The following is a 144,179-nucleotide window of genomic DNA, read 5'->3' on the forward strand; positions in this document are numbered from 1 at the left end:
GAAGCCTGCTGCACCGCGCATCAATGCGCCTAACCAATGACAAGGTCATGGAGCACCAAGACAGAACCAAGCTCCCCGCAACCAGAAGTACCACAGCAGGGGACGTGTGAATCACATCTTTGCAGAAGAAGCCCAGGAGGACCTGGACTGCATTTTGGGTACGTTCCTCGTCAACTCCACCCCAGCAACAGTATTGTTTTATTGTGGTGCTTCACATTCTTTTGTCACCCAAAAGTTTGCTGCAAAGTGTGGGTTGAAGCCTACCCTCCTTAATGGGAAAATGGCAGTACATACCCCAGGAGCAGTGCTAAGGACCAACCTAGGATGTAGAGGAGTTGGGATCAATATCAATGGGATAAGCTTCATAGCAGATCTCGTCGTCCTTAAGTCTCAAGGCTTGGATGTGATCCTTGGTATGGATTGGTTGGCTAGGCACCAAAGCATATTGGACTGCACCAAGAGGGCTATTACCATGAAAAGTGACCAAGGGGTCAAAGACAAGTATGTCCCTGAACCTACCTCCATTCAAGTCCCTCGGGTTAATTGCCTATCGAAAGAAGCGTTGGACCGAGTACCAGTAGTCTGCAAATACCCGGACAACTTTCGTCATGAGCTGCCTAGGATGCCTCCTGACCGAAACATGGAGTTCATCATTGACCTCATACCCGGATCAAGGCCTATCTATAAGAATCCCTATAGGATGGGATCCTAAGAGCTGGCAGACTTAAAGAAGTAGTTGGATGAGCAACTCAGGAAGGGATTCATCCGTCCGAGTGCATCACCTTGGGGATCACCTTTTCTATTTGTATCCAAGAAGGATGGGAGTATCAGGCTCTGTATCAAGTACCTTCCCTCAATGAAGTCACGATAAAGTGTTGGAAATATGCCCTCACTACTGGAATCTGCTGGTTTGCCGACAGCCAGAGCTGACAGCAAAGGACAGTTTAACTGATGGCAAAGGCTTTGCCCTCAGTGAGCTGTCGACAAAGGTGTCAGCCAAGATTTTATCTGCAATCACCTTCTTTGCCGACAGCCGGAGCTCCACCGACGGTAAAGACTTTGCCATCAGCCTTGTGGCACGGGCTGACGGCAAAGAGCAGTGGCGGCAACGGCGCAGGCCGAGCTCCATTAGAAGGTTAACGGCAGGCTTTGCCCACAGCCGTAGCAAAGCTGACGGCAAAGCCTCCCCTCTTTGCCAACAGCCGTAGCAGAGCTGACGGCAAAGCCCAAACACCTGGGTCCCCTTGGCCGCCTCTTTGCCGACAGCTAGAGCCCAGCTGACGGCAAAGCCTACCCCTAAGTCCCCTTGGCCGCCTCTTTGCCGACAGCTTTGTCCCAACTGATGGCAAAGCCGAAAAATTGTGATGCCGAGAGTTGCCAGAATGCACAGGCTGCCGCCACGTGTCCTCTTTGCCGACAGCCCACCGATGGCAAAGGCTTTGCCGTTAGTGAGCTGTCGGCAAAGACCCTCCTTGCTTTTTTCCATATTTGTTTTCTGTTAATTCCTTGCATTTGCAAAACATAGATACAAACAGCAACATATATGTATTGAATCTGCCCCTAAACAGCACCACAAGTGCATCACAAAGTACGGACAGCACAACACAAGTGCAAACAACACGAATATATGTCATTAAAGTGCAAACAAGATCACAAAGCATTACAAAGCATCACAAGTGCATCCACAAATACAATTGCATTACAAAGTTCATCTAGGACTACACAAGTGCATTAAAAAGTCTCGAGCATCCATCCATATGCCATGCTGCTTTATCAAAATCTGCATAATGAGAAAGAATTTAGAAGAAGAATACAATAAGAAAGAAGTTACCTAAATTAAGCTAAGCAATTAGAAGAAGAAGTGGAAGAAGAAGAACAAGAACAAGAACAAGAAGTGGAAGAAGTGGAAGAAGAAGAAGAAGAAGATAGAGAAAAAGAAAGAAGAGAAGTTATCTTTTTCTCCTCTTACTTCTTCTCTTATTTCTTCATCTCTTGTTTGTTCTTCTCTTCTGGTTTCTTTTAAAACTTTCTAAACTAATTATGTCATTTTTGAGCTCTAATATCAACTAGAATTTACTAAGCTAACTAAACCATGGCTAATATCAACTAGAATTTACTAAGCTAATTAAAGCCTGGCATAATCTAAGTTGATCTAAACAATAAGAAGAATAAGAAGGAGAGGAATAACTTACCAAATGCCAGGAAACGAAGGAGAAGCTGCATCTGCGTTGGTCGCTGGATTGCTAGGGCTCTCACCAGGAGAAGCAAAGGGATCGTGGGATTCAACTCTTGAATGATGCTGCAACAAGGCAAGAGTTAAAATATGTGGTTAGCACGGCAACAGACAATGGTATAAGACCGTGCAAGGTCGGTCATTGAAAGGGAACTCACCGTTCCCACCGGAGAAGGCATCGGCGGAGGGGCGGCAAACCTTGCTTCTCACACATAGCCTGCAAATTAGTTTTCGAGGAGTCAAATAAATAGCCTTGTTGCGTCTCACACATGGCCTTGCTTCTCACACAACTGACTTACCGCAACGAAGTCGTGCATGGCCTTAGCATGGGCATTATTGCTTGCCCTCTCCTCGTCAAGCAACCTCTGCGTATTCCGGTCCCTCTCCTCCAACAAGAGCCTGGTGGCCTCCCTCTCCTTCATAAGTGCGGCCTGCAACCACTCCTCAAAAGGAATTTTCATCATCCATCCAGGGACAAAAGAACGAAAGAACTAATGAAGAAAACTAACCTCGATGGCAAGATCAACTGGCCTCGCGCGTTGCCGTATTGCAGGAGCGGAGCTCGTTTGCCTCGACTTGATCTGAGATAGAGTCTCAGTGATAGGGACGAAGCCATCACACATGGCCAGCGTGCCATGACTCTTACCGCCACCAGAGATCATTAACGCCTCTGGATCGATAGGATTCTGGCTTGGGTCAAAGTCAGGCCCGCGCAGCTGTTTGACCACCTCAGAATAAGACGTCATCTTGCTGTAGGCAGACAGGCTTGTGTACGCCGATGGCCCGTCCCCCTCAGAATATTCCTTCCCGTCTTGTACGAGCCCTTATGGGCCATGCTAAACGCGGCGTATCCCTCAAGCTCGGGCTGGTTATTGTGTTTGGCCTACACGAAAAGACAAAGAATTAGTACAACAAAAATCATGAACGAACGAATTATTGATGAAACAAAACAAGGCACACATACCCATTTTTTGGCGTATTGCTTCATGTTGGCATTGCCTTGGTGGTGTGGCACACCAACCAGTTGGGCACGACGGTCCTTGGCCATAGTGTGGGTGCTCAACCAAGCCTCTGTGCACCACCTGTCCGCTATCATCTCCCAATAATCCATCTTATCGGCCAACCATCTCGGGGGCACCTATGAATGTAAGTTAATGAAGAATGAAACTAAGTATTATAACTAAATAGACCTAACTAGCCCTAAGAATTGATCTTTGGAATGTACATACCTCCATGTACTCGGTCTTATCAAGGAAAATGTTTCGACATCCAGTCTTTGTCTTCGGCTCCCCTTGCTTGGCGTACCAATCTCGAACAGCCTGAACACGCATTTCGTGCCTCGTGTTATTCAATAAACTCTTGCACTCTTTCACGAGGTTCTTCTTGGCCGCCTCCTCTGTCCCCTCCTCGACCCTAAAGTGACTCTGCAATTATGCCAAATAGATGCACAGATGAATAGTGAAATGATTTGGAAGGAAATAACAATATATAACATTGTATACTTACCCAAAAATCAGCCAACACCTTGTCGGCCACGCTCACGCAAACAACACCATTGACATGTGTGTTTTTCGGGAGCAGAGCGGCTTGGTAGTGCTCCCAGTTGAGTCCTGGCTCGGGAACCATACCCTCACCGGGCAACTGCACTATCCCGGGGAAGTGCTCCCTAAGTAAAGCACCAAGGAGGCAGTTTGGATTCCGGGTATTCTGCGGGTAATCCCACCCCCTACATAATGATAAGGCAAATACATTAGCTACTTGGTGAAATATAATGATATAAGGTACACAATATATATCAACTTACTTCTCTCCTTTTGGCTTAATTAATGGCATGTGCTGCAAGTCCAATCGGTCTGGAACTCGTGTCATACCACGTTGGTAGACCGACTTGCTGGCAGCCCCCTCAGCCTCCGCCTCAGCACCCTCCGCCTCAGCCAACGCCTCAGCACCCACCGCCTCAGCACCCTCACCCTCCGCCTCAGCCTCCGCCTCAGCCCCCTGCATCGGTGTCTCCTCCTGGACAGTAGGATCCCGCACCGGCGACACCCTCGTCTGCAAGGATGAAGTGGCCGAGGGTGGTGGCGACTGGCTCCTATCATGCAGCCTCCCTCTCCCACGACCACGTACTCTGCCTCTCTTCTTTCCTATGCCTCTCCCACGGGGCTCCTCGGCAAAGCTCTGCAACAAAGTTCTCCGTAGCTGCCCAGGTGCTATCCTCAACTTATCCCCGCCTGCCATGTCTCACCACCTGTAACGATAAATAGTTAAATAATTAGTACAAATTCAAGGACAATAATTAAGTGAACAATAATAAATACATGAATAATTCAACTAATAATTGAATAATTAAACAACAATGTTTGGATGCATACTAAGTACTAATAGTCTGGATCATCTGTCTCTTCTCCATGGTCAATTGAAGCAAAATCATCATCAGTATCACACGTGTCATCATGACTGATATCGTCATCGGGTTCAAGGACATCATGTGGAAGGCCTTTTTGTAACCGATCAAGCATTGATAGCTCATCGGCATTGGTAACTTCTTCTACTTCCACTTCTTCCTCATCATCACGTGAGTCTTGTTCCTCCGTGTTCAGGGTGGACGTAGAGCAGTTTCGGGTACGACGTCTGACACCACGTGATTCTTGGAAAAATTCTCCATCATATGTTATTGGGTCAATTTGAGGTTCATAATCGTCTTCATTTGGGGGAGGTGGTCTAAGATGTGGCGGCACATCGAACACGACATACCAACCTTCTAGGTTCTTAACACTTTGACAACAGTATGGCAGATAGAAAACTTGGGTGGCCTGTTGAGCCACAATATAGACATCGGCACCGCTTAACTGCCTGTCTTGTCGAATTTCGACAATCCCAAGATGTTCATGAGTCCGTCTTGTCTTAGTAGGATCGAACCAATGACATTTGAACACAACAACGTTCGGAGGATTTTCACCATAATAATGAAGTTCGTAGACTTCTTCAAGTCTTCCATAATACTCGACACCTCCCTCGCCTATAGCAGAGACACTGGAATTGTTTGTTTTTCGACCGGGCATTGAAAGCTCTTTGCTAGCAGTACGAAAGCGATACCCGTTGATGTCATACTTCTGAAATGTACGGACCTTAAAGTCAAAACCATTAGCTATTTGTCTCAATTCATCGTCGACTTGCTCATCTGAATTAGCCTAGAAGTTAAGAAAAGATAGAGTTTGGTGTGTTACTCATGAGTAATAGCAACAAAGGAAATCACTTATTATATATAAGGGAGGTACCGTTTTTTCGAACCAAGAGATGAAACTGGGATAGCCGCCTCCTGTCTTTTCAAGAAGTTCATACTCGAGAATGGATTCTTTCTCGATTGCAACACCATTCGAGAATTGTTCGACGTATCGACTGTATCAATTAATAATAGTTGTTAGACACAAAACTTGTTAAAAGTTGCAAAACAATGTACAGAGCGCTTACTTGATGTATGGCCGAACTTCTGTTAAATTGTTCAATATATACATCGTTAGTGTGCGCCACTCCTCGACGCACAGCAACTTTGGTTTTCCCACACCAGAAGGTGCGAGCTTCCCTTTGAAAAGGCTGAGATTGGATTCACGTCGTTTGGGTCGCCCAGATTGTACCGAGGCTTTGGATTATGCAAGCTGTGCATAGTGGCATCATAGTGTGCTGTTACGAAATTTGCCGCCTCCTCGGTAATGAACGCCTCGGCCATCGATGCTTCAATTCTACGTTTATTTTTACATTTTCCTCGAAGTGTCTTCTGCATTCTTTAAGTTGCGTAGCACCAACGATTTTGCACAGGGCCACCCAATCTTGCCTCGGTTGGGAGATGCAAAATCATGTGTTGCATCGAATTAAAGAAGCCCGGTGGAAAAATCTTCTCTAACTTGCAGAGCAACTCAGGCGCCAACTCTTCCATGTCATCGATCAAGGCACGCGACAACTCTTTAGCACAAAGAACACGGAAGAAATAGCTCAACTCGGCCAATACTAGCCATTCAGCCTCGGGGATATAGCCACGCAACATCACCGGCATTATCCGCTCAAGCCATATGTGCCAATCATGACTCTTGAGCCCAAAAATTTTCATTTTTTCAATGCTCGCTCCCCTCGCTAGATTCGCAGCATACCCATCGGGGAACAACAACTTTTTTTGCACCCACAAGAGGATTTCCCTTATTGCTCCCTTCTCAAGATTGTACCAGGCAGGTGGTTTGGACCAATTTTTTCTTCCTTTCGGTTCTCGCGTGTTTAGTGATGGCCTATCACACAGAGTCTCCTGGTCAACTCTAGCCTTTGTATTATCTTTGCCGTTATCAGTGCCAAAAAATGTGCTAAGAAGGGCCTCGGCGATATTCTTTTCAGTGTGCATCATGTCAATGTTGTGTGGAAGTAAGAGGTCTTCGAAGTAGGGGAGATCCCAGATGCATGGCTTGTGGGTCCAGGCGTGTTCCTCATTATAACCCAAGAAATACCCTAGACGGTTTGGATCAGGCTCCATAGATTTTAACTGTTCATTAATTTGTGCCCCCGTCAACGCAGGTGGTGCAGAGTGTTTGACAACTTTACTTTTCATGAAATTCTTCTTGTCTTTTCTGAATGCATGGTCCATAGGCAAGAACTGTCTATGCAAGTCAAAGCAGGAATACTTCCCACCCGCCGGCAACCAATGAAACTTAAGAGCTGCCTTGCATTGTGGGCATGGGAACCTTCCATGCACACACCAGGCAACGAAAAGCGCAAATGCTGGCAGATCATGCAACGAGTATTGGTACCAAACATACATTTGAAAGTTCTCTTTCTTAGCTGCGTCGTATGTGTTGACCCCATTCACCCAAGCTTCTTTCAAGTCATCCATCAGCGGTTGCATGTACACACTCATATTCTTCCCCAGGTATTTTGGCCCTGGAACTATCAACGTCAGAAATATGTGCTTTCTTTGCATAATGGATGATGGTGGAAGATTGAGGGGAATGACAAATACAGGCCAGCAACTATATTGGGTAGCCGTCATACCAAAAGGATTGAACCCATCGAGGCTGATGGCGATTCGACAATTCCTTGGTTCTTTAGCTTTTTCCTTATGTATACTATCGAATGCCTTCCATGCGTCACCATCTGAAGGGTGTACCAACATCGGAACTCCGTGTTCATCTAATTCTTTCCTAATTCCATGTTTGTGCCATGTCATCTGTTTTTCTGTTTCTTCGAGCATGTAAAGTCGTTGAAGTCTTGGTAGGATCGGCAGATACCGTAGGACACTCACGGGGATTTTGCTCTGCTTCTTCTCACCTTCACCGTTTTCTACCTCAACATATCTGGAGGACTTGCAAAATGGACAATATGTTTCCTCCGCATACTCTTTCCTAAATAAGGCACATCCCTTCTCACAAGCATGTATCTGCTCATACGGCATCTTGAGTGCACTAAGGATTTTGTTTGACTCATATAGGTTTGAAGGCATAATATGACCTTCTGGTAGAAAGCACCCAAATAGGGTCATCACTGAGTCAAACAGATCTCTTCCAATGTTGAACTGGGCTTTCAAAGCCATTACTTGTGCGATGGCATCTAGCTGAGAAATCTTAGTGTGCTCGTGAAGAGGACGTTTTGAAGACTCCAACATGGCATAGAAGGCTTTCGCGGATTCCTCCATCTCTTCGTCCTTGTTCCGAGCATCATCAAAGTCATTCACCATGTCTTCAATCCCTGTACCATCATCATCGGTGCGCCGACGCAACACCTCGTCTCTGTTATGTTGGGCCGACTCACCATGAAATGTCCACAAGGTATAGCCGGGAGTAAAACCACGCATCTGCAGGTGTTTACCAATTACATCCTTTGTCTGTCGCGAATAAAACAATATAAAATATCAATTCATCAAGTATGTTAAATTAATTATGGCCATTTTTTAATCATGATTAATACATTGGGATGCACGGCATGCACACCTACCAGCTACTAGGTAAAGATGGGTCCTAATCCCACCCGAGTATGTGTAGATTGGGTCATTTCCCACTGCTCTGCTCCCGACCCAACGCAAAATTTCGGCAGCACCTCCCCGCTGTTCTCCTGATACACGTCTCGGCAACTAGCCGAGAGGATGTGTACCCGGAGAACAACAAGGAGGAGCTGTCGAAACTATGCATGGGATCCGGAGCAAAGCGTGGGAAACGACCCAATCTACACATACCCGGGCTGTCCATGGATAACGTTGGACAATTCGAAAGAATCACCGTTATAAATATGCAAATGCATGCATATTTATGACAGGAAACCTTTCGAACGGGAGACGCACATTGGTTACGCAACACCTTTGCATTTTAATACTAAAAATACCTAGCTAGATAGTGTCATCAGCACGAAGGCCGGAACAGAGCAAAATAAAGGGGGTGGAGGAGGAGTTAACAAATGTGCTCACTTTCGAATGCAGGGGAGGTCGTCGAAAACCAATCCCTCGCAGAGAAGCTACTGCACATTTAAATGCACTCAATGAACACAAATACGCACTCGCGGTAATTAAGCTAACCAATTCGAAAGAAATTAGGAGCCGTTAATCTGGTGGGACCAAGTTATTACGGTGTAGATTACTCTATATAATATGAAGTTTGCAATATATATTATGTTATTTTTATACTATGGAAATACCAGATATTTCCAATTCAATCTCTCACATGTCCGTTTTTGTCAGTTACGCATCCCTCACGTATCTCTATCTCAAAAAATAATATCTCTAACGTATCTCTCTCTCTTAACATATAGTCCAAGTTTTTTACAACTGCACCACGTTCTACATCAAACATAGTCCAGCCAGTACAATAGCGCCTTCTCTCTCCTGGAAACAAATATAGGCTGCTTTGATCCTCCGCCTCACGCACTCCTCTCCAGCACACATTCTATCCTAGGCCGGTTGTCACCTTGGGATAGGGAAAGATTGATCCAGGTTTGATCTACTTATAATTTTATCCTTGCTTTTATTCCTATTTAGATGATTAGATCACACTTCATAATGCATGGATGCGAATTTCGGCAATTCGATCATTGATGCGTTGTGCTCTACTATGATGCAGATCATATATGCGACATGTGAGCATGTACACTGGATAGGCTCTCAAAGCTAATTATTTCTTCATCTCAGTAGTACCAGGAAACAAAATTAATTACCTTCTGCTCTCTGAATTTGTTCCCCTCTCAGTCAATCTTCTCTGTTTTGCCACGGCCATAGCTTTTACATAATGTATAGTAGTGCAGGCGAGTATAATATGGAACGACCAGCTCATCCTTCATATTAAAAACCTTGATTTTAATTAACTATTATCTCAATCAATCTAAAACTTCCCATATATTAGCTTACAAAAAACTTTTGATTTATTCTCATATATTTTGATTTTAATTAACTATTATCTCAATCAATCTAAACCTACGTTAACTGTCCCGATTTAATATACCGATTTGGTATACTGAACATAGTAAGAACAAACTCTAACCTGAGATTTTATACTCCAAAACAAAATCTAACCTAACTTCATGTATTCTGTTTCCCTGCATATTCACGTACAAGTATTATAGCGAACCTGGCGCGGACGGACCGGCGGGAGGGAGAGGCGGGGGCCGCGGAGGAGGGGAGGAGGAGGGGACTCCGGCGGCGTCGGGCGGGGGAGGCGGCGGGGGCCGGGGCCGGCGGCGCCTCGTCGTCCGGCGGCGGGCGGCGGGCCGGAGGGGGCGGCGCAGGGCCCGAGCCGGAGGGGGCGGCGTCGGGCGGGGGCGGAGGGGACCGGGGCCGGCGGCGCCTCGTCGTCCGGCGGCTGGCGGCGGGCCGGAGGGGGCGGCGCAGGGCCCGAGCCGGAGGGGGCGGCGCAGGGCGGGGCGGCCGCGTGGCGGCGCAGGGCGGGGCGGCGCGGGCGGGCGAGGGGCGGCGCGGGGCGGGCGAGGGGCGGCGCGGGGCGGCGAGGGCCGGGCGAGGGGTGGCGTGGGAGAGCAGGGCGCCCGTGCACGGGACGGTGAGAGAGAGAAGGCGCGGTGAGAGAGAGAAGGCACGGGGGGATAAGGCAGGTGTATGGGGTTAGCCTCTTTGCCCTCAGCCAGCTGTCGGCAAAGACAGCCGTTAGTCTTTGCCCTCAGCTGGCTGTCGGCAAAGAAGGCCCCCGGTTTTTTTTTCCTGGCCGAGGCGGCGACTGGGTTAGCCCCTATGCCGCCAGCCTTCCTATGCCGACCGCTGTTTTGTCCTTTGCCGTCAGCTGGCTACCGGCTTAGATAAAGCGGACAGCATAGATTTTATTTGCCGTCAGCCACTCCTATGCCGTCACCTTGTATTTTGGCTGAGGGCAAAGTCTCTTTGCCGTCAGCCCCGTAAAATTGCTGACGGCAAAGCTTAAACCTGTCGGCAAACTAGCAGATTCCAGTAGTGCCTAGAGGCAATGATAAATAGTTATTATTATATTTCTTGTTTAAAGATAATCATTTATTATCCATGCTATAATTGTATTGAATGAAAACATATATACATGTGTGGATACATAGACAAAACAATGTCTCTAGCAAGCCTCTAGTTGGCTAGCCAGTTGATCAATGATAGTCAAGGTTTTCTGACTATGCGCAAGTGTTGTCACTCGATACCTGGATCACGTCATTAGGAGAATCATGTGATGGACTAGACCCAAACTATGAACGTAGCATATTGATCGTGTCGTTTTATTGCTATTATTTTCTGCGTGTCAAGTATTTATTCCTATGACCATGAGATCATATAAACTCACTGACACCAGAGGAATACCTTGTGTCTATCAAACGTCACAACGTAACTGGGTGACTATAAAGGTGCTCTACAGGTATCTCTGAAGGTGTCCGTTGAGTTAGTACGGATCAAGACTGGGATTTGTCACTCCGTGTGACGGAGAGGTATCTCGGGGCCCACTCGGTAATACGACATCACACACAAGCCTTGCAAGCAATGTGACTAAGTGTAAGTCACGGGATCTTGTATTACAGAACGAGTAAAGAGACTTGCCGGTAACGACATTGAAATAGGTATGCGGATACCGATGATCGAATCTCGGGCAAGTAACATATCGAAGGACAAAGGGAATGACATACGGGATTATATGAATCCTAGACACTGAGGTTCAACCGATAAGATCTTCGGAGAATATGTAGGATCAAATATGGGCATCCAGGTCCCGCTATTGGATATTGACCGAGGATTACCTCGGGGCATGTCTACATAGTTCTCGAACCCGCAGGGTCTGCACATTTAAGGTTCGGTATAGTTCATTTATATGTGTGGTTACCGAATGTTGTTCGGAGTCCCGGATAAGATCACGGACATCACGAGGGTTTCCAGAATAATGGTCTGGAAACGAAGGTTGATATATAGGATGGCTTCATTTGGTTACCGGAAGGTTTTCGGGCATTACCGGGAATATACCGGGAGTGACGAATGGGTTCCGAAAGTTCACCGGGAGGGGGGCAACCCACCCGGGGGGAGCCCAATGGCCCTAGGGCTGGCGCACCAGCCCTTAGTGGGCTGGTGGGACAGCCCAAGAGGGCCTTGGCACCAAGGAAAGAAAACCAAAGAAAAGGAAGAAAAGGTGGGAAGGACGAGAAAGACTCCATTTTCCAATCCTATTTGGAGTAGGATTGGAGTAGGACTCCTCCTCTCCCTTGGCCGGCACACCCTTGAGGGCTTGGCCTTCAAGGCAAGCCTCCTCCTCCTCCCTCCTATATATAGTGGTGATTTAGGGCTGATTTGAGACAACTTTTGACACGTGCAACTTGGATCTAGACACCATAGTTTTACGTCTAGATCGTATTTCTGTGGAGCTCGGGCGGAGCCCTGCAGGAGTAGATCCTCACCACCACCGGAGCGCCATCACGCTGCCGGAGAACACATCTACCTCTTCGTCTTGCTTGCTGGATCAAGAAGGCTGAGATCATTGTCGAGCTGTACGTGTGTTGAACGCGGAGGTGCCGTCCGTTCGGCACTAGATCGGAACGGATCGTGGGACGGATCGCGGGACGGTTCGTGGGGCTGATCGAGGGACGTGAAGACGTTCCACTACATCAACCGCATTTCTTAACGCTTCCTGTTGTGCGATCTACAAGGGTACATAGATCGAAATCTCCTCTCGTAGATGGACATCACCATGATAGGTCTTCGTGTGCGTAGGAAATTTTTTGTTTCCCATGCAACGTTCCCCAAGAGTGGCATCATGAGCTAGGTTCATGCATAGATGTTATCTCGAGTAGAACACAAAGGGTTTTGTGGACGGTGATGTTCAATTTGCTTCCCTCCTTAGTCTTTTATCGATTCTGCGGTATTGTTGGATTGAAGCGGCCCGGACCGACATTATTCGTACGCTTACGAAAGACTGGTTTCATCGATTGACATGCAACCTCGTTGCATAAAGATGACTGGCGGGTGTCGGTTTCTTCAACTTTAGTTGAATTGGTTTTGACAGAGGCGGTCCTTGGAGAGGTTAAATAGCAATTTGCACATCTCCATTGTCTTTCTTGCGTAAGTAAGATGCGATCATACTAGATACCCATAGCAGCCACGTAAAACATGCAACAAAATATTAGAGGACGTCTAACTTGTTATTGCAGGGTATGCTTGTGATATGATATGGCCAATGACGTGATGTGATATATTGGATGTATGAGATGATCATGTTGTAATAGTTAATATCGACTTGCATGTCGATGGTACCGCAACCGGCAGGAGCCATAGGGTTGTCTCTAAACCAACGTTTGTGTTTGCAGATGCGTTTACTATATTGCTAGGACGTAGCTTTGGTAGTAATAGCATAAGTAGCACGACAACCCCGATGGCGACACGTTGATGGAGATCATGATGATGGAGATCATGGTGTGGCACCGGTGACAAGAAGATCGTGTCGTTGCTTTGGTGATGGAGATCAAGAAGCACAAGATGATGGCCATATCATGTCACTTATGAATTGCATGTGATGTTAATCCTTTTATGCACCTTATTTTGCTTAGAACGACGGTAGCATTATAAGGTGATCTCTCACTAAAATTTCAAGACGAAATTGTGTTCTCCCCGACTGTGCACCGTTGCTATAGTTCGTCGTTTCCAGACACCACGTGATGAGGTGTGATAGACTAAATGTTCACATAAAATAGGTTCAAAATAGTTGCACACGCGGAACACTCGGGTTAAGCTTGACGAGCCTAGCATGTGCAGACATAGCCTCGGAACACATGAGACCGAAAGGTCGAGCATGAATCGTATAGTTGATATGATTAGCATAGAGATGCTTACCACTGAAACTATTCTCAACTCACGTGATGATCGGACTTGAGTTAGTGAATTTGGATCATGTACCACTCAAATGACTAGAGAGATGTAATTTTTGAGTGGGATTTTAGCAAGTAATTTGATTAGTTAAACTCTAATTATCTTGAACATAGTCTAAGTCCACTTTGAAAATATTTGTGTTGTAGATCAATGGCTCACGCGACAGTCACCCTGAATTTTAATACGTTCTAGAGAAAGCTAAGTTCAAAGATGACGGAAGCAACTTTGTAGACTGGGCTCGTAATCTTAAGTTGCTCCTCCAAGCTGGGAAGAAGGATTATGTCCTTAATGTTGCGCTAGGAGGTGAATCACCCGCTACGGCTGACCAAGATGTTAAGAACGCTTGACTAACACGTAAGGAGGACTACTCAATAGTTCAATGTGCAGTTGCTGCCTCTTGAGCTTGCGTTGGTTTTTCCCTTGAAGAGGAAAGGGTGATGCAGCACATGAGCATTAAGTATTTCCCTCAGTTTGAGAACCAAGGTATCAATCCAGTAGGAGAATCAACCCAAGTCCAGAGTACCTGCGTAAACACAAACGAGCTTGCACCCAACGCTATAAAGGGGTTGTCAATCCCTTCAAGATTGATTACAAAGTGAGATCTGAAGGCGGAAAGTTCAACGAAGTAAAAGTGTAAGGCTGAAAATATGATGTGAAGTAGACCCAGGGGCCATAGTGTTCACTAGAGGCTTCTCTCAAAATAGAAAATAATACGATGGGTGAGTAAATTACTGTCGAGCAATTTATAGAACCGCGCAAAGTCATGACGAAATCTAAGGCAATGATGATACATATAGACATCACGTCCGAGACAAGTAGATTGATACTTTCTGCATCTACTACTATTACTCCACACATCGACCGCTATCCAGCATGCATCTAGTGTATTGAGTCCATGACGAACAGAGTAACGCCTTAAGAAAGATGACATGATGTAGAGGGATAAACTCAAACCAATGATGTAAACCCCATCTTTTTACCCTTGATGGCAACAACACGATGCGTGCCTCGCTACCCCTTCTGTCACTAGGAGATGTCACTGCACGGTATGAATCCAAAACCAAGCACTTCTCCCATTGCAAGAATCATAGATCAAGTTGTCCAAACAAAACCCACAACTCGAAGAGAATTACAAGGATATGAAATCATACATATAAGAGATCAAAAGAAACTCAAATAAGATTCATAGATAATCTGATCATAAATCCACAATTCATCGGATCTCGACAAACACACCGCAAAAGAAGATTATATCGGATAGATCTCCATGAAGCCTACTAGGCGCGCCTCCCACACCGCGCCTAGGGGGCTTGTGGGTTCCCCTGTTGGCTTCTGCCTTGGTTCTCACGTCCCGTGCGTATCTTCCGTTCCGGAAAAAAATCTCTTCAGAAGTTTTATTCTGTTTGGACACCGTTTAAAATCCTCCTCTGAAAAGGGTCAAAAACACGGAAAAAACAGGAACTCGCACTTGGCACTGAGTTAATAAGTTAGTCCCAAAAAAGATATAAAAGGCATACAAAACATCCAAAGTTTGACAAGATAATAGCATGGAACCATCAAAAATTATAGATACGTTGGAGACATATCAAGCATCCCCAAGCTTAACTCCTGCTCGTCCTCGAGTAGGGAAGTGATAAAGACTGGATTTTTGATGTGGAATGCTACCTAGCATAGTTGTCCTTTGTAACTTCTTTCATGTGCATGAATCTTCAGATCCGTAAGATTCAAAACAATAGTTTGCTATTGATATGAAAACAATAATACTTCAAGTAAACTGGCAAGGTAATCATGAACTTTCGAAATAACAAGGCCGAAGAAAGTTATCCCTACAAAATCATATAGTCTGGATATGCTCCATCATCCCCACACAACTAATTTAAATCATGCACAGCCCCGGTATTGGCCAAGTAATTGTTTTCGCACTCTTACTTTCACAAACCTTTTTCAACTCTCACGCAATACATGAGCGTGAGCCATGGATATAGCACTATGGTGGAATAGAGTGTGGTGGTGGTTGTGAGACAAAAAGGAGGAGATGGTCACATTGACTCGGCGTATTAAAGGGCTATGGAGATGCCCATTAATAGATATTAATGTGAATGAGTAGGGATTTCCATACAAAGGATGCACTAGAGCTATAAGTATGTGAAAGCTCAAAAGGAGAACTAGAGAGTGTGCATCCAACTTGCTTGCTCACGAAGACCTAGAGAAATTTTGAGGAAGCCCATCATTGGAATATACAAGCCAAGTTATATAATAAAGATTCCCAATAGTATATGGTGGTGACAAAACGAGAGGCTCTCAATCATGAAGAACATGGTGCTATTATGAAGCACAAGTGTGGAAAAGATAGTAGCATTGTCCCTTCTCTCTTTTTCTCTCTTTTTTTATTTTTTTGTGTTTGGGCTCTTTGTCCTCTTTCCATATCTCTCTTTTTTTGTGTGGGCAACTTTGGCCTCTTTTTTTATTTCCTCACATGGTACAATGCTCTAATAATGATGATCATCACACTTTTATTTACTCACAGCTCAAAGCTTAGAACGATGATGACTCTATAGGAAATGCCTCCGGCAGTGTACCGGGATGTGCAACGATATAGCTTGGCGTATGACGTTGAAACATCTCACTAGCTATCTTACGATCATGCAATGGCAATATGAGAGTGACGGCACAAGTCATGAGACGGAACGGTGGGAGTTGCATGGCAATATATCTCGGAATGGCTATGAAAATGCCATACTAGGTAGGTATGGTGGCTGTTTTGAGGAAGGCATATGGTGGGTTTGTGCACCGGCGAAAATTGTGCGATACTAGAGAGGCTAGCAATGGTGGAAGGTGAAAGTGCATCTATACCATGGACTCACACTAGTCATGAATAACACACATACTTATTGTGAAAGTTTTTATTAGTAATCGAAACAAAGTGCTAAACGCATACTCCTAGGGGAAGGGTTGGTAGGTGTAAACCATCGCGCGATCCCGACCGCAACACAAAGGATGACAATCAATAGATCAATTATGCTCCGACTTCCTAACATAGTGGTTCACCATACGTGCATGTTACGTGTAAGTGCGTCTAGTGCCCCTTAGTGATTTTGGTGGTTTGAAGACTTATAGGTTAAGTATCTAATGTGCTCATGAGTGTACACAGGATCTATAAGTCACTGAGGAGTTTGAAATATTTGATGAATATCGACCCCTAAAAATGTATATCTTCGGTTGAAGAAATTGGTCTAAAGCTGAAGAATTGAATCGCGAAGAATCTGTGATGAAATTGATATTCCTCATGAAGATATTGAAATTGAGGAATTCGGTGTGTCCTGAAGAAAATCATTCTGAAGACTTTGAAGAATGAAGATTTACTCTTTCTGTTTTGTTTTCTTCACACTTGAGTAATAGGAACACCGTACTGTTAAAGGGGGTCGAAGTAACACTTTGGAATGAATTTCCTCATGATTCTCAACTCAAGCCTAATCCTACCAAAAGCCTCAAGTGAGGAATACGAGTGACATGAGGACCCTCACAGTTGAGGGTTCCGACCGTTTCGATAGCCACGCCACATCATTGGTCTTATCCACACCAACGGTCATATTATTTAAGGTCATTAGTGTCAAATCATGTCGGGATGCTCCCAGGCTATAAATAGCCGCCCCCCACAACCATTAGTTGGTTGGCTGCTCCGTTAGAAACTGACACTTGTCATAAGAGCAACCCAATTCCTCAGAGTCTTCGAGAGTAATTCATCAGTCAGGAAATACCCCAACCACCAAACCACAAACCGAGAACCAAGTGATTGAGCATCACTGAAGAAGTTGTTCCTGTGTGGGACTGAAGCCTTTTTTACCTTTGAGGATTGTGCATCCTCCAGGCGGTTAGGCGTCGTGGTCTAGAGCAATCCAGCAGTCAATTATGGATCGCCGGGTGACCAAGTTTGTGAGGGTTTGGAAGTCTGCCCTGAAGACTTACCACGAGTGTTGGGCGAGGACTGTGTGTTCTTAGCCCAAGGAGAATACGGTAGGGACTGTGTGTCCCGGGACTGTGTGTCTTTTGGTTTCAATACCAAGCCGCTCCAAACCAGATGTACAACTGTCACAGCAGTTGGAACTGGGTCATCAACTACTGTCTTCGCTGTGAAACGGGTTCTAATTCCTCAACTCTTTATATTCCTCGGATTATGTGTTGATGATTTCCACTGTCACTGTTTGAAGAATTTGCTGAAGACTTTCTCTGAAATTCCTCAACCCCAAATTCTTCACGCTAGTTAATCCTCATTTGTTTTCTGCGTGCCTGCTTGCTTTGCAATTTGTTTTCACATTCCTGATACTGAAAAACTGCTGTAGTGAAAACTTTGCACTCCTGATCCTTTATTGTTTCGGTTGTAAGTTAGTCATCAGTGAGGAATTTCCTCAAAAGGAATTTCCTCACTGATGAAATTCTAAAAATCTCCTATTCACCCCCCTCTAGTCGATATAACGCACTTTCAATTGGTATCAGAGCAAGGTACTCCCTTGTTCTGTGTGATTTTGGTTTAACCACCTGGAGTTTTAGTTATGTCGACTGCAGGCATGATTAAGGTTACTGCAGCATGTCCTACTTTCGAAGGAAAGAACTTTCCCTTCTGAAAGACCAAGATGCATATGCATCTACAAGCTATTGACAATGATCTCTGGTATATTGTGGAACATGGCGTCCCCATCATCTCTGCTACTGTCTCTGCTGCTGATGTGAAGAAATTCAAGCAACTTGATTCTCAAGCGAAGAATATCATCTGTGGCCATCTGAGCCCAGGCCAATTTGGAAGAGTGAGTGCTTTGGGCTCAGCAACACTTATCTGGGAGAGACTGTGCAAAGTAAATGAAGGAGTATCAACCCAGCATGATTCTCGAGTTGATGTTCTTCACAATCTCTTCAATCGCTTCAAGAGGCTTGACCATGAAAGCTGCCAAGATACCTTTGATCGCCTCACTGACATATCAAATGAACTGCAAGCACTGGGAGCTCGAGACATTACTGATCACGAAGTTGTGAAGAAACTGCTAAGATCTTTGGACTCCTCGTTTGATACTTTAGTCCTGATGATTCAAGAAAGACCAGACTACAAGATGCTTGATCCAGCTGATATACTCGAAAGACTCAATACTCATGAATTCCAGCAAGAAGAAAAGAAAGATCTATATGGACCAAGCTATTCTAGACCACGTGCACTGAAGGCTAGAGCAATTTCCACATCTGAAGAAGAAGACTCGGATGATAGCATTGGTGACCCTGAAGAATTTGGACAGGAGCTTGCAATGCTCGTGAGGAAATTCCAAAGGTTTACACGATGTGGCCAGTTCGGTAAATCTTCAAGAAGAGATATGAGGAAATCAGAATTTTCATCTGAGGACTACAAGAAAAGAACCTGCCACAAATGCAAGAAATCAGGTCACTACATTGCTGATTGTCCCCGTTGGGGGAAAGGAATCAAAGAAGAAGAAATACAAGGATGACAGTTTTGATGACTCGAAGAAGAGAAGAAATCTTCAAAATCCTCATCTTCAAAGCCCTCATCGCACAAGAAGACTAGTTTCAGAAAGGCTAGGGCACTTATTGGCAAGGAAATGGATCCCGAGGCAGAATCAGAGGAATGTGATGAAGAGGAGGGTTCTGATGAAGACTCTGAATCCAGACAGGCCAGTCTTGCACTTGCAACCACTTTCGTTAGCAAGTCAATCTTCAACCTTGAAGAAGATGATAACATCATCCACACTGATGACTATGCTGATGACTTTGCTCCAACCTGTTGCTTCATGGCAAAAGGTTCAAAGGTACCGAATGATGCTTCCTCCTCTAATTCAAGTGACTATGAACCTGATGATTATAAAAAACCCAGTTACAGTAAACTTGCTATCATTGCCACTAAACAACAAACTGCCCTGGAAAAGCTTCAGAAACTCATAGATAGAAGTGATGATCTGTTGAATGATGAAATGAATCTTACCCAAATCCTCACTGAAGATGTGAAAAGTCTTCAGTCTAGATTTGATAATCTTCAAGAACGTTATGATACACTCCTCGCTGATCATGAGAAACTTTCCTATGAATTTCTTCAAAGGAAGCTTGATCTAGAGAAGCTGAGGATTTCTCATGATGATCTTCGTATGGAAAATGATTCATTACTAGCTCAACAGATCAGCGCTACTCAAGATGAATTCATTCCTCCATGTCTTAAATGCATTGAACGCGATACTGCTAATTCTTCACCAGAATCATCAAATGCTTCAATTGCTACAAATTCTTCAACTGCTCCTGTAGTGTCAAATTCCTCACCTGAGGAAAACACAAATGTCACTGATGAAAATGCAGGGCTGAAGGAATTGTATGTGGCAGGCATATACAAAAGCCTCAAAGGACATCAAACCCTTTGTGATGTGCTCAAAAAGCAGATCTTGAACAGGAACCCGAGGAAAGAAGGAATTGCCTTTGAGAGGAAATTAAATGCTGATGGATCTTATTGGAAACCTGAGTAGTATCCCAAAACCTCATGGGTTGCTGCTACTGGGCCTCCGTTTGATCCATCCAATCTAACTGGCTTTTCATGTGAATTATCCTATTCCTCGGATGAGTCATTTGGCTCCAACTATAAACTGTTCAAAAATCAATCTGGTGAAGTATTTGCTCGATATGTTGGAACTAACTGCAGGAATGGCCCTCCCTTGAGGAAAATCTGGGTTCCCAAAAGTTGTCTTGAAAATCTTCAGGTGAATGTCCTCATGACACCACCGATGAAAAATCTGAACCCCACATCAAATTCCTCAGGAGGACCAAAGTCTTCAAGAGGATCAAAATCCTCAACTAGTCAAAATTATGCTCGTACCCGTGCTAATGCTTCTAACATGCAGGGAAACTACAAGGAATATGAATATGAGCGTTACTCTTCAAATCATTATGTTCATAAATCCTCAAATCAGTTCTCTGCATATTCATATGAGTACTTTAACCCCCCATACTGTTAAGAGAAGTGCATTAGCTTCAATTCCACCTTTCTCATATGGTGCTCGCAGGATGATGAATGCTTTATCACCCCTTCAGATGTGGGTGTGAAGAAATTGAATTAATCACTTCTGCAGGACAGATCTCCAGATGAAAATCATCAACTGAAGAATTTGCTGGAGACCTGAGGAAATGCTTGATAGGACGCAAGCTAATATTGATGAAATAGAAATATTTCACACGTCCTTATAATTTTGTTATGATGAAATTCTTATCTCATGAAATTGATATCATATTCTTCAAGTTTGAAGCATATGAGATGGTAAGTTGTACTAATTCATCTGCAGGATGACAAACCCAAGAGTACTGAGTGGGTTCTAGATAGTGGTTGCACACATCACATGACTGGTGATAAAAGCCTGCTGATGAATATGCCACTAATTCCATCACCTCTGAAGCAAATCACATATGCTGACAAAGGTAAAAGCAAGGTATTGGGACTTGGCAAAGTGGCTATTTCCAAGGATAGGCATATGGACAAAGTGATGCTTGTTGAATACCTTGGATTTAACCTTATGTCAGTCTCAATGCTTTGTGATCTTGATATGATTGTTATCTTTGGTAGATATAGATGTGTTGTGATCATGGAACCTGACAGATCCAAAGTCTTCGAAGGTGTAAGAAGAGGGGATTTGTACATTGTTGATTTCTCTACAGGTCCTCAACCAGCCACTTGCTTACTAGCAAAAACCTCAGAAGGATGGTTGTGGCACCGAAGACTAGGTCATGCAGGCATGAGGAATTTGCACACGCTCGCAAAGAAGAAGCATGTCATCGGCATCGAATCAGTCAAATTCCTCAAGGATCATCTCTGTGGTGCATGTGAATCTGGGAAAATGACCAGATCCAAGCATCCTCGAAGACTATCATGACCACTACTCGTCCCTTCGAATTACTTCATATGGATCTATTTGGACCTACTCACTATGCCACACTAACAAATGCAACATCCTTATATGGCTTCCTCATAGTTTATGATTATTCCAGATATACATGGGTGCATATCATCTTATATAAAACTGAAGTGCAGGAAATCTTCAAACGATTTTCTTCAAGGGCCTCGACGAACTTCGGCATCAAGATCAAACATATCAGGAGTGATAATGGAACAGAGTTCAAAAACACTGGTCTTGATGATTATCTTAATGAACTTTGGTATTACTCACGAATTATTTGCTCCTTATACTCCTCAACAGAACGGTGTCGTCGAAAGGAAGAACAGGACTCTGGTTGAGATGGCAAGAACCATGCTTGAAGAATATCAGACTCCTCGTCGCTTTTGGCCTGAAGCAATCAACACTGCATGCCATATCATCAACAGGGTATATCTTCACAAATTCCTCAAGAAAACCTCATATGAACTCCTCACTGATAAGAAACCCAATGTAAGTTATTTCAAAGTCTTCGGTGCAAAATGTTGGATTCGAGATCCTCACCATAGCTCAAAGTTTGCACCTAAGGCACATGAGGGTTTTATGCTCGGTTATGGAAAGGACTCGCACACCTATAGAGTCTTCAACAACTATCACAACAAAGTTGTTGAGACTGTACATGTGCGGTTCGATGAAACTAATGGCTCGCAAAGAGAGCAATTGCCTTCTGATCCAGATAAGTTGTCTCCTGAGGAAGCAATAAAGCTCAAACCTACTGAAGACATTATTCCCACTGAGGAAATTGATGAAGAAAACATCCCCATCACTGATGAAAATCAAGAAGGTGCTCCTGAGGAAATTGCTCCAGAACCACTTCCTCAGCCTAGACGAAATCCTCAACCAGCTCATCCGAGGATTGCAAATGAAGTAGAACTTGACAAAATCCTCAACGACATCAACGCGCCAGGTCCTCTCACTCGCTCAAAAGCTTCACACTTAGTTAACTTTTGTGGGCATTTCTCCTTTGTATCTATCACAGAACCCTCAAAAGTTGCTGAGGCTTTCCTGGAAACGGAGTGGATCCAAGCTGTGCAAGACGAACTTCTTCAATTCAAGCTGAATGACGTATGGGAGCTCGTCAAACGACCAGATCCTCGCAAGCACAACATCATCGGAACCAAGTGGATTTTCCGAAACAAGCAAGATGAGGATGGTCAAGTGGTGAGGAATAAGGTACGACTTGTAGCCCAAGGCTACACCCAGGTTGAAGGAATAGATTTCGATGAAACTTTTGCACCTGTTGCTAGACTTAAAGCTATTCGAATACTACTTGCTTATGCTAATCATCATAACATCATATTATATCAAATGGATGTGAAATGTGCATTCCTCAATGGTAAGCTTGAGGAAGAAGTATATGTTGCTCAGCCCCCAGGTTTTGAGGATCCAAAGAATCCAGACAAAGTCTTCAGACTCAAAAAGGCGCTCTATGGTCTCAACCAAGCACCTCGGGCATGGTATGGTACATTGAAGGAATTCCTCATGAAGAAAGGCTTCAAACCTGGTTCACTCGATCCAACTCTTTTCACTAAATCCTATGATAATGAGCTATTTGTGTGCCAGATATATGTCGATGATATTATATTTGGTTGTACTGACAAACGATACAGTGATGAATTTGCTTACATGATGAGTGAAGAATATCAGATGTCTATGATGGGGGAGCTGAAATTCTTCTTAGGTCTTCAAATTCGTCAACAACGCAATGGAATCTTCATATCACAGGAGAAATACCTCAAGGATGTTCTGAGGAAATTCGACATGCATGAGTGCAAAGGTGCCAAGACTCCAATGCCTACCAACGGCCACCTCGGCACTGACGAAAATGGTAAAGAATTCGATCAGCGGGTATATCGCTCTATGATTGGTTCTTTATTGTATCTATGTGCATCTAGGCCAGATATAATGCTTAGTGTTTGCATGTGTGCACGTTTTCAAGAAAAACCGAAGGAATCACACCATAAGGCTGTGAAGCATATTCTTCGATACTTAGCTCACACACCAACACTAGGATAATGGTATCCCAAGGGCTCAAATCTTCATCTGGTAGGGTATTCTGACTCTGACTATGTTGGTGACCGTGTGGATCACAAGTCAACATCTGGCACATGCCATTTCCTCGGAAGATCACTAGTTTGCTGGTCCTCAAAGAAACAGAACTGTGTATGACTCTCCACTGCTGAAGCTGAGTACATTGCTGCGGGTTCATGTTGTGCTCAATTGTTGTGGATGAAGAAAACCCTCAAGGACTACGGCATCAACATGAAGAATGTGCCTCTCTACTGCGACAATGAGAGTGCAATCAAGATTGCATACAACCCAGTACAGCACTCGAAGACCAAGCACATCCAGATTCGTCATCATTTTCTTCGGGACCATGTCCTCAAGGGCAATATCCTCATCGACCATGTGAAGACTGATGATCAACTGGCAAATATCTTCACTAAGCCCTTGGATGAGAAAAGGTTTTGCAAGTTGCGGTGTGAGCTAAATATCTTAGAATCTTCAAATGTTTTGTAAAAACATGCACACATCCTAACACTTATGCAAAATTGATGACTTAGATGTGCAACACATGATCAATCGATTTTCTTCAACTGATGAAGAATATCACTCTGAATGTGAAGAAATCAACGAAGAAATTGGTTCTCAGGGCCCTACGACAATTGTACACGGCGTTTGTAATCAACATTCTTATATGGTGGGTCACGCCACCGCCCAACATGAAATTCCTCAAGTTGATTTTCTTCAAAATTCCATTTCCTCAAAATTTGATTTTCTTCAAAACAGTTGTTCTTCATTGTGACGATTTATCACAAATCCTCAAGTTAGTCAAATCTTCAAAAACATTTGATGACTTTCATTTACCTAGATAGACTGTGATTTCAAGTCCTCAATAGCATTCACTTATAGCTATTTCTTCAAGTTGATATTTCATCTAAGTGAATGTGATCGGACCCTACTTTCCCTCTATGCTATTCTCATCCAGTCTCTTCAATTCTTCATATGCGTTCTACTTGAAACTTTGTTCAAAATCCTCACTGCGTCCTTGTTAGCTGATGATTTTGTAACAAAATCATCAAATCTTCAAAAATACTTTTTAAATGAAAAGTAACTGAACCCCACTTTCCTCGTTCGGATAACCACGATCTCCACCGCTTTGCTCGGGAGCTACACGTCTCCTGCGGAGACGTAGAGGCAGGGGCTATTTGGTCCGATTTCTTCCCGCCATCCCCCTTGGTAAAACACTTCTTCACTCCATCGCACTCCTGCTACAGCAAAAGCACCGAACCCTAGAGCCACCGCTGGAAGTCTCGTCGCTGGCGAAGAAGAACTTCACTACCTCGACTTTTCCATCGCCGAAACCACACCGGAGTCGGACCATCCTCGTCCGCCGCCGCCGTAGACGTCCTCTGCTGCCGGGTTAGGGCGCATTGGACACGCACCGAAAGAGCTTCTCCCTACAACTCTTCTCTGTTTTTCGTGCGCGCCATCTAGGGTAAATAAAAACCCTATTTTTACAGCAAGTTTGATCTACTATTTTACCTCTGAGATGTGAAATCTGTTTTTCCTCAAGAATCCATATGCATCTGATTCCTCAAACACTGCCTATCCCCACACTATTGATGAACTTCACTAAGCATCTAAGATTTTCATGAGATTCCTCAATTGTGCGAATTTTCGGATCTGTACAACTCTAGAACCCAAGAACAGTATGCTTAGGCAAATTCCTCAACCACTGGTCAAATTCCTCAACTGTCAATTTTTTCATTTTCTTCAAATCTGAGAACGCATATGACCTCTCCAAATTCCTCGCAACTATACTCTGTTCACAGGTACACACATGTCAGCTGATGAATCTCTCGGTTCTCATCAAATTAACTCATTTGCAGCATTTCTTGAAGAAAATCTTCAAGTCTCATTAGAGTCCTCAAGAGTTCAATCTCATCAACAAAATCCTCAGCTGAAGAAAATGGAGGATGACAGGAAGCAAAAGGGAGGCAAGAAACTTGAGCAGAATACAGCCTTAGACATCCCTGAGGATATATACCTGGATTACTGCACCCCTGATGAACATGAAACTATGGCCAAGAGAAAAAATTGGCTTCAGAAGATAGAACGCCGATGGGCTAAGAAGTGGAAGGAGTACAGATTCGTCACTCCCAAATATGCGAAGAAATTCGCTCTGAAGCCTCCTGGCAAACGGGCTCCACTTGAGGATTATCAAGAAGCACATCCCTCAAGCCTCAAGACGCTTGATGATTATCCTGATGAAAAGGAAAAGCACTTGGCAAAGCTCAAGAAGCAGGCAGAGGCTGCTGTGAGGAAATTCAACGAATCATCTGCTGCTGCTTCAACTGCCGCTACTTCCTCTGCTGCTGAGACTTCTGGCTCGGCAATTCCTCAACAAAAGTTTATGCCATCAAAAGCAAAGGCTTCAAAGCCTCAAGAGAAACCAGCTCCAGCATCAGCTCCAAAACCATCAGCGCCAAAACCCTCAGCTCCAAAATCCTCAGCACCACCACAGGCTTCAAAAACAGAAAAGAAGCCCATAACGAAGCCACTGCCAGCTACCTCAAGCTCCACACTCCCAGTTGCAACCAGCTCAGAGACAAAGTCTTCACCAACTCCTCTGAAGACTAAGGTGACTGCTGGGAGAGGAACAAGACCCAGCCCAAGCAAAATCATCACGGTCCCTTCTGCATGAGAGGGTAGTGATGAATATGATGATGAAACTTTGCAAGCTATGATCAGAAACAAGCAGGAGAGGGTAGCTCAAGCTTCTGGCAGCTCCATTCCTCTGGCCATGGACCCAAAAGTCCTCCTAGACTACATCAACATCTGGTATGAGGACCCCCAACACTCCGCTTGACGATTTGAAACTTCCCTCTGGCATCAGCCACATGGTGGCCACATTCATCAACGAGGCCAAGTGGAAGGAGCAGCAAGCTAAACAGGCCAAAGTGGCTAAGCTCAAGAAGGAGAAACTCCTCAAGCAGAATCTCCTCAATCTGACGCTTGATGATCTTGAATTAACACACGCAGAGTTGAAGACTTTGACAGATAAGTACTGCAAGCTTTCTGACCGTCAAAGTCTCAAAAGCAATTTCATCAAACTTGCTACTGAAGCTGTTAATAACTACAACAAGAAAGTTGCCCCTCCAATACCAACTCCTCAGCCTCTGATTGAAGAACCAGCTGATGAAACTCCTCAAGCTGAGGAAATCCCTCAAGAAAGCTGTGTGGATGAACCGGCAATTGAGGAAATCACCACAGAAAATCCAGCTGATGAATCTGCTATAGCTGGTGAGACTCACCCTGCTCCAGTTGCTGCTTCAAAGCCAGCTGATGACTCTACTCCAGCTGTTGCTTCAAAGCCAGCTGATCACTCTGCTCCAGCTGCTGCTTCAAAGCCAGCTGATGACTCTGTTCCAGCTGGTTCCTCAAGGCCAGTGATGAATCTGCTGAGAAAACACCTTCACCAAAAGCTTCAAAGGTGAAGAAGATGACTCCGTCTGCATCAGACATGAAGAAGACAAGGGCTGCTGAAAAGGAAGCCAAGAAGAGAAAGGCTTCTTCAGCAGAAGAACACACTGAGGCCAAGCGCCTCAAGGCACTTGAAGAAAATGCTCCACTGGACCCTGTGCCTCTTAACATCGCTCCCTCTTATGAAATGGTCACCTTTGAAGACCAGGAGAAAGGGCCAGATGAGGAAATGAAGGATGTCGCATCTGAGGAACATACTGACGAAGAAATTCGCATTGACGACAGTCCTCAGCCCTCCATTCCTCAGGTAGAAACTGCACAAGGATCAGCTGCACCAGCTGATGATTCTGGCTCTGTCACCAAGCAAGCTGAGGAAGAACAAAGCAAAAATCCTCAAGCTGATGAAATTCAGAGCCCTGAGCAAAATCCTCAACCTGAGGATCAGGCTGACCCAACTCCTCCTGAGCAAGATCCTCAAACTGAGGCTCAGGGTGAACCCATTCCTCCTCCAGAGCAAAACCCTTAACAGGATGCTCCAGTTGACGACATTCCTCAGCCTGAGGCTCAGCCAGATCACAATCCTCAGCCTGATGCATAACAAGAGCATGCTCCTCAGCGTGAAGCTCACGCTGATGAAATTCCTCACCCTGAGGACCATGCTGGGGAAAATGCACCAGATCAAGACAATGCTTTCATTGTGCTCAACCCAGAGTCTGCAATTGTTGTATCCCCTCAAATCCAACAGCAAAATCTTCAGCCAATGCAACGTCAGCCGTTCTCCAAGCGGCCAAAGTTTCAAAAGGAGAACTTCTTTGAAGAACGCATGTACTTCATTGGAGAAAATCCCTATGACAAACCTCAAATCAGGCATCTGAAGTTTTGGACGAGGACACAGCTCAATTATTATGCCTCTATGCTGTGTGGACGAAACAAGATTTTCCAGCACAGGCATATTCCTCATGTTGAACTTGAAGCAATACCTTGCCTAGCTCCAGTCCTCAACGTCCTTCATGAAGCTGGACTTCTCCCCATGTGCTCTGATATCTGTGACTGGAATAGTGAGCTTATTCTTCAATTTTATGCCACTCTTCACATATCTAGGGATCCAGCAGATATCAACACTTGGGTGTTTGACTGGATGACGTAAACAACACACCACAAGGCTCCTGCCATTGAGCTTCTGCGTGAACTGCCAGTATCAATTCCTTCAGAACAAGTCGTGAAGCTTTATGATGAACGTGAGCTGCCCAACGGGATGATGGAAGTCCTCATGAAGCCTTTGGCTAAGGGGCAACCACCGAGAAAAACCTTCCTCGTCCATGAGCTCAAATATGAACCAAGATCTGTTTACAGAATCCTCTGCAGCATCCTTGCGCCAATCAAGGGACACGATGATGAAGAAGATGTTGTAGGCCTCATGAAGAATATCCTCTTCAACATCATTCATGGTATTCCTATCAACATCCATGATTTCTTTGAGGACTTTGGCCGACAATGCAATGTGTCCTTTTGGCCACAAGATCTATGCTCCATGGATCATGAGATTCATCAGGAAAAGGACAGGCATCAACTTTCACGCTGACTGCAACAACCATGTTGGTAACATGCCTCCTATCAGGGTCAACAAGAAGACTTTCGAGCCTGTTGAAGGAAAAGGCAAGCCTGTTATTGATGAAGGCAGTAGGCCCCTTGATGGCCAGTTCAGAGAGCCTGAGCCATATTCTTCATGGGATGATACTGAAACTCATCCTCCAAGCCCTGTTGCTCCTCGCGTGCTGAATACCAGAGAGCTTCTCCTCACTCTTCACCAGAAGGTGGATCGGAATCACAAGTGGGTCAAACGCCAGTTCGGCGCCATTGTGAAAACCATCACTGAAACACAGAATTCTCTGAAGCTTAACCATCACTACCTTCATGAGGTTTTTGATCGCACCTGGGCTACACTTGCTCATCTGAAGACTCCGGCAGAACTTGAAGAATTGGAGTTTGAGCGAGACTTTGACTGGTCGTGGCCACCTAAGAAGAAGTTCAGGCCAATTCCAGTTCCAGACCTTGAAGACAGTTCTTTTTCTTCATTCTGCACTGCTGAATCTGATGAAGAACAACAAGAGACTGCCACCGGTCCGAGGACGAAGACTACTCCCAAGAATCCTCGCGCGTCTTCATCAACTGCCAAGGAGTGAAGTCTTCACGGGCCTTAGTCCTTAGTTTGTCCCTTTTTGTCACTTGATGACAAAGGGGGAGAAATTTGAGATTTAGTCTTCAAGCGGGATATTTTGGGGCTTATGAACTATATTTAAGTTACAAACTCTTGGCTCTTCTGAAGTGTTTATGTAATGAATTGTAACTTAAGACCGATGGTACTCTGACGCTTTTGAACGTTTTTCTTCGCATGCTTATTCCTCAAATTTTTAATGCACGCATGCTGAAATTCGTCACATACCATATGTCATCATGCATCCTCAATTTCTTCATACTATATGTCATATGTATGCATGATTTACAAGACTCAGGGGGAGATCTCCATGATATAAATCATCAATGTGCATTTGCTGTGAAAAGCAAAATCCTCAAGATATGCACATCTTCAGGGGGAGTCTCTCTGAATCTCGATTTCAAATTCCTCAAATGAGTATTTACACTTCATGTTTTTATACCTCTTGAAGACTTAACCTAATTGTCATCAACCACCAAAAAGGGGGAGATTGTAAGTGCCTCTAGTGCCCCTTAGTGATTTTGGTGGTTTGGAGACTTATAGGTTAAGTATCTAATGTGCTCATGAGTGTACACAGGATCTATAAGTCACTGAGGAGTTTGAAATATTTGATGAATATCGACCCCTAAAAATGTATATCTTCGGTTGAAGAAATTGGTCTGAAGCTGAAGAATTGAATCGTGAAGAATCTGTGATGAAATTGATATTCCTCATGAAGATATTGAAATTGAGGAATTTGGTGTGTCCTCAAGAAAATCATTCTGAAGACTTTGAAGCATGAAGATTTACTCTTTCTGTTTTGTTTTCTTCACACTTGAGTAATAGGAACACCGTACTGTTAAAGAGGGTTGAAGTAACACTTTGGAATGAATTTCCTCATGATGCTCAACTCAAGCCTAATCCTACCAAAAGCCTCAAGTAAGGAATACGAGTGACATGAGGACTCTCACAGTTGAGGGTTCCGACCGTTTCGATAGCCACGCCACATCATTGGTCTTATCCACACCAACGGTCATATTATTTAAGGTCATTAGTGTCAAATCATGTCGGGATGCTCCCAGGCTCTAAATAGCCACCCCCCACAACCATTAGTTGGTTGGCTGCTCCGTTAGAAACTGACACTTGTCATAAGAGCAACCCAATTCCTCAGAGTCTTCAAGAGTAATTCATCAGTGAGGAAATACCCCAAACACCAAACCACAAACCGAGAACCAAGTGATTGAGCATCACTGAAGAAGTTGTTCCTGTGTGAGACTGAAGCATTTTACCTTTGAGGACTGTGCATCCTCCAGACGGTTAGGCATCATGGTCTAGAGCAATCCAGTAGTCAATTGTGGCTCGTCGGGTGACCAAGTTTGTGAGGGTTTGGAAGTTTGCCCTGAAGACTTACCACGAGTGTTGGGCGAGGACTGTGTGTTCTTAGCCCAAGGAGAATACGGTAGGGACAGTGTGTCCCAGGACTGTGTGTCTTTTGGTTTCAATACCAAGCCGCTCCAAACCAAATGTACAACTGTCACAGCAGTTGAAACTGGGTCATCAACTACTGTCTTCGCTGTGAAACGGGTTCTAAATCCTCAACTCTTTATATTCCTCAGATTATGTGTTGATGATTTCCACTGTCACTGTTTGAAGAATTTGCTGAAAAATTTCTCTGAAATTCCTCAACCCCAAATTCTTCACGCTAATTAATCCTGATCTGTTTTCTATGTGCCTGCTTACTGTGCAATCTATTTTCACATTCCTCATACTGAAAAACTGATGGAGTGAAAACTTTGCACTCCTGATCTTTTACTGTTTCCGCTGTAAGTTAGTCATCAGTGAGGAATTTCCTCAAAAGGAATTTCCTCAGTGATGAAATTCTAAAAATCTCCTATTCACCCCCCCTCTAGTCGATATAACGCACTTTCATTATGGGAATCACTAACTTCAACACAAGTATTTCTAGATTCACAACACCCTACTAACATAACTCTTAATATTACCAAATCCACGTCTCAAAACTAATTGAGAGGAAGCAAAACTTCTCTTTCTACTCAATGCACATGAAGATGGAGGTTTTATTGTATCCTCTTTGGGTACCTATCACCTTTGGGACTACTTTCATAGCACAAGCCAACTACCAAGTTACGCACCGCCGTGCTCTAACAGATCTAAGTGAAGCACATAGAGCAAAATGGTCTAGCTCAAAAGATATAAGCGAAGCACAATGAGCATTCTAGCAAATTAATGATGAGTTCATGTCTCTATCAAAAGGTGTGCAACAAGGATGATTGTGACACAACAAAAATAAAAGACTCCTACGATACAAGACGCTCCAAGCAAGACACATATCATGTGGTGAATAAAAATATAGCTCCAGGTAATGTTACCGATGGATTGAAGACGAAAGAGGGGATGCCTTCCCGGGGCATCCCCAAGCTTAGGATTTTTGGTGTCCTTGAATTTGGCTTGGGATGCCTTGGGCATCCCCAAGCTTGATCTCTTTCCAGTCTTTATCCATTTGTCCATGAGAACATCACCCAAAACTTGAAAACTTCACAACACAAAACTTAAACAGAAACTCGTGATACCATTAGCACAAGAAAACAAACTACCACATCTTTAGGTACTGTAGCAATCTTGATTTCTATTTATATTGGTGTTAGAATACTATATTCTCACTTTTTCATGGCTAGTACCCCCCGATACTATCCATAGTTTCATCAAAACAAGCAACCAACTCAACAAAAATAGAATCTGTCAAAAACAGACTAGTCTGTAGCAATCTGTATACTTCATATACTTCTGGTACCTCAAAAATTCTGCAAACTACAAAAGCTTGGGCAAAAGGCATATCAACCAGCAGCAAAAAGAATCAACTCAAAAGCTCTTTCTGGATAAAAATGAAAAATAATTTCGTGAGCGAAAAGTTTCTGTCTTTTTCCAGCAAGATCAAACAACCATCACCAAAACTAGTCATAAAGGTTTTGCTTGGCTCAAACACAAAAATAAACACAAAAAACACAATCATAAAAGAATTATGATGGTGTGGACGCAACAAAATAGAAACAAAACGATAAATTCATTGGGTTGCCTCCCAACAAGCGCTATTGTTTAACGCCCTTAGCTAGGCATAAGGTGATGGAATCACGTATCATCGTCTTTGGTGCTCATCCCATAAGTAGAGTGATCACTCATCATCTTAAGGTCTTCATCTCTCTTACTAGATGGTTCACCACTACTTTTAGGAACAAAAACAGACTTGGTGGCCTTATTGTGGGCAAAATTTGGAGTATTCTGCACAGCGGCAAAAGCGGAACCCAAGTTGGTTATAACATCCTCTAGTTTGCCAATCCTAGCGGAGTCATGACCTAGTTTTTCTTTAAATGTGGGTTCCTTCTCCTATAAATTTTTCAACACCATTCCCACCTTGGATCCGTACTGAGTGATTTGATTGTGGATCTTTTTATCCAAATTCTCAATGAGTTCGATCGTAGCAACTTTATTTTCAATGATATCCAGCCTACGCATCACATGTTCCAGAGTTAAGGTAGTTCCATTAACCATGAGTGGGGGTGAGCCTACCAAATTTATTAAAGCTCCATAAGAATCAACGGTATGGCTACCCAAGAAATTTCCGCCTACGATGGTGTCAAGAACATGCCTATTCCAAGGGGAAATACCCACATAAAAGCTGCGAAGCAGGACGGTAGTAGATTGCTTATGAGTAGATCTACTCTCAGCATTGCAAATCCTATACCAAGCATCCTTTAAGTTTTCTTCCTCATTTTGTTTGAAATTGAGAACTTTGTTCTTGGGAGTATCATTCGAAGCGGTGGGTCTAGCCATGAGGACAGGTAGACTATCCCACACAAGCGAACAGAAAGCAAGCGAGAGAAAAGAGCGAACAAAAAAGGCAAGCGAAAAAGGCAAATATTTTTGTAAATTTTTGTTTTTCAGAAGTAGGGGAGAGGAAAATGAGAGGCAAAAAAGTAAATGCAAGAGATGAGTTTGCAACACTTACTTGGATGAGTTCTTAACTTGATCCTCCCTGGCAACGGCGCCAGAAATCCTTCTGCTGCATCTTGAGCTTGCGTTGGTTTTTCCCTTGAAGAGGAAAGGGTGATGCAGCACAGGAGCAATAAGTATTTCCCTCAGTTTGAGAACCAAGGTATCAATCCAGTACGAGAATCGAGCCAAGTCCAGAGTACCTGCGCAAACACAAATGAGCTTGCACCCAACGCTATAAAGGGGTTGTCAATCCCTTCAAGATTGATTGCAAAGTGAGATCTGAAGGCGGAAAGTGCAACGAAGTAAAAGTGTAAGGCTGAAAATATGATGTGAAGTAGACCCGGGGGCCATAGTGTTCACTAGAGGCTTCTCTCAAAATAGCAAATAATACGGTGGGTGAACAAATTACTGTCGAGCAATTGATAGATCCGCACAAAGTCATGACGAAATCTAAGGCAATGATCATACATATAGGCATCACGTCCGAGACAAGTAGACCGATAGTTTCTGCATCTACTACTATTACTCCACACATCGACCACTATCCAGCATGCATCTAGTCTATTGAGTTCATGACGAACAGAGTAACGCCTTAAGCAAGATGACATGATGTAGAGGGATAAACTCAAACAATGATGTAGACCCCATCTTTTTACCCTTGATGGCAACAACAAGATGTGTGCCTCGCTGCCCCTTCTGTCACTGGGAGAGGTCATCGCATGGTATGAACCCAAAACCAAGCACTTCTCCCATTGCAAGAATCATAGATCAAGTTGGCCAAACAAAACCCACAACTCGAAGAGAATTACAAGGATATGAAAGCATGCATATAAGAGATCAGAAGAAAATCAAATAAGATTCATAGATAATCTGATCATAAATCCACAATTCATCGGATCTCGACAAACACACCGCAAAAGAAGATTACATCGGCTTGTGGGTTCCCCTGGTGGCTTCTGCCTTGGTTCTCACGTCCCGTGCGTATCTTCCGTTCCGGAAAAAAATCTTTTCAGAAGTTTTATTCTGTTTGGACACCGTTTAAAATCCTCCTCTGAAAAGGGTCAAAACACGGAAAAAACAGGAATTGGCACTTGGCACTGAGTTAATAAGTTAGTCCCAAAAAAGATATAAAAGGCATACAAAACATCCAAAGTTTGACAAGATAATAGCATGGCACCATCAAAAATTATAGATACGTTGGATACGTATCAGCAGTCTTGTATGGCTTAGAGCTAGGACTTCCACGTCGCTTTGAGCGTCATGGAGCATTTGAGATGTTCCAGGAGTTGAAAGTTTATCTGTCAAAAGAAAGCCCGGATCGAGAGGTATGAGACCTTCGATAAATTCTATGCTTGCAAGATGGAGGAGAATTCGTCTGTCAGTGAACATGTGCTCAAAATGTCTGGGTACTCCAACCTTATAGCTGAGCTCAGGATTGAACTCCCGCAAGAGGCTATCACTGGCATAATTCTTCAATCACTGCCACCAAGCTACAAGAGCTTCGTGTTGAACTATAACATTCAAGGGATGAACAAGTCACCCAGCGAGTTATTCGCGATGCTGAAAGTCACAGAGTCACAACTCCGTAAAGAGCATCAACTGTTGATGGTGAATAAGACCACTAGTTTCAAGAGAAACGGCAAAGGAAAGAAGGGTAATTCAAAGAAGAGCGGCAAGCCTATTGCCAATCCGACAAAGAAACCCAAAGCTGGTAAGCCTGAAACGGAGTGTTATTATTGCAAGGGTCTGGGTCACTGGAAGCGCAATTGCCCCAAGTTCTGGCTGATAAGAAGGCGGCCAAGGAAAAATCAGGTATATTCGATATGCATGTTATTGATGTGTACTTAACCAGCTCTCGTAGTAGTTCCTCGGTATTCGATACCGGTTATATTGCTCATATTTGCAACTCGAAATAGGAACTACGGAATAAGCGAAGGCTCGCGAAGGATGAAGTGACGATGCGCGTGGGAAATGGTTCCAAGGTTGATGCAATTGTCGTCGGCAGAGTTTCACTTCAGTTACCATCAAGATTAGTTATGAACTTAAATAATTGTTATTTAGTGCATGTGTTAAGCATGAATATTATATGTGGATCTTGTTTATTGCGAGACGGTTACTCGTTTAAGTCAGAGAATAATGGTTGTTCTATTTCTATGAGTAATATCTTTTATGGTCATGCACCCAAGGATTGTTCATATTGAATCTTGATAGTGATGATACACATATACATAACATTGAGACCAAAAGAGTTAGAGTTAACAATGATAGCGCCATGTTTTTATGGCACTGCCGCTTAGGTCATATTTGTGTAAAGCGCATGAAGAATCTCCATTCCGATGGACTTTTGGAGTCACTTGACTTTGATTCACTTGACACGTGTGAACCATGCCTCATGGGCAAGATGACTAAGACTCCGTTCTCTGGAACAATGGAGCATGCAAGTGACTTGTTGAAATCATACATACCGATGTATGCGGTCCGATGAGTGTGGAGGCGCGCGGCGGATATCATTATTTTCTCACCTTCACTTACGATTTGACTAGATATGGTTATGTCTACTTGATGAAGCACAAGTCTGAAACGTTTGAGAAGTTCAAGCAATTTCAGAGTGAAGTTGAAAATCATTGTAACAAGAAGATCAAGTTCCTACGGTCTGATCGTGGGGGTGAATATCTGAGTTTCGAGTTTGGTGCTCACCTAAGACAATGTGGAATTGTTTCACAGTAGACACCGCCTGGAACACCACAACGTAATGGTGTGTCCGAACGTCGTAATCGTACTTTATTAGAGACGGTGCGATCTATGATGTCTCTTACAAATTTGTCGTTATCGTTTTGGGATTATGCATCAGAGACAGCTCCATTCACTTTAAATAGGGCACCATCAAAATCCGTTGAGACGACGCCATACGAACTGTGGTATGGCAAAAGACCAAAGTTGTCGTTTCTTAAAGTTTGGGGATGTGATGCTTATGTCAAAAAGCTTCAGCCTGAAAATCTGGAACCCAAAGCGGAAAAGTGCGTCTTCATAGGTTACCCAAAAGAGACAGTTTGGTATACCTTATATCTCAAATCCGAGGGCAAAGTGTTTGTTGCTAAAAACGGAGCTTTTCTTGAGAAGGAGTTTCTCTCGAAATAATTGAGTGGGAGGAAGATAGAACTTGATGAGGTTGTCGAACCTCTAATCCCTCTAGATGGTGGTGCAGGGCAAGGAGAAACCCTTGTTGATGTGGCGCCGGTTGAGGAGCAAGTTGATGATGATGATCATGAAACTTCGGATCAAGTTTCTATCGGACCTCGCAGGTCGACAAGATCACGTACTGCTCCTGAGTGGTACGGTAATCCTGTCTTATCAATAATGTTGTTGGACAACAATGAACCTGCAAATTATGAAGAAGCAATGGTGGGCCCGGATTCCAACAAATGGCTGGAGGCCATGAAGTCCGAGATAGGATCCATGTACAAGAACAAAGTGTAGACTTTGGAAGTACTACCTGAAGGCCGCAAGGCTATTCAGAACAAATGGATCTTTAAGAGGAAGACGGATGCAGACGGTAATGTGACCGTTTATAAAGCTCGACTTGTGGCAAAGGGTTTTTCACAAGTTCAAGGAGTTGACTATGATGAAACTTTCTCACCGGTACCGATGCTTAAGTCCGTCTGAATCATGTTAGCAATAGCTTCCTTTTACAATTATGAAATCTGGCAGATGGATGTCAAAACGGCGTTCCTTAACGGTTTTCTTAAGGAAGAGTGGTATCTGATGCAACCCGAAGGTTTTGTCGATCCGAAGAATGCTAACAAAGTGTGCAAGCTCCAGCGATCCATTTATGGACTAGTGCAAGCATCTCGGAGTTGAAATAAGCGCTTTGATGAGGTGATCAAAGCATTTGGGTTTATACAAGTGGTTGGAGAATCTTGTATTTACAAGAAAGTGAGTGGGAGCTCTGTGGCGTTTCTAATATTATATGTGGATGACATATTGCAGCTTGGAAACAACGTGGAGCTTTTGGAGAGCATAAAGGATTACTTGAATAAAAGTTTCTCTATGAAGGACCTAGGACAAGCTGCTTACATTCTAAGCATTAAGATCTATAGGGATAGATCGAAACGCGTGATAGGACTTTCACAAAGTACATACCTTGATAAAGTTTTGAAGAAGTTCAAAATGGATCAGTCCAAGAAAGGGTTCTTGCCAGTATTACAAGGTATTAAATTGAGTAAGACTCAGTGCCCAGCAACTGCGAAAGATAGAGAACAAATGAGTTCCGTCCCCTACGCTTCAGCCGTAGGTTCTATCATGTATGCTATGATGTGCACTAGACTAGCCATCAGCTTGGCCATAAGTATGGCAGGCAGGTTTCACAGTAATCCAGGAGTGGATCACTGGACGGCGGTCAAGAATATTCTGAAGTACCTGAAAAGGACTAAGGAAATGTTTCTTGTTTATGGAGGTGACAAAGAGCTCGTCGTAAATGGTTACATCGACGCAAGTTTTGACACCGATCCAGATGACTCTAAGTCGCAAACCGGATACGTATTTATTCTTAATGGGGGTGCAATAAGCTGGTGGAGTTCCAAGCAGAGCGTCGTAGCAAATTCTACATATGAAGCGGAGTACATGGCTGCCTCAGAGGCAACAAAGGAGGGTGTCTGGATGAAGCAGTTCATGATAGATCTTGGAGTTGTGCCGAGCGCACTAGATCCATTAACTTTGTTATGTGACAACACTGGTGCCATTGCCTTAGCAAAGGAACCAAGGTTTCACAAGAAGACCAAACACATCAAATGACGCTTCAACCTCATCCGCGACTACATCGAAGTAGAGGACGTGAATATTTGCAAAGTGCACACGGATCTGAATGTAGCACACCCGCTGACTAAACCTCTTCCATGGGCAAAACATGATCAACACCAGAACTGTATGGGTGTTCGATTTATTACAATGTAAATCACGTGGCGATGTGAGGATTAGGTTATTGACTCTAGTGCAACTGGGAGACGGTTGGAAATATGCCCTAGAGGCAATGATAATTAGTTATTATTATATTTCATGTTTAAAGATAATCATTTATTATCCATGCTATAATTGTATTTAATGAAAGCATAGGTACATGTGTGGATACATAGACAAAACAATGTCTCTAGCAAGACTTTAGTTGGCTAGCCAGTTGATCAATGATAGTCAAGGTTTGCTGACTATGTGCAAGTGTTGTCACTTGATAACTGAATTACATCATTAGGATTATCATTTGATGGACTAGACCCAAACTATGAACGTAGCATATTGATCGTGTCGTTTTATTGCTATTGTTTTCTGCGTGTCAAGTATTTGTTCCTATGACCATGAGATCATATAAACTCACTAGCACCGGAGAAATACCTCGTGTGTATCAAAAGTCACAATGTAACTGTGTGACTATAAAGGTGCTCTACAGGTATCTCCGAAGGTGTCCATTGAGTTAGTACGGATCAAGACTGGGATTTGTCACTCCGGTGGAGTAGGATTGGAGTAGGACTCCTCCTCTCCCTTGGCCGGTGCACCCTTGAGGGCTTGTCCCTCAAGGCAAGCCTCCTCCCCCTCCCTCCTATATATAGTGGTGATTTAGGGCTGATTTAAGACAACTTTTGCCACGTGCAACTCAGATCTAGACACCATAGTTTTACCTCTAGATCGTATTTCTGTGGAGCTCGGGCGGAGCCCTGCAGGAGTAGATCCTCACCACCACCGGAGCACCGTCACGCTGCCAGAGAACTCATCTACTTCTCTGTCTTGCTAGCTGGATCAAGAAGGCCAAGATCATCGTCGAGTTGTACGTGTGCTGAACGCGGAGGTGCCGTCCGTTCGGCACTAGATCGGAACAAATCGTGGGACGGATCACGGGACGGTTCGTGGGACGGTTCGTGGGGCTGATCGAGGGACGTGAAGATGTTCCACTACATCAACCGCGTTTCTTTACGCTTCCTGCTATGCGATGTACAAGGGTACATAGATCACCATGATAGGTCTTCGTGCGCGTAGGAAATTTTTTGTTTCACATGCAACGTTCCCCAACATAAAGAACAAGTACCCACTCCCCAAGATTGAAGACCTGTTTGACCAGTTAAATGGTGCTAAGGTATTTTCCAAGATCGACCTCAGATCTGGATATTACCAACTGAAGATTCGACCAGAGGACATACCTAAGACAACATTCGTGACCCGGTACGGTGCGTACGAATGCACAGTCGTGTCATTTGGGTTGACCAATGCCCCAGCATACTTGATGTACCTCATGAACAAAGTCTTCATGGAATGCATGGATAAGTTCGTTGTCGTCTTCATCGATGAAATACTAATCTTCTCCAAGTCCGAAGAGGAACATGAGCAACACTTGAGGCTAGTGTTGGAGAAGCTTCAAGAGCACCAACTTTATGCCAAGTTTAGCAAATGCAAATTCTGGCTCCACAAAGTTGGATTCTTGGGTCATACCATGACGGCAAACGGATTGGCAGTCGATCCCTCCAAGATTATCACGGGTAACCAACAAGGAATCGCATATTGATACGTCTCAAACGTATCTATAATTTTTTATGGTTTCATGCTGTTATCTTGTCTTCTTTGGATGTTTTATGTACCTTTTATATCATTTTTGGGACTAACTTATTAATTCAGTGCCAAGTGTTAGTTCATGTTTTTCTGCTTCTTTGACTCTTTTCAGACCTGATTTTGGAACGGAGTCCAAATGGAATAAAAACCCCGAAATGATTTTTTTCCCGAATGGAAGAAGATCAGGGGGCCTCTGGTCCAAGCCAGGTGGGCTCCACGTAGCCCACAAGCTCCCACTCTGCCACCAGGGGGGAGGCGGCGGGGTCAGGGCTTGTGGCCTCCCTGGCCGCCCCTGACCTAGATCCTTGGCCTAAATATTCCCAAAAATTCAGCAAAAAATCAGGGGATCCTCAAAATACTTTTCCGCCGCCGCAAGCTTTCGTTTCCGCGAGATCTCATCTGGAGACCCTTCCCGGTGCCCTGCCGGAGGGGACTTTGGAGTTGGAGGGCTTCTTCATCATCATCATCGCCCCTCCAATGACTCGTGACTAGTTCACTTCAGACCTACGGGTCCGTAGTTAGTAGCTAGATGGCTTCTTCTCTCTCTTGGATCTTCAATACAAAGTTCTCCATGATCTTCATGGAGATATATCCAATGTAATCTTCTTTGGCGGTGTGTTTGTCGAGATCCGATGAATTGTGGATTTGTGATCAGATTATCTATGATATATATTTGAGTCTTTGCTGATTTCTTATATGCATGATTTGATATCCTTGTAAGTCTCTCCGAGTCTTGGGTTTTGTTTGGCCAACTAGATCTATGATTCTTGCAATGGGAGAAGTGCTTGGTTTTGGGTTCTACCATGTGGCGACCTTTCCCAGTGATAGTAGGGGCAGCAAGGCACACATCAAGTAGTTGCCATCAAGGGTAAAAAGATGGGTGTTTTATCATTGGTTTGAGATTATCCCTCTACATCATGTCATCTTGCTTCAGGCGTTACTCTGTTCTTATGGACTTAATACACTAGATGCATGCTGGATAGCGGTCGACGTGTGGAGTAATAGTAGTAGATGCAGAAAGTATCGGTCTACTTGTTTTGGACGTGATGCCTATAGATATAATCATTGCATAGATATCGTCACGACTTTGCGCGGTTCTATCAATTGCTCGACAGTAATTTGTTCACCCACCGTCTACTTGCTTTCATGAGAGAAACCACTAGTAAACACTACGGCCCCCGGGTCTATTCACATCCATCGTTTACACCTCCGCTTTTACTTTGCTTTGTTACTTTGTTGCTTTCAGTTCTCACTTGGCAAACAATCTATAAGGGATTGACAACCCCTTCATAGCGTTGGGATAAAGCTTTTGTGTTTGTGCAGGATCTTGAGATACTCCTCCACTGGATTGATACCTTTGTTCTCAAACTGAGGGAAATACTTACCACCGCTACATCACCCTTTCTGCTTCGAGGGAACACCAATGCAAGGCTCCAAGGCCACGGGGGAAATCCTTTGCATACTTGCCCAGGAAGTCCCTTAAGGCGTAGCCGCAGCAGAAGGATCAAGCCAAGTATTCTCCCGTCGACGTGCCTATTTCTGGCGCCATTGGAAGGTCTTTTGTTGCAGTAGCAGAATTATTTATGGCGCCGTTGTCGGGGAGGAGAAATCAAGATCTATCCAAGTAGGTCTCACAAACTCATCTCTTGCATTTACTTTTGTTGCCAGTTGCCTCTCGCTTTCCTCTCCCCCACTTCACATTTGTCGTTTCCATTTGCCTTTCTCCTTCGCCGTTTTCTTTTGCCTTTTTTTCGTTCGCCCTTTTCTCTCGCTTGCTTTCTGTTCGCTTGTGTGCCATGTGCCTTCAATATGCTTGCATCTTCGTTTGTTAATCTCTTTAAGAGACCCACTCTTGTGGAACGAATTGCTAGTGAGTTGAGGGCACTTGACTATTTCTATGGAGTTTTGCTTGAGATGCGTGAATCTGAAAATCGTGATGAAGAAACTTATGAAGTGATTCACGATAACTCCTTGGATGAAAAGCATGATTGCAATGGTTTCACTATAAATTCTATTAGTGACAATCATGCTAAAAATATGCAAAACCCTAAGGTTGGGGATGCTAGATTTGCTTTGTCCACTACTTGTTGCAATAATCATGATTGGGGTGATGATCTTTCTATGATCTTGAAAATTTGTTCAAACCTCATGATGAATATGATATTTGCAACAATACTGAAAGTGGGATTGGAGAATTCATGACTTTATTTGATGATAATCCCACTATTTTTGAAGAGCGTCAACTTTGCATGCATGTGGATCATGAAAAGAATATCCTGTGGGATAGCTATATTGTTGAATTTGAATATGATCCCACATGTAATTGCTATGAGAGAGGAAATATTTTGGTAGAAACTTTCATGTTACCAAATCACCTCTCGTGATGTTGAGATTGCTCTTGTCTCTTTCTTCTTCCTTGCATATGGCAGCTATTGGTTGTCACAATTTGTTTTCCTATAAAATGTCTATGCATAGGAAGTATGTTAGACTTAGATGTGATTTTCACATGCTTTAGGATGCTCTCGTTGTGCTTCAATTCTTGTCTTTTGTGAGAGCATCATTGAATGCCTAGCTAAGGGTGTTCAACAAAAGCGCTTGTTGGGAGGCAACCCAACGAATCTATCCTTTTTCTTTCTGTTTTGCGTTTTCCACACTTTCATAATTCTGTTATGATTGTGCTTTTTGTGTTTCTTTTTGCGTTTGTGCCAAGCAAAACCGTTATGATTAGTCTTGGGGATGATCGTTTGGTCATGCTGGAAAAGACAGAAACTTTCTGCTCACGAAAAGAATTGTCATTTTTTATGTAAGAGCTTTTGAGTTGATTCTTTTTGCTGCTGATTGCTACGCAAATGCTTCAGACTATCCTAATTTTCTGGATTTTTGGAGTACCAGAGGTATACGAAATATACTGATTGCTACAGACTGGTCTGCTGTTAACAGATTCTGTTTTTGTTGTGTTGGTTGCTTATTTTGATGAAACTATGGATAGTATCGGGGGGTATTAGCCATGGAAGATTGAAAGTACAGTAACCCAACATCAGCACAAGTAAAATTTAAGTTTGCTACAGTACCTAAGGAAGTGGTGGTTTGCTTTGTTGTACTAATATTATCACGAGTTTCTGTTTAAGTTTCGTGTTGTGAAGTTTTCAAGTTTTGGGTGAAGTTCTTATGGACAAAGAGATAAAGAGTGGCAAGAGCTCAAGCTTGGAGATGCCCAAGGCACCCCAAGGGATTCAAGGATGCCGTAAAAGCCTAAGCTTGGGAATGCCCCGGGAAGGCATCCCCTCTCTCGTCTTCAATCCATCGGTAACATTACTTGGGGCTATATTTTTATTCACCACATGGTATGTGTTTTTGCTTGGAGCGTCTTGTATCGTAGGAGTCTTTTATTTTTTTTGTGTCACAATCATCCTTGCTGCACACCTAGAGAGAGAGACATGCACACACCGTGATTTTGTTGAGCTTCACTTATATCTTTTGGTAGACAATTCAGCTCACATGTGCTTCACTTATATCTTTTGAGCTAGATACTTTTGCTATATGTGCTTCACTTATATCTTTTAGAGCACAGTGGTGCGTGGCTTGGTAGTTGATCTATGCTTTGAAAGAAGTCTCAAAGGGGGTAGTTATCCAAAGGGATACGAAAACTTCCACCTTCATGTGCATTGAATAGTTAGAGATGTTTGATTCATCTCAATTAGTTTTGAGTTGTGGTTATGGTAATATTGAAGTCATGCTACTAAGGTGTTGTGGATCTAGAAATACTTGTGTTGAAGTTAGTGATTCCCGTAGCATGCATGTATGGTGAACCGCTATGTGATGAAATCTGAGCATGAATAGTATATTGATTGTCATCCTTTGTGTGGCGGTCGGGGTCGCGCGATGGTTTATACCTACCAACCCTTCCCCTAGGAGTATGCCTTGAATGCTTTGTTTCGATTACTAATAAAACTTTTGCAACAGGTATATGAGTTCTTCATGACTAATGTTGAGTCCATGGTTTAGATGCACTTTCACCTTCCACCATCACTATCTTCTTAGTGTCGTGCAACTTTCGCCGGTGCACAAAACCCACCATTAGCCTCCCTCAAAACAGCCACCATACCTACCTACTATGGCTTTTTCAAAGTCATTCCGAGATATATTGCCATTGCATGATCGTAATATAGCTAGCATGATGTTTCCCTTGATATCTATGCCATGCTAGATCATTGCCACGGTACACTACCGAAGGCATTCCACATAGAGTCATAGTTGGTCTAAGTTTTGAGTTGAAAGTGTGATGATCATCATTAATGGATCGTTGTCCCATGTGAGGAAATAAAAGAGGCCAAAGAAGACCACCAAAAAAAAGAGGCCAAAGAGCCCACCAAAAAATATATAATAAAAAAAATGAGAGAAAAAGAGAGAAGGGACAATGCTACCACTTTTTCCACACTTTTGCATATTAAGCACCATGATCTTCATGATTGAGAGTTTCTTGTTTTGTCACCACCATATAGCTAGTGGGAAATTTTCATTATATAACTTGGCTTGTATATTCCAATGATAGGCTTCCTCAAAATTGCCTTAGGTCTTCGTGAGCAACCAAGTTGGATGCACACCCACTAGTTTTCTTTAAGAGCTTTCACATACTCGTAGCTCCAGTGCCTCATTTGTATGGCAATCCCTACTCATTCACATTGATATCTATTGATGAGCATCACCACAGCTCATTGATATGCCTAGTTAATGTGACTATCTTCTCCTTTTTTGTCTTGCAACCTCCACCACATTCCACACCATCTATAGTGCTATAACCATGGCTCACGCTCATGTATTGCGTGAGAGTTGAAAAGGTTTGAGAAAGTAAAGGTGTGAAACAATTACTTGGCCAATACCAGGGTTGTGCATGATTTAAATTCGTTGTGCAATGATGATAGAGCATAGCCAGACTATATGATTTTGTAGGGATAACTTTCTTTTGGCCTTGTTATTTTGAAAGTTCATGATTACCTTGCTAGTTTGCTTGAATTATTATTGTTTCCACGTCAATAGCAAACTATTGTTTTGAATCTAATGGATCTGAACATTCACATCACATAAGAGGAATTACAAAGGGCATCTACGCTAGGTAGCATGAAAGCATCAAAAATCCATTCTTTATCACTTCCCTACTCGAGGACGAGCAGGAGTTAAGCTTGGGGATGCTTGATACGTCTCAAACGTATCTATAATTTTTTATGGTTTCATGTTGTTATCTTGTCTTCTTTGGATGTTTTATGTACCTTTTATATCTTTTTTGGGACTAACTTATTAATTCAGTGCCAAGTGCCATTTCATGTTTTTCTATGTTTTTGACCCTTTTCAGATTTGATTTTTGGAACGGAGTCCAAACGGAATAAAAACCCCAAAATGATTTTTTCCCGAACGGAAGAAGATCAGGGGGCCTCTGGGCCAAGCCAGGTGGGATCCAAGGAACCCACAAGCTCCCACTCCGCCACCAGGGGAGGCGGCAGGGTCAGGGCTTGTGGCCTCCCTGGCCGCCCCCTGACCTAGATCCTTGGCCTATATATTCGCAAAAATTCAGCAAAAAATCAGGGGAGCCTCGAAAATACTTTTCCGCCGCCGCAAGCTTCCGTTTCCGCGAGATCTCATCTGGAGACCCTTCCCGACGCCCTGCCAGAGGGGACTTTGGAGTTGGAGGGCTTCTTCATCATCATCAACGCCCCTCCAATGACTCGTCGGTAGTTCACTTCAGACCTACGGGTCCGTAGTTAGTAGCTAGATGGATTCTTCTCTCTCTTGGATCTTCAATACAAAGTTCTCCATGATCTTCATGGAGATCAATCCGATGTAATCTTCTTTGGCGGTGTGTTTGTCGAGATCCGATGAATTGTGGATTTGTGATCAGATTATCCATGATATATATTTGAGTCTTTGCTGATTTCTTATATGCATGACATGATATCCTTGTAAGTCTCTCCGAGTCTTCGGTTTTGTTTGGCCAACTAGATCTATGATTCTTGCAATGGGAGAAGTGCTTGGTTTTGGGTTCTACCATGTGGTGACCTTTCCCAGTGACAGTAGGGGCAGCAAGGCACACATCAAGTAGTTGCCATCAAGGGTAAAAAGATGGGGTTTTTATCATTGGTTTGAGATTATCCCTCTACATCATGTCATCTTGCTTAAGGCATTACTCTGTTCTTATGGACTTAATACACTAGATGCATGCTGGATAGCGGTCGACGTGTGGAGTAATAGTAGTAGATGCAGAAAGTATTGGTCTACTTGTTTTGGACGTGATGCCTATAGATATAATCATTGCATAGATATCGTCACGACTTTGCGTGGTTCTATCAATTGCTCGACAGTAATTTGTTCACCCACCGTCTACTTGCTTTCATGAGAGAAGCCACTAGTAAACACTACGGCCCCCGGGTCTATTCACATCCATCGTTTACACCTCCGCTTTTACTTTGCTTTGTTACTTTGTTGCTTTCAGTTCTCACTTGGCAAACAATCTATAAGGGATTGACAACCCCTTCATAGCGTTGGGAGCATGCTTTTGTGTTTGTTCATGATCTTGAGATACTCCTCCACTGGATTGATACCTTGGTTCTCAAACTGAGGGAAATACTTACCACCGCTACGCTACATCACCATTTCCGCTTCGAGGGAACACCAACGAAAGGCTCCAAGGCCACGGGGGAAATCATTTGCATACTTGCCCAGGAAGTCCCTTAAGGCGTAGCCGCAGCAGAAGGATCAAGCCAAGTATTCTCCCGTCGACGTGCCAATTTCTGGCGCCATTGGAAGGTCTTTTGTTGCAGTAGCACATATCGATGTGAAGGAAGTCAGAAGCTTCCTCGGACTCGCGGGATACTACGGCAAGTTCGTGGAAGGGTTCTCCCGCATCGCCCGACCAATGACTCGGCTCTTGAAGAAGGGCAAAAAGTTTGAATGGACGCCGGAATGCAAAGAAAGCTTCCAGGAACTGTAGAAGAGATTGACCACCGCCCTGGTACTAGCTACTCTAGATATCAACAAGGAGTTTCTGATATATTGTGATGCCTCAAGAATCGGGCTCGATGGCGTCCTAATGCAAGACGGCAGGGTCGTGCCTTATCTGTCATGGCAACTGCGCCCGCATGAGGAAAACTGCGCCACTCATGACCTCGAGTTGGCAGCTGAAGTGCATGCCTTGAAGACATAGCGACATTACCTTCTGGGGAAGCGATGTGAAATATACACCGACCACAAGAGTCTGAAGTATATTTTTACCCAAAGGGAGTTGAATATGAGGCAGCGAAGATGGTTTGAGCTGATCAAGGACTACGACCTCAACATTCAATACCACCCTGGTAAGGCCAACGTGGTGGCCAATGCCTTAAGCCGGAAGGCTTGCACCTGGAATGCTATGATCAAGGAAAGGCTACTGCCATATATGACGAGCTGGAGAGCTGAGGGTTAGAGTCGGTTGAACCTGGATTCCTCGCTAACCTCGAAGTCAAACCCACTTTGACACAAAATATCAAAGAGGACCAGAAGGGACACGAGAGCATCGAAGGCATCAAGAAGAAGATCAAGGAAGGCAAGGCCACAGAATTCTTAGTGGATGAACAAGGAGTTTTGTGGTTCAGGAAATGTTTATGCGTACCCAATAATGCTGAACTCAAGAATTTAATCTTGCAAGAAACCCACGACACACCTTACTCAATCCACCTCGGTGGGACCAAGATGTACCAAGACCTCAAGGAAAGATTTTGGTTGCATGGCATGAATAGGGAAATGGCTTCCTATATCGCCAAGTGTGACGTATGCCAGTGAGTCAAGGCTGAGCACGAGCGACCTTCTGGGCTGTTGCAACCACTCCAAGTGCCCGAATGGAAGTGGGATAGAGTCGACATGGACTTTGTCACCGGCCTACCTAGGTTCAGCAGGGGCCATGACTCCATATGGGTCATTGTCAACCACTTGACCAAGGTCTCTCACTTCATTCCAGTGAGCACCACTTATGGTGGTGACAAGCTGGCTAGTCTCTACATTGAGCGTATTGTGAGCCTCCATGGGGTTCCCATGGAAATTGTGTCCAACCGAGGCCCACAGTTCACCTCAAAATTCTGTAAGAAGTTCTAAGAAGCTCTGGGAACCAAGCTCTGTTTCAGCACCGCCTTCCACCCACAAATGGGCGGACAAACGGAGCGCGTAAATCAGATACTTGAGGATATTCTCAGTGCATGTGTATTAGCACATGGGACCAAATGGGAAGACTATCTGCCATTCGTTGAGTTCTCATACGACAACACCTATCAGTCCAGTCTCCAAATGGCCCCATTTGAAGTGTTATATGGGCGGAAGTGCCGCGCCTTACTCAACTGGTCCGAAACCGGTGAAGGGTTGAGTTTCGGGCTAGACGTGCTTCGTGAAGCTGAAGACAAGGTGTGACTTGTCAGGGAAGACCTGAAAGCAGCCAAGTTGTGACAGAAGAGCTATGCGGATTCTCACCGCAGAGAAGTGGAGTTTAACCACGGAAACCAGGTGTACCTCCGCGTCACACCTCTCAAGGGAACTAAGCATTTCCACGTCAAGGGGAAACTTGCTCCAAGGTTCATTGGACCTTTTAAGATCACGACAAGGCGTGGAGAAGTTGCTTACCAGTTGGAGCTACCTACTGAACTTTCGGGTGTGCACATTGTTGGGAATTTGCCCTACGGGCAAAGATAAATAGTTATTATTATATTTCGTGTTCAAAGATAATCGTTTATTATCCATGATGTAATTGTATTGAATGGAAACATAGATACATGTGTGGATACATAGACAAAACAATGTCCCTAGCAAGCCTCTAGTTGGCTAGCAAGTTGATCAAGGATAGTCAAGGTTTTCTGACTATGTGCAAAGTGTTGTTTCTTGATAACTGGATCACATCATTAGGAGAATCATGTGATGGACTAGACCCAAACTATGAACGTAGCATATTGATCGTGTTGTTTTATTGCTATTGTTTTCTGCGTGTCAAGTATTTGTTCCTATGACCATGAGATCATATAACTCACAACCACCGGAGGAATACCTTGTGTGCATCAAACGTCACAATGTAACTGGGCGACTATAAAGGTGCTCTACAGGTATCTCCGAAGGTGTCCGTTGAGTTAGTATGGATCAAGACTGGGATTTGTCACTCTGTGTGACGGAGAGGTATCTCGGGGCCCACTCGGTAATGCAACACCACACACAAGCCTTGCAAGCAATGTGACTAAGTGTAAGTCACGGGATCTTGTATTACGGAACGAGTAAAGAGACTTTCCGGTAACGGGATTGAAATAGGTATGCGGATACCGACGTTCGAATCTCGGGCAAGTAACAAAGCGAAGGACAAAGGGAATGTCATACGGGCTTATATGAATCCTTGACACTGAGGTTCAACTGATAAGATCTTCGGAGAATATGTAGGATCCAATATGGGCATCCAGGTCCCGCTATTGGATATTGACCGAGGAGTGCCTCGGGGCATGTCTACATAGTTCTCGAACCCGCAGGGTCTGCACACTTCAGGTTCTATGATGTTTTAGTATAGTTGAGTTATATGTGTGGTTACCGAATGTTGTTCGGAGTCCTGGATGAGATCACGGACCTCACGAGGGTTTCCGGAATGGTCCGGAAACAAAGATTGATATGTAGGATGGCTTCATTTGGTTACCGGAAGGTTTTCGGGCATTACCGAGAATGTACCGGAAATGACGAATGGGTTCTGGAAGTTCACTAGGAGGGGGGCAACCCACCCGGGGGGAAGCCCAATGTCCCTAGGGGTGGCGCACCAGCCCTTAACGGTCTGGTGGGACAGCCCAAGAGGGCCATGCCTCCAAGAAAGAAAAAGCAAATAAAAATAAAAAAAGGAGGTGGGAAGGAAGAGAAGGACTCCACTTTCCAATCCTAGTTGGAATAGGATTGGAGTAGGACTCCTCCTCTCCCTTGGCCGGCGCACCCTTGAGGGCTTGGCCCTCAAGCCAAGCCTCCTCCTCCTCCCTCCTATATATAGTGGTGATTTAGGGCTTATTTGAGACAACTTTTGCCACGTGCAACTCAGATCTAGACACCATAGTTGTACCTCTAGATCGTATTTCTGCGGAGCTCGGGCGGAGCCCTGCAGGAGTAGATCCTCACCACCACCGGAGCGCCGTCACGCTGCCTGAGAACTCATCTACTTCTCCGTCTTCCTTGCTAGATCAAGAAGGCCGAGATCATCGTCGAGCTGTTCGTGTGCTGAACGCAGAGGTGTCGTCCGTTCGGCACTAAATCAGAACGGATCGTCGGACGGTTTGTGGGGATGATCGAGGGACGTGAAGACGTTCCACTACATCAACCGCGTTTCTGAATGCTTCCTGTTGTGCGATCTACAAGGGTACGTAGATCCAAATCTCCTCTCGTAGATGGACATCACCATGATAGGTCTTCGTGTGCATAGGAAATTTTTTGTTTCCCATGCAACGTTCCCCAACAGTGGCATCATGAGCTAGGTTCATGCGTAGATGTTATCTCGAGTAGAACACAAAAGGTTTTGTGGACGGTGATGTTCAATTTTCTTCCCTCCTTAGTCTTTTTTCGATTCAGCGGTATTGTTGGATTGAAGCGGCACGGACCGACATAACTCGTACGCTTACGAGAGACTAGTTTCATTGATTGATATGCAACCTCGTTGCATAAAGATGACTGGCGGGTGCCTGTTTCTTCAACTTTAGTTAAATTGGTTTTGACCGAGGCGGTCCTTGGAGAGGTTAAATAGCAATTTGCACATCTCCGTTGTGGTTTTTGCGTAAGTAAGATGATATCATACTAGATACCCATAGCAGCCATGTAAAACATGCAACAACAAATTAGAGGACGTCTAAGTTGTTTTTGCAGGGTACTGTTGTGATATGATATGGCCAATGACGTGATGTGATATATTGGATGTATGAGATGATCATGTTGTAATAGTTAATATCGACTTGCACGTCGATGGTACGGCAACCGGCAGGAGCCATAGGGTTGTCTTTAAACTAATGTTTGTGCTTGCAGATGTGTTTACTATATTGCTAGGACATGGTGTCACATCCCTGATCCCTATTAGAGTTTAGCAAGTTGTGCTCATGTTTTCTTTCTTTGCATTCAGGAAATGGAAATGAACTCAAAGGAAGTGGTGAAATTAAAGCAAACCCTAGCCACTCCTTATTCAAAAAAACAATTCAACTAGTGCTAAATCAATGAACCCGAAATGGCCATGAGAAAAGTTCATCTTTTTCTGATAAATGTTGAAAACAAGATATCAGGGGTGAAACATACTTTTATATATGTTTGGAAATATTCCAAATAACATTTCAGCATGTTTCAAACTATTATAGAATTGGTTTGGAGCCAAAAATAAAATGAAACAAATGTCAGAAAGAATAAAACAGAAACAGAAAAGAAAAGAGATAAGAAAAATCCTATCTAACGCTCAGGCCCAGCCCAGCTCCCCCTTCTGTCGTCTTCCTCCTCCGCCAGTCGGAGCAGCAGGTGGCCACCGCGTTCCCCGGCGCGCCCACGCACCTGTGTGCGTGCCTGGCTCGCCCCGATGAGCTGGAGGGGGAGGATAAGCCTCCCTGGATCCGTTCCCATCCTCTCCCCCTCGCCATTCGCCCTCTGCGACTCTTCCCCTCGGCCGCCATTAAAGTCGAGCTCAAGCTCGAGCTCACCGTCACTCAAGCTCCTCTCCCTCTTGTCTGAGCCGCGCACAAGGTCCGCCTCGACCCCCTAAAGCTTCCCATCGAGCCACGCAAGCCCCCGAGCCCTACATCGCCGAATCCCCGTCGTCTTCTACCTCGGATCACCGACACTCATCGCCGCCGTTCTCCCTCCTCAGGCCATCCCCGAGCCCGCTTTCGACACATCTGCACTCCCAGTGAACCTAGGGTCCTTTCCCCCTCGTTTTCTCCTTCGATTGCTTCCTCTAGCGCCTGATTTCGCCGGAGCCCGATGAGGACCGCCGCGGTAGCTCGTCGTCGGTGACCCTCCGGTGATCGGCCGGTCGATCTGAAGCTACCATTAGCTTCAGCTCAACGAGTAGATGTTATAGGAGCTAAGCCCCGTGCGTTTTGGCCTCTGTTTCGATGACCCCCACCTAGCCCGAGTTCCGGCAGCCGCCGAGCTCAACGCCGGCGTCAACTCCGGCCATTTCAGCCCCTGTAACCTGCAAAAATGGAACCGCGATAGAGTGGCCGATCGTATGGTGCCTTCCGCCGCTCGTTTGGTCGCCGGAGTAGGAAACCCGAAGCCCTCCGCCGTCTCTGTGGTCGCCGGAGGCTCATCGCCAGTGAGATCCACCTCACCGCCGGTGGATCTGACTCCCCTGAGTCACTGGCAAGTGGGGCCAGCCCCCAGGCTAATTAGGATTAGTCAAATAAAATAAATAATTTATTAAATCATAAACATTCACTGACATGTGGGTCCAGTCCTGTTAATTATCGAATTAGATTAAAACTTAACTAAAATCTGGCCAGAGTCACTGACCAGTGGGTCCCACTGGTCAGGTTTGACTTTCAACGGCCAGCTGACCTGTTGATGTCATGATGATGCAATAAAACCTTTTTCTGTTTAAAATAATTCAGAATAGGTTCAAAACTTTGGAAATTCATATAAAATTGAATATAACTCCAAATTGGAAAAATAATATATGAAAAATTATCAGAAAAATTCAATGAACACAATGGTGCTATTTTCATGCTTGACAACCAAAGTTATAAAATAGCATCAGGTCAAATCAATTAAAGGAAGTTAATAAATAAATCATTTCAATTGGAATTTGAATTTGAGTTCAAACCAACATCAAACCAAAGATTTGACAACCACGTTAGCTCATGCTACATTACTTTTCATGCCATGTTCATGCATCATGACTGTTGCATATGATTGTTATTGATTGTATGTTGTTATTCGATAGGCCCCGCCCCTTCGGATACGACTTATTATCCGATTGACGGATATCACCCCTCTGTTGAGCAACAAGGCAAGCAACCATTTTGATCATCCCGATAAATCCCATGTTCTCACTCCTGCTCTTACTTATTGCATTAGGTCAAAATTCTTGCAATGCTTTTACCACGTTAGTTGAACCCATTCCTTTGCATGACATGTCTTTGTCACAATAAATAGCTAAACCTTGCAACCTAGCATACCTGGTAGATGCTTGAGCCATGATGTGTCTTATCCTGCTATGCATGCCATGCTTAGAGTTGTGTATGGTCTGTCATCTGGATGATGAACAGGTTCGTGAGAATGTGTTCAGTTAATAAAGGTTGTGTGTTGAACCTGATTTGGTAAAGGTACCGGTGAAAGGCTATGTAGGAGTACATGGCGGGTTGTTTCATTGGAACCGTCCTTAGGAACCGAGTTCCGTGTATGTAATCCAAGACAAGATACTACCACATGCTGGGCCGTGAAATATGACCCCGCTCGACTTATTAATCGCTTTGTACTCGGTCCAGGAGTTGCAAGTAGTTTCTGGTGTTTATAGTCTTGCTGGAGGCCGTGCATAGTGCTGACCTTAGAGCTGGACTATGATGTGGTAGGCAGTGGCACGGTGTACCAAGTGGCACCCGAATGGTGGGCTTGGAAACCCTGCGCACATCGTTTGGGGCCATGGCGGAAACCTCGGCTGGACTTCCGTGCGGGTTACCCTCAGATAGGCGATAAACCTGGACTAGGTATTAGAGTGGTCAACGGACGTGGCCGACTCCCTCGCTGGGCTTCCGCTTGAAGGTTGCCGAGGTGCATGACGTGCACATGGCGATAAGTGGTGAGAGCGTGTGTGAAGAAGAACACCCCTCCAGGGTTATAATCTATTCGAATAGCCGCGTCCGCGGATATGGACTACTTGGGAACATATGTTGTTCATAGACAACTATAATGGCTACACATAAAAATGTCAAGATAAGTGTGAGTGTCGTGGATGGCATTTCCGTAGGGAGATGGAATGATTCCACGATGGAGTATTGTTGTGGTGTTAGTGGACTCGTGTGCGAGAAAGCAAAGTTGTCAAAGCTATTTGAAAATGTAAGTTTGTCTAGCCAAGAGTCAAATGCTGGTTTTCTGCATGAAACCCTACAACTCCTTGTTGATACATTGCATGAGTAGATAGATTATCCTAAAGTCTTGTTGAGTACTTTTGTACTCACATTTCCTTAATAAATTGTTGCAGAGTTTGTTAATGACCCTAATGGTGGGTTCTATCTAGACGTTGACGACGACGAGTAGCTGGTGTCCCAGCTAGGATCTGGCCCTAGGTTGGGTCTGTAGATAGTCAGGCCATGTGCCTTTACCTTTCCATCTGTTTGTACCCAGACAGTTTTAATCTTCCGCTGGCTTGTAAGACTTGTTTGAATGACTTGTGATGATGGGTCGTGAGACCCCTATCTGTGTAATATTATGTGTGAGGCTCTTCCGAGCCTTCTAAATAAAGTTTGTATGTTTATGGTTATGTTGTGATGTCATCGATATATCTGTGCATATCGGTATGCCATGCGTGCGTGTGTTGTACTTGATATGTATGGGGTTCGAATACCTAGTCGTATGCCTTAGTAGCACTCCTTATGGGGAAATGCCCCTTTGTGATTCCATCAAGCCATGGTAGTTCGCTACTGCTCCGGACACATTGGTTGACCGGCATGCGTCCTTCTTAACTGTTGTGTCTGTCCCTTTGGGAAATGTCATGCGTTGTAATGGAGTCCTTGTAGCTTGCTACGACTCGTCTACATTCGCTGATGACCGACACCTGCTTTGTTGGGTCATGTATGCTTGTCCCTGTACGGAACTGCTGCTTGAGTTTATGACTAGACATGTCGATCCGGGTTCTTTGACATTGGAATGCTAGAGACACAATTGCATACGCGAGTCAAAAGGCGCAAACGGTCCCGGCTAAGGTAAGGCTGCAGCCGTGGGGATAACCGTGCGTGAGACCGCAAAGAGATGTGATGTGTTAGAGGCTGGATTCCTATGGCTTAGGATCGGGGTCCCGACACATAGCTTTAGTAGTAATAGCATAAGTAGCACGACAACCCCGATGGCGACACGTTGATGAAGATCATGATGATGGAGATCATGGTGTGGCGCCGGTGACAAGAAGATCGTGCCGGTGCTTTGGTGATGGAGATCAAGAAGCACAAGACGATGGCCATATCATGTCACTTATGAATTGCATGTGATGTTAATCCTTTTATTCACCTTATTTTGCTTAGAACGACGGTAGCATTATAAGGTGATCTCTCACTAAAATTCCAAGACGAAATTGTGTTCTCCCCGACTGTGCATCGTTGCTACAGTTCGTCGTTTCGAGACACCACGTAATAATCGGGTGTGATAGACTCAACGTTCACATACAATGGGTGCAAAACAGTTGCACATGCGGAACACTCGGGTTAAGCTTGACGAGCCTAGCATGTGCGGACATGGCCTCGAAACACATGAGACCGAATGGTCGAGCATGAATCGCATAGTTGATATGATTAGTATAGAGATGCTTACCACTGAAACTATTCTCAACTGACGCGATGATCGGACTTGAGTTAGTGAATTTGGATCATGTACCACTCAAATGACTAGAGAGATGTACTTTTTGAGTGGGAGTTTAGCAAGTAATTTGATGAGTTAAACTCTAATTATCTTGAACATAGTCTAAGTCCACTTTGAAAATATTTGTGTTGTAGATTAATGGCTCACGCGACAGTCACCCTGAATTTTAATACGTTCCTAGAGAAAGCTAAGTTGAAAGATGATGGAAGCAACTTTGTAGACTGGGCTCGTAATCTTAAGTTGCTCCTGCAAGCTGGGAAGAAGGATTATGTCCTTAATGTTGCGCTAGGAGATGAACCACCCGCTACGGCTGACCAAGATGTTAAGAACTCTTGGTTAACACGTAAGGAGGACTACTCAGTAGTTCAATGTGCAGTCTTGTATGGCTTAGAGCCGGGACTTCAACGTTGCTTTGAGCGTCATGGAGCATTTGGGATGTTCCAGGAGTTCAAGTTTATCTTTCGGAAGAACGCCCGGATCGAGAGGTATGAGACCTTCGACAAACTCTATGCTTGCAAGATGGAGGATAATTCATCTGTCAGTGAACATGTGCTCAAAATGTGTGGGTACTCAAACCGTCTAGCTGAGCTGGGGATTGAACTCCCGCAAGAGGCTACCACTGGCAGAATTCTTGAATCACTGCCACCAAGCTACAAGAGCTTTGTGTTGAACTATAACATGCAAGGGATGAACAAGTCGCCCCGCGAGTTATTCGCGATGCTAAAAGTCACAGAGTCAGAACTCCGTAAAGAGCATCAAGTTTTGCTGGTGAATAAGACCACTAGTTTCAAGAGAAACGACAAAGGAAAGAAGGGTAATTCCAAGAAGAGCAGCAAACCTGTTGCCAATCTAACGAAGAAACCCAAAGCTGGACCTAAGCCTGAATCGGAGTGTTATTATTGCAAGGGTATGGGTCACTCGAAGCGCAGCTGCCCCAAGTATCTGGCTGATAAGAAGGCGGCCAAAGAAAAATCAGGTATGTTCGATATCCATGTTATTGGTGTGTACTTAACCAGCTCTCGTGGTAGTGCCTGGGTATTCGCTACCGGTTCTCTTGCTCATATCTGATGAGTGTGGAGGCGCGTGGCGGATAAAGTTATTTTCTCACCTTCAGTGACGATTTGAGTAGATACGGTTATGTCTACTTGATGAAGCACAAGTCTAAAATGTTTGAGAAGTTCAAGAAATTTCAGAGTGAAGTTCAAAATCATCATAACAAGAAGATCAAGTTCCTATGATCTGATCGTGGGGGTGAATATCTGAGTTTCGAGTTGGGTGCTCACTTAAGACAATGTGGAATTGTTTCACAATTGACACCGCGTGGAACACCACAGCGTAATGGTGTGTCCGAACGTCGTAATCGTACTTTATTGGAGATGGTGCGATCTATGATGTCTCTTACTGATTTGTCGTTATCGTTTTGGGGTTATGCATTAGAGACAGCTGCATTCACTTTAAATAGGGCACCATCAAAATCCGTGGAGAAGACACCATACGAACTGTGGTATGGCAAAACACCAAAATTGTCGTTTCTTAAAGTTTGGGGATGTGATGCTTATGTCAAAAAGCTTCAGTCTGAAAATCTGGAACCCAAAGCGGAAAAGTGCGTCTTCTTAGGTTACCCAAAAGAGACAGTTGGGTATACCTTCTATCTCAAATCCGAGGGCAAAGTGTTTGTAGCTAAAAACGGAGCTTTTCTTGAGAAGGAGTTTCTCTCGAAAGAATTGAGTGGGAGGAAGATAGAACTTGATGAGGCTGTCGAACCTCTAATCCCTCTAGATGGTGGCGCAGGGCAAGGGGAAACCCTTGTTGCTGCGGCGCCAGTTGAGGAGCAAGTTGATGATGATGATCATGAAACTTCAGATCAAGTTTCTATCGGACCTCGCAGGTCGACAAGATCATGTACTGCTCCTGAGTGGTACAGTAATCTTGTCTTATCAAGTATGTTGTTGGACAACAATGAACCTGCGAATTATGAAGAAGCAATGGTGGGCCCGGATTCCAACAGATGGCTAGAGGCCAAGATAGGATCCATGTACGAGAACAAAGTGTGGACTTTGGAAGTACTACCTGAACGCCGCAAGGCTATTCAGAACAAATGGATCTTTAAGAACAAGACGGACACAGACGGTAATGTGACCGTTTATAAAGCTCGACTTGTGGCAAAGGGTTTTTCACAAGTTCAAGGAGTTGACTATGATGAGACTTTCTCACCGGTAGCGATGCTTAAGTCCGTCCAAATCATGTTAGCAATAACTGCCTTTTACGATTATGAAATCTGGCAGATGGATGTCAAAACGGCGTTCCTTAACGGTTTTCTTAAGGAAGAGTTGTATATGATGCAGCCTGAAGGTTTTGTCGATCCAAAGAATGCTAACAAAGTATGCAAGCTCCAGTGATCCATTTATGGACTGGTGCAAGCATCTCGGAGTTGGAATAAGCGCTTTGATGAAGTGATCAAAGCATTTGGGTTTATACAAGTGGTTGGAGAATCTTGTATTTACAAGAAAGTGAGTTGGAGCTCTGTGTCGTTTCTAATATTATATGTGGATGACATATTGCTGATTGGAAACAACGTGGAGCTTTTGGGGAGCATAAAGGGTTACTTGAATAAAAGTTTCTCTATGAAGGACCTAGGAGAAGTTGCTTACATTCTAGGCATTAAGATATATAGGGATAGATCGAAACGCCTGATAGGACTTTCACAAAGCACATACCTTGATAAAGTTTTGAAGAAGTTCAAAATGGATCAGTCCAAGAAAGGGTTCTTGCCAGTATTGCAAGTTATAAAATTGAGTAAGACTCAGTGCCCAACAACTGCGGAAGATAGAGAACAAATGAGTTCCATCCCCTACGCTTCAGCCGTAGGTTCTATCATGTATGCAATGTTGTGCACTAGACCAGACGTCAGCTTGGCCATAAGTATGGCAGGCAGGTTTCAAAGTAATCCAGGAGTGGATCACTGCACGGCGGTCAAGAATATTCTGAAGTGCCTGAAAAGGACTAAGGAAATGTTTCTTGTTTATGGAGGTGACAAAGAGCTCGTCGTAAAGGGTTACGTCGATGCAAGTTTTGACACTGATTCGGAACACTCTAAGTCGCAAACCTGATACGTATTTATTCTTAATGGGGGTGCAGTAAGTTGGTGCAGTTCCAAGCAGAGCGTCGTAGTAGATTCTACATGTGAAGCGGAGTACATGGCTGCCTCAGAGGCAGCAAAGGAAGGTGTCTGGATGAAGCAGTTCATGACAGATCTTGGAGTTGTGCCGAGCGCACTAGATCCATTAACTCTTTTATGTGACAACACTGGTGCCATCGCCTTAGCAAAGCAACCAAGGTTTCACAAGAAGACCAGACACATCAAACGACGCTTCAACCTCATCCGCGACTACGTTGAAGGAGAGGACGTGAATATTTGCAAAGTGCACATGGATTTGAATGTAGCAGACCCGCTGACTAAACCTCTTCCACGAGAAAAACATGATCAACACCATAACTGTATGGGTGTTCGATTTATTACAGTGTAAATCGCATGGCGATGTGAGGACTAGATTATTGACTCTAGTGCAAGTAGGAGACTGTTGGAATACGCCCTAGAGGCAATGATAAATAGTTATTATTATATTTCCTATTTAAAGATAATCGTTCATTATCCATGTTTTAATTGTATTGAATGAAATCATAGATACATGTGTGGATACATAGACAAAACAATGTCCCTAGCAAGCCTCTAGTTGGCTAGCCAGTTGATCAAGGATAGTCAAGGTTTTCTGACTATGTGCAAAGTGTTGTTGCTTGATAACTGGATCACATCATTAGGAGAATCATGTGATGGACTAGACCCAATCTATGAACGTAGCATATTGATCGTGTTGTTTTATTGCTATTGTTTTCTACGTGTCAAGTATTTGTTCCTATGACCATGAGATCATATAACTCACTAGCACCGGAGGAATAGCTTGTGTGCATCAAATGTCACAACGTAATTGGGTGACTATAAATGTGCTCTACAGGTATCTCCGAAGGTGTCCTTTGAGTTAGTATGGATCAAGACTGGGATTTGTCACTCCGTGTGATGGAGAGGTATCTCGGGGCCCACTTGGTAATGCAACATCACACACAAGCCTTGCAAGCAATGTGACTAAGTGTAAGTCACGGGATCTTGTATTACAGAACGAGTAAAGAGACTTGCCGGTAACGAGATTGAAATAGGTATGCGGATACCGACGATCGAATCTCGGGCAAGTAACATACCGAAGGACAAAGGGAATGACATACGTGATTATATGAATCCTTGACACAGAGGTTCAACCGATAAGATCTTCGGAGGATATGTAGGATCCAATATGGGCATCCAGGTCCCGCTATTGGATATTGACCAAGGAGTGCCTCGGGGCATGTCTACATAGTTCGCGAACCCGCAGGGTCTGCACACTTAAGGTTCGATGATGTTTTAGTATAGCTGAGTTATATGTGTGGTTACCGAATGTTGTTTGGAGTCCTGGATGAGATCACGGACATCACGAGAGTTTCTGGAATGGTCCGGAAACGAAGATTGATATATAGGTTGGCTTCATTTGGTTATCGGAAGGTTTTCGGGCATTACGGGAAAAGTACCGGGAATGACAAATGGGTTCCGAAAGTTCACCGGGAGGGGGGCAACCCACCCGGGGGAAGCCCAATGTCCCTAGGGTGGCACACCAGCCCTTAGTGGGCTGGTGGGACAGTCCAAGAGGGCCTTGGCGCCAAGAAATAAAAACCAAAGAAAAATAAAAAAAAGGAGGTGGGAAGGAAGAGAAGGACTCTACTTTTCAATCCTATTTGGAATAGGATTGGAGTAGGACTCCTCCTCTCCCTTGGTCGGCGCACCCTTGAGGGCTTGGCCCTCAAGGCAAGCCTCCTCCCCCTCCCTCCTATATATGGTGGTGATTTAGAGCTGATTTGAGACAACTTTTGCCACATGCAACTCAGATCTAGACACCATAGTTTTACCTCTAGATCGTATTTCTGCGAAGCTCGGGCAGAGCCCTGCAGGAGTAGATACTCACCACCACGGGAGCACCGTCACGCTGCCGGAGAACTCATCTACTTCTTTGTCTTTCTTGCTGGATCAAGAAGGCCAAGATCATCGTCGAGTTGTACGTGTGCTGAACGCGGAGGTGACGTCCGTTCGGCACTAGATCAGAACGGATCGTGGGATGGATCGCGGGAAGGTTCGTGGGACGGTTCGTGGGGCTGATCGAGGTACGTGAAGACGTTCCACTACATCAACCGCGTTTCTTAACGCTTCCTGCTGTGCGATCCACAAGGGTACGTAGATCCAAATCTCCTCCCATAGATGGACATCCCCATGATAGGTCTTTGTGTGCGTAGGAAATTTTTTGTTTCTCACGCAACGTTCCCCGACACACAACGTCTTCCACGTGTCAGAACTTCGGAAGTGCCTTCAAGCGCCGAACCGTCCAGATCTTTATAAGGACATCCACCATCAAGCGATTGATCTTTAGCCACACCTCACTTATCGCGAGAAACCAATCCGCATCCTGGACGAAGCCGAGCGTTGTACCAGAAGCCGCACCATCAAGTACTTCAAGGTTCAGTGGAGCAACCACACCGAAGCAGAAGCGACATGGGAGCGTGAAGACTATCTCTGATCCAAATTTTCGTACCTTTTTAGCACCTAGCTTAGGAATCTCGGGGAAGAGATTCTTGTAAGGGGGATAGGTCTGTCACACCCTGTTTTCACTTATTTCAACTGTAGTCTTTTCAAAATCTGAGTTTATTAAAACTTTTTAAGGAAGTGCTATGAGTGCCATGATTGCCATTGTTTGAATGTGTGCTTGAGTGAGTGGATTCAAAAACAATATTTTTATAACATGTTATTTCCAAAAAGATCTTTTTCTCATTATTATCATTTCAAAAACCTTGCTTTGGGGTTTGCACTACAAGTCCCTGATTCCAAGGGAATGACTTCACCTAAAGATTATATTATGGTTTTAGCACTATCATGACTATTCAAAATCATAAAATAATTATTTTATAGAATATTTTCCTATTTAATTTGCATGTCCTTTTTTGAGGCCAGAAATGATGTTTCTGAATGGAATATTAGTTTCCTGCCTTAGAAAAATCTCAGAAAATTTGTAGACACTCAGAGGACATATATTTTCCATACATAGGATTTTCGACCCCTATTTATGTTCAATATAATTGAGCTAATCCTTGAAACCCATTCTGTGTGTTTTGACCTTTTGGAATATTTCCAAAGGAAATATTCTCAATAAATTCTCACGCAATTGTAGCGTGCTTCCCAAGCTATATTTGGTGATCATGCCAAGTTTCACCTCACTCCAAGGTGGTTTGGTTCACCAAATATTCCCAAAATCTTCCGTGTCCAAAATCAAGTTGTAGCAACTCTACATAGCAAAGTTTGTCCAAATGTCCTAAAACTTTGCAGGAGTGCTCAATCCCCCAAATGAGGAGACCCTTCCAAGAATTGGATTCGTGGTGATTAATTTACCCACATTATCTTTGAAAAAGGCAGAACTGCCCATTTGGGGGTGTTTTTACACTGTCAAACTTCTTCAATGGAGCTCAAATTTGGTAGAGCATCCTACTTTTGCCTAAAACCCAAACATGTTAACTTTCACCATCATTGGTGGATGTTAGCTACCCCAAACCCATATCAAACACCTTCAGCGAGAATGGTCAAACAACACATAGCACCCTCTACACCCACTCTCTTCCCATTTAACTCTTAGTGCAAGCTGCCAGCACCACTCTTCAACTGCAGACGAGTGGCCCCTCTCTGGTTCCAAGCACGTAAGCCAAAATCTCCAATTTAGTCTGTGAATCAAGGCTGACAGCTTCTCTTTAATCACCTCCTCTGACTAGCAATGAGACCCTCGGCTCTCAAACGGCTAAGGAGCATCTAACCCAACCCCCGAACACGCCATACACACCCAAAGCACCCCAGAGTGCGCTAGCATGCCGTGGCATGCTAAAACTGCGCTCTAGGCGCACTACAGTGCGCACCCGAGGCAAGGGAGGCCAGCCCCAGCCAGTTCTCGCCTCCCCTCGATGTCTCTCCGCATCTCCGACAACCCTCCTGACTCGGGGAAGCCCCAGGGCCCTTGTCCCCCCCTCTATTGACTCGGGCGACGCGTGCCCGCGCGCATCAGATTCGGTCAGTCGTGCGCGATCCCGCATCACGCGCGCACTGAGCCTCCTCTCTCTCTCTCATTGAGTTTTTGGGGTCCCAAACCACGTCCGCAAAACTGTGGTATCGACCCCGAGCCCTCCCTTCCTCTCATGCAGTCACGGTGAAACCACCGGCACTTCCCCACTCGATGCACCATTGATGGCCTATAAATAGGCCCTCCCCTTCGCTCCAGCGCCTCACACCACTCCTCCAGATCCTCAATCGATCCCCTAGCCACCCCATTCGAGAACAAAGAGCTCCGGTGCTCAAGATCGACCGAGGCCCCGCCGCTTCGGAGCTCCGTCGATCTCGGGCTACAGGCCAGCTCTCGAGCTCCTCTCACCTCCTCCGTGACCGTAGTGAGCTCGGGAAGCTTCTCCACCTCTTCCCTAAGCATTTCCCTACCCGTAGAACCCTTCTCCTCCACCACCCGAATCGGCTCTACCGCGGCCACGTTGTCGCTGGTGACCCAGGGCCTCCCCGTCATTCATTCGACCGCCAGCAGGTAGGCGACGATGCCACGGTTCCATTCCTGTCATCGCTTGCCCACGAGGGCGTCGGAACCGTCGTGCCTCCCCTCCCCTCTGTCCAGAGGAGGAAGACGACCCCTATAGGTGTGCCCCACCTGTCGGTGGCCAGTCTCTCCCCCCTCTCTCATCTCACTGTCGCGGACCATAGGGGCCCACGCGTCAGGTTTAAACCTGACGGCGCGCGTGCACCTCGGCTCCTCGCTGGCGAACTGGCCGGTTGGCCAGTTGGGCCGGCCCACCCACTGGCCGAGCAAGGCCAGGGCTGAGCCCCCCTTTTTTCCTTTTTCTTTTATTATGTTTCTAAAATATTTTTGCAGAGTTTAATATGTAATAAAATTTAAACATTTTTTCACCACAATTCTTCTAAAAATGTGTAAAATTTATTATTACTGTTGTACTAATTTTTATAAAAACTTTTCTGCATAGCTATAATTAAAATGCTTATTTTTAATACACTATTGTACAATTTTTTATAAAAAAATTCTGCATAGCTATAATTAAAATGATTATTTTTAATACTTTAGCTCCTGTTAATTGGATTTTAAAAATACCCTCTTTCATAAAAACGAGAGACAAATATTTTTAGAACTATAAACGAGATTTATCAGAGTAGGTTAAAAAAAATTAAGTGAGATTGTGCTCTGTTTTTGAATGTGCTTCTTATTATTATTACTATTATTACGATGATAGATTCCGCGTTCGACGAAGGAATTGGACCCGAAGACCCTGGATACCTAGCTGATCAAGTCAAGCAGCCCTTTGACCATGTTTGAGAAAAATGTTTATTGCATGCCATGTAGAGTAATTATTCCCGTTGCATATGATCATGAGTATTCGGTAAAGCATCGATATGGTGTTATCGATGGCTCCTCTGGAGCACTTCAATTTGAGAATGATCCTACCACCTATGGGGGTCACGCTGATAATATGTTGACAAGTAGACAGTAGTGCAACGCATATAAGGAGCATATGCATGATGATGGTAATACAAAGTTGATATCAAAGGTTTTACGAAAACCCCGTTGGGTGCCACTAATGCCCGAGGGTGATGATGTTGAGTTAGGTGACCACTTATGAAGAACTAGTGCACCGGGTATATTTTGTGTGAGTGGTTTCAGAAACAGGATTAGATTTATAATGTGTCGACCGCCCCAACCTTACATGTGCGACCACGATACCCCTTTATGGGACGTGGCTTTGTTGATTACTTTGGTCGGTGCTAGCAAAGAGCCACATTACTAGTGGCGGGAGTGATATGTGGTCACTCTCGTGACGGGGTCGTACCAGGAAGGTCGACTATGTCGTTTTTACGTGTTTCGGGCACATCGTTGGTCCCCGCATGGATGAGACGGTCTAGAGTCGGTGCTCATAAGACGTACATCATGTGGGTTGGGTATCAATCGAGTGAACTCTTTGTCTAGTATCATTAGGGGAAAGGCAATGATCGGGTACTTACCTCAGGTATGATATATACCGCGAGTCGTGGATGCCACATAAGTTTCCCCAAATCTTGTGGGTACAACGTACAACCTCTATAGAGTGTCAAACTATTCGAATAGTTGAGTCCACGGTTAAAGACAGTTGGGTAATCCTGCTTAAACTACGTCCAGTTGTTTCCGCATAAACCAAGAGTGTGTGTGTGTTCATAATGTGATACGAAAGAGTTGATATGGTCAAGTTTGGTGACTTGACATATCGGGTGAACCCAAAGAGTTCAGCCCTCAGCAGATATGTTGATATCTGTAACATGTTCTTAAGATTATCATCTAGTTCGTAATGCATATCCATACAAGTATTTGACCATGCATATTCTTAAGTAAGACTTGCTTTTCGCAAAGGTTGCATATCACTTGTATCATACCAACGGCATATCCAAATCATGGTTTGTTTGCGAGTACATTCAAAGTACTCACTGGCTTGCCACTGGTTATGTTATTGATGAGACATGGAGGAACCGGAGTTTGGAGAAGAATTCATCATCGAAGACGGACACACGATCTAGGACGCTTCCCAATGAGAATGCCTGTTGGTGAAGGCTGATGGCATGGGTTCCCATTTATTACTAAGACTTGCGCTAGTAGATGTAATGGTGGGTTTGGCCTTATAGGCCCTACCTATGTGAGACTAGACCATGATGGTCATTTGTTGTATCCAACGGTATGTAAGGATGTAAGACTCTTAATATTCAGTATGTGTGTGTTCGGTGAGCATTGATCTCTGGGATCACTAAGCATGATCATTCCGCGATCTCGACTCGTAAGTCGGGGTCCCCACAGTCTCTTTTCCCCGACTCGGTGATTACATACGGGGCGTACAAGTACAGGAAAACGGAACAAGGATACACCGGTACATAGCTAGGTTATGCCATTATGCTCCTTTTCACGGGGCTCCCATCCGTAACATTATGGGTCGAACAAGAACTTTTTTTGTCATGAATGTGACACTTCCATGATGATAATTTTGAAAAAAAAACATAACATCATATATGTGGTGCGCTCCCACTTATATGACAAAACATTATGATAGAAAATGGGCTTTTATTCCTGTGCAGGTCGGAGATGCACCTGCTTGACATTCTTTGGGCTGTCCAGGACATAAAAAATCATTGTATAAGTGAGGACGAGGAAATTTTTGGGGATTTCCCGGTTACGGTGGACAATTATGGGTGGTCGGGGTCGAGTTCGGTTTGCACATTACTCTCATACGCATGTTTTATGCGAGCCATTCACTAGCTGTTAACTGAACCCGAGCAAAGAGTTCGCTATCTTACTGAACCGGACAAAGTCTAAGGGGGTGATGAATCAAAATTTCATTTATGAACTTGGTAAATGATTCTGCCAGTGGTACACTCTCACTAATAGTGGTTCCATAGTTAAGTCTAAGGAATCAATGGTTTTGCGAGTGAATCAATATATACAAGACCAGTTTCACAAAATTATGAAATCTTGTGAAAGCATGGAATATGCATTGAAATGAAAATGATACACAAGGATCTGATGTTGTGAGATTCAATAGGACATGGTCTATACCACACGCAAATCATGAACTCACACCGGAATGCCATTGGTGAAAAAGTAAAATGTGCTAAGTAGATTGTTGACTCTAGTGCAAGTGGGAGACTGTTGCAAATATTCCCTAAAGTCAATATTATTTAATTATTATATTTCCATATTTAGAATTAAGAGTTTATATTCTATGTTATGACTGCTATGACCCTCGAATATGCAATTCAGTGGAAGACTCATATGCACGTGTGGAATGATAAACAGTTCAATAGAGATTCATAGTCTTGCCTCTAAGACTTTCTCAAGTGTTGTTGGTGATCATTTTTGGCTGGATCTTATGATATCATTAAGTGTAACGACAGTCCTAAAACAACATTGAGAGTATGTAGTTAGAAGAACAATCGTACTGAATCGACCCAAATACTTGTTTGTTATACTTTGAGTTAATATCATAGGAAATCAATTGTTATAACACAGAGTGTTAACATGTGTTTTATATTCCTTAGACTATGAGAGTATGGTAGTCACTTCATACCGTACAATGAGCTTTGGGGTTGCTTAAATGCCATCTATAATTAGGTGATCATAATGACAACTTAGAGGTTCATCGGAAAGTTTGACAAGGGACTAGATAACTCGAGAGTGGGATTTGCTCCTCCGACAATGGGTAGATATTCTTAGGGACCTCTCGGTATGACAGCAACAATCATCGTCTGGCCAGACATAGGTGACTTAATCACGGGGATTTCGGAACACAAAAACGAGAAAGAAGAACAAAACCGGTAACGAGGATAACGGTATAGTGAGCATGTGATGACTCGGGAGGATACCGATACATCCCAGGTTTTGTAAACTATCGCGAAGCAAAGGGAATGTCACATGGTTACTGAAGATTCACTCGAATGTCATTTGTGTGATCATAGGGATTGATATGGACGTCCATGATTTTGCTATCGGTCATTGAACGAAGGGGTTTCGTTCATGTCTATGAGTTACCAAACCTACATGGTCACAAGCTTAAGGTAATCAAAATATTCTAAGTGTTAGTAGGACGGGAGTGATAAGAACATATTTGTGAACTTTTTTCACTAATATACAAAATAGTTTCGAGAGGATCCGGAAGTGTTTCGGGGTCACCGAAAGGGTTCTCAAGAGTATCGGGTAATCCCGTGTATTACTGATAAATAATATATAGGTGAAAAATGTTTTCGTGGATTTGAAATTATACATAAAATGGTCTGAAAGTATTTTGAACTATTTTATATTTAATTAAATATCAACGCGCCTTAAAAGGTCATCAGGTGGAAGGCAACTTGGACCATAAGGGCCCAAGTGGGAGGTGCCCCCATTTCCTAAGGAAGGATGCCAGATTAGGAAGGGGGGCCCAACTCGGCCTCCCTTGGCTGGCCAAGGAGGGAGCACTTTTCCTCCTTGAGTGGCGCCCTTCCTCTCCCCTCCAACGTATATATACTTGAGGTAATGTCACCAATTGAACACACAAGTTTTGGAGCCTCCTTTAGTTCTTCTAGTTCTAGTTCTAGTTGGTCCTAGTTGACTAATAAGAGCTAAGTCTAGTTCCTCTAATACTCATAATTAGAAGCCCTGTGTGGCTCTAATCTCATCCCTCTAATTCTCCGGCGATGATTAGCTCTCAATAGTGAAACGCTATCGGATCATAAAGACTACACGCTTGCAACCAAGTAGAGAGGTCGTGCTTTCGGTCTTCATTTCGTGGGCGATTCGCGGGATCGTTCATCTATGGTTCGACAGACTCAAAGTACGATCGACATCGTCACGTTCTTTTTCTGGCGCAACTCGGTGGCAGTGACGATGGTGATCACAACTCATATCGTATCTTCATAGTGTTCCTTGTTAATCGTAGGACAATTTTTTACTTTGTACTACGTTTACCAACATCATCAATGTCACACACGAGGCCAATATCAGCAATTGTGACCACGAGAACCGATGTGTTTTCTTTCCATTTTATGAGGGCGAGTTGGAAGATGGAAGAGTGATGGCACCCCATTGGAGCAGATTGTGTAGACTAAGAAGTCCGCAAGGGGTCCATCGGAACCGTCATCTTGGGTGAATTGGAGGAGAATAGAGTTACTGCGAGCACACACAACCCTGAGTTATGTCTTGTAGCACGCACCCAAAGGTCGTCTTTTCCCCTTCCCCACGAACCGCTAGTGTCGCGCCCGCGGTGTGCCCATGAGACATTGAGGCGGGAGAACCCTCAAGGTGGTACGGTGCGGAACCACATGTCGACGTACTCTGCGGTGGAGGTCTTCTCTTCCAAAAAGGTGTCCTCACGGTCCTCAAGGTGATACATATGGGGTGTAACATCATATTGAGGCAAATGTAGGAATCAAGCATCACCCACCTTGGGCTGCGGGAGGAGAGACCCGAGTAGACTAGTCAAAGATGCCCATGAAAATGCAACGGCTGGGGACTCCACCCCGAATAGGCGGATCTATGTGAGATTCGAGGGTTCGAGGGAAGGGGAATGTTAAAATGGTTGAACTGTTTTTTTAATGGTATTAGGGCCTTGGAAACTGAATCATGCGCCTCCGAACATGCCCCACGCACACGAGGCCACAACATATTTTTTTATTCTTTTTTTTCATTTTGTTTATACACACAAAGATTCTAAATAAATTAATTACAAAAAATGTAATACATAATTTTTTGCGAAAATGTTAAGCAAATATTTAAAAATCGTTAAATGTGTATACACAAATGTTTCTCAAACGTATAGAAAAAATATGAAATATTTGTGAAAAAGTGGATAATATATTTTAGAAAATAATCAACCATTTTCAAAAAATAATAAGTATTTGAAAAATGTTAGTCAAGCATTTCTAATTTTTAAATTTGCATATAAAATATTAACGACGTATTATAATATGTCAAACTTGTATACGAAAGTGTTAAAAAATTGCATAAAAAATATTGACCATTTAATGAAAATGGATGTTTTTATTTTAAATTTTCTGAGACATGTATTAGAAAACATTTATTGACATATATGGAAAATGTGGACGGAAAAACAAATGGGAAAATAAAAAGGAAAAGACAATGAAAACCGAAAAGTAATAGTAAAAACCGAAGAACAAAGAAATAAAAATAAAATTGGTAAAGAAATACAGAAAATAAAAGTTCATTGAAAACTACAAAAGGAACAAAAACCCAACGAGAAAAAAAAGGACAATGAGAAATAATTGAAAACCAATTAAAACCATGAAAGGAACAAAAGAGGGACCCAAGAAATGAAAGAAAAAAATGATGTATAGCAACAGAAGAAAAAACCTGGAGATAATCAAAAGAGAAACAGAAAATAGAAGTATAACAAAGAAAACCCAAAATAACAAAAATAAAAGAAAATAACACCAAAGATATCATAGAAAAAATAGAAGAAATAACGAAACCCGGTGAATACCGAGAATGAAACTCTCATAAACCGTTAACAAGTCAAGTAAAACAGGAAAAGGAATAAAGGCGAAGAATGAAAATAAGAGGAAAACCGATCAAACCATCAGCACCGAGCGAGTAGAGCGAGCAATGGCGCACGAGCGGGACAGGCAGGATAAGAATTGGGCTAGCCCATTTAAAACACAAAGGGGAAAAACTTCAACCGAGGATATAATAGGTCTCGCTTTAAGCGAGATATAGCATTCGGGGGCCTTCTATTGGACGCACAGGCAAGCGACTGAGTCACTGTCGCTAACAGAGCATATGGGTTGGTCGAGTTAACCAGCTCGTCTCGTTTTTGCTTTATACTCTCTCCGTCCCAAAATAACTGTCTCAGCTTTATACTAGCTCTAGTATAAAGTTGTACTAAACTTAAGACAGTTATTTTGGAACGGATGGAGTATTTACTTATTTTCCGTTTTCTTTTTTTGTCTTATTCTTTATTTTATTTTGTGTTTCTATTTCTCATTTTTATAAAAGGATTTCTGTTTTGAATTTTTTTGAATTTCTGTAATTAATCAGATTTCGTATTTACAAACAAAAATTATGAATAGATTTTTTTCAAATCTGAAGAATTTTTCAAAATACAAAAATACGAAAACATGAGCATTTTAAAACCATCGAATATTTTTCAAGTATATTTTTTGAAAAATGTAAACAATTTTTTAAGCGGGAACATTTTTTCAACTTATGTACATTTTTTGAAACATGAACATTTTTGAACTTACGTACATTTTATGAAAAGGTAAACATATTTTAGAAAATGAAGAACCTTTTTAGAATTTCCAGAACATTTTCAAATCATCAACGTTTTAAGATTCGGTGAACCAAATTTGAGCAAATTTTCAATTTGTGAGCATATTTTAAAAAAAGAGAGTCATTTTACGTGAAACAGGAACATTTTTTTACAAAAGTGTGAAAACAAGAACAATTTATGAAAAAAGGAATATTTTTTTAAAAAATCCTGCAGTTTTTGAATACGAGAACAATTTTGAAACACGAAAAGTTTAGAAAAAATAAACACATTTCGAAAGCACGAACATTTTTTGTAATTCCTGATTATTTTTTGTAATTCTTGATTATTTTTTGTAATTCCTGAACATTTTTTGTAATTCCTGATTATTTTTTGAAGCACGAACATTTAAATATAAATCGTGAAAAATATTTGAACACGAGAACAATTTTGAAAATTTAAAATAAAAATTAGAAGATGATCATGCTTCTCATTTATACTTCAAAAATGTTTTGTATTTGTATAGTTTTATTTAAGAATTGTTGTCGTGTTCAAAAACATGAAACAAGAATTTTTACTTTTTTTATTGTTTTATTAAATTTTTTACTTTTCTTAATACTTCCAACATGTTTTTGATTTCTATTAAATTTTTTTATAAAAATAGAAAATATGTATAAAAAAAGATGATCATATATTTAGAATTTTGTAACCAAACATTTGAAAAATATTGATATAATGTTCTAAAATTATTAATCAAGCATTTGAAAAATGTTAAATGTCTATATAAAAGATGTTTATATATAGAAAAAATACAATTGGTATGAAAAATTATCAATCATGTTTAAACAGTTACATTTAAATAAAAAATATCCCGGGTATATTCCAAAAAATATACAATGTGTAGACCAGAAAGAGAAATTAAAAATACATATATGAAAAATGTCAATCATGTATATGAAAATTGTTAAACTTGTATATAAAAAATGTTATTGTTGTATGTAAATTGTAAAATTATATGACAAAAATTATACGTCAAATAAATTTCCAAAAAGGCTAACTATGAAGTTGGGAAGTGTTAAATGTCTATATGACAAAGTTTCAGATGTCTACAAAAAAGTACAATGTTTATAAAAATATAGATATAAAGAAATGAGTTTTAAGTTTTTTGTCCTGTATTTCTAAAATATTAAAAATGTAAAACGCATTTTCCTAATGTATACAAAAGATGTACAAATACGTATATTTTTTAATAATTTATTTAAAAAATGTTTGTGCAGTTCTATAGAAGTTGATATTACCATAGCAAAAATGGTCAGCCCTTATTCAGTATTTCAAAGAATGATGACCATGTATTCGAGTAAGTAATCATAACATCTTTTCTTTTCTTTTTAAATATGTGCATTGTATATTAATGAAATATGTGCATTATTTTTAAAATGTTGATACCGTTAGAAAAATATTGTGAATTTTATTTTGAAAAGAGAAAGGCTTTTTTAAAATGTTTCAGATACATAATAAAAATGTATGATGTGTACAAAAAAGTAGACATCAAGACATATATATTGAAAAAATGTACGATGTATATGAAAACTATAGACTTCAAAAATATATTTGAAACTTAAATTTAATTTTATTTGAAATCGTGCATTTCAAAAAATGTTGATCATGTATTTTAAATTTGCTAAACATGTATAAGAAAATAGATGTCTAACAAAAATGTACAATGCATATGAAAAGAAACAACGGATATGAAGACCAATATTTCAAAAAGATGTTAATCCTATATACGAAAATGTTATAAGTGTAAAAAAATCTTTCAGATGCGTAAAAAAAAATGTGCAATGTGTATGAAAACAATAGACATCAAAACATATATTTAAAAACAAATGTTAATCTTGTATTTTGAAGAATATCAAACATTCATTGAAAAACTGAGATGAATACTAAAAAAGTATACAATGTATGTGGAAAAAACTAATCATAAAATTATATATTTTTTCTAAAAAGTCATTAATATATTTTTAAGTGTTAAACATGTATATACAAATGTCCTTGGTGTATATGATAAATATGTAATGGGTACTTAAAAAGTTGACCTGTGTTGAACACAAAACAACCCGATGAAAATTAACAAAGAAATAAATAAAAACAAAGAAGACCAATGAAAATAAGAAACGGAAATCCCAAAATTGGAAATGAAGACGAAAGTATAACTAATACAAAAGAATGAAAACAATGAAAGTAGAGAAGGAAACAATGAAGAATGAAGAAAACCGAGAAAAGAACGAAGAAAAACGAAGAATGAAACAAAGTAAAGCAAACAAAAAGTGAAATAGAGAAGAATCAAACCCATAAAGGGATGAAGAAAACTGATGAAAGCAAATAAAAATAAAAACCAAAGAAAAGAGATGAAGAAACAAAAAAAAACCTAACAAATATGTTAACACCGTGATGGCTAATGGGTTCGCCCTATATGAGGGCATCTCAAGTTTTGCGAGCCAACCAAGCTACAATGATGTTTTTAGTGGAGATTTTCTTGTTTTAAGTAATATAACCACATAAATTTCATTAGACAAATTGATTACAAAGAGTACACATGCGGCTGCAACATATATTTTTTACTAACTTTCTCACGAGTTGTGTCTAGTTTTGTTTGGATAAACTTTCTAAGACCTAGAGAAGAGTGTGATATAAGAGGAATTAAGAACACACAAGAGCTCAAGTTTGAAGATTCCCTAGGCACCCTAACATAATATTCCATGGAGTCTCAAGCATCTAAGCATGGAGATGTCCCTCTAGGCATCTCATCTTTCTTCGTCAACAAATATTGGTTATTCTCGGTTAGGCCTAAATTTTTATTTGATCGCATGATATGTGCTATTGTTGGAGCGTCCTTTTCCTTCATTTCTATTTTATTTGTTGTTTGATACATCCCTTAGACCTTAACCTTATAATTTGGAGATAGTTATTCATGGCTATTTATTTATATAACTGTTCTTTGTTTTTCACTTATATCTTTTGAGTAGTTAATTATTTATTCTTGTGCTTCATTTATATCTTTAGAGTAAACTTACGAATAAAATGAGTATCATGCACTTCAAATTATTTTTATGTTTAGAAGTAAATATGCATCGTTCGTTTAATCTGTTAAAATATAAGTGAAACTATTATAAGTCATATCTTTGATCAAAAAGGAAAGTTATAGTATGCGATATGAGTATTTTGTTTGCTTTTTGCTATCATGTATCCTAGCCATACAATTCAATCTCATATGGTGATCTTGTCGGAAGTAGTGGCTTTACATTGGGTTTAGGAGATAAAAATTTATTGATGTTTAGCAAACACAACATTGGTCATTTGAACAATTCATTAAGGCTTAACAAAAATAAGAGAAATTTCAGATGCAAACATACTATCTTGGACATCATTTCTAATTGTGAACCCTTGATGTCTACAACACGACTTTATTCTTATAGATTTTATTGGACCTCCAAACGCAGAATTTTGTATGATAGTTGCAAATTTCACTCAAGTCGATGACCTTAGATTTATCAATACCTGGGAGGTGTAGGATGAAAGTGGTTCTCTCTCAAACAGACCTACAATCAAATATAAGTAATAACTTGTATCCCCAACACACCCAATAAAGTTGTCAATTGTATAGGTGCACCAATTTGATGAAGAGATGGAGATATATGTGTAATATGGATGATAGAAATTGATGCAGTCACCCGAGGTACTCTTGTTGTTCGACCATTATCGTCAAGTAAAGTATTTTCCAAACGACTGGCTATGACAAGAAGATGCAAAAGTATGTGGTTCCCGCTCGGCGTCATAGGAAGATAATGTGTGCTACAAAACAAAGAGGAATCTTAGATGTGATGCCTGTTCCATATGCTAGTGAAGTTGCTCCTGGGATTGTGCCTCGGGAGGAAGTGAAGCCTACGTTCAGAACACCTTGCCAATACTTATACACAGGCCAGGTAAGAATGAAGTTTGAATTGCTAACATATGACACCATCAACTTAATTTTGGCTTTGGCCTAGCAACCATACATGCAACCATACGTACATGAGTCTTCGGATGAATGAAGCCTACAAGATGCCATGGCGGAGAAGGAGACGTTTCCTTTTTACTCCATCCGTTCCTAAATATAATTCTTCCTAGAGATTCTACTAAAAGACTACATACAGATGTATATAGACATTCTTTACAGTATAGATTCACTCCTTTTGCTTCGTATGTAGTCCCCTAATGAAATCTCTTAAAAGACTTATATTAAGGAACGAAGGGAGTATTTATTTTCTAGTTTAATCATTTTTTAATTTCTCTTTAGTTTCTACGTACAACTTGTAACGTGAGGAGTCATCATCGTTTTCCTAATCCAGGTCAGGTATGGCACAAGTATTAGTTAGACACCACCTATTTCATCGCAAGAAAAAAAAAGTTAGACACCACCTATATAAGCAAGGGGTGGAACGTTTTGTAAGGGGGAGGTTTTAGTTCGTGAAGAAAATACTCAGAAAAGCATGTGATGGAAGCGCCACATCTCTGCTCTTGCGTTCCTTATTATAATTTGACTAGTACAAATGCCGGTGCGTTGCAACGGGATATATAATTGATGTGTATTTATATTTAGATAGAATTATATGGTCAAAACAAAATGATAATTCATGTAAAAACTTAATGCTCACCAAAATCTATAGACCCAAACAATAACAAGTTATATATTGATTTCGAATGGACTTCAAATTTGTTGGAGCTATAATTCAACATCACATTCTAAGTTAAAATAGAAGTGATTATCTTCAATCCTGGCTTGACATATATTCCATGACGCTTTGAGAGGTGGTATTGGCGTGTGTTGGGTTGCTAATGAGCACGAGTTGTCATCGATCCCTGACGTTGACACACAATATTAAGCAATTCCACAAAACAAAAATCGTAGGTAGCAAACTCTAGAGGCCCTAAAAACATGTGTTTCAATTGAGAAAGGATGATACATTTGTCATCGACTTTTAAGGATAAGACATAGAGACTTTAGTTCACTTAGTAGTATGAGATTAATATTATTCAGAACCATAAATAATGAGATCATAAGGCTAATTGACATATTATTATTACTTATCGTTTTGGAAGAAGAGAGCGGATTTACCTGGGGCTCATTGACTTTAGTTGACTAAGTAACATGAGATTTGCTTTTATTATTGGGCTTGTTAAGAATGACATGACAATTTTTTGTTAGCGCCGTTCCAGAAGAACATTTTTATAATGTTGTGTGCATCCTCAACCGTCTAAACATTAAAACGACAATCAAATCCAACCTCACACAATACTTCCTTATTAAGGGAATCACACAATTCTCCTCGGCCGTCTTCAAATATTGATCCCACAATAAAATCCTTACTTTCCTTTGAATTATTTACCTTCATATAGTTTTTTTAACATAGTACGGACGCAAGCGCTCATATACACGTGCATACACTCATCCCTGTGAACGCACACACCACATAATCCTTCCTTACCCTATTAAGAATCCCATCCATTTAAATATTTCACCTAGCCCACCACAATCTTTCCATACTTTATTAAATCCATTCAAATATTTTGCCGATCCCACACAACCTTTCATTTGAATTAGCCACAGTCCTATTTTTAATTAGCTCATCCGCCTAATTAGCTCTCATGTTTGTTAAGTATTACGACGGCCGCTATATTAATCGGTGAGAGTGTGTTTAAAATTGCGAGGTGGGACTATTAATCACATAACATGTTTAACTTAGTTGGTTGTCTTTTTTTTAGGGAACTCAGTTGGTTTTCGTTGCTGAAATAATTTGAGGTGATCCCAAGTTTGATTCTCCACTATAACATATTTTGTTTTCTTGCTCAAAGATCTAAAATAAGAGAGCCCACTCACATGCACGCAGCCCGCAAGGGAAGGTCCATTTTTTTTGCGTCCAGTAATAGTTTTTATGAGAGGTTCACACTATCCAAAGTAAATTTAAATGGATAGGAACCCTATACAATCGGTATTTTCTAAATACCCATAAAAAGTATAAATTAAGGATTCCTCCTAAACATAATTGTAGAAATGATTAACATGCAAAAGAATAACATATTTAAAATCTACATATTTTTCTGAGCGATTTTCATATGTAACATGTTACATGTAGTGTCAGAAACTGAAAATGTTAAACAGAGAGTAGCTGGGCCGAAGTTACAGGCTAAGCCACGCTTGGGCGAGACAGCTCTATCCTACGCCACCAAAAAATCAGAGAGAAAAAAAATGCAAAAAGGATGGAGAAGCGGGGATCGAACCCGGGTATTCACAATGAAAAATTTGTTGTCTAAACAGTAGTACAACAGGGAAGTTGTGAATGATTAGGGGATTTTCTGTCCATCTACTATTTTGTTGGATCTCACGGGACGTGTGAAAAAAGTGACCCAACTATTTTGCTTTTCACACATATTGAACTGCGGGTTTATACTCAAAAATAGCAAGGGCTTCTTTATAAAATTTACACGACAGACTAAGAATATCTATTTCTTTTATAATCTCCAATGATGCTGATCATATTATGTCTTTAAAATTTTAGGACGTTTCTTGAAATGCATGAACATTTTTAAATTAGCAAACATTTTTTTTCAGTTGCACTCACAAAATAACACACAAACTGTTTTTCAAAATTACGGATTTTTATTGTTTTCACCAACATTGTTCTCAAAATTATGAACATTGTTTTGAATATGGGAATATTTTTACAAAAATCCTGAGAATTTTTTGACTTCACAAACATTTTATATTTTCTTCAAACTTTTATTTTAAAATTCTCAGTTTTATAAATTGCAAAAGTTTTTAAAAGTTCTAAATTATTTAAACAAAAAATGGAACAGAAAAATGAAAATGAAAAATGAGACTAAAAACAAAGGCACGAACTGTTTTTAAGATTTTTACACGGACTTTTGTTTAAAATCGTTGACTTTTTTATTTTATGGACATTTTCTTAAAGTTTTAAAAAAATTATATGCAAACATTTTTCAAAACTCCTGAGTAGTTTTTGGATTCTTTAAAAATATATTTTTTTGAATATTTTATTTTGAAAATCTCAGTTTCTTAAAATTGAGAAAAGTTGTTTGAAGTTTTAAATTATTTGAAGTAGAAAAACAAAATGAAATTAAAAATAAAAATAAAAAAGCTAAACTAAAAAACAGGCGCCCATGCATGGGCCGGCCTAAACAGGTGTGCTGCATCTTTTTCCAACGCTCAAAGCGTAATATAGGAGGTGCCTACATGGGCCGGCCCAGTCTGAAGATTTTCCTGTTTGAAACGTTTTTTATGACTTATAGGTGGTATTGGTGTGTAATTTTAGTCAACTTTAAGAGCAATTTGAATGATGTACAGAAGAAGCTGCTTTATTAATACGTAAGATAAGATAAGATATTTGCATCGTATTTCGGCGGCGGCGTTCGTCAGGACACAACTTCATTTTGGTTCTACCAATTCTGCAAGGTTTAATCCAATCTGTATTCTTTCTTCCTTTAGTTCTACTAGCTCACGGTCTCCATGTGTCTAATTACTCCGTCGCCGCCGCTAATCATAGTAGTAGTAGTACTACACCACGTCTGCTTTGGATCCATCCACTATCGTTCATCTAGCTACTGCACACCTACCAGCATAGCATATCATCTGCTATTATAACAGCATCTTCAACACGCGTGCAACCGCGCGGGCGTGTTAAAATAAATTTATAGCATGGGAATGTCTTTTTTACGTGTCACATAGCGCTAGATTCAACGACCGTTAAAAAAATGCGCATGCACATCGCTCCAGCAGAAGCGCTAAAACTTAGAACGCGTGATGCACATTCTACGTAAAAACAAAATGATGGGCATATATAATATAGATAGTTTATAGATAGAAACTACTACTCATCGATAGTTCATCATAGATCAAAACATACATAATAAAAAACTATAAAAACTACTCATTGTCGTCTTCCTCCGACGCGCTGGTGTCCGACTCCTTCATCGTGATGAAGTCGTCAGCCCATAGTTCATCGTCGGAGTTCCAAGTCGACGCTTCCTTGAGCTCCATATTGAAGAGTGTTGCTTGTTCCGCATACGCATGTCCTCATGATAGGCAGCTCGCTTCGTCCTCCTGTCCGCTCTCCTTTGCGCGAAAAATGCGCGTTCGTCGAGGACGTCCTGCGGGAACTGTTGGCCCCACGCCGCCATGGCATGTTCGTCTATCTCAGTGATGCCGAGGCAGCGCTACCGCCTACGATTCTGGCGACGGCCCTCTTCGGTGACAACCCGCAGGGGAGGCGCGAGCCACTGTGCCCACTCCTGCACCATCACCCCCGGGTAATTCATGTCCCTACGAGGTCGGTTGAGGTGCCACTGTTGGAAGTATGCCCTAGAGGCAATAATAAATTAGTTATTATTATATTTCTTTGTTCGTGATAATCGTTTATTATCCATGCTATAATTGTATTGAATGAAAACATAGATACATGTGTGGATACATAGACAAAACAATGTCCCTAGCAAGCCTCTAGTTGGCTAGCCAGTTGATCAAGGATAGTCAAGGTTTTCTGACTATGTGCAAGTGTTGTTGCTCGATAACTGGATCACATCATTAGGAGAATCATGTGATGAACTAGATCCAAACTATGAACGTAGCATATTGATCGTGTCATTTTATTGCTATTGTTTTCAGCGTGTCAAGTATTTATCCTATGACCATGAGATCATATAACTCACTTGCACCAGAGGAATACCTTGTGTGTATCAAAGTCGCAACGTAACTGGGTGACTATAAAGGTGCTCTACAGGTATCTCCGAAAGTGTCCGTTGCGTTAGTATGGATCAAGACTGGGATTTGTCACTCCGTGTGACGGAGAGGTATCTCGGGGCCCACTCGGTACTACAACATCACACACAAGCCTTGCAAGCAATGTGACTAAGTGTAAGTCATGAGATCTTGTATTACAGAACGAGTAAAGAGACTTGCCGGTAACGGGATTGAAATAGGTATGCAGATACCGAAGATATATGAATCCTTGACACTGAGTTTCAACCGATAAAATCTTCGGAGAATATGTAGGATCCAATACGGGCATCCAGGTCCCGCTATTGGATATTGACCGAGGAGTGCCTCGGGGCATGTCTACATGGTTCTCGAACATGCAGGGTCTGCACACTTAAGGTTCGGCGATGTTTTAGTATAGTTGAGTTATATGTGTGGTTACCGAATGTTGTTCGGAGTCCCGGATGAGATCACGGACGTCACGAGGGTTTCTGGAATGGTCCGAAAACGAAGTTTGATATATAGGATGGTTTCATTTGGTTACCGAAAAGTTTTGGGCAATTCCGGCAGTGTACCGGGAGTGACGAATGGGTTCCGGGAGTTCACCGGGAGGGGCCCACCCACCCAGGAATGAGCCCAAGGCCATAGGGTGGTGCCACAAGTCCCTAGTGGTCTGGTGGAGTCAGCCCAAGGGGCCCATGGCGCCACATAAAGAAATACCAAAAGAAAAGAAAAGGAAAAAGGAAAAAGGGGAGGTGGGAAGGAAGGAGTGGACTCCTTTCCTCAAACCGAATTGGGGTGGGAGTCCACCTCCTCCCTGGCCGGCGCACCCCTTGAGGGCTTGGCCCTCAAGGAAAGCCTCCTCCCCCTCCATCCTATATATAGTGGTCTTTTAGGGCTGATTTGAGACAACTTTTACCACGTGCAACTCAAGCCTAAACCACATAGTTCCACCTCTAGATCGGATTTCTGCGGAGCTCGGGCGGAGCCCTGCAGAAGTAGATCATCACCACCACCAGAGTGCCGTCACGCTGCTGGAGAACTCATCTACTTCTCCGTCTTGCTTCCTGGATCAAGAAGGCAGAGATCATCGTCGAGCTGTACATGTGCTGAACGCGGAGGTGCCGTCAGTTCGGCACTAGATTGGAACGGATCGTGGGACGAATCGTGAGAAGGTTCGTGGGGCGGTTCGAGGGACGTGAAGATGTTCCACTATATCAACCGCGTTTCTTAATGCTTCCTGCTGTGTGATCTAAAAGGGTACGTAGATCCAAATCTCCTCTCCTAGATGGACATCACCATGATAGGTCTTCGTGTGCGTAGGAAATTTTTGTTTCCCATGCAACGTTCCCCAACAGTGGCATCATGAGCTAGGTTCATGCGTAGATGTTATCTCGAGTAGAAACAAAAGGTTTTGTGGACGGTGATGTTCGATTTGCTGCCCTCCTTAGTCTATTCTCGATTCAGTGGTATTGTTGGATTGAAGCGGCCCGGACTGACATAATTCGTACGCTTACGAGAGACTGGTTTCAGCGATTGACATGCAACCTCGTTGCAGAAAGATGACTGGTGGGTGCATGTTTCTTCAACTTTAGTTGCATTGGTTTTGATCGAGGCGGTCCTTGGAGAGGTTAAATAGCAATTTGCACATCTCCGTTGTGCTTTTTTGCATAAGTAAGATGCGATCATACTAGATACCCATAGCAGCCACGTAAAACATGCAACAACAAATTAGAGGACGTCTAACTTGTTTTTGCAGGGTATGCTTGTGATATGATATGGCCAATGACGTGATGTGATATATTGGATGTATGAGATGATCATGTTGTAATAGTTAATATCGATTTGCACGTCGGTGCTACGGCAACCGGGAGGAGCCATAGGGTTGTCTTTAAACTAATGTTTGTGTTTGCAGATGCGTTTACTATATTGCTAGGTCGTAGCTTTAGTAGTACTAGCATAGATAGCACGACAACCTCGATGGCGACACGTTGATGGAGATCATGATGATGGAGATCATGGTGTGGCGCCGGTGACAAGAAGATCATGCCGGTGCTTTGGTGATGGAGATCAAGAAGCACTTGATGATGGCCGTATCATGTCACTTATGAATTGCATGTGATGTTAATCCTTTTATGCACCTTATTTTGCTTAGAACGACGGTAGCATTATGAGGTGATCTCTCACTAAAATTTCAAGATGAAATTGTGTTCTCCCCGACTGTGCACTGTTGCGACAGTTCGTCGTTTCGAGACACCACATGATGATCGGGTGTGATAGACTCAACGTTCACATACAATGGGTGCAAAACAGTTGCACACGCGGAACACTCGGGTTAAGCTTGAGGAGCCTAGCATGTACAGACATGGCCTCAGAACACATGAGACCGAAAGGTCGAGCATGAATCGTATAGTTGATATGATTAGCATAGAGATGCTTACCACTGAAACTATTCTCAACTCACGTGATGATCGGACTTGAGTTAGTGAATTTGGATCATGTACCACTCAAATGACTAGAGATATGTACTCTTTGAGTGGGAGTTTATCAGTAATTTGATTAGTTAAACTCTAATTATCATGAACATAGTCAAAAGGACTTTGAGAATTATGATGTAGCTTGCGCTATAGCTCTACTGTTTTTATATGTTCCTAGAGAAAATTTTGTTGAAAGATGATAGTAGCAACTTTGCGGACTGAGTCCGTAAAACTGAGGATTGTCCTCATTGCTGCGTAGAAGGCTTATGTCCTTAATGCACCACACGGTGTGCTGCACCTCGAGCGTCGTCTGTGGATGTTGCGAACATGTGACATACACGTTTTTGATGACTACATGATAGTTCAGTGCGTAATACTTAATGGCTTAGAATCAAGGCGCCGAAGACGTTTTGAAACGTCATGGAACATAAGAGATGTTCTAAGAGATGAAATTGAGATTTCATGCTCGTGCTCTTGTTGAGAGGCTTGATACCTCCTACAAGATTCTTTGTCTACAAAGTAAGGGAGAAAAGCTCAATCGTTGAGCATGTTCTCAGATTGTCTGAGTACAACAAATCGCTTGAATCAAGTGGGAGTTAATCTTCCAGATGAGATAGTGATGGTTCTCCAAAGTCACTGCCACTAAGCTGCTAGAGCTTCGTGATGAACTATATCATATCAAGGATAGATATGATGATCCTTGAGCAATTCACTATGTTTGACACTACGAAGGTAGAAATCAAGAAGGAGCATCAATTGTTGATGGTTAGTAAAACCACTAGTTTCAAGAAGGGCAAGGGCTAGAAGGGATACTTCATGAAACGGCAAACCAGTTGCTGCTCTAATGAAGAAACCCAAGATTGAAGCCAAACCCAAGACTAAGTGCTTCTGTTATGAGGGGAACGGTCACTGAGGCGGAGCTACCCTAGATACTTGGTAGATGAGAAGGCTGACGAAAATCAATAGAAGTATATTTGATATACATGATATTGATGTGTACTTTACTAGTACTCCTAGTAGCACGAGAGTATTAGATACCGGTTCGATTGCTAAGTGATTAGTAACTCGAAAAAAAAGCTATAGAATAAACGGAGACTAGCTAAAGGCGAGGTGACGATAAGTGTTGGAAGTGTTTCCAAGGTTGATGTGATCAAACATCGCATGCTCCCTCTACCATCGGGATTGGTGTTAAACCTAAATAATTGTTATTTGGTGTTTGCGTTGAGCATGAACATGATTCGATCATGTTTATTGCAAAATGATTATTCATTTAAAGAGAATAATGGTTATTTTATTTTCTTGAATAATTACCTTCAATGGTATATTGAATCTCGATCGTAGTGTTACACATGTTCATAATATTGGTGCCAAAAGATATAAAGTAATAATGATAGTACCACTTACTTGTGGCACCGCCGCTTGAGTCATGTTGGTGTAAAATGCATGAAGAAGCTCCATGCAGATGGATCTTTGTACTCACTCATTTTTGAAACGTTTGAGACATGCATACCATACCTGTTGGTATAAACGCATGAAGAAACTCCATACAGATGGATCTTTTGGACTCACTTGATTTTAAATCACTTGAGACATGCAAAATCATACCACATGGAACAAGAAAATAACTTGTTGGATGCAATACATTTTTGATGTGTGCAGTCCAATGAGTGCTGAGGCACGCAGTGAATATCGTTATGTTCTTACTTCGCTGATGATTTGAGTAGATACAGGAGTATTTACTTGATGAATCACAAGTCTGAAATATTGAAAAGTTCAAAGCTATTTCAGAGTGTAGATCGTCGTGACAAGAGGATAAACTGTTTATGATACGATCATAGAGATGAATAGCTGAATTGCGAATTTTGGTACACAGTTGAGACAATGTGGAAATTGTTTTCACAATTCATGCCACGTGGAACACCATAGTGTGATGGTGTGCCCTAACGTCATAGCCGCGCCCTATTTGATATAGTACATACTATGATGTCTCTTATCGAATTACCACTATTGTTTATGGGTTATGCATTAGAGACAACCACATTCACTTTAAATAGGGCACCGCGTATTTCCGTTGATATGACACAATATAGACTATGGTTTGGAGAAACCTAAGCTGTCGTTTCTTAAAAGTTTGGGGCTGCGATGCTTATGTGAAAAAGTTTCAGTCTGATAAGCTCGAACCTAAACCAGATAAATGCATCTGCATAGGACATCCAAAACAGTTGGGTACATCTCCTATCTCAGTTCCGGACGCAAAGTGTTTGTTTCTAGAAACGGGTCCTTTCTCGAGGAAAAGTTTCTCTCGAAAGAATTGAGTGGGAGAGTGATGGAACTTGATGAGGTTATTGAACCGTCACTTCAACCAGTGTGTAGCAGGGCGCAGGAAATTGTTCCTGTGGCACCTCCACCAATTGAACTGGAAGCTGATGATGGTGATCATTAAAGCTTCGGATCAAGTTACTAAAAATCTCGTAGGTCGACAAGGTTGCGTACTACTACAGAGTGGTACGGTAACCCTTTCGTGGAGGTCATGTTGTTGAAACAACAATGAACCTATGAGCTATGGAGAAGCGATGGTGGGCCCAGTTTCCGACAAATGGCTGGAGGCCATGAAATCCGAGAGAGGATCGATGTATGGAAAACAAAGTGTAGACTTTGGAAGAACTACTTGTTGGTCGTAGGACTATTAAGTAAAGATGGATCTTTAAAATAAAGACAGACGATGATGGTGAAAAGTCACCATTAAGAAAAGCTTGACTTGTCGCAAAGATGTTTTCCGACAAGTTCAAAGAGTTGACTATGATGAGACTTTCTCACTCGTAGCGATGCTAAAAGTCTATTGGAATTATGTTACCGTTGCTGCATTATTTATGAAATATTGCTCATAGGATGTCAAAACATTGTTTCCTCGATGGTTTCCTTGAGGAAAGGTTGTATGTGATACAACCAGAAGGTTTTTTCGATCCTAAGGATGCTAACAAGTATGCAAGCTCCAACGAACCTTCTATGGACTGGTGCAAGCATCTCGGAGTTGGAATATACTCTTTGATGATCAAAGCTTTTGGGTTTGTACAATGTTTATGAGAAACTTGTATTTCCAAAGAAGTGAGTGGGAGCACTATAGAATTTCTGATAAGTATATGTGGTTTACATATTGTTGATCGGAAGTAATGTAGAATTTCTGTGAAGCATAAAGGTTGTTTGAAAGGGGTTTTCAAAGGAAGACCTGGATAGTGCTACTTGAACATTGAGCATCAAGATCTATGGAGATAGATAAACATGCTAAACAGAACTTTCAAATGAAATGCATGCCTTGACAAGTTTTTGAAGGAGTTCAAAATAGATCAGCAAAGAAGGAGTTCTTGGCTGTGTTGTAAGGTGTGAATTTGAGTAAGACTCAAAGCCCGACCACGGCAGAAGAAAGAGAAATGACGAAGGTCGTCTCCTATGCCTTAGCCGAAGGCTCTAAAGTATGCCAAGTTGTGTACCGCACCTGATGTGTGCCTTGCCATGAGTCTGTCAAGGGGTACAAAAGGTGATCGAGGATTGAATCACTAAAACAGCGGTCAAAGTTATCCTTAGTAACTAGTGGACTGAGGAATTTTTCTCGATTATGGAGGTGATTAAAGAGTTCGTCGTAAAGGGTTACGTCGATGCAAGCTTTTACACTAATCCGAATAACTCTGAATAGTAAAACGGATTCGTATAGTAGAGTAGATATTTGGAGTATTTCCGAATAGCACGTAGCAGCAACATCTATAAAATGACATAAAGATTTGTAAAGCACACACGGATTTGAAAGATTCAGAACCGTTGACTAAAACCTCTCTCACGAGCAAGACGTGATCAAACCCCAAAATTATATGGGTGTTGGATTCGTTAAAATCACATGGTGATGTGAACTAGATTATTGACTCTAGTGCAAGTGGGACACTGTTGGAAATATGCCCTAGAGGCAATAATAAATTAGTTATTATTGTATTTCTTTGTTTGTGATAATCGTTTATTATCCATGCTATAATTGTATTGAATAAAAACATAGATACATGTGTGGATACATAGACAAAACAATGTCCCTAGCAAGCCTCTAGTTGGCTAGCCAGTTGATCAAGGATAGTCAAGGTTTTCTGACTATGTGCAAGTGTTGTTGCTCGATAACTGGATCACATCATTAGGAGAATCATGTGATGGACTAGACCCAAACTATGAACGTAGCATACTGATCCTATCATTTTATTGCTATTGTTTTCTGCGTGTCAAGTATTTATTCCTATGACCATGAAATCATATAACTCACTGGCACCGGAGGAATACCTTGTGTGTATCAAACGTCGCAACGTAACTGGGTGACTATAAAGGTGCTCTACAGGTATCTCCGAAGGTGTCCGTTCAGTTAGTATGGATCAAGACTGGGATTTGTCACTTTGTGTGATGGAGAGGTATCTCGGGGGCCACTCGGTAATAAAACATCACACACAAGCCTTGCAAGCAATGTGACTAAGTGTAAGTCACAGGATCTTGTATTATAGAACGAGTAAAGAGACTTGCCTGTAATGGGATTGAAATAGGTATGCGGATACCGACGATCGAATCTCGGGCAAGTAACATACCGAAGGACAAAAGGAATGACATACGAGATTATATGAATCCTTGACACTGAGGTTCAACCGATAAAATCTTCGAAGAATATGTTGAATCCAATATGGGCATCTAGGTCCCTCTATTGGATATTGACTGAGGAGTGCCTCGGGGCATGTCTACATGGTTCTCGAACCCGCAGGGTCTGCACACGTAAGGTTCGGTGATGTTTTAGTATAGTTGAGTTATATGTGTGGTTACCGAATGTTGTTCGGAGTCCCGGATGAGATCACAGACATCACGAGGGTTTGCGGAATGGTCCGGAAATGAAGATTCATATATAGGATGGTTTCATTTGGTTACCGGAAAGTTTCGGGTAATTCCGGCAGTGTACCGGGAGTGACGAATGGGTTCCGGGAGTTCACCAGGAGGGGCCCACCCACCCAGGAGTGAGCCCTAGGCCATAGGATGGCGCCACAAGTCCCTAGTGGGATGGTGGAGTCAGACCAAGGGGCCCATGGTGCCACATAAAGAAATACCAAAAGAAAAGAAAAGGAAAAAGGAAAAAGGGGAGGTGGGAAGGAAGGAGTGGACTCCTTTCCCCAAACCGAATTGGGGTGGGAGTCCACCTCCTCCCTGGCCGGCGCACCCCTTGAGGGCTTGTCCCTCAAGGCAAGCCTCCCCCCTCCCTCCTATATATAGTGGTCTTTTAGGTCTGATTTGAGACAACTTTTGCCACGTGCAACTCAACCCGAAACCACATAGTTCCACCTCTAGATCGGATTTCTACGGAGCTCGGGCGGAGCCTTGCAGGAGTAGATCATCACCATCACCGGAGCGCCGTCACGCTGCCGGAGAAATCATCTACTTCTCCGTCTTGCTTGCTGTATCAAGAAGGCCGAGATCATCGTCGAGATGTACGTGTGTTGAAAGCGCAGGTGCCGTCCGTTCCACACTATATCGGAACAGATCGTGGGACGGATCGCGGGATGGTTCGTGGGGCGGTTCTAGGGACGTGAAGACGTTCCACTACATCAACCGCATTTCTTAACGCTTCCTGCTGTGCGATCTACAAAGGTACGTAGATCCAAATCTCCTCTCGTAGATGGACATCACCATGATAGGTCTTCGTGTGCGTAGGAAATTTTTTGTTTCCCATGCAACGTTCCCCAACAGCCACGCTGCCACGTCGTACGCGCGGGCGGACTCGTCGGCGGTGTCGAACGTGCCAAGGCCAAGGCGCATGTCGCCGGAGCGGATCTTGATGTAGAAGGTGACGGAGGGGCGCTCGCGGACACCTTGGCAGCCCGAACTTCCCCGGCGGCGCGGCAACAGCGAGGCGAGCAGGGAAGACAAAAGAGCGGCGGAGAGCGTGGTGGGAGGGCTCGTGGCGAGGAACAAAGCGGTGGGTGGGTGCATGGATGCGTGGAGGGGCGCCAAAGCAAGCGTGTCGAGCCGCTTTTCACGTGCGCGCGATCTTTTTCCACGCGCTGGAATTTCCCGCGTCCGCTCGAGTGCGCGAAACTGCTTCTCACGCGCTAAAACCAACGTTTCTCCGCGCGCGCGTTTTTTACCGCCGCTGTTAGAGATGTTCTTATACGTTCTTTGCTGCCGAAATACTTTCTACCTTCCAGTACGTGCGGTGAAAGATCAAGGAAACTCACAAAATGACTCAAAAGCTATTTGAGCCGTATCCATTTCTTATCTAAATAATTAAAAGTAGTAACCCAACAAGTAACAAAAGTGAGTAAAAATGACGTCCCAATGCTTGAAAACAAGGTCGAGAGTTCATAGTTTTGCTAGTGTGAACTCTCAACATCATTAAAATAGTTAAACATCATGATAAGCCCCCAAAAATTGCAGCAAAGAATCACTCCCACAACAGATATAATAGAACATAATTTTTTCACACTATATTGTAAAGTGATGGGTATTGAATCGAAAGTAGAATATTACCCCATCCAGGTATCCTCTACTAACTCATGGAGTAGCTACCACCAAACTCGAACGAACCTCCCATGTAGAAAGAATACTTTAACTTCATCAGGACCCTTGAAAATGGAGAATCAGTTGGTTTCTCTTTCGCTTCAGATGAAGTCTTGAAATATAAATATTTATATTATTACGAATGAGCCCTTTCCAGAAACCTTCCTCATTTTGTAACTTGAACAAACATTTACCAAGCAAGCACTTATTTTCTTATTTCCAATTTTTTTATACCCAACCTGCCTTGGTCCATTTAGCTAGTTGATACTTCCGATTATACTCATCACATTGTGAGAAGAACCTAGACCGATAAAAAGTAATCTTTTCAATACGCCTTTTGGTATTTCAATAAACCCAACATAAACATGGGAGAACTTGTGAGAACTGGGTTCATAAGAGTTAATAATGCAAATATGACATGAGTTTACCCTTTGAACAACTATTTTTCTTATGAAAATGTCCACCCTATTAACAAGAGTTTATCGTGCTTCATATGACATGAGTTTAACATTCAAACAACTTGTATTTTAAAATGTTCTACATGCCATATGAAACACTTTTTAGAATTAAATTTTAATTAGCTAGCCATGTGTATCCTTGGACAAAACGGATCCTACCAGCCCATGACTAATCGGATTGCCCATGGGCGAAATATCATAACCATACCCTACATGTGTGGGTAGGGTGTCCATGGATACGTAACCCATGAGTAAAATTGCTATATTTTTTTGAGAAATCCAATGCAAACACACATGTTCACATACACGGATGCACACTCACCCCTACGATTGCACACACGCAGTCCGTGCTTCCATGGCCACTTTTGAGATACCAAGCAAGTATCTCACATCGTAGTGGTGAAAGAATAGCGTCGAAGAACCTGAAATAAATTCATAAAAAGTGCAAGAACCCGTTCCAAGTCTAGGACTTGAAACCAGGTGTGCATGTTTCACCAAAAAGTACTAACCATCTAACTTATGCTCAATTTGTTGAAATTTCTATCTTTACTTCAGCTTTCAACCGTGTTCCAAATTTGAGCCGTCTTTTGTACATATATATGTTAGAATTTTCCTGGCTACATTTTTACTCGCCATTGGGAGATGTAGACCCCCCTCCTATATATTCCCACCAGTGTCACCCTCCCCTGGTGACACATGGGAACCCTAGATGCCGCCGCAAGAAAGGCCTCCTTCGCTCTCCACCGTTGTGCTGCCACCGGAGGGCTGATGCCCCACAAGCGTATGGGATCGCATCAGTTTTTGAGGGTAGAGTATTCAACCCAAATTTATTGATTCGACTCAAGGGGAAGCGAAAGAATATTCTCAAGTATTAGCAGTTGAGTTGTCAATTCAACCACACCTGAAAGATTAGTGTCTGCAAGCAAAGTATCAGTAGCAAGGTAGTATGATAGCAACGGTGCCAGGAAAAAGACTCGTAGGCAGTGGATCGGTGATGGTTGAGTGTGAGGGATGTGATTCATCATGTAACAACTATAACACGGAGATATATGTGGCTAGCTCCCGTTCATCAATCTAATGTAGGCATGTATTCCGTATGTAGTCATACGTGCTTAGGGAAAAGAACTTGCATGACATCTATTGTCCATCCCTCCCGTGGCAGCGGGGTCCTAATGGAAACTACGGGATATTAAGGTTCTCCTTTTAATAAAGAACCATACCAACGCATTAACACACGGCGAATACATGAACTCCTCATACTATGGTCATCTCCGGGAGTGGTTCCGGCTATTGTCACTCCGGGGTTGCCGGGTCATAACACATAGTAGGTGACTACAACTTGCAAGATAGGATCTAAAACACACATATATTGCCGACAACATAATAGGTTCAGATCTGAAATCATGGCACTCGGGCCCTAGTGACAAGCATTAAGCATAGCCAAGTAGTAGCAACATCAATCTAGAACATAGTGGATACTAGGGATCAATCCCCGTCAAGAACTAACTCGATTACATGATAGATCTCATCCAACTCATCACCGTCCAACAAGCCTACAATGAGATTACTCACGAAGGATGAAGATCATCATGGAATTGTCGATGGAGAAAGGTTGACGATGACGATGGCGACGATTTCCCCTCTCCGGATCCCGAAACGGACTCCAGATCTGCCCTCCAGATGAAGAACAGGATGTGGCGGCGCCTCCGTATCGCAAAACGCGATGAAACCTTCTCCCTGATTTTTTCCAAGCAAAACGGAAGATATAGAGCTGAGATTGGTGGCGGTGGTGCCACGTGGGCCCCACAAGCCTGCATGGCGCGACCATAGGGGGTGGCCGCGGCCTGTGGGATTGTGGCCCACTCACACGCCCCCTCCGGTGGATCTTTGCGCAGGTATTTTTCTTTTATTCCAGAGAAAATCTCTGTAAATTTTCAGGACGTTCCGAGAACTTTTATTTCTGCACAAAAACAACACCATGGCAATTCTGCTAAAAACAGCGTTAGTCCGGGTTAGTTCCATTCAAATCATGCAAATTAGAGTCCAAACCAAGGGCAAAAGAGTTCGGAAAAGTAGATACGACGGAGACGTATCAACTCCCCCAAGCTTAAAGCCTTGCTTTTCCTCAAGCAACTCAGTTGACAAACTGAGAGAGACAAAAGAAAAACTTTGACGAACTCTATTTAATCTTGTTGTTGCAACTATGTCTAACTCACAACCAGAATTTCAACAACATCACAAGCAAACCACATAAGCAAATGACATCTAGGTCTCACGGTAAACTCATATCAATGGCATAATCAACTAGCGAGCAAGTAATAATAAGTCTCAAATGTCAACACTTCAATCAAAACAACATGAAGCAGTACGAATAGATGGTATCTCGCTAGCTCTTTCTGAGACCGCAAAACATAAATGCAGAGCACCTTCAAAGACCAAGGGCTGACTAAACATTGTAATTCAAGGCAATGAAGATCTAGTCACAGTCACATTCAACAAAGTTAAAAGCAAAGCATAAAAATGACAGAGGTGCTCTCTAATTGGTGCTTTTGTAAGAGGAGGATGACTCAACAGGAACATAAATAGACAGGCCCTTCGCAGAGGGAAGCATTGATTTGTAGAGGTGCCAGAGCTCAAGCTTTTAAAATAGAGATAATAATTTTGGGTGGCATGCTTTCATTGTCAAAGCAATGACTAAGAGTTCTCAACACCTTCCACGCTACACATGCTATAGGCGGTTCCCAAATAGAAAAGTAAAGTTTTGACTCCCCCACCACCAATCAATCACACTCCACGGCTAGCCGAATCCTCGGGTACCGTCCATACCAACATCAATCCTGGGGGAGTTTTGTTTGCAATTATCTTTTCGTTTTGAGCATGGAACTGGGAATTCCAATTACCGGCCCCTTTCTCGTGAATGATAGTGAATAAACACATATCAAGGATAACACGCCTAGCATGGAAGATACCAATAGCCCCCTGTCACCACATGAGCGGTTCGGGCATGCAAAACAGATTATTTCTTGAAGGTTTAGAGATTAGCACATGCAAATTTACTTGGAATGGCAGGTAGATACCGCACATAGGTAGGTATGGTGGACTCATATGGCACAACTTTGGGTTTATGGAGGTGGATGAACAAGCAGTATTCCCGCTTAGTACAAGTGAATGCTAGAAAAAGACTGGGAAGCGACCAACTAGAGAGCGACAACAATCATCAAGATGCATTGAGATTAACTAACATTGAGTGCAAGCATGAGTAGGACATAAATCACCATGAACATCAATATCATAGAGGCTATGTTGATTTTTTTTCAACTACATGTGTGAACATGCGCTAAGTCAAGCCACTTGAAACATTCAAAGGAGGATACCATCCTATCATACTACATCACAGTCATCTCAACATTCATGTTGGCAACCAAGGCAAACCATTATAAGCTCCTAGCTAAGTAAGCATGGCATAAGCAACTATGATCTCTAAGTTGTCATTGCAAACATGTTTCTCTCAAAACAAAGTTGAATCATGCATGATGAGATATTTATATTTACAAAAACAAAATAGATCGAGTTCATACCAACTTTTCCAGGCTCAGTCACTTCATCATATATCGTCATTATTGCCTTTCACTTGCACGACCGAACGATGTGAATAATAATAAGTGTGCTCGTGCATTGGACTATGCTGGAATCTGCAAGCAAACACAAAGGAGAAGACAAAGTAATATGGCTCTTTGAAAGCTAAACATGTATGCATGCAAGAGCCACTAAACATTGTAACCAATATCTTCTACCTTGACACAAAGAAAAAGAAAAGTATTTACACGGGAAAGCTCCCAACAAGCAAAAGAAGAAAAAGAAAATCTTTTTGGGTTTTCTCAAACTAGACAGACACACGAAAAGAAAACGAGAAAAAGAAAATAAACTAGCATGGATGATACATTGGCAAAGTGTGAACACCGGCTAACAAAGTGAAATCATAAGCAAGAATGTAAAGTCGGTGATAACACGTACTCCCCCAAGCTTAGGCTTTTGGCCTAACTTGGTCTACTCCCAAGGATGGTCCTGGCGAAACCCAAAACATAATCGGGGTTATACGGGAGCGCTGCACCCACTGCCTGAATAGCTGCCTCACGGAGACGAGAAGCCGTCGCCTCCCTCTCATACTCCTTTGCCTCTCCTCTGGTTATGTAATATCTTTGTTTTACCTGAAAGTCAAAGAAAGCAGGAGCAGGAAGGGTAATATGGAATACACGCTGCCGGTTAAATATCAATCGGTATAGGAGGGATTCATCATCCCTCTCAAGGAATTGGTAGCGTGTCATAGCGACGCGGTCAAGGAAAGCTGTATGGAGCGGGGATCTCCTGCGCGGATGGGTACTCCAAGAAAATTTGCTATGCGGGTGGCATAGATCCCACCAAAGAAATCCCCATCAATAGCATTCTTATTAGCCTCCTTGCTATAATAGCTCCCATGTTGAAGCTTTTTTCACCTGTCACTGCGCTCTTAAGGATACTAAGGTCGGGTGCGCAGAGGTGACAATGCTCAATCTTGCCATTAATGCATCTGCCTATGAAGAGGGCAAAATAATGCAAGGCAGGAAAATGAATACTCCCCATGGTAGCTTGCGTAATGTCTCTAGTTTCTCCAACCGTAATACCAACGCAAAAATCTCTAACCGAAGATTTAGGAGGATCATTGAGGTTACCCCAAATAGGTATTTTGCAAATTCTACTGAAATCCTCTAAATCCATGGTATACGATTTATCATAGAGATCAAACAGTACCGATGTTTCACGGCCAGCTAAAAATTTGAATCTACGAACAAAAGAGGCAGTGAGAGCAACATACTATTCACATTTATCGGAGATGAATTCTTCGAGTCCGACGTTGTGAACAAGTGCATCAAACTCATCTTCGAAACCTGCCTCAATCATAAATTCATCAGAAGGCCATTCACATGGTTGTACCTGCGCTTCCCTAGGTTGGTAAGGATCAGGCTCCCGAATCGCAAGACGGGGACCTCTCTTGCTTAAGGAACCACCATGAAAGTTTCTCCTGAACATCTTCCTTTTCTGAAATTTCCAGTGACCCAAAGGAAAGGTGAACAAGGTTCAACTAAACTTGTAGCAACTACTCCCGCTAGTGCCTAGAGACCATATTACACATCAAAACTACTTGGGACCAGCTAGAATCAGCATGCAAAGCTCAAGAACATGGTCACCAAGGCAGCAAAAATATGCGGAGTATAAGGCACTAGAGCAAAAACTAATTGGACCAATGGAGGAGTCACTTACCAAGGAGTAATTTCCCCAAAATAGTTCGGAGAACGGTGATTTGAGCAAAGAGATCGAAAATCCCAGCAAGAGGAGCAAGAACACGGGTTTGAGCTGTGAAACGATTTTTTCTGGAGGTAGGAGAAGCAGATGAGAGAAAGAATGAGTGGAGGGGGTGTCTGTGGGCCCCACAAGCCTGGGTGGCGCAGCAAGGGGGGTGCCCGCGCCCCTAGGGCTTGTGGCCCACTGGTGTGGCCCCCAGACAGACTCTTTGTCCAAGTATTTTTCAAATATTCCAGAAAAAATCATACTAGATTTTCACAGCGTTCGGAGAACTTTGATTTTCGGGGTACTTTTCCACTGGAAGCTAAAACAGAAAACAGGGTAAACTAAACTAAATCTATCATTTTTCGTCTAAGCAACCAAAAGTGAAGGCTTGGAACAGAGGTGTGTGACTCCTTGATTCATCCATCTCATGGTCATCGAAAGAAATCCGTCAATGGGGTTGATCAAATCCCCTCGACAAAACTTTCTCGAATCGCAAAAGAAGACGGAGAATTTTTGAATCGTCACTAGGTCACCTCAATGGGGATGTGTATCTCCCCAACAAGCAAATCATACTTCATCTTGACACGAGGAATAGGGCATTGAAAGCTCCCAATAAGAATCGATGAAGTTTTTTCGATAGCATTGATGCAATGTACTCGATATTGTATCTTCGGAAAGTGCACCGTATGCTCATTACCGTTGACATGGAAAGTAACATTGCCTTTCTTGCAATCTATAACAGCCCCTGCAGTGTTTAAAAAGGGTCTTCCGAGGATGACAACCATGGCATCGTCCTCGGGAATATCCAAGATAACAAAGTCTGTTAAAATAGTGGTGTTAGCAACCACAACAGGCACGTCCTCACAAATGCCGATAGGGAAACAGTTGATTTGTCGGCCATTTGCAGAGAGATTTCAGTGGGTGTCAACTTATCCATTTCAAATCTACGATAAAGAGAGAGAGGCATAACACTAACACCGGCTCCAAGGTCGCATAACGCAGTTCTAACGTAGTTGCCTTTAATGGAGCAAGGTATAGTGGGCACACCGGGATCACCTAGTTTCTTCGGAGTTCCACCCTTGAAGGTATAATTAGCAAGCATGGCGGAGATCTCAAGATCAGGTATCCTCCTCTTATTAGTCACAATATCTTTCATGTACTTAGCATACAGAGACATTTTGAGCATATCTGTCAAACGCATTTGCAGAAAGACATGTCTGATCATTTCAACGAATCGCTCAAAATCCTCATCATCCTTTTTCTTGGATGGTTTGGGAGGAAATGGCATGGGTTTCTGAACCCATGGTTCCCTTTCTTTGCCATGCTTCCTAGCAGCGAAGTCATTCTTATCGTCTCTCTGATTCTTAGGCTGTGGGTTATCAAGATCAACACTAGGTTCAATCGCCACGTCCTTTTCATTGCTAGGTTGAGCATCATCATGAACAACACTATTGATATTATCATTAGGCTCATGTTCATCACCAGATTGTGTTTCAACATCAGAGACAGAGGCATCGTTTGGAATCTCAGGTGTAGCAGCAACAGAGTTGGTAGCGTGCAGGTTCCTATCATCTTTCTTCTTCTTTCTAGGATGACTAGGTGCACCAGTGCTAACTCCTTGAGAATCTTGTTCAATTCTCTTCGGATGACCATCAGGATACAAAGGTTCCTGGGTCATTCTACCGCCTCTAGTAACGACTCTGACAGAATTGTCATTCAACTCATTGAGCAGGTCATTCTGAGCTTTAAGTACTTGTTCTACCTGAGTAGTAACCATAGAGGCATGTTTACTCACAAGCTTAAGATCATTGACATTTCTGTCCACACAAGCACTTAAATGACTAAGCATACGAGCATTCTTTTCCAATTGTCTACTAACATAATCATTGAAGCTCTGTTGTCTGGCAAGGAAGTTATCAAATTCATCCATGCATAAGCTAGCAGGTTTATCAAAAGGAATATCACTCTCATCAAACCTACGCAGAGAATTTACTTCTACTACCTGTATCGGGTTATCGAGACCATGGATCTCTTCGATAGGTGGTAGATTTTTGACATCTTCAGATTTAATGCCTTTCTCTCACATAGATTTCTTGGCTTCTTGCATATCTTCAGGACCGAGGAATAGAATACCTATTTTCTTCGGAGTTGGCTTAGGAGGTGGTTCGGGAATAGTCCAAGCATTCTCATTGGACAAGATGTTGTTCAATAGAATCTCAGCTTGTTCTACGGTTCGTTCCCTAGAAACACTACCGGCACAACTATCTAGGTGGTCTTTGGAAGCATCGGCAAGTCCATTATAGAAGATATCAAGTATTTCATTCTTCTCAAGAGGGTGATCAGGCAAAGCATTCAGTAGCTGGATGAGCCTCCCCCAAGCTTGTGGAAGACTCTCTTCCTCAGCTTGAGCAAAGTTGTATATTTCCTGCAAGGCAGCTTGCTTCTTATGGGTAGGGAAATACTTTTCAGAGAAGTAGTAGACCATATCCTGGGGGCTACGCACACATCCAGGAGCAAGGGAAGTGAACCAGGTCTTAGCATCATCCTTTAGCGAGAAAGGAAACAACTTGAGCATATAGTAGTGGCGGATCTTTTCCTCACTAGTGAATAGGGTGGCTATATCGTGTAGTTTGGTAAGATGGGCTACAACCGTTTCAGACTCATAACCGTGAAAGGGATCAGATTCGACCAGAGTGATTAACTCAGGGTCGACAGAGAATTCATAATCCTTATCGGTCACAAAGATAGGCGAAGTGGAAAACTTCGGGTCGTATTTCATCCTAGTGTTCAGAGATTTTTCTTTCCACTTGAGCAGAAGTTTCTCAACATCATAACTATCCTTACACGCAAGAAAATCCTCAGCTATCTCTCCCTCCATAAAATAGCGCGTATCAGGCATAACAGGCATAGTAGCAGGTTCTACTTCAATAGTATCAGCAGTTTCAGAAATATCATCACGTCTAGCAGCAACTCTAGCAATATGTGCATCAAGGGCACCAAGTGGCAAAGCAGTATCAGGCATAGCAGGCGTAGTATCAAGCATAGCATCATCAGGAATAGTATCTAGCATAGCATCATCAGGCATAGTATCAAGCATAGCATCATGGACAACAGAAGTAGCATCATCAAGCACATGCGACATATCAAGATTTCTAGCAGGAGGCGAAGTCGCAAACTTACTCAAAACTGAAGGTGAATCAAGTGCAGAGCTAGATGGTAGTTCCTTACCTCTCCTCATAGTGGAAGGTAGGATTTTAGTTCTTGGATCTTTCATATTCCTCATAGTGATCAGCAGACGTCAATCCCAAGTGACTCAGAGAATATAGTCGTGCTTCCCCGGCAACGGCGCCAGAAAAAGCCTTGATGTCCCACAAGCGTATGGGATCGCAGCAGTTTTCGAGGGTAGAGTATTCAACCCAAATTTATTGATTCGACTCAAGGGGAGCGAAAGAATAATCTCAAGTATTAGGAGTTGAGTTGTCAATTCAACCACACCTCAAAGATTAGTGTCTGCAAGCAAAGTATCAGTAGCAAGGTAGTATGATAGCAACGGTGCGAGGAAAAGACTCGTAGGCAGTGGATCGGTGATGGATGAGTGTGACGGATGTGATTCATCATGTAACAGCTATAACATGGAGAGATATGTGGCTAGCTCCCTTTCATCAATCTAATGTAGGCATGTATTCCGTATGTAATCATACGTGCTTAGGGAATAGAATTTGCATGACATCTATTGTCCATCCCTCCCGTGGCAGCGGGGTCCTAATGGAAACTACGGGATATTAAGGTTCTCCTTTTAATAAAGAACCGGACCAACGCATTAACACGCGGCAAATACATGAACTCCTCATACTATGGTCATCTCCGGGAGTGGTTCTGGCTATTGCCACTCCGGGGTTGCCGGGTCATAACACATAGTAGGTGACTACAACTTGCAAGATAGGATCTAAAACACACATATATTGCCGACAACATAATAGGTTCAGATCTGAAATCATGGCACTCGGGCCCTAGTGACAAGCATTAAGCATAGCCAAGTAGTAGCAACATCAATCTAGAACATAGTGGATACTAGGGATCAATCCCCGTCAAGAACTAACTCGATTACATGATAGATCTCATCCAACTCATCACCGTCCAACAAGCCTACGATGAGATTACTCATGAATGATGAAGAGCATCATGGAATTGTCGATGGAGAAAGGTTGACAATGATGATGGCGACGATTTCCCCTCTCCGGAGCCCGAAACGGACTCCAGATCTGCCCTTCAGCTGAAGAACAGGATGTGGCGGCGCCTTCGTATCGCAAAACGCGATGAAACCTTCTCCCTGATTTTTTCCCAGGGGAAACGGAAGATATAGAGTTGAGATTGGGGGCGGTGGTGCCACGTGGGCCCCACAAGATTGCATGGCGCGGCCATAGGGGGTGGCCGCGGCCTGTGGGCTTGTGGCCCACTGGCACGCCCACTCCGGTGGATCTTTGCGCAGGTATTTTTCTTTTATTCTAGAAAAATTCTCCGTAAATTTTCAGGACGTTCCGAGAACTTTTATTTCTGCACAAAAACAACACCATGGCAATTCTGCTGAAAACAACATTAGTCCGGGTTAGTTCCATTCAAATCATGCAAATTAGTGTCCAAAACAAGGGCAAAAGAGTTCGGAAAAGTAGAAACGACGGAGACGTATCAAGGGCCAACTTGCGAAGTGATACGTCTCAAACGTATCTATAATTTTTTATGGTTTCATGCTGTTATCTTATCATCTTTGGATGTTTTATGTACCTTTTATATCTTTTTTGGGACTAACTTATTAATTCAGTGGCAAGTGCCAGTTCCTGTTTTTTCTGTGTTTTTGGTTCTTTTCAGATCTGATTTTGGAACAGAGTCTAAACGGAATAAAATCCCCGAAATGATTTTTCCCGAACGGAAGAAGATCAGGGGGCTTGTCGGCCAAGCCAGGAGGGCTACATGGAGCCCACAAGCCCCCACTCCGCCACCAGGGGGCAGAGGTGGGCAGGCTCGTGGCCTCCCTGGCGCCCCCCTGACCTAGATCTTGCGCCTATATATTCCCTAAAAATCAGAAAAAAAATCAAGGGATCCACAAAAATAGTTTTCCACCGCCGCAAGCTTCCGTTTCCACGAGATCTCATCTGGAGACCCTTCCCGGTGCCCCGCTGGAGGGGACTTTGGAGTTGGAGGGCTTCTTCATCATCATCATCGCCCCTCCAATGACTCGTGAGTAGTTCACTTCAGACCTACGGGGCTGTAGTTAGTAGCTAGATGGCTTCTTCTCTCTCTTGGATCTTCAATACAAAGTTCTCCATGATCTTCATGGAGATCTATCCGATGTAATCTTCTTTGGCGGTGTGTTTGTCGAGATCCGATGAATTGTGGATTTGTGATCAGATTATCTATGATATATATTTGAGTCTTTTCTGATTTTTTATATGCATGATTTGATATCCTTGTAAGTCTCTCCGAGTCTTGGGTTTTGTTTGGCCAACTAGATCTATGATTCTTGCAATGGGAGAAGTGCTTGGTTTTGGGTTCTTACCGTGTGGTGACCTTTCCCAGTGACAGTAGGGGCAACAAGGCACACATTGTGTAGTTGCCATCAAGGGTAACAAGGTGGGCTCTGTAGTAGATATGAGATTGTCCATCTACATCATGTTATCTTGCTTAAGGCGTTACTCTGTTCTTTTGGACATAATACACTAGATGCATGCTGGATAGCGGTCGACGTGTGGAGTAATAGTAGTAGATGCAGAAAGTATCGATCTACTTGATTTGGACGTGATGCCTATAGAGATAATCATTGCCATAGATGACGTCACGACTTTGCGAGGTTCTATCAATTGCTCGACAGTAATTTGTTCACCCACCGTCTACTTGCTTTCATGAGAGAAGCCACTAGTAAACACTACGGCCCCCGGGTCTATTCACACCTATCGTTTCCACTCTCGCTTTTACTTTGCTTTGTTACTTTGTTCTTTCAGTTCTTACTTGGCAAACAATCTATAAGGGATTGACAAACCCTTCATAGCGTTGGGAGCAAGCTTTTTGTGTTTGTGCAGGCTCTTGTGATACTCCTTCACTGGATCGATACCTTGGTTCTCAAACTGAGGGAAATACTTACCACCGCTACGCTACATTACCCTTTCCGCTTCGAGGGAACACCAACGCAAGGCTCCAAGGCCACGGGGGAAATGCTTTGCATATTTGCCTAGGAAGTCCCTTAAGGCGTAGCCATAGCATAAGGATTCCTGGTGCCGTCGACACACCTATTTCTGGCGCCATTGGAAGGTCTTTTGTTGTAGTAGTAGAAGTATTTCTGGGGCCGTTGCCGGGGAGGAGAGATCTATCCAAGTAGGTCTCACAAACTCATCTCCTGCATTTACTTTTTTTTCTGCTAGTTGCCTCTCGTTTTCCTCTCCCCCACTTCACATTTGCCGTTTTCATTTGCCTTTCTCCTTTGCCGTCTTCTTTTGCCTTTGCCGTTTTTCTTTGCCGGTTTTCTTGCTTGCTTGTGTGCTTGTTTGTTTGTTGAAGTCATCATGGCTGAAAACACCAAACTTTGCGACTTCTCGAGCACTAATAATAATGATTTTATTAGTACTCCGATTGCTCCTGCCACTAGTGCGGAATCGTATGAAATCAACGCAGCTTTGCTGAATCTTGTTATGAAAGAGCAATTCTCTGGCCTTCCTAGTGAAGATGCCGCTTCCCATCTCAATACCTTCATTGAGCTTTCTGATATGCAAAAGAAAAGAGATGTGGATAATGACGTGATTAAGTTGAAACTTTTTCCTTTCTCGTTGCGAGATCGCGCAAAAACTTGGTTTTCTTCTTTGCCTAAAAATATTATCGATTCTTGGGATAAGTGCAAAGATGCTTACATATCCAAGTATTTTCCGTCGGCTAAGATCATCTCCTTACGTAACGATATCATGAATTTCAAGCAACTTGATCATGAACACGTTGCACAATCTTGGGAGAGGATGAAGCTTATGATTAGAAATTGTCCCGGTCATGGCTTGAGTTTGTGGATGATTATACAAATCTTTTACGCTGGCTTGAATTTCGGTTCTCGCAATATCTTGGACTCCGCCTCAGGTGGAACGTTCATGGAAATCACGTTAGGAGACGCTACAAAACTCCTAGACAATATCATGACCAACTACTCTCTGGCACACTGAAAGGTCACCTGCTAGCAAAAAGGTACACGTTATAGAAGAGATTAACTTGCTTAGTGCTAAGATGGACGAGTTGATGTATTTGGTTGCTAGTAGAAACACTACTGTAGATCCTAATGACATGCCACTATATTCCTTGATTGAGAGTAGCAACGCTAGTTTGGACGTGAATTTTGTTGGTAGGAACAATTTTGGCAACAACAATGCTTTTAGAGGAAACTATGTTCCTAGGCCTTTTCCTAGTAACTCCTCTAACAACTATGGCAATTCCTACAACAACACTTATGGAAATCACAATAAATTACCCTATGATTTAGAGAGTAATATCAAAGAGTTCATCAACTCTCAAAAGATTTTCAATGCGTCCATAGAGGAAAAATTACTCAAAATTGATGATTTGGCTAAGAGCATTGATAGGATGTCTTGTGATATTGATGTTTTGAAAGTTAGATGCGCTCCTCCCAAGGTCAACTTGGATGAAACTTTGAAAGCTATGCGTGTCTCCATGAATGAGAGCAAAGAAAGAACCGCCCAAATTCGCGCTAGGCATGAATGGTTTAAAAGGGTGCGTTCTAGTGATGCAAATCACGAAGATCTTAAAGTGCTTGGTGTGTCTCCTCTTGAATCTTTGTTTTTGCGTGTCAAACCTATTTATGGAGGGGCTGTATATGAATCCACTTTGGTTGAAAAACGCCCCAATGATTCGGAGTCCACCCATCTTGATGATAAAGGTGTGGAGAGTGGAGTAGAAGAAATCAAAATTATGGGTAGTAATGAAACTCCCACTTTGGATTTCAAGGAATTCAATTATGATAATTGCTCTTTGTTTGAATGCATTTCTTTGATGCAATCCATTGCAAACTATCCACACGCTTATAGACAAAGCAAAGCCTTTACCGCGCATATCGTAGATGCTATGATGAAATGTCTTGAAGAGAAGCTCGAACTAGAAGTCTCTATACCTAGAAAACTTCATGATGAGTGGGAACCTACTATCAAAATCAAGATCAAAAACTATGAGTCAATGCTTTGTGTAATTTGGGTGCTAGTGTTTCCGCGATTCCGAAGTCTTTATGTGATATTCTTGGTTTTCATGAGATTGAAGAGTGTTCTCTTAATTTGCATCTTGCGGATTCTACTGTCAAGAAACCCATGGGTAGGATCGATGATGTTCTTATTGTTGCAAATAAGAACTATGTACCCGTGGATTTCATTGTATTTGACATAGATTGCAATCCTTCATGTCCCATTATTCTTGGTAGACCTTTCCTAAGGACTATTGGTGCTATCATCGATATGAAGGAAGGGAATATTAGATTTCAGTTTCCTTTAAAGAAGGGCATGGAGCACTTTCCTAGAAAGAAAATAAGATTGCCTTATGAATCTATGATGAGGGCTACTTATGGTTTGAGCATCAAAGATGACTATACGTGATTCCATCACCTTTTGCCTAGCTAAGGGCGTTAAACAAAAGCGCTTGTTGGGAGGAAACCCAACAAATATATCCTTTTTATTTTTGTTTTGTGTTTTCCACACTTTCATAATTATGTTATGATTGTGTTTTTGTGTTTCTTTTTGCGTTTGTGCCAAGCAAAACCGTTATGATTAGTCTTGGGGATGATCGTTTGGTCATGCTGGAAAAGACAGAAACTTTCTTCTCACGAAAAGAATTTGCATTTTTTTTCTGTAAGATCTTTGGAGTTGATTCTTTTTGCTGCTGATTGCTACGCAAATTCTTCACACTGTAGTAATTTTTTAGAATTTTTGGAGTACCAGAAGTATACGAAATATACAGATTGCTACAGACTGGTCTGCTGTTAACAGATTCTGTTTTTGTTGTGTTGGTTGCTTATTTTGATGAAACTATGGATAGTATCGGGGGGTATTAGCCATGGAAGATTGAAAATACAGTAACCCAACATCAGCATAAGAATAATTTAGGTTTTCTACAGTACCTAAGGAAGTGGTGGTTAGCTTTCTCATACTAATGTTATCACGAGTTTCTGTTTAAGTTTCGTGTTGTGAAGTTTTCAAGTTTTGGGTGAAGTTCTTATGGACAAAGAGATAAAGAGTGGAAAGAGCTCGAGCTTGGGTATGTCCAAGGCACCCCAAGAGATTCAAGGATGCCGTAAAATCCTAAGCTTGGGGATGCCCCGGGAAGGCATCCCCTCTCTCGTCTTCAATCCATCGGTAACATTACTTGGGGCTATATTTTTATTCACCGCATGTTATGTGTTTTTGCTTGGAGCGTCTTGTATTGTAGGAGTCTTTATTTTTGTTGTGTAAAAATCATCCTTGCTGCACACCTAGAGTGAGAGAGACATGCACTCACCGTGATTTTGTCGAGCTTCATTTATATCTTCTGGTAGACAATTCAGCTCACATGTGCTTCACTTATATCTTTTGAGCTAGATACTTTTGTTCTATGTGCTTCACTTATATCTTTTAGAGCACAGTGGTGCGTGGCTTGGTAGTTGATCTAAGCTTTGAAAGTAGTCTCAAAAGGGGTAGTTATCCAAAGGGATACGAAAACTTCCACCTTCATGTGCATTGAATAGTTAGAGAAGTTTGATTCATCTCAATTAGTTTTGAGTTGTGGTTTTGGTACTATTGAAGTTATGCTAGTAAGGTGTTGTGGATCTAGAAATACTTGTGTTGAAATTAGTGATTCCCGTAGCATGCACGTATGGTGAACCGCTATGTGATGAAATCTGAGCATGATTAGTCTATTGATTGTCATCCTTTGCGTGGCGGTCGGGATCGCGCGATGGTTTATACCTACCAACCCTTCCCCTAGGAGTATGTGTTGAATGCTTTGTTTCGATTACTAATAAATTTTTTAAAACAAGTATATGAGTTATTCATGACTAATGTTGAGTCCATGGTTTAGATGCACTTTCACCTTCCACCATCACTATCTTCTTCGTGCCGTGCAACTTTCGCCGGTGCACAAAACCCACCTTTAGCCTCCCTCAAAACAGCAACCATACCTACCTACTATGGCTTTTTCAAAGTCATTCCAAGATATCTTGCCATGCAACTACCACCATGACATGTGCCGTCACGTCTACATTGCCATTGCATGATCATAAGATAGCTAGCATGATGTTTCCATTAATGTCTATGCCATGCTAGATCATTGCCACGGTACACTACCGAATGCATTACATATAGAGTCATAGTTTCTCTAAGTTTTGAGTTGAAAGTGTGATGATCATCATTGATGGAGCATTGTCCCATGTGAGGAAATAAAATAGGCCAAAGAAGCCCAACAAAATAATTAAAAAAAGTCCAAAGAGCCCACCAAAAAAAATGATGAGAGAAAAAGAGAGAAGGGACGATGCTACCACTTTTTCCACACTTGTGCATATTAAGCACCATGATCTTCATGATTGAGAGTCTCTCGTCTTGTCACCACCATATAGCTAGTGGGAAATTTTCATTATATAACTTGGCTTGTATATTCCAATGATAGGCTTCCTTAAAATTGCCTTAGGTCTTCGTGAGCAAGCAAGTTGGATGCACACCCACTAGTTTTCTTTAAGAGCTTTCACATACTCTTAGCTCTAGTGCATCATTTGTATGGCAATCCCTACTCATTTACTTTGATATCTATTAATGAGCATCTCCACAGCTCATTTTTATGCCTAGTTAATGTGACCATCTTCTCCTTTTTTGTCTTGCAACCTCCACCACACTCCACACCATCTATAGTGCTATAACCATGGCTCACGCTCATGTATTGCGTGAGAGTTGAAAAGGTTTGAGAAAGTAAAGGTGTGAAACAATTACTTGGCCAATACCGGGGTTGTGCATGCTTTAAATTCGTTGTGCAATGATGATAGAGCATAGCCATACTATATGCTTTTGTAGGGATAACTTTCTTTTGGCCTTGTTATTTTGAAAGTTCATGATTACCTTGCTAGTTTGCTTGAATTATTATTGTTTCCACGTCAATAGCAAACTATTATTTTGAATCTAATGGATATGAACATTCACATCACATAAGAGGAGTTACAAAGGACATCTATGCTAGGTAGCATGAAAGCATAAAAAATTCATTCTTTATCACTTCTCCACTCGAGGACGAGCAGGAGTTAAGCTTGGGGATGCTTGATACGTCTCAAACGTATCTATAATTTTTGATGGTTTCATGCTGTTATCTTGTCATCTTTGGATGTTTTATGTACCTTTTATATCTTTTTGGGACTAACTTATTAATCAAGTGCCAAGTGCTAGTTCCTGTTTTTTGTGTTTTTGGCTCTTTTCAGATCTGATTTTGGAACGGAGTCCAAACAGAATAAAATCCCGAAATGATTTTTTCCCGAACGGAAGAAGATCAGGGGACTTGTGGGCCAAGCCAGGAGGGCTACAGGGAGCCCACAAGCCCCCACTCCGCCACCAGGGAGCGGCGGTGGGTAGGCTTGTGGCCTCCCTGGTGCCCCCTGACCTAGATCTTGCGCCTATATATTCCCTAAAAATCAGATAAAAAATCAAGGGATCCACGAAAATACTTTTCCACCGCCGCAAGCTTCCGTTTCCACGAGATCTCATCTGGAGACCCTTCCCGATGCCCTGTCGGAGGGGACTTTGGAGTTGGAGGGCTTCTTCATCATCATCATCGCCCCTCCAATGACTTGTGAGTAGTTCACTTCAGACCTACGGGTCCGTAGTTAGTAGCTAGATGGCTTATTCTCTCTCTTGGATCTTCAATACAAAGTTCTCCATGATCTTCATGGAGATCTATCCGATGTAATCTTCTTTGGCGGTGTGTTTGTCGAGATCCGACGAATTGTGGATTTGTGATCAGATTATCTATGATATATATTTGAGTCTTTGCTGATTTCTTATATGCATGATTTGATATCCTTGTAAGTCTCTCCGAGTCTTGGGTTTTGTTTGGCCAACTAGATCTATGATTCTTGCAATGGGAGAAGTGCTTGGTTTTGGGTTCTTACCATGTGGTGACCTTTCTCAGTGACAGTAGGGGCAGCAAGGCACACATTGTGTAGTTGACATCTAGGGTAACAAGGTGGGCTCTGTCGTAGATATGAGATTGTCCATCTACATCATGTCATCTTGCTTAAGGCATTACTCTGTTCTTTTGGACTTAATACACTAGATGCATGCTGGATAGCGGTCGACGTGTGGAGTAATAGTAGTAGATGCAGAAAGTATCGGTCTACTTGATTTGGACGTGATGCGTATAGATATAATCATTGCCATAGATGACGTCACTACTTTGTGCGGTCCTATCAATTGCTCGACAGTAATTTGTTCACCCACCGTCTACTTGCTTTCATGAGAGAAGCCACTAGTAAACACTACAGCCCCCGGGTCTATTCACACCTATAGTTTCCACTCTCGCTTTTACTTTGCTTTGTTACTTTGTTGCTTTTAGTTCTCACTTGGCAAACAATCTATAAGGGATTGACAACCCCTTCATAGCGTTGGGAACAAGCTTTTTGTGTTTGTGCAGGCTCTTGTGATACTCCTTCACTAGATCGATACCTTGGTTCTCAAACTGAGGGAAATACTTACCACCGCTACGCTACATCACCCTTTCCGCTTCGAGGGAACACCAACGCAAGGCTCCAAGGCTACGGGGGAATTCCTTTGCATATTTGCCTAGGAAGTCCCTTAAGGTGTAGCCATAGCAGAAGGATTCCTGATGTCGTCGACACACTTATTTCTGGCGCGATTGGAAGGTCTTTTGTTGCAATAGCACGAAGCCGCATCACGCTCCTCTTGCGCCCGTCCTCCTCTTGTCCCCACGGCCCTGATCCATCCATGTCACACCACGGGCGCCACCCCCTCACAATTGCTTCCCAACTCCTGCCGGTCCGGTGATCGATCTGGCGTGTCTTGGTTGTGACCATGGTCACCGTTCCACTGCATGCAGCACAACCCAGCGTGCTACTAGTGCTGTTGTTTGCCGTTGTCGGACACAGATGTTGCGGCGGGTTGCAGGGCGCATGCGGCCTGCCTCGTACAGGCCCCTCCAAAGGCCCTTCCTCCGCCTTGAGTTGTGGTGACGGTTCTTGCCCAACGATGGCGAGGAAACAATGATAGTGGTCGGCGTGGGGCACCTCACATCGAGGGATCCTTGTTGGCTCTGCTCCGGCCCCGATGGCCTCGGACCCGCGTTCTCCGGTGTCCCTGGGCTGCCGATGTGCTCTCCCGGGCGGCTTAGACCTTGGCAACTAGAAACTGCGTTCTTTTCCAGCTAGTCCCGTTAGCTGATGTCCGGACTACTATGGTTGCTTGGATCTGGGTCCCTCCTGTAACAACTTTTTTGGGGTGTCCGTAGCCGTCGCTTCCCCCTCACGGTGCTCTTTGCTTACTCATAGGCCCTACCATGTCTACCTCAAAGCCTCAGTCTTTTGCCTGATTGGATGCTTGTGTGTCCGAAGGCGGTGCCACCCTCCAGTGGTAGGTCCTAGAACACCAACCCCCTTTCGGAATTGTAGTTCCGACCAACTTTGGCTTCCTCATCATCTATTCCCCATTAGGAGGTTATAGGATTGCTCAGCTTGAGGCCCGGGAAAAATCCCTTCTCTGCTTGCGAGTGTTGTTTTCCTGGTTACAATTTCACTCGTCGTTGAGAGAGGTAGACCCCTCCTCCCGATATATTCCCAACGGTGTTGTCCTCCCCTAGTGACATATGGGAAGCCTAGCCGCCATCATTGAAATGGCCTCCTTCGCCCTTCACCGCTATGCCGCCACCGGAGGGCCGATGGGCAAAGCCACGCCACGTCCCTCTCTCGCCCGTCCTCCCTTCGTCCCCGCAGCCCCAATTGAGCCATGTTGCACCACGGGCGCCACCCCTCCGATCTGTTGCCCAACTCCTGCTGGTTTGATGGCGGATCTAGCGTGTCTTGGCCATGACCATGGACACCTGAAAGCACATATGCTCCCTTGGTGGTTTTGATAATTCATGACAACATACATTGTCTCTTGGACTAACACTTTTACCTAGTGTATTTTACGTAAAGTCCACAGAGAGCTTTGGCCATAGGATTGTGAGGAGAAGCCCCTTGATGAAGGAAGGAATAGGATTGGCTCAAGCTTCAAGAAAGAAGACTATTCATTTTATATTTGTGAGAAATCACTTTGAGTCCATAGGAAATCCAATACTATTAAAAGGGGATGAGGTACTATGATGAATTGGTTGCTCAAGTGCTTAGAGATAGCCACCAAAAAAACTCAGCCACTTTCCCACAAAATATATATGTCCCTAGCCAAATATGCAAAATCGGTGCCACCAACATTTCCCACCCGACTATACCGAGTTTACACTTGGACAAATACTATGCCGTTCCCACCATCTCAATACAACCAACATTTCCATCGATGCCACCGAGATTGGGTGACCAACATTCTGTTGAGATAACTTCAAGTTTCGGAATTTCTGAGTTTGAAGTCGGTCTCACCAAGTTTGGAAACCAGTCAAGGTCATCGTATCGGTACCACCGAGATTCCCATATCGGTCTCACTGAGAATTCAAAAGTTGTCAGATTTAGTGCAACTCGATACCACCGAGATTCATTTCGGTGTCACCGAGTTGGGCAATAATGTTGTAATGGTTGGATTTTGGGGTATGCCTATCTATACCCCTCCACCTACCTCTCGTTCGTAGAGGAAGCACTCAGAACACACTTACACTTGACAGATCCTCTTTTTTGAGAGAGAGCCACCTACTCATATGTTGAGATCAAGAGATTCCATTCCTACCATTTGAACCTTGATTTCTAGCCTCCCCAAGTTGCTTTCCACAAGATCAATCTCTCCTACCCTTGCAAATCTGTGAGAGAATGATTGAGTGTTGAGGAGACTATCTTTTGAAGCACAAGAGCAAGGAGTTCATCGTTCTACCACATCTATTACCTTTTGGAGGGAGGTGCCTCCTAGATTGGTTAGGTGTCGCTTGGGAGCCTCCTACTTCGTGTTGTGGAGTTGAACCAAGAAGTTTGATGGGCAAGGAGATCGCCTACTTTGTGAAGATATACCGTGACTAAGGCTAGTCCTGTGTGGACAGAAGTCGTGGTGGAATAGACAAGGCCTCTTCTTTAGGGAGCCCTTGCGGGTGGAGCCCTTCGTGGACTCTCGCGACCGTTACCCTCTGTGGGTTGAAGTCTCCACTAACATGGACGTACAATAGCGCCACCTATCGGAACCATGCCGAAAATATTCGTGTCAACTTCTTCGCGTTTGATCTTCCTAAACTCTACTCCTTACTACATGTGCAAAGTCTTTACTTTCCTCTGCCATACTTGTTGACTAGCATGTGTAGGGTGGACTAGACTTGTTAGAATCGCTAAAATCTGCCAACCATTAAATTGGGAAAAGGTTAGGGTTTTAATTTATGCAAGTAGTCTATTCACCCCCCACAAGACATCTCTTCTATTGATCTCTCAATTGGTATCAGAGCAAGGTCTCTAAAACCTTGGTTTAAACAACATTGGAGGAATATCGATGTGTCTAGTTTGGGGAATACTATTTGTAGAGTTCCTATTTTTTATGGGCAATATTATAGACAATGTGAAAGTGCGCTATATTGACTAGAGGGGGGGGGGTGAATAGATGATTTTTAGAATTTCAGCCCTGAGGAAATTCCTTGTGAGGAAATTCTTCAAAGATGAATTAAGTGCAGCGGAAATAGCGTAGGATCAGAAGTGCACAAACTACTACAGAAGATTACTTGGTGAAGATTATGAGAATCGGTTTGCACATTACACAGGTACAGAGTACGCACGTGAAGATTAACTCGAGTGAAGAATTTGAGGTTGAGGAAATTCAGAGAAAGTCTTCAGACAAATTCTTCAAACTGCACACATGAAATTCTTCAACATACAGTTATGAGGAAATGAAAGAGTTGAAGAAATAGAACCCATAGCTCGATGAAGACAGTTGTTGATGACCCAGTTCCAACTGTTGTGATAGTTGTACGTCTGGTTTGGAGCGGCTTGGTATTGAAACCAAAGGACACACAGTCCCGGGACACACAGTCCCTACCGTATTCTCCTTGAGATAAGGACACACATTCCTCGCCCAACACTCGTGGTAAGTATTCAGGGCAGACTTCCAAACCCTCACAAACTCGGTCACCCGGCGATCCACAATTGACTGCTGGATGCTCTAGACCATGACGCCTAACCGTCTGGAAGATGCACAGTCCTCAAAGGTAAAAGGCTTCAGTTCCACACAGGAACAAATTCTTTAGTGATGCTCAATCACTTGGTTTTTGGTTTGGGGTTCGGTGTTTGGGGTACTTCCTCACTTGATGATTTTGTCTCGAAGACTTTGAGGAATTTGGGTTGCTCTAAATGACAAGTGTCAGTTTCTCTCGGAGCAGCCAACCAACTAGTGGTTGTGGGGGGCGGCTATTTATAGCCTGGGAGCATCCCGACATGATTTGACATAAATGCCCTTAAATATTGTGATCGTTGGGTGGATAAGATTAGTGAGGTGGCGCGTGGTGTGGCAACGGTTGGAACTTTCAACTGTGAAAGTCCTCATGTCTCTCATATTCCTCACTTTAAGGCTTTGGTAGGTTTAGGCTTGGGTTGAGCATCATGAAGAAATTCATTCTGTAGTATTACTTTGACCCCCTTTAATAGTACGGTGATCCTATGACTCAAGAGTAAAGAAAATGAAACAAAAAGAGTAAATCTTCACGCTTCAAAGTCTTCAGACTATTTTTCTTCAAGACACACCGAATTCCTCATCTTCAATATCTTCATGAGGAATATCAATTTCATAGCAATTTCTTTGCGATCAAATTCTTCAAGGTAAGACCAAAGTTTTCAGCCGAAGACATACATTTTTAGGGGTCGCTATTCATCGTATAACTCAAACTGCTCAGCGACTTATAGAGCATGTGTACACTTACAAACACATTAGTCTCTTAACCTATAAGTCTTTAGACCACCAAAAGCACTAAGCGCACTAGATGCACTTACAATCTCCCCCTTTTTGGTGGTTGATGACAATTAGGTTAAGTTTTCAACGGGGATAATAATATGATATGTAAGTAGTGAGTTTGAGGAATTTGAAATCAAGATACCGAGAGACTCCCCCTGAGGATGTGCATATTTGGAGGAATTTTCTTTGCACAACAGATGCACATTGATGATTTATATCATGGAGATGTCCCCCTGTATCTTGAAATCATGCATACATTTGACATATAATATGAGGAATTGAAAATGCATGATGAAAAATGGTGTCTGACGAATTTCAGCATGTCTGCATTAATAGACTTTGAGGAATAAGCAGGCGAAGAAAAACGTTCAAAAGAGTCAGAGCACCATCGGGCTTAAGTTACAACTCATTACATCAAACACCTCAGAAGAGCCAAGAGTTTGTAACTTAATAAATTTTATAAGCCCCAAAATAGATCCCGCTTGAAGACTAACTCTCATATTTCTCCCCCTTTGTCCTCAAGTGACAAAAAGGGACAAAATTGAGGACTAATGCCCTTGAAGAAATTCACTTCTTGGTTGATGTAGAGGCGTGATGATTCTTGGAGATAGCCTTCTTCCTTGGACTAGTTGCAGTGTCTTCTAGTTCTTCACCTGATTCAGCAGTGCAAAATGAAAAAAATGAACTGTCCTCCAAGTCAGGAACTGGAATGGGCTTGAATTTCTTATTTGGAGGCCATGACCAGTCAATGTCTTGAGTAAATTCCAATTCCTCAAGTTCCTCTGAAGTCTTCAGATGAGCCAAGGTGGCCCATGTGTGATCAAACACCTCATGAAGATAATAGTGATTTTTCTTCACTGCATTCTGAGTCTCGTTGAGTGTTTTCACAATGGCACCAAATTGGCGTTTTACCCACATGTGATTGCGATCAACTTTTTGATGAAGACTTGGGAGAGCTCTCTATTAGTCATCACTCTGGGTGCGGTTGGGCTTGGAGCCTCTTGAGTAGCAGTGTCATCATATGAGGAGTATGAATCAGCCTTGCGAAATTGGCCATCAAGGGGCCGATTTCCTTCATCTATCACAGACTTGCCTTTTCCTTCAACAGGGTCAAACGATTTCTTGATGACTTTTATTGGCGGCAGATATGCAAGGTGATTCTGAAAATCAGCTTGATAGTTGATACTGACCTGTTTCTGATGAAACTCATGATCCAAGGCGCATAAATCTTCAACTCATATGGTGACAAAGCATTGTCACCCGAAGTACTCAAGAAGAATTCATGAAGATTCATAGGTATGCCATGGATGACATTGAACAGGATATTCTTCATGATTCCTATGACATCCTCTTCATCATCATGCCCTTTGATACGCACAATGGCATAAGATAGGATTCTGTAAACTATTCTGGGTTCATACTTCAAGTCTTGTACCAGAAATCGAGTCCTCGGGGGTTGGCCCTTGGCCAAAGGCTTCATGAGGACTTCCATGAGCTTGTTGGGAAGTTCTTGTTCATCATACATCAGAACTGCATCCTCTGAGGGAATTGAAATTGGGATAGCTCGAAGAAATTCAGTGGCAGGAGCTTTGTAGTGCGTGTGCTGAGTCATCCAATCCAATAGACAGGTGTTGACTTCCTTTGAGTCACCGGAGATGTGCAGTGTGGCGTAAAATTGAAGAATGATGTTTGTGTTCCAATCACCGATATCAGTATAGAAAGGTAGTAGCCCAGCTTCGTGAAGAACATGGAGGACTGGAGCAAAGCAAGGTATTTCCTCCATATCACGGTGAGGAATATGGGTATGTTGGAATATCTTGTTTCTTCCATAGAGCATAGAAGCATAGTAGTCGAGCTGATTTCTTGTCGAGAACATCTTGTGTCTGATACGAAGTTTGTCATATGGATTCTCTCTAGTGAAGTACATGCGTTCTTCATAGAATGCCTCTTTCTGAAACTTTGGCCTTTTGGAGAAAGGCTGATTTTGCTTCGGTTGAAGATTGTGCTGTTGTTCTTGAGGAGTAGCCACCACCATTGTAGTTTCAGTGTTCACCACGACAATAGCAGTTTCAGTGTTAGGTGTAGGAGCATTTTCTTCAGTTTGAAGATTTTCTTCAGTTTGAGGAATTTGCTTGTTGGAGGAGGCACTTGCAGTATTTGATGCTGCATTTTCTTCAGCTGATGCATCTGATACTTGAGGAGATTCCGCACGAATGCTCTTTCCATCAAAACCGGTGAGAATCTCAGTTGCAGCAGGACTTGGAGGGATTTTAGTTGGCCTTGGTGAGTGTGGATGAGTTTCTTCCCAGAAATCATCATGGATTACAGGTATGATGCATCCATTTTCATCATCACCCTCCTGTTCTTCAGTGGTTTTCGGAGGTGTCGTGGACGGAGGAATATCACCTATTTGTATTTCCTCATCCATTTCTTCATCCTCTACAGCGTCATTCAATTCTTCATCTTCTTATGGAATGACATAGTCCACTCCGAAGGGAACGATCATGTATGATGGTGCTACATTGAGAGGTGTAGCATCCACTGGGGCTGATGAAGATTCTGACTGTGTAATCTTCATACGTTTCGCCTCTGATGATACTGAGGCCATTGAAGCTTTTCTCTTTTTGGCTTCTTTCTCAGCCGCTTTGGTTTTCTTCACGTCTCATGCAGACGGAGTTACTTTCTTCACCTTTGAGGGTTGTGGTGAAGGAGCAATTTCATCAGGCACTAGTTCAGTGTCAGGCCTGGAAGTTTCTTCAGCTGGAATATTTTGAGGAATTTACTCAGCAGCTAGTTCATCAGTTTCATCTTCCTCAGGCAGCTGAACAGTATAGCTTGGCTGAGGTGGTGTTTGCTGCTTTGGAGGGCCAGTTCTCTTGTTGTATTCATCAACAGCAGCTGTTGCAGCCTTGATGAATTTCACTTTGACGCCTTGACGATCAGAGTGAAGACTTGTATACTTGTTTGTGAGGGTTTTGAGTTCAGCCTGAGTTGATACAAGTGCTTCGAGCGTCAGGTTGAGGAGATTTTGCTTCAGGAATTTCTCCTTTTTGATTTTGGCAGCCCTTGCTTGCTTGGCTTGCTGCTCTTTGCATTTTGCTTCATTTATGAAAGTAGCCACCATATGGCTCACACCAGGGGGAAGCTTCAAATCATCAACAGGTGTGTTTGGATCTTCATACCAGAGGTCGATGAAATCCAGCAATACCTTCGGATCCATAGAAAGAAGAATGGAACTACCAGAAGCTTGTGCAACATGCTCCTATTTGTTTCTGATGATGGCTTGGAGTGTTTCATCATCAATTTCTTCACTTCCTTCTGATGCAGAAGGAACGTTGATGACTTTGTTCGGGCTTGGCTTGGTACATCTACCAGTAGTCATCTTAATCTTCATCAGAAGGAGTGAAGACTTTGAGGCAGAGCTAGTAGCAGAAGGCATTGAGGGACTTGATTGTTCAGGTTGAAACTTACCGAGTTGCTTCTCTTGTGGGGTTGAAGACTGTGGTGGGGTTGAGGATATTGCAGCCATTGTAACTTTCTGAGGCAATTGCTCTTTTGGCGCTGTATTTGAAGCTTTGGGTTTCTTCAGCGAAGTCTTCTTCTAAGGAATTGCTGTAGCAGAGGCCTCAGCAGCTGAAGAAGTGGCAGCAGTGGCTGCAGCAGCAGAATCCTCATTGAATTTCTTCACAGCTGCTTCTGCCTTCTTCTGCCACTTAGACAAGTATTTGTCTTTCTCATTAGGATAATCCTCAATAGTTGCTACACTTGAGGGATGAATTTCTTGTTGGTCGCCATGTGGCGGTCTTTTGCAAGGTGGCTTGAGGGCGAATTTCTTAGCATATTTCGGAGTCACATATCTGCACTCATTCCACTCTTTAGCCCACCCGCGCTCAATCTTTTGAAGCCTTATTTTGCACTTCGCCATGGTCTCTTTACCATGTATTTCCTCACCAGGAGTACAATAATCAGCATATATATCTTCAGGTATTTCAAATGTTGTGTTCTATTCTAGCTTCTTTCCTCCTTTCTGCTTCTGATCATCCTCCATTTTCTTCAACTGAGACTTTTGTTGAGGAATCTGAACTCTTGATGATTCTGAAGACACAGGCAAAGTTTCTTTGAGGAATGCTGCAAATGAGTTAAGTTGATGAGAACCTAGAGATTCATCAGCTGCCATTTTTGTACCTGTGAATAGAGTATATGTGCGAAGAATTTAGAGAGGTCCTATGAGTTCTCAGATTTGAAGAAATTGAAAAAATTTAGAAGTTGAGGAATTTGACCAGTAAGTTGAGAAATTTGACTAAGCATTCTAATCTTGGGTTCCAGAGTTGTGCAGATTCGAGAATTTACACAATTGAGGAATCTCATGAAGAATTTTAGTGGCTTAGTGAAATTCATCAAGTGTTTGAGGCATGAGTGTTCATGGCTGACATACTTTGTGAGGAAAAACAGATTTCGCGAGTCTAAAGTGAATTGAAAGATCAATCGAGGCAGTAAAACAATATTTTATTTACCCTGTGCGAAGAACACGAAGAACTGGAGCAGTAAAAGGGAGAAGTTCCTCTGTTCAGATCTTCGGCACCCTAACTTGGCAACTTAAGTCAGCTACGACGGCGGCGGAAGACGATTTTCCGCGGTCGGCATGAGTCCAATGACGGCGAGGGCGAGGCAGCGAAGCTTTTTCTCACCGGCGACGAGGATGCTAGCGGTGGCGCTAGGGTTGAGCTCGAGTGGAGGAGACGAGAGGACGAAGAGTTTTGACTGGGGGGGGGGTAAGGGCCTATTTATTGCTCAGGTGAAAAACTGCTCGGGCCAAAACTTTTGGATTGAACTGCCCTTGCCCCTTCATCTCTGCATGACAGGTGGTGCCCATGACTGAAGCGGTGGAGTTCGTGGTTATCCGATCATGAGAAGTGGGTCTGGTAACTGTGTAACTTTATAAAAACAAATTTTGAATTTTTGAGGATTTTGTTGCAAAGTCCTCAGCTGACAAGGACTGAGTGAGGATTTTGAACAAGTGTCAAATAGAACGCATATGAAGAATTGAGAATAGAGTGGGTTGAGCTTAGCATAGAGGGGAGTCGGGTCCGATCACATTCACTTAGATGAAATATCAAATTGAAGACGGAGCTATAAGTGAATATTGTTGAGGACTTTGAAAGCTCATTCTATATATATACACTCAAATGAAAATCATCAAGCGTTTTGAAGAATTTGAAAATTTGAGAATTTTGTGACGAAGTGTCAAATTGATGAATTTCAACTTTGAAGAAAAACAACTTGAAGAATTTCAGAGTTGGGTGGTGGCATGACCCACCGTATAAGAAAGATGATTTCAGGCGCCGCGTACAATTGTCGTAGGGTCATGAGAACCAAATTCTTCATTAATTTCTTCACACTAAGAGTGATGTTCTTCATTGATTGAAGAAAATCTATTGTTCGTGTGTTGCACATCTAAGTCATAAATTTTGCATAAGTGTTAGGATGTGTGCATGTTTTCACAAAACATTTAAAGACTCTAGGATATTTAGATCACACCGCAACTTGCAAAACCTTCTCCCATCCAAGGACTTTGTGAAGATATCAGCTAGTTGATCATCAGTCTTCACATGGTCGATGATGATATTGCCCTTGAGGACATGGTCACGCAGAAAATGATGACGAATCTAGATGTGCTTAGTCTTCGAGTGTTGTACTGGGTTGTAGGCGATCTTGATTGCACTCTCATTGTCGAAGTAGAGGGGCACATTCTTCATGTTGATGCCGTAGTCTCTGAGGGTTTGCTTCATACATAACAGTTGAGCACAGTAGGATCCAGCAGCAATGTACTCAACTTCGGCAGTGGAGAGAGAAACATAGTTCTGCTTCTTTGAGGACCAGCACACTAATGATCTTCCGAGGAAATGGCATGTACCTGATGTTGACTTGCGATCCACACGGTCACCAGCATAATCAGAATCAGAATATCCAATGAGGTGAAGATTTGAGCCCTTGGGGTACCACAATCCTAGTGTTGGTGTGTGAGTTAAGTATCGAAGAATATGTTTCACAGCCTTATGGTGGGATTCCTTCGGTTTTTCTTGAAAACGAGCAGACATGCAAACACTAAGCATTATATATGGACTAGATGCACATAGATACAATAAAAAGCCAATCATCGAGCGATATACCTGCTGATCGAAATCTTTACCATTTTTGTCAGTGCAGAGGTGGTCGTTGGTAGGCATAGGAATCTTGACGCCTTTGCATTCATGCATGTTGAATTTCCTCAGAACATCCTTGAGGTATTTCTCCTCAGATATGAAGATGCCATTGCGTTGTTAACGAATTTGAAGACCTAAGAAGAATTTCAGCTCCCCCATCATAGACATGAGATATTCTTCACTCATCATGTATGCAAATTCATCACTGTATCGTTTGTCAGTACAACCAAAGATAATGTCGTTGACATATATTTGGCACACAAATAGTTCAATGTCATAAGATTTTTGAAAAGAGTTGGATCAAGTGAACCGGGTTTGAAGCCTTTCTTCATGAGGAATTCCTTCAATGTGTCATACCATGCCCGAGGGGCTTGCTTGAGGCCATAGAGTGCCCTTTTGACTCTGAAGACTTTGTCAGGATGCTTCGGATTTTAAAAACCTGGGGGCTGTGCAACATATACTTCTTCCTCAAGCTTACCATTGAGGAATGCACTTTTCACATCCATTTGATATAGAGTAATATTATGATGATTAGCATAAGCAAGCAGTATTCGAATAGCTTCAAGTCTAGTAACAGGTGCAAAAGTTTCATCGAAATGAATTCCTTCAACCTGTGTGTAGCCTTGGACTACAAGCGGTGCCTTATTCCTCACCACTGGACCATCCTCATCTTTCTTGTTTCGGTAAATCCACTTGGTACCGATGATATTATGCTTGCGAGGATCTGGTCGTTTGATGAGTTCCCACAAGTCATTTAGCTTGAACTGAAGAAGTTCATCTTGCATGGCTTGAATCCACTCAGGTTCCATGAAGGCTTCAACAACTTTTGAGGGTTCTGTGATAGACAAAAAACAGGAATGCCCACAAAAGTTAACTAAATGTGAAGCTTTTGAGCGAGTGAGAGGACCTGGCGCATTTATGTCATCGAGGATTTTGTCAAGTTCCACTTTATTTGCAATCCTTGGATGAGGTGGTTGAAGACTTTGGTTGGGCTGAGGAATTTGATCTGGAGCAATTTCCTCAGGTGCACCAGTCTGAATTTCATCAGTGTTGGGGACGATTTCTTCAGCAATTTCCTCAGTAGGTATGATATCCTGAGTGGCTTTGAGCTTGATTTCTTCCTCGGGAGGTAATTGCTCTCTTTGTGAGCCACTAGTTTCATCGAACCTCATATCTACAGTTTCAACAACCTTGTTGTGATAGGTGTTGAAGAATCTATAGGTGTGCGAGTCCTTTCCATAACCAAGCATAAAACCCTCATTTGCTTTAGGTGCAAACTTTGAACTATGGCGAGGATCTCTAATCCAACATTTTGCACCGAAGACTTTGAAATAACTTACATTGGGTTTCTTGTCAGTGAGGAGTTCATATGAGGTTTTCTTGAGGAATTTGTGATGATATACCCTGTTGATGATGTGGCAAGCAGTGTTGATTGCTTCAGGCCAGAAGTGACGAGGAGTCTGATATTATTCAAGCATAGTCCGTGCCATATCAACCAGAGTCATGTTCTAGCGTTCAACGACGCCATTCTGTTGAGGAGTATAAGGAGCAGATAATTCGTGAGTAATACCAAGTTCATCAAGATAATCATCAAGACCAGTGTTTTTGAATTATGTCCCATTGTCACTCCTGATGTGTTTGATCTTGACGCCAAAGTTTGTCGAGGCCCTTGAGGAAAATCGTTTGAAGACTTCCTGCACTTCAGTTTTATACAGAATGATATGTACCCAAGTGTACCGAGAATAGTCATCAACGATGACAAAGCCATATAAAGATGCTACATTGGTTATGGTGACATAATGAGTAGGTCCAAAAAGATCCATGTGAAGCAATTCAAACAGACGAGTAGTAGTCATGATAGTCTTTGAGGGGTGTTTGGATCTGGTCATTTTTCCAGACTCACAAGAACCGCAAAGGCGGTCCTTGAGGAATTTGACTGATTTGATGCCAATGACATGCTTTTTATTCGCCAGTGTGTGCAAATTCCTCATGCCTCCATGACCCAGACGTCGATGCCATAGCCATCCTTCTGAGTTTTTTGCTAGTAAGCATGTGGCTGGTTGAGGACCCGTGGAAAAATCAACAATCTACAAATCTCCTCTCCTAAAGCCTTCGAAGACCTTGGATTTGTCAGATTCCATGATGACTTCGCATCTGTACTTTCCAAAGATAACAACCATTTCAAGATCACAAAGCATTGAGACTGACACGAGGTTAAACCCAAGGGATTCAACAAGCATGACTTTGTCCATGTGCCGGTCCTTGGAAATAGCCACTTTGCCAAGTCCCAATACCTTGCTTTTACCTTTATCAAGATAAGTGATTTGCTTCAGTGCTGATGGAGTCAGTGGCATATTCACCAACAAGCTTTTATCACCAGTCATGTCTTTTGTGCAACCACTATCAAGAACCCACTCTGTATTCTTGGGTTTGTCATCTTGCAGATTAATTAGTACAACTTACCATCTCATATGCTTAAGACTTAAAGAATGTGATTTCAATTTCATCAGATGGGAATTCCATCATAAACAGTAAATTTGAGGATGTGTGAAATGTTATCATTTCATCAATTTTAGCTTGCATCCAATCAAGCATTTTCCTCAGGTCTCCAGCAAATTCTTCAGATGATGATCTTCATCTAGAAACCTGACCTGAAGAAGTGATTAGTTCAATTTCTTCACCACCCACATCTGAAGGGGTGGCAAAGAGTTCATCATCCAGCGAGCACCATATGAGAAAGGGGGCATTGAAGCTAATGCACTTCTTTTCACAGTAGGGGGATTCGAGTACTCAAATGAATAGGCAGAGAAATTCTTTGAGTATTTATGAACATAATGATTTGAGGAATAGTGCTCATATTCATATCCCTTGTAATTTCCCTGCATATAAGAAACATTAGCACGAGTACGAGTATAGTATTGACCATTTGGGGATTTTGATCCCGTTGAAGACTTTGGTCCACCTGAGGAATTTGATCTGGGGTTTAGGTTCTTCACAGGTGGTGTCATGAGGACATTCACCTGAAGATTTTCCAAGCAACTTTTGGGGGACCCAGATTTTCCTCACGGGTGGTCCATTCCTGCAGTTAATTCCAACATATCAAGCAAATACTTCACCAGATTGATTTTTGAATAGTTTACACTTGGAGTCAAATCACTCATCTGAGGAATAGGATAATTCACATGCAAAGCCTGTTAGAGTGGATGGATCGACGAGAGGACCTTTAGCAACAACCCATGAGGTTTTGGGGTACTGCTTAGGTTTCCAGTATGATCCATCATCATTCAATTTACTCTTGAAGGCAATTCCGTCTTTCCTCGGGTTCCTGTTCAAGATCTTCTTCTTGAGCACATCGCAAAGGGTTTGATGCCCTTTGAGACTTTTGTATATGCATGTCACATACAATTCCTTCAACCCTGAATTTTCGTCAGTAGCATTTGTTGTTTCATCAAGTGAAGAATTTGATACCACAGGAACAGTTGAAGAATTTGTAGCGATAGAAGCATTTGATGATTCTGGTGAAGAATTGGCAGTTTCACGCTCGATGCATTTGAGGCATGGTGGAGTGAATTCAACCTGAGCGGTATTGATCTGTTGAGCAAGTACTGAATCATTTTCCATTCGAAGATCATCATGAGACATCTTCAACTTCTCAAGATTAAGTTTCCTTTGAAGAAATTCATAGGAAAGTTTCTCATGATCAGCCAAGAGTGTGCCATGACGATCTTCAAGACTATCAAATCTAGACTGAAGACTTTTCACATCTTCAATGGGGACTTGAGTGCGATTCATTTCATCATTCAACAAATCATCGCTTCGGTCTAGCAGTTTTTGAAGCTTTTCAATGGCACTTTGTTGTTTAGTTGCAACGTTGGAAAGTTTAATGTAACTGGGTTTTTTTATAGGCATCAGGTTCACAGTCACTTGCGCCAGAGGAGGAAGTATCATTCGGTACCTTTGAACCTTTTTCCGTGAAGCAATAAGTTGGAGCGAAGTCATCAGCACAGTCATCAGTGTAGATAGAGTTGTCATTTTCTTCAAGGTTGAAGATTGACTTGTTGACGAATGTGGTAGCCAGTGTAAGACTTGCCACACCAGACTCTGAATCTTCTTCAGAACCTTCCTCTTCATCACATTCCTCAGATTCTTCCTCAGAATCCATTTCCTTGCCAATGAGTGGCCGAGCCTTTCTGAAACTAGTCTTCTTGTGTGATGAGGACTTTGAGGATAAGGATTTTGAAGATTTCTTCTTTTTCTTCACGTCACCAAAATTTTCATCATTGTATTTATTCTTCTTTGATTCTTTCACCCAGCGAGGACAATCAGCAATGTAATGACCAGATTTCTTACATTTGTGACACGTTCTTTTCTTGTAGTCCTGAGATGAAGATTCTGATTTCCTCATATCTCTTCTTGAAGATTTACCAAACTGGCCACGCTTTGTAAACTTTTGGAATTTCCTCACGAGCATTGCAAGCTCCTGTCCAAGTTCTTCAGGGTCACCAATGTTGCAATCTGAGTCTTCTTCTTCAGATGAGGAAATTGCTTTAGCCTTCAGCACACGAGGTCTTGAGTAGCTTGGTCCATACAGATCTATCTTTTCTTCCTGTTGGAATTCATGAGTATTGAGTCTTTCAAGTATATCAGCAGGATCAAGCATCTTATAGTTTCCTCTTTCTTGAATCATCATAACCAGCGTATCAAATGATGGATCAAGAGATCTTAGCAGTTTCTTCACAACTTCATGGTCAGTGATGTCTTGAGCTCCCAGTGCTTGCAGTTCATTTGAGATGTCAGTGAGGCGATCAAAGGTATCTTGGCAGCTTTCATCGTCAAGCCTCCTGAAGAGATTGAAGAGACCGCGAAGAACATCAACACGAGAGTCACACTGAGTTGAGATTCCTTCATTTACTTTGGACAACCTATCCCAGATAAGCTTAGATGTGCCCAAAGCACTCACTCTGCCATACCGACCTTTGCTCAGATGGCCACAGATGATATTCTTCGCTTGTGAGTCAAGTTGCTTGAATTTCTTCACATCAACGACAGAGATAATAACAGTTATGGAGGGAATACCATGTTCCACAATATACAAGAGATCATTGTCAATAGCCTGAAGATGCATCTGCATCTTGATCTTCCAGTAGGGAAAGTCCTTTCCTTCAAAGGTAGGACATCCTGCAGTAACCTTGATCATACCTACGGTCGACATAACTAAAACTCCAAGTGGTTAAACAAAAATCACACAGAACAAGGGAGTACCTTGCTTTGATACCAATTGAAATTGCGTAATATCAACTAGAGGGGGGTGAATAGGCGATTTTTAGAATTTCAACATTGAGGAAATTCCTTGTGAGGAAATTCCTTAAAGATGAATTAAGTGTAGCGGAAATAGCATAGGAACAGAAGTGCACAAACTACTACAACAGATTACTTGGCGAAGATTATGAGAATCAGTTTGCACAGTACACAGGTATAGAGTACGCAGGTGAAGATTAACTCAAGTGAAGAATTTGAGGTTGAGGAAATTCAGAGAAAGTCTTCAGACAAATTCTTCAAATAGCACAGATGAAATTCTTCAACATACAATTTTGAGGAAATGAAAGAGTTGAAGAAATAGAACCCGTAGCTCGATGAAGACAGTTGTTGATGACCCAGTCCCAACTGTTGTGATAGTTGTACATCTTGTTTGGAGCGGCTTGGTATTGAAACCAGAGGACACACAGTCCCTACCGTATTCTCCTTGAGCTAAGGACACATAGTCCTCGCCCAACACTCGTGGTAAGTCTTGAGGGCAGACTTCCAAACCCTCACAAACTCGGTCACCCGACGATCCACAATTGACTGCTGGATGCTCTAGACCATGACGCCTAACCGTATGGAGGATGCACAGTCCTCAAAGGTAAAAGGCTTCAGTTCCACACAGGAACAAATTCTTCAGTGATGCTCAATCACTTGGTTTTTGGTTTGGGGTTCGATGTTTGGGGTATTTCCTCACTTGATGATTTTCTCTCGAAGACTTTGAGGAATTTGGGTTGCTCTAAATGACAAGTGTTAGTTTCTCTCGGAGCAGCCAACCGGCTAGTGGTTGTGGGGGCGGCTATTTATAGTCTGGGAGCATCCCGACATGATTTGACATAAATGCCCTTAAATATTGTGACCGTTGGGTGGATAAGATCAGTGAGGTGGTGCGTGGCGTGACAATGGTCGGAACTTTCAACCGTGAAAGTCCTCATGTCTCTCATATTCCTCACTTTGAGGCTTTGGTAGGTTTAGTCTTGGGTTGAGCATAATGAGGAAATACATTTCATTGTATTACTTTGACCCCCTTTAATAGTACAGTGATCCTATGACTCAAGAGTGAAGAAAATGAAACATAAAGAGTAAGTCTTCACGCTTCAAAGTCTTCACACTGTTTTTCTTCAGGACACACCAAATTCCTCATATTCAATATCTTCACCAGGAATATCAATTTCATCGCAATTTCTTCGCGATCAAATTCTTCAAGGTAAGACCAAAGTCTTCAACCGAAGACATACATTTTTAGCGGTCGATATTCATCGTATAACTCAAACTCCTCAACTTCTTATAGAGCCTGTGCACACTTACAAATACATTAGTCTCTTAACCTATAAGTCTCCAAACCACCAAAATCACTAAGGGCACTAGATGCACTTACACAATGGAAATATGAAATGTTTGATATATTTGATAAATTCCATTTGCGGAAGTATGTGGAATATCCCTATGAGCCTCCCGTTGATCCCTTACATCCTTCTCATGATGTAGAACTTGATATGCCTGGCAATCCTAAAGCTATTAATCTAATCATTAGAGGACTGCCAAGAAATATGCTTAATCAATTGCAGAATTTTGAGTGTGCTTACAATTTGTGGAAAGACTTAGAGAAAAGATATCTTGACTATTCAATAAGAAAATCTTTAGATCATTTTCCATAAATGCATCGCCTTTGACCAAATGAAGCCAACCAATCCTAATTTTGATAAATGCCTTTTTGAGCTTCGTGGGCTCATGCGTGCTAAAGGAGATGTCAATACCACTAACAATGTCATGGTTGAAGCCATTCACATGCATAATTATGAACATTGTCATAGTCAAAATTTTGATGAAATTCTTGTTTCTGACGAGGATATTTCATCCGACGACGGCAATGTGGAGCATGGCTACTACGTGAATATGAAGAGTTTGACATCGAGTATGAGAAGACCATGAGGAACCTTAGTATTATGGCGAACCTTAAAGACTACATGGTTGGTGGAAAGGAGTGGGTTCTCAACAGTGGATGCACCAATCACATGACCGCAGATAAAGAAATGTTCCATGAGATCAAACCAAACCGTGGACCTCGAAGGTATGTGATTTTTGGAGACAACTCTAAGGGTATGGTATTGGTCTTGGTAAGGTGGCTATATCCCATTATAGTTCCATTCAAAATGTCATGCTTGTTAAATCCCTTGGCTACAATCTTCTTTCCGTATCTAGACTAGCAGACTTTGGTTTCATTGTGCTATTTACGAAAGTTGACTTCCAAGTGTTTCATAGTGACAATCATAACATGGTCTTTACTGGTTTCCGTAGAGGTGATCTATACATTGTCAATTTAACTAAAAAAGCCAAACCACGTACATGTATTATTACAGAATCTTCTAAAGTTTGGTTATGGCATAGAAGGTTAGGACATGTAGTTATGCGTAACCTTCACAGTCTTATGAAAGGTGATCATATTCTTGGTGTTAGAGATATTATCTTTGACAAATATAGACCTTGTAGTGCTTGTCAAGCAGGAAAGCAAGTCAGTGGAAGTCATCCTGTGAAGAACATCATGACTACAAGAAGGCCACTTGAGCTGCTAAAGATGGATCTTTTCGGTCCCAATGCTTAAAAGAGCCTTGCTGGAAATTCTTATGCTTTAGTCATTGTTGATGATTTTTCCAGATTCACGTGGGTATTCTTTCTTGATGATAAGTCGCAGCCTCACAGGTACAAATGATCATAAAGAACTTCGCTCGAGAAGCTCAAAATCAGTTTCAAGTGAAGATCAAGAAAGTTCGGAGCGACAATAGAACGGAGTTCAAGAAAACAAATGTGGATACTTTTATTGACGAGTAAGGTATCTCACATGAGTTCTCGGCGATGTAAAGACTTCAACAAAGTGTAGTTGTTGAGAGGAAGAACCGGACTCTCATAGAGATGGTCAGAAGGATGCTTGACGAATACAAGACGCCAAGACACTTTTGGGCAGAAGTCGTGGAAACAGCTTGTCACGCCATAAACCGACTCCACTTACACAAGCTTCTCGGTAAAACGACATACGAGCTACTCACCGATAACAAACCCCAAGTTGGATACTTTCGAGTATTTGACTCTAAGTGCTACGTTCTTGATAAGCATCGTCTTGCTAAATTTCCTCCTAAATCTCATGAAGGTTTCCTACACGGTTAACGATCAAGCCGTCACACTTACCGAGTCTACAACAGCTTCACTTGAGAAGTTGAAGAGACGATAGATGTGAATTTTGATTAATCTAATGATTCACAAGTCAAACAATTGCCAAATGATGTAGGAGATAAGGAACCTTCGAAATCCATCCAAGATCTACCTATCAGCAAGATTCATCCCATGGAGGTGAAGGAAAGTACTTCATCAAGTCAAGTGGAAGCTCCTACTTTGCGTCAAGGCGAACCACAAAATGACATGGAGGCATGCACAAGCGATACACGACATGATGAAGAAGAGAAAGAAGTACATTGTGATGATCCACCTCAACCTTCCTCACCACCACCTCAAGGAGATGACACCGTGAACGACAACGTGCAAGATGATGATGATGAAGAAGCTCCACTATCCAATAAGAAGAAGTTGTCACGAGTTCAAGAAAGAGTGGACAAAGATCACCCGCTGAATCAAATCTTCGGAGACATACAAACTGGGAGAATCACTTGCTCTAAATATCTTTTTGCTAAATTTTACGAGGATTTTCTTTCATCTCTAGCATTAAGCCTTTGAAGGTAGAAGACGCCCTTCAAGACCCGGATTGGCTGAATGCCATGCATGAAGAGCTACACAAATTCGAGAGGAATCAAGTGTGGACACTTATTGAAAAGCCCGAAGGCGAGCAAAACATCATTGGTACAAGATGGGTGTTTCGGAACAAGCAAGATGAAGATGGACAAGTTGTACGCAACAAGGCGCATCTCGTAGCCCAAGGATACACACAAGTTGAAGGTATGGACTATGGGGAGACTTATGCATCCATTGCTAGACTTGAAGCCATTCGTATTCTTCTCGCTTACGCCAATCACCATGATATTACTCCTTACCAAATGGATATCAAAAGTGCTTTTCTAAATGGTGAAATTGAGGAGGAGGTTTATGTCAAACAACCTCCTGGCTTTGTAAACCCCAAGAAATCTAATCATGTTTACATACTTCGTAAAGTTGTATATAGTCTTAAACAAGCCCCTAGACCTTGGTACAAATGCCTAACGAAGTTTCTCATTGAAAAGGGTTTTGAAATTGGTAAAATTGATGAATCCTTATTCACTAAAAGATTTAATGGCGAACTATTTGTGTGCCAAACATATGTGGATGATATTATCTTTGGTTCTACTAACCCACATTTTACTGAGAAATTTGGAAGATTGATGTCACCGAAATTTGAGATGTCAATGATGTGCGAGATGAAATTATTCCTTGGATTGAAAATCAAACAATCGAGATAAGGTACGTTTATCTCTCAAACCAAGTACACCAAAGACTTAATCAGGAAGTTCAATATGCAAGAGTGCAAAGGTATGAGAACCTCCATTCCTACTAGTGGACATATTGACCTCGCTAAGGAGGACAAACCAGTTGATCAAAGAGTTTATCGATCAATGATTGGTTCATTGCTATATCTATGTGCCTCCTGTCCTAATATCATGTTGAGTGTTTGCATGTGTGCCCCATACCAAGCGGCACCTAAAGAGTGTCATCTATTGGTTGTTAAAAGAATAGTGAGATACCTAATACACACAACAAACTTTGGCATATGGTATCCCTAGGGATCTTCTTTTAATCTTGTTGGCTATTACGACTCGGCCTATGTCAGAGACAAGGTTGATAGAAAATCCACCTCGGGTACATGTCAATTTATTGGGAGATCTCTTGTGTCTTGGTCATCCAAGAAACAAAACTCGGTATCTTTATCTACTTCCGAAGCTGAATATATAGCTGCCGGATCATGCTGCACGCAATTACTATGGATGACTCAAACTCTTAAGGATTATGGCATTCATGTTAGAAATATTCCATTATTGTGTGTAAATAAAAGTGCTATTAAAATTGCATGTAATCCTGTGCAGCATTCCCGAACAAAACATATTCAAGTGCGACATCATTTCATTCATGATCATGTTGGTAGAGGAGATATAGATCTTAAGCATGTTCGTACCGACAAACAATTAGTTGATATATTTACCAAACCACTTGATGAGAAAGTGTTTTTTCATTTGAGGAGTGAGTTGAACATCATTGATGCTTCAAACTTGAGTTAGACTCACTCGGATGCATGCAAGGGATGAGCTTGATTGTCTATTCCTTGATGCTATTGATATGACACTATCTTATATCTTGGAAAACTATGCTCCCTTGTATTGCATCTAACCTTTTCTAAGTACTTGGAAGAACAACACTTCACAAGATTGCCATCAACTCACATCAAAATCAATCTTGACATGGCCAAGTATCAAGAGTCCCTTCTTCGTAGATGAAGGAAGAAGACAACAAAATCAAATCCTTGACACTTATATGATGTTGAAATTCACTCCTGTCGTTTGGATATATTATGTTCTTCCTTGCATGACTAACTATTGTAGGTGAAAAGTGAGCCAAAACAACAAGGATAGCTCCCAACTCAAGATGATCATCATCAACTTTGAGCATCCACAGCAAGTTCACCTACATGCCACGTCATTAAAAACATTCGAAGGTATGTACTCATATCCTTGATAAAGCTTTGCACCAAGTCATGAGGTAAAGCAACTCAAGTGATATGAAGACATTAAAATGCTTAATCGAAAAATTATAACCCCATTTTGCACTTAATGATGAGTATGACCTATGATAAAGCATTCTTGCTTGACTCCTCAAGTTAAATACTCTAATGCAGGTGACCTAGTCACCGCCCTACATCTAGACGGAGTTTCCCATATGGTTCACATTTTTAATTGCATACTTCTGTGGAACCATTCAACTCTCATCTATATGTATGCATATATTTTTTCCAAAAAAACATATTATTTTGTGTTGTTTTATGTTTTCTTTCAATTGGTATCTTATAACAATCTTTAGATTATTATCTCCCTACTTTTAGGTAAGGAGTTGATTTTCAATGCAACTTGGTTTCATCGATGTGGGAAACTCGGTCCAACTGATTTCTCCCACAGGCCTACTGTCATTCTCGGTTCTAGTGAACCATATTGCCTCGGTGACTCTGAGAATTATCACTGCCTTTGATTTTATGATATTTTCTGGACTTTTGCCTTAGGGGGAGAAAGATTTTCAATGATCCAAAGTTTCATTACTTTCTAAGATCTTATGGAACATTTTGGGAAATAAAACTTGATTTAGCAAAAAATTCGAGGGGGGAAAATTTCACTAGGGGTAGACAATCTCAATGATCCCACACAATATAAGAGGGAGAATCATCCATGATCCCTAACATAGGGGGAGATAGTTCAAGTAACTCTTATCCATTCTGAAGGGGGAGAAAAGAAAAATTCAAGGAACACTTATCAAAGAGAGAAGTATCAAGGATCCTTTTCTCTCAATGAGCCCTTAACCTTTGACCTTTTTGGAAATTATTGCCAAAGGGGGAGAAATATCAAGGGTCAGCTTTGAACCCTTATCTTTTTGATTTGGTGATGGATGAGGTCACAAGGGATATACAAGGAGATATCCCATGGTGTATGCTCTTTGCGGATGATGTGGTGCTAGTCGATGATAGCCGTACGGGGGTTAATAGAAAGTTAGAGTTATGGAGGCGGACTCTAGAATCAAAAGTTTTTAGGCTTAGTAGAACTAAAACTGAATACATGAGGTGCGGTTTTAGTGCTACTAGGCACGAGGATGGAGAGGTTAGCCTTGGTGGGCAGGTGGTACCGGAGAGAGACACGTTTCGATATTTGGGGTCCATGTTGCAGAAGGATGGCGATATCGATGAAGACGTGAGCCACCGAATCAAGGCTGGGTGGATGAAGTGGCGCCAAGCTTCTGGCGTACTCTGTGACAAGAGAGTGCCACAAAAGCTAAAAGGCAGGTTTTATAGGACAGCTATCCGACCTGCGATGTTGTATGGCGCGGAGTGTTGGCCAACCAAGAGACGACATATCCAACAGTTAGGTGTAGCAGAGATGCGCATGTTGAGATGTATATGTGGCCACACAAGGAAGGATCGGGTACGGAATGACGATATACGAGAGAGATTTGGGGTAGCACCGATTGAAGAGAAGCTGGTCCAGCATCGTCTCAGATGGTTTGGACATATTCAACGGAGGCCATCGGAAGCGCCGGTGCATAGCGGACGGATAAAGCGTGCTGAGAATGTTAAGAGGGGTCTGGTAGACCAAACTTGACATGGGAGGAGTCCGTTAAGAGAGACCTGAAGGTTTGGAATCGACAAAGACTTAGCCATGGACAGGGGTGCATGGAAGTTAGCTATCCACGTTCGAGAGCCATGACTTGGTTTCGAGATCTTATGGGTTTCAACTCTAGCCTACCCCAACTTGTTTGGGACTGAAAGGCTTGGTTGTTGTTGTTCTTGTTGTTGGGGAGAAATATCAAAGCTGCCAATAAACCTATATAAAGGGGGACAAATATCACCAATAAGCTTACACAAAAGGGGAGATACATGTTCCTAAGGGAAGGTCTGCCTAAGGGGAGATCTACCTAAGGGGAGAAATACCAAACCTTATACACTCAGGGGGGAAATACCATTAAGGGGGAGAGAGATAAAATTGTTTCATATATCATTGCTTTACTACATTTATCTTTTGACTGAACTTGTCATGCCCTGCCTACTCCAAATATCTACATGCTATGATTCAAGGGGAGAGGAAATCTTACTTATTCATTCTTAGGGGAGAAAGTTCTAAATTCTCTTGGAGACATATCTATCATCTAATCCTATTTTCAGTATGTTCTCCATATCTCGGTATTTTTGAAGCTCTTTGCATCTTTAGAATAGAGTACACTTGTGTTATGTAACACTTGTTTTCCAGAGTGTACTCCTACTGCTAAGATGCTCAAGAACCTCAAGTTAAGTATATGCATCAGATCCATGTTCATGATGATCTCTTGTCTCTTACACATATTGTTTGCAAGAGTGAGTCATGAACATGGAAGCTCTTCATTCACATATGTTTGATGCATATAGCCAAGATTTATATGACTTGTCTTGTCCTTCTACCTTGTGTATGCCCATGCAGTCCAAAGCAACTATCCTTTAAAAGGGATTGCACACATTTAGAGGGAGCTTGTACTAGTCATGTATCTTTCAAAGCTATCATATTCTAATGCCTATCTTTATTTGAAGCTTTGATTGTATGGGTCATCAATTACCAAAAAGGGAGAGATTGAAAGCACATATCCCCCCTTGGTGGTTTTGATAATTCATGACAACATACATTGTCTCTTGGACTAACACTTTTACCTAGTATATTTCAGGTATAGTCCATAGAGATCTTTGGCCATAGGATTGTGAGGAGAAGTCCCTTGATGAAGAAAGGAACATGATTGGATCAAGCTTCTAGCAAGAAGACTCTTCATTTTATATTTGTGATAAATCACTTTGAATCCATGGGAAAGCCCATACCATTAAAAGGGGTTGAGGTACTATGATGAATTGGTTGCTCAAGTTCTTAGAGATAGCCACCAAAAATACTCAGCCACTTTCCCACAAAATATATCTATCCCTAGCCACATATGCAAAATCGGTGCCGCCAACATTTCCCACCCAGCTATACCGATTTTACACTTAGATAGATCCTATGCCAATCCCACCATCTCGGTACAACCAACATTTCCATCGGTGCCACCGAGATTGGTTGACCAACATTATTTTGAGATAACTTCAAGTTTCCAAATTTACGAGTTAGATGTCGGTCTCATCTAGTTGGGAAACCAGTCCAGGTCATCGTATTGCTACCACCGGGATTCCTATATCGGTCTCACCAAGAATTCAAAAGTTGCCACATTTAGTGTAACTCGGTACCATCGAGATTCATTTTGGTGTCACCAAGTTGGGCAATAATGTTGTAACGGTTGGATTTGGGGTGATGCCTATATATACCCCTCCACCTACCTCTCATTTGTATAGGAAGAATTCAGAACACACTTGTGCCAGATCCATTTTTCTGAGAGAGAGCCACCTACTCATGTGTTGAGATCAAGAGATTCCATTCCTACAATTGGAACCTTTATTTCTAGGCTCCCCAAGTTGCTTTCCACAAGATCAATCTCTCCTACCCATGCCAAATCTGTGAGAGAGTGATTGAGTGTTGAGGAGACTATCTTTTGAAGCACAAGAGCAAGGAGTTCATCGTTCTACCACATTTATTGCCTTTTGAGGGTGGTGCCTCCTATATTGCTTAGGTGTTGCTTCGGAGCCTCCTACTCCGTGTTGTGGAGTTGAACCAAGAAGTTTGTACGGGCAAGGAGATGTGAGGATCTACCGTGAGTGAGGCTAGTCCTGTGTGGATGGGAGCTGTGGCGGAATTGACAATGCCTCTTATTTGTGGACCCCTTGTGGGTGGAGCCCTCCGTGTACCCTTGCAGCCGTTACCCTTCGTGAGTTGAAGTATCCACTAACATGGACGTACGATAGCATCACCTATCGAAACCATGCCAAAATCACCGTGTCAACTTCTTCGCGTTTGATCTTCCTAAACTCTACTCCTTACTACATGTGCAAAGTCTTTACTTTCTTCTCCCATACTTGTTGACTAGCATGTGTAGGGTGCATTAGACTTGTTAGAATCGCTAAAATCTGCCAATCGTTAAATTGGGAAAAGGCTAGATTTTAATTTAGGGATTATTCCATCTGTGCCCCCAATTCCTTAGTTGTGCTCACTTTTCCCCACGCTTCAAACTTTTGCTCACTTTTCCCCTCTCCCTTAGCTGAAACTCTCACAAATGTTGATAACAGGCGTTTGCCGTCTTGGCCGTTAACTGACTTGTGGGGCCATGTTGAACTCTGTTGACTGTGGCTGTGGCTTCGCTGGTTGGGCCGTGTTTGTGTTCATAGGACGGGCCCGTTAGTTTGTTGGTAATAAATTAAAAAAGCCTACTATCGATGGATGCAACCTGCTATGCATGCCCGTCTTTGGTATCGATGTAGCCTGCTATGCATGCGAACACCGACACGCACGCATCTAGTGACCTAGACCTAAACGCATGCATGCACGCTGACACACACGCATCGATCTGTGCCGCACGGTTTCCAGTGGATTCAGTCGCTCCGCAATGTCGTATCAGGCGTCGCAGGCATACGTGCCGGTAGCAGAAGGGGCAGGCTGCACGCACGCTCGCACGTTCGCGTCCATATGTCGATGCATCAGTTCACGCCGCACGGCTGCCGCTCGATTCAGTTGTGCCGGTGGCAGAAGGGGCATGCAGAAGGGGCAGCCACCAACGCAGAGCACGCAGAAGGGGGAGGCAGGCAGCCGCCAACGCAGCAGGGGGAGGCAACCGCCAACGCAGAGCACGCTCGCTTCGATTCACGTTCACACATTGATGATCGCATCGGTTCACACAGCAGCACTGAGTCACGATCTACGCCGTTTGCGCGTGTACCCACTTCGTCTCCCCCGGCTATTTAAACCGCCCTTCATTGCCTCTTCTTCTACAGATCCATCTGCGCCTCCCACTTCTCTTCTTCCCCCAAAAGCCAGAGCGGTTCCACTCAGCGAAGCGTTCAAGATGCAGTTCTACGGCCCAACATTCCAAGAGCCTCCCACCGTGCCGGAACGGCGGTACCCCGCCAACGTCGTCATCGAGGAATCGCTCCGCATGTGGGCGTTCTCACGCTGGAGGGGTAGCACTGAGCTTGCACGGGGGTTCCTCCATGCGGGCTTCCACCACCTCCCGGCGGGCTCGCCGCCCATGTTCAACCTCGTGGAGCAGCGTCCCCACGCCAACGCTCCACTGGTAGGGCTCGTTGTCCACTTCACCAACAGGTTCGATGCCTACCACCTGCTCAGCAAGGTGTATTGGTGTGGGTGCGAGTTCATCGCATTCACCACCTGTAACATATTCACCGACTTCGAGAGCATCTTCCCCGCTCGCGACTGCATGCACAGCCTCCCGTACTACCTCGGCGACAACGGCCTTGAGGAGGAGGAGTACTGAAGCCGGCGACGAAGAAGATGGTGAAGCCAGCGGTTAAGGTGAAGACAACGGTGAAGACATGGCGGTGTTGCCCTAGCTACCCTATCTAGTATGTAGTATTAGTTTGGTGTGTGTGTTGCCCGACCTAGCTACCCTAATTATTCTTATCTATGTAAGAAATTGGTGTCGCATTATATGTCCCAAGAACTTATGTTGCCCTAGCAACCCTATCTAAGTTAAGTTATGTGTGTTATATTAATGCTTTGTTATGTTTGTATTTTGTTTGTCCCAAGTTTAGACACGGCTAATTGGCGTGGGAAAAATTAACCAAACTAACTAAAAATAATGTGTTTATAGATGCCTTCTAAAAATAAGAACATATTGTACATTTGTACACAGCTTTGGTTTGCCGAGCTCTGTATTTTTTAGGTATTCCAAGAATACTTTGGTTTTCAGAAATATTGAAGTATCAAATACTTTGAGATGTTTGGCTTTAGACAAAAGTGTAGTTTTATATACTTTAATCCCTACTTTAATATGTAGAAAACTACACTATGTTTGAAGTATGGTTGGACCTCTTTTTCCAATCATGAAGTATAAATTACACCATGTAGAAAACTACACTTTGAGATGTCTGGCTTTAGTCAAAAGGATAAATGAAGGGACCCATAAAGGAAAGCCAAAAAATTCCTCAATGAGATAGAAGAGATTGGGCAATCAAATTAATGAAAAAAGCAATCAAAAACAAAAAAGAACAAAGCAATCGTTCCTAAACAAAAAAAGAAACGTCACTTGTTTCTGGGCCTCATTTATCCTTTGTGGGCCTATTGCAGCTTGATTCTCTTTGGGCCCGCAAACTAGGTTTTTTTTCTAGCAGAACTGACGAACTCGAGGACAAAAGTTTGGCAAGTGCGAGAGAGAAGAGATGAACTTGATGTATATCCCTCGTGCTGCTCAAGTACTGCTTACTGTCATCTGACGAGCTAGGGTATGACCCAACACTCGAGGTTATTAGCTAACAAAATAATCCTATCACTAAACTGGTAGTTGCTTCTGTCGAAACTGAAAGTGTCGAAACTTAACAGTAAACTGCATACATTCATAGATCGACAGTTGCACTAAACAGAGTTGCATTTGAGATAAACAGACGAGGATTGCTAAACAGTGGCAACAACAGTAGACAAACATCTCTAACGAGAGATGGCCATCAAGTAAAAAATTCCTAGATCAAGTATTCCTAAAGCTATCAGATTGGATTGCTTCTTCAACTCAATCAGCTGCTTGAAGTTCTTGTTCATCTTCTTCAATTCCGTCTTCAGTTCGACATCTACCACCGTCGGGTATCCCGGACGCGCTGCTGCTGCCGGAGCGGCACTGTCATGGGGCAGATTGAACTCGCGGATTGCATCCCCCCTCGAATCCAGCAAGCCCAACCCTTGAAGCCTCTGGATGTAATCATCCATCCACTCGAAATGGTGGCATTTCTTCACAATCTGAAAACGAAATCATGTAACCTAAATCCAAATCTGACAGAGATAAAGGATGCGAGGAAAACTCAGATCTAACCTGTCCCTCCGGCTTGCTCTCGCATTTGACGAACTCGCGCCCAAAGTTCCCATTCTTCTCCTCCTTCGAAGTCAACCGCTTGAGTGGCGCAATCCGTGGGCAGTCAGTGCATCGAGTCATCGGCACTGGACCATATAACCGGCCACGTGGAACATGGGGCTGACGAGGAGGTCGACATATCGCCCGAGAGGAAAAAACAGAGGAATTGGTCGAGAGGAAGAAGAACGAGAAGATGGGGAAAGAAACAGAGGAATTGCTCGATCTGCTCGATGCCTTTGTCTGTCACATGGAGAAGAGGAGAAGGGGAAGCTATATTGACGATTTGCCACATTGTATTTTGTAGTTTGAATATTTGAACCAACTCTTAACACTGACATGTGGTGGTCATGTGCGAAAAATGCAATTTCATATGTAAAGTGGGGCAGATCGTAAAAACCCGAGAAGGACAGTGCAGTAGCCAATCAGGATGCATCACGCGGATCGCGCATGCCTGCCCACATCTGACGGGTGGTGTTTGGCGCTAGGGTATGATCCGACGGCGGACGTTCGACGCTAGGGTTTGGAGCATTTCTGCGGTGTTATGAGCGAGTCAACGGGGTTATTAGGGTTTGACCAGATTTCAAATGGCCATAACTAAATTAGAAAAAATCGCAAAAATATAAAACAAACGTAGTTCGTCTGTTTATGAGACCTAGTTACCATAAAAAAATATAAACTCGGTATAGGGGCGTTTTTTTGAAAAGTCATTTTTTGAAGTGACCTGTCGAAATCAAGTTCAAATGTTTTTAAAAAATTCAAAAAAAATCAAAATGTTGTAATTCTTGCGCACATAGCCGTCATATGTGACAAGGTTATGAGAAAAAAATATAAACTTGGTGTAGGTCATTTTCATGAAAAAAGCCTTCACAAAAATGAGCTATCACCTATGAACATTTTCAGAGTTCCTAGAATAGGGAGAGAGGGTTTAGGGTTTGAAAAAAAAATTCAAAAAAAATCAGAAAAATCTCCATAGCTTCATTTTGGAGTGAATAAGAAGGATCTGAACTTACTTTTTCATTTTCATATCTAAAACGTGTTATTTGACGGTTTTGAATTAAAAGCATATTTTTTCAAAAAAATGTAGTAATATGAATATTAATCAATAAATAGCGAGACTTCGTTTTTACCCTATATATATGGAACAAGTGTTAATAAAAATATATATGTCTCATTTAGGGAAGGTAAAAAAAAACTTGATTTCAAATAGGGCTTTTTACCCTAGCTTTCGAGCTCGTTTCTAGCACATTTCTCATTCGGACTGTTCACCTAAGAATATTGGACTTGAAATGCTCGATCAAATACACCGCACAAAGCAATGAACCTCTAATGTTCAACTTCAACTTTGGCTCGAATCCAAATTTTGGCCCAAATTCAAATATTGATTTAAATTCAAATTTTGATGGAAATTTGAATTTTGACTCAAATAAGGAACCAAAGTAGAAGCAACATTATTACAACTGATGCCAACATTATTACACTAGCTCAAAGCTACCAAGTTTTAAGATGCCAACATCTTAATACAAATCTACCAAGTTTTAAGTGATCGACTCGCCCTCAAATTGACAACACAAACATTTTCCAACAACTTATTTCAAATTTTTGACTTGCTCCTTGTGTTTGCAGCTGGCTTCACCGTCTTGCTCCTGGTTTCCCTAGTTGAGATGCTCTTTTCTTTGAGACTCTTGTTCCTTTTTATCTTGGGCTTTACTTGGTGTTTTCCCGGAGGTGCTGATGGAGTAGTTCCACTCGCCGAGCACTTGACGACCATTTGACGGTCATCTATGGGTTCAGTAATCTTTAAAGGCACAATTGGAACAATTACCCCCTCCTCTTCCTCTCTTATAGCTTCAAAACCATCAAAGGCCATGGTTTCAAAATCTTCTGCTTCATTTGCTGCTGCATTCTCCACTGCATCTTCAATCTCCATTGCTGCTGCATTCTCCACTGCATCTTCAATCTCCATTGTTGTTGCATTCTCCTCAGCATTGGCTGATGTCCATCTTTCCTCCTCTCCAAATGATGCATCCACTGCATTGGTACAAAGCCTAGCAATATGCCCCAGAACTCCACACTTTTTGCAAGCACGCTTCTTTGGTAGACGACCCTCCTCACCTGCTCTAATCCTTTGGTTCCTTGGTCTTCCTGGTGGTCTAGTAATGACAGGAGCATGGAGTTTGAACCCTGGATTTACTATGTCCCATTGATCTTTCCCCAATAGTGCAGGCACATTGTCAGCATAAGCAGCCATAAATTTGGCAACAAAGAAATACTCAGAGCAATATTGATCAACTTCACCATCTGCACCCCCGATAACGGTCATCAGATGTAGGGCATGTATGCATGGCTTCCCACGGATATGCCATTGCCTACAAGTACATTCTCTAGTACTTAGGTTCACAGGATACCTCCATACCCTATTTTTAGTGTCAGTATAGGTAACCTCTCCCTCATATGTACTAGATCGAATACATTTCATCTTCAGGCCTCTTACCTTCAAGTGCAATGCCTTAATCAGTGATGGGAGCATTTGATGACCAACATATTGTGTTTCTGCAATTCTTTTGCGAAGAGCCATCTTTATCATGATCATTTGCTTCATCTTGTCAAATGCTTGCCACAACAAGAGCCCTTTCACTGACTTGAACTTTGAATTGAAGCACTCTGCAAGGTTACTGGTCACATAATCTACTTTGCAGATTTCGTTGAATTTGCTTCTTGACCACACCTTACCATGATGTGCATCCATGTACTCCTTCACAAGAGGATTTTGAGCATACAACACTCTCAAATGGTGTTCATGCTTCCTTTTGCTGCATGTGTATGATGCTGGCCATAAGTTCTCATCATAAACTTTACCTTTGAAGTTCTTTTTGAAATTATGCGCTAGGTGTCGCATACATTCCCTATGCTCCACTCCAGGGAATACAATTTCCACTGCACTCTCTAAACCCTTGCAAGCATCTGTGTGTATAGCCAAACCTGGGGGTGTGCCTATAATGTTGCGCAACTGCTACAGAAACCAGACCCAACTTTCCTCAGACTCTGCCTCCACCAGACCAAATGCAACTGGGAATAGCCAGTTGTGTCCATCAACTGCAGAAGCTGCTACTAGCTGTCCTCTCCATCTTCCAGTCAAATATGTAGCATCTACAACCAAATAGGGCCTGCAACCATCTAGAAACCCCTGCCAACAAGCCTTGAAACAAACAAAAGCCCTTCTGAAGCACTCCTTCTGAAATGACTTCCCTTTTATTTTGAATTGAACTGTATGCTTGTCAATCTCTACAACACTTCCTGGACTTGCCATCTCCACTTCAGCTTTGAAAGTGTAAAGCAGCTGAAAACTGTCATTCCATTGACCATTAATTCTGTCAAAAGCCTCTTCCCTAGCATTGAAAATTCTCATGTAAGGAATTTCTATCTTGTACTTCTCAAAAAGCTTCCCATGGAGTGTTGTTGGACCAAGTCCAGGTTCTTCTCTCAGCCAATCCAATATAGCATCTGCCACCCACCTAGTTTTTGCTAGCTTGGTTTTGGCCTTCCCCCCTCCCCCTCCAGGTGGACAGGTGTGCTTGTGTGGGTTTTTCTTTATCTGAAACAAAATAAAAGGGTAAAAAACAGTTAAGAAACCTTACTCAACAATCTGAAACTAAATTACTAACTGAACTTGGATTACCTGAATATATTTGCTCTTTCTCATACGAGATGCATGCAACTTCCACCTACACCTAGGATATGGACAAAAAACTGTGAACCTTGCTGGCTCACTCCTTTTAATCTTATAGGTGTTTTCAGATATAATGCACCATGTTGTCACTGCATTCCGACAGTCCACCATTGATTGGAAAATGGTACCTACACTAAGCTTAGGTTTTTCCCTATTCCACTCAATTGTTGGCATGTCATCACCATCGTATTCATCCTCGATTATGTTGTCCATGTTCTCCACCTTCTCTTCATCGTCAGTGTCATCAAACCTAGCTTGGCTGATGGACTCCTCCATATATTCGTCATCCACTGCTTGCTGACTGGCTACATCGACCAGCTCAGGAAACATCATCTCGTCTTCATCATCATTTGTAGGCACTGCCTCGTCAGGTTCTGCATCCTCTTCTACACCAAATGCAGAAGGTCCACGAGAAGCAGCAGCTGAATCGGAACCACAATTGGCAGCAGGCATGTTGTGTCTCCATGAACCACTTGCTTTACTTGGTGTCGACCTACAAGGAGTGCTGGGGTGCTGGCTATTAGCACAGACAGATGATGTCTGAACTCCCTTCCCCTTCACCCGTTCTGTGCGTGGCTGAAGCACATCGATTTGGAGTTTACCAAATCGGCAGCCAGCAATCCCAGCAAAAAGCAACGACATATGATCGTCGCAAGTTAGTGGGAGAAATCTTTGCTCGTCACTGCTGAAGTAATTCAGTTCAATAGCATCGGCATCACTCCAGCGATAGGTGTTTCTTAGCTCAGCTTGCAAATCTTTGAAAGATATGCTGGTTTCTACCACTTTGGGATAGAAAAATGATGAAATCAAATGCGGTTTAGTACCACACAACACACTAGTTTCCATTCTAATCGCCAGCCGGAAAGCCAGCGCGGGATCAATCCTATTTTGTTGAAGGAAATAAAGGCTTCAGTTAGCCGGGTAAAATCGAGCACAAATTCGAACGATTCAAGCAAACAGAAGTCAAATACGGCCTACAATATGAATTAGAACGTCAAGTCGAGAGGAAACAATGCTTACCCAGGTTTAATCCATGAATTATCTACCGCGGATTCGACCCAATCCTCTCCACGGGCGACTGGATTCCGGGCGTCCTCACTCAACATCGCCATGTAATCCTAGATGGGGAGGTGGGCTATATCTGGCGGAGACGCGACGTCGCCGACGAATGGAATATGGGCATAAGGTGGAGGAAACAACTGCGGTGGACACGGCACGACGTCGGCGGAGTAGGCGGGGCGGCGCGGTGCAGTGCGGCCTGTCTAGATATGTTTCAGATTCAGACAAGCTTCCCAATACGTGTCTCCTTGCGGTCCCACCCGTCAGCAAGCAAGAGTCATCCGAAGACTCGGCCCCACTCGTCAGCAATTAACGGTCAATGGACGGTCAAGACAACAAACGGCCGCTATGAGCATTTGTGAGAGTTTCAGCTAAGGAAGAGGGGAAAAGTGAGCAAACGTTTGGAGCGTGGGGAAAAGTGAGCACAACTAAGGAACCAGGGGAACTAATTTAAATATCCCTTTAATTTATGCAAGTAGTCTATTCACCCCCTCTAGACACCTCTTCTATCGATCTCTCAATTGGTATCAGAGCAAGGTCTCCAAAAACTTGTTTTAAACACCATTGGAGGAATATGGATGGGCCTAGTTTGTGGAATACTGGTTGTAGAGTGCCTATTCTTGAAGGGGAATATTATAGACAATGGGAATATGAAATGTTTGATATATTTGATAAATTCCATTTGCGCAAGTATGTGAAATATCCCCATGAGCCTCCCATTGATCCCTTACGTCCTTCTCATGATGTAGAACTTGATATGATTGGCAAGCTTTTAAACTGTTAATCTAATCATTAGAGGACTGCCAATAAATGTGCTTAATCAATTGTAGAATTTTGAGTGTGCTCACAGTTTGTGGAAAGACTTAGAGAAAAGATAACCCGACAATTCACTAAAAAATCTTGAGATCATTTTCCACAAATGCATTACCTTTCAAAAAATGAAGCGAATTGATCCTGCCTTTTTGAGCTTCGTGACCTCATGCGTGCTAAAAGAGATGTCATTACCATTAGCAATGTCATTGTTGAAGCCATTCACATGCATCAATATGAACATTGTCATAATCAAAATTCTGTTGAAATTCTTGTTTCTAACGAGGATATTTCATCCGACGACGACAATGTGGAGCATGGCTACTACAATGAAGATGAAGAGTTTGACATTGAGTATGAGAATACCATGAGTAACCTTGGTCTTATGGCAAACCTTAGAAACTACATGGCCGGTGGAAAGGAGTGGGTTCTTGAAAGTGGATGCACCGATCACATGACTGGAGATAAAGACATGTTCGATGAGATCACACCAAACCGTGGACCTCGAAGGTATGTGACGTTTGGAGACAACTCCAAGGATATGGTACCTGGTCTTGGTAAGGTGGCCATATCTCATGATAGTTCCATTTAAAACGTCATGCTTGTTGAATACCTTGGCTACAATCTTATTTCCTTATCTAGACTAGCAGGCTTTGGTTTTAATGTGTTATTTTATGAAAGTTGACTGCCAAGTGTTTCACACTGACAATCATAAAATGTTCTTTACTAGTTTCCATAGAGGTGATCTATACATTGTGATTTCACTAAAAAATCCAAACCCTGTACATGTATTATTGCAAAATCTTGTAAAGGTTGGTTATGGTATAGAAGGTTAGGACATGTAGGTATGCGTAACCGTCACATGCTAATCAAAGGTGATCATATTCTTGGTGTTAGAGATGTTATCTTTCACAAAGTTAGACTTTGTAGTGCTTGGCAAGCACGAAAGCAAGTCAGTGGAAGTCATCCCATGAAGAACATCATGACTACAAGAAGGCCACTCAAGGTGCTACACATGGATCTTTTCGGTCCCAACGCTTACAAGAGCCTTACTGGAAATTCTTATGGTTTAGTCATTATTGATGATTTTTCCAGATTCACATAGGTATTCCTTCTTGATGATAAGTCGCACATACAAATGATCTTCAAGAACTTCGCTCGGAAATCTCAAAATCAGTTTCAAGTGAAGATCAAGAAAGTTCGGAGCGACAACAGAACAAAGTTCAAGACCACAAATGTAGATACTTTTCTTGACGAATAAGGTATGTCACATGAGTTCTCGGCGATGTACACACCTCAACAAAATGGAGTTGTTGGGAGGAAGAACCGAACTCTCATAGAGATGGCCAGAACGATGCTTGACGAATACAAGACGCCAAGACACTTTTGGGAAGAAGCCGTGGAAACAACTTGTCATGCTATAAACTGACTCTACTTACACAAGCTTCTCGGTAAAATGACATACGAGCTACTCACCAGTAACAAACCCCAAGTTGGATACTTTTGAGTATTTGGCTCTAAGTGCTACATTCTTGATAATCATCGTCGCGTTAAATTTGCTCCCAAGTCTCATGAAGGTTTCCTACTTGGTTACGGATCAAACTCACACACTTACCGTGTCTACAACAGCTTCACTTGAAAAGTTGAAGAGATGGTAGATGTGAAGTTTGATGAATCTAATGGTTCGCAAGTCAAACAATTGTAAAATGATGTAGGAGAAAGAAGTACATCGTGATGATCCACCTCAACCTTCCTCACCACCACCTCAAGGATATGACACCGTCAACGACAATGTGCAAGATGAAGATGATGAAGAAGCTCCACCATCCAAGAAGGAGAAGTTGTCACGAGTTCGAGCAAGAGTGGACAAAGATCATCCGGTGAATCAAATCTTCGGGTACATACAAACTGGGAGAATCACTAGCTCTAAATCTCATTTAGCGAATGTTTGCGAGCATTATTCTTTCATATCTAGCATTGAGCCGTTGAATGTAGAAAAAGCGCTTCAAGACCCGGATTGGGTGAATGCCATGCACGAAGAGCTACACAACTTCGAGAGGAATCAAGTGTGGACACTTTCTCAAAAGCCCGAACACGAGAAAACCATCATTGGTACAAGGTGGGTATTTCGGAACAAGCAAGATGAAGATGGACAAGTTGTACGTAACAAGGCACGTCTCATAGCCCAAGGATACACGCAAGTCGAAGCTTAGGATTATGATGAGACTTATGCCCCCGTTGCTAGACATGAAGCCATTCGTATTCTTCTTGCTTATGCCAATCACCATGATATTACTATTTACCAAATGGATATAAAAAATGTTGTTATAAATGGTGAAATTGAGGAGGAGGTTTATGTCAAACAACCTCCTCGCTTTGTGAACCTCAAGAAACCTAATCATGTTTAAAAAATTCATATATCTTTATATGGTCTTAAACAAGCCCTTAGAGCTTGGTACAAATGCCTAACAAAGTTTCTCATTGAAAAGGGTTTTGAAATTGGTAAAATTGAGAGAGGTAGACCCCTCCTCCTGATATATTCCCAACGGTGCTGCCCTCCCCTAGAGACACATGGTAAACCTAGCCGCCATCATCGAAAAGGCCTCCTTCGCCCTTCACCACTATGCCGCTATCGGAGGACCGATGGACAAAGCCAGGCCACGTGCCTCTCGCGCCTGTCCTCCCCTTGTCCCCGTGGCCCCAATCCATCCATGTCGCACCACGGGTGCCACCCCTCCCAAATGTTGCCCAACTCCTGCTAGTTTGATGGCAGATCTAGCGTGTCTTGGCCATGACCATGGACACCTGAAAGCATGAGCTTTGGCCATAGGATTGTGAGGAGAAGCCCCTTGATGAAGGAAGGAATAGGATTGGCTCAAGCTTCAAGCAATAAGACTATATTTTATATTTGTGAGAAATCACTTTGACTCCATAGGAAAGCCAATACTATTAAAAGGGGATGAGGTACTATGATGAATTGGTTGCTCAAGTGCTTAGAGATAGCCACCAAAAATATTCAGCCACATTCCCACAAAATATATCTGTCCCTAGCCAAATACGCAAAATCTTTGCCACCAACATTTCCCACCCGGCTATACTGATTTTACACTTAGACAGATCATATGCCAATCCCACCATCTTAGTACAACCAACATTTCCATTGGTGCCATCGAGATTGGGTGACCAACATTCTGTTGTGATAACTTGAAGTTTCAGAATTTCCAAGTTTGAAGTTGGTCTCACCGAGTTTGGAAACCAGTCTAGGTCATCGTATAGGTACCACTGAGATTCCTATATCGGTCTCACCAAGAATTCAAAAA

Source organism: Hordeum vulgare, chromosome 7H, assembly GCF_904849725.1.
Source record: "Hordeum vulgare subsp. vulgare chromosome 7H, MorexV3_pseudomolecules_assembly, whole genome shotgun sequence".
Taxonomy (NCBI): domain Eukaryota; kingdom Viridiplantae; phylum Streptophyta; class Magnoliopsida; order Poales; family Poaceae; genus Hordeum; species Hordeum vulgare.